The following is a 144179-nucleotide window of genomic DNA, read 5'->3' as shown; positions in this document are numbered from 1 at the left end:
AGGTCGTGTTTCGACACGGGGCGCGGAGTCCTCTCAAGCCGCTCCCGCTGGAGGAGCAGGTGAGAGGTCGGCCCGGGCCGGGGCTGGTGGGGCGAGGACCGTGTGCCAGGCCAGGCGTCTCGCCGGAACACACATCTTCAGAGCTTTACTCACGCGGAGCGGGGCTCGGGTTGGGTCCAGAAGAGGGGAAAACAGCAGTAGCCAGTTCCTCCCCAGGCTCTTGAGCAAAGGACCTGCTGGGGGTAGGACAGCCCCGGAACTTCCCATTTTGCCCTGATGGCGCAGTAAGCGCTTCTTAAGACGCATGGGAGTCGCCTGGGGATCCTGCTACGTTGCAGATTCTGATTCAGCAAGTGTGGAGTAGTGCCCCAGGTCAGCATTTCTATTAAGTGTCTGGGTGAACATGAGTACAAGGGTGCAGTGCACTTCTGTGTGACAATTTTGAAAGTGGTTTGTCAGCTGAAGGGACTTTAGTGACAGAACCACTCTTAACTGAGATCACAGTGGATAAGGTCGTTGCCTTTGGAAACGAACTTTATAACAGTTTTTTCTCAGGGTTTGCTGGAGGCCATTTGAGATCTGAAGTTTTTTTTTTTTTTTTTTTTTTTTTGTAACAAGTGTTGTATTCTAGGGTTCTCTTTTTCTGTTTAAGGTTACTAAACCTATAGTGGAAGGGATTTGAGGTCGGAAAAAATTAAAAATGGGCTAGTCTGTGGCTGTTATGTCTTAAAAATCTGCCTGGTTTTGTCAGGATAATTATAACTAAAGCACGAATAGTTTTTAAAAAATTATTATCTTTCCTGGATGTGACTTTTCACAGCAGAAAGGCCTAGTGAAGAGGAATAGGCAACCTGAAATCCCCAAACACCCAGGTATTACACATGTGGAGTGATGTATCGTTGGTCTTCCAGGTTGGTGTTGGAGGAGGTCCAACAGATTGTCCAAAATTGATGTTAGGTATACTCTTCATAATCATAGCTGCTTTCTAGAAACCTTCAGGATTGTGTCTTTACATTGTACAACTGGAAACCCATTTTTCAAAATTGGCCGCACATGAAATTAAACTTCTAAAGCATTTTCCACATAAATAAATACATTTAGAAGGCACTTAATTCATTACCAGATATCTGGTTAGCCTTACTCTGGCTGTATCACTTGCTCTCTGGTACTGGGATTGCTTCTTTCATTTTGATTCTTTGATTTTTTTTTCAGTCTCTTACTTTGCCTTTCTATATTAGATCACTAAATTTTCCTTAAGATTTTGTATACAGCCCATCTCTGATGCTGCCCTTCCCCCAGTTCTTCTCTATTCTTGGTACAGAAGGACTGGGGAATCATATGTAGGAATATATATTATATTTACCTAGAAGACAAAAAGTTATCAGTGGTAACAGAGAATAAAACTTTGAATGTGCAGGCCTAGACCTAGTATGTACCATATATATACACCCTGAAGGCCCTAGGAAAAGATTTAGATTCTTTTAGGGCTTTATCCCTGAGGGAGAGTGGGTGTGTGATGGGTATCTTCTGCCTTTATGGTTGAAGGGTCCATTGTAGCTTAGGATACCAGCTTCATTCATCTTCAATCTGTGTAGCCACAAAATAGCATCTGAATCCATGGCCTGACTTTGCAATTAGAGAAGGCATATTACCTCTCCTCTCTGCTCATATTCTCCAGACTTTAGGCAGATGCTTTCAACACCTTTGGTTATCTAGTATAAAGTCATGTGCATAAAAATAAGGGGTGAACCAACTCTCAGTTTAGGCTATGAGCAAATATTAACCTCTTAAAACTTGTTTCTGGATAGTCTCTGTCAGGTGTTCATTTCAAGATCCAATTTGATAGAGATTGTTATTGGAATTTTTTATTTTATTTTATTTTTTTCTGAGACAGAATCTTACTCTGTTGCAAGGCTGGAGTGCAGTGGTGCGATCTCGGCTCACTGTAATCTCCGCCTCCTGGGTTCAAGCAATTCTCTTGCCTCAGCCTCCGGAGTAGCTGGGACTACAGGCACGCGCCACCACACCTGGCTAATTTTTGTATTCTTAGTAGAGATGAGATTTCACCATGTTGGCCAGGATGGTCTTTATATCTTGATCTCATGATACGCCTGCTTCAAGCCTCCCAAAGTGCTACAATTACAGGTGTGAGCCAGCACCCAGCCATTATTGGGATTTTTTAATCTTCTTGGTTCTGCTATTAATTATAGTCAGAAGGGACTGCCTGGCAAAACTTTTTTGTCTTTAGTACATGTTTCCTGATTTCTGACTGGTTTATAGATTAATGTATGTGACAAGTCACTTCATTCAGTCATCTCACAAATTCTCAGAAAGAAGCATGATTTAAAATTAGATGTTTTGGCTGGGTGTGGTAGCCCAGGCCTGTAATCCCAGCACTTTGGGTGCAGTCCCAGCTACTCGAGAGGCTGAGGCAGGAGAATAGTGTGAACCCGGGAGGCAGAGCTTGCAGTGAGTCATGATCGCGCCACTGCACTCCAGCCTGGGCAACAGAGGAAGACTCTGTCTGCAAAAAACAAAACAAAACAAAACAAAAAACCACTAGATGTTTTGGCTGGGTGCGGTGGCTAACGCCTGTAATCCCAGCACTTTGGGAGGCTGAGGCAGGTGGATCACAAGGTCAGGAGTTCAAGATCAGCCTGGCCAAGATGGCGAAACCTCCTCTCTACTAAAAATACAAAAATTAGCCTGGTGTGGTGGCGGGCACCTGTAATCCCAGCTACTCAGGAGGCTGAGGCAGGAGAATTGCTTGAACCCAGGAGGCAGAGGTTGCAGTGAGCCAAGATCATGCCACTGCACTCTAGCCTGGGTGGTAGAGCAAGACTCCATCTTAAAAACAAAAAACTAGATGTTTTATTGTTTTCTTATGGCTTGAATGGCTGTTGGTTTAACCTGTTTTGCTAAAAGATTGTGCTTTGGACATAAAAATATAGAACTTGATTGGCCTTTTTTTTTTTTTTTTTTTTTTTCCTAATCATTAGAGTAGATCCAAATGCACTATCAAAAGAAAAGATTTGGCACTGCTTCCAGGCTTCCCTCAACTCCCCTGGGTGTCAAGATGGCCTCCACCCAGGGAGGTTCCTCAGTTTTTATAAAATAAAGTCTAACCTACCCCAGCTTCACTGTTGATTAAGACATTTGGGTCCTTATTTATTTGACAATATAGATGAGCTGGGAAGCATGTCAGTATCTTTTGTTGCTTAGTACCTTTCCAAAGCTCAGCTAAAAGAAGTGGTATTCAAGAAGCATTACATGAGGGATGTGCTAGTCAGTCCACCCATTCTTCGGGATCGATAGTTCTTAACCGTGGTGGAACATTGAAGTCAACTGGGAAGCTTTAAAAAATACACATGCCAGGGTCTCCTTCTGAAGAATTCTAATTTAATTGGTCCAGGGTATCCAGATAATGTAAAAGACTCTCTGGTGAAGCTTGAGAATTATCTGGACTGAAGAGCATTAAAAAAGTGGAGGCCTCCCTTTTTGGGAGGATAATCCAAATGTGATTATCCCAGGATGGGACTCAGGCATCAGTAACTTTTAAAAAATGTCCTGGTAATACCAGTGTACAGACAAGGTTTAATATGATTGCTTTATTTTAAAATCTACACCTGGAAGGTTTTTCTTTACTTTTATGTAGATTTCTTCTTTTATCTGGAATGTAGTATATCAATCCCAGTACAGAATTGCCTTCCCTGAAATGTACTTTGGTAAGAGGCTATCATTCTGTGTTGAGAGAACTAGGAGAAACAGTCCCACAGAACTCATTGCTGTGACTGCTGAAAAGATGTTCATTATATTACTCTATCCTCTTTATGAGGACCCTTGGGAAGAATTTGTCTGTTAGCATTAGAAATGGTGTGCTTCTCCTGCACAGTTGGTTTGCCTTTTTCTTTAGTCTAGCTGATCAAGTTTCTTTCTTTATGTAAAAGTCCAGAAGCTGGGTGCCAAGTCTGTTGCCCACCTATAGTAAGTAAACAGATCTTCTTGTTGTACATATTTTAGTAACCATGTTACTGCATCCATTTCTTTGTCCCTACATTTGTTTGCTTTTGTCTTTCTTGCCTACTTGGGATTGGTTGTCTTACTCTATTTTAATTTTTGCTCTATCTACTTTATTACCCCTTGAAGTTGGGTATACATAAAATAAGTAAAGTTATCAAGTTAGTCTTTGCCACTAACTGGGAAACTTAAGAGCAGGAATGAGAATGAGAGTGTGTATGTGGAGTGGACACTATTATATGAAACTGATGTATCATCCATTCTTGAAAATCTGAAAACTTGTACTCTAGACTTTACATGACCTGGACTCCAGTCTCCTAGGGGACACCAAGGGTCCTCTCTTGGTGAATGTGGCTAACAGGAGATTTCTTAGTGAGGCTGAATGGCCCTGTGGAGCTTTGTGTCACACCCTGTGGTGGACACTGGAACTACATGAATGGATAATTCAGTCTTGCCTTTAAAGGAGTTTTCAATGTGATAAAGGAGAGAGACAACAGACAACAATTAAGGGAATATGTTAGGAGCACTGGGAACACAAAGGAGGTGTCTTCAAATGTCCAAAACTGAAATCAGCTTTCCACCTGTTTTTCTGTCTCAGTCTTAGTTTTAGTCAAGGAATACCTCCATTACTAGGCTCAAAAATCAAAGTAGTCATTTTTTTTGTTGTTGTTCCTCTGTGTTTACCTACCAACACAGCCCCCAAATAAAGCTTTCATTTACTCACTTGCCAAGTCTAACTCACATGTCTTACATCTATCTCTTCTATTCCTACTGGCTTAGATGAGGCTTTAGGCTCTCACGTGGGCTATTGCTAACATCTCAAAATAGGCTTTTCTGCATCTAGTCTTCCCATTCCAATTGTGATATATGCTGCCAGGTTTCAGATTTATTCTGTGGAGCCCCTGGGCTAAGGTGATGTTGAGCAGCTGGGGCTGTAGGATCCTACTCCTACTTCAACTAGAGAAATTCCAGTTTTTGCCTTATGTGTACAAATCTAAGTTTAACTTTACTCGGTGTTTTCTGATTTAAAAATTGGAAAACCATTCCCTGGTTGAGGCAAACCAAACCACTTCTTTGCCATACACATTCTTCACCATCTCTGCTTTGCTCAAGCTTTCTAGTTATTTTTGGAATTCTGAATGCCACCCTTTTTAAGTACAGATATTTGCTTGTCTAAATACTATTCATTTAAAATGCTATTCCCTGAATGAAACTTCTCCTGAATCCCCAGCCAGAAGAGAAGGTCTGTCTTGCTTTTGAACTGCTATGCCTTCATATGGTTTCTTGCAGCACATGTCAGCTTCTATTATGGCATTGCTGCCATTTACGTTCACAGCTGGCCTTTTTTCTTTACTAACTTGAAAACCCAGGAAAGGCAGGGTCAAGTTTTCTCAAGATGGGTATCTTCTACAAGAGCTGGCAAATTGTTAGAGCTATTAATTGTACCTACTGTGTGTGAGGCCCTTTGCTGGGAAACAGAGGTCAGTAGATGACCCAGTCTCTGTTCTCAGGAAGCCAAGTCTACTGAACAGGACAGACCAATAAAGGAGCTCGTTTAATACACTTTGGTAAAGGCTACTAAAGAGAGCCGCTGAAGCAACTGTGAAAGCATAAGGCCATGACCAAGGTTTCTGGGAACATTTAAGTTGAGTCTTATGGAGTGAACAAAAGTCTTTCTAGATGAATGAGGAAAGAAAATTCCAGGCATAAGAAACATGATACTGAAAGGCCATGAAATATGAGAAAGGAAACAAAGTTGCGTGGCTAGAGAGTAGGTGTGTAGAATAAGGAAGAATTGGTAAGGGGGCTGCTAGAGAGGAGGTGGGGCCACATGAGCCATGAACCCTTGAAGGGTTTTTTATCCAGAGGGCTTAGAGTGTCAGAAAGAGGGAGCAGTGATTAACTGTGAAAGGAGGAGGAAGGCCTCTCTATGAACATCTGGTCCTCTGATGTGTCAGAAGGAGGTTCAGGTGTTGGAGACCAGGTGCCAGTGGGACTGACATGTGCCTTTGGGAAGAATGGAGGGCTCCCTCTATGCAAAGAGAATCTGAGGCTCCCAGTGCCATTATCCTGGGATAGTTCTGGGAGGAATGAAGATAAATATGATGATATGTGACATAGTAGGTTTCTAAATGTTAGTTTTAAAACTAAACAAAGTAGTAGGAAATTGAGTTAAATTTTTTTTATTATAAATGTTATAGGAATTCATATTTAGAAGATAACCATTGAAAGCTGGAGTAGTCAGTGATGGGGAAGTAAGAGTTGAGCTATCCTTGAACATTGAAAACAAGGTGATGGACAGATAGGAACAGGAGTCCCTCCAAGCAAGAGAAGCAAGCTGGAAGGCATCTTTGCAGAAGCAGTGGGCAACTTTTGGGTTGGAGGGGAGGAGGGAAGCAGTGAAGCTGAGTACAGGGGCTGGGCAAAGGGGTAGAGTCCTTTTTTTAAATTTATTTTTTTAAGAGATGAGGTCTTGCTATGTTGCCTAGGCTGATCTTGAACTCCTGGTCTCAAGTGATCCTCCCACCTCAGCCTCCCAAAGTGCTAGGATTACAGGTATGAGCCACTGCACCCAGCCATGATGTAGAAGTCCTTGAAGGACAGATGTTTACCTCTGAGACATTAGGAAAAAGCTACTGATATGATGAAAGTGGCTTAGCAAGATTAATTAGGTGATTTTGAAATATACAATGCATTATTATTTATTGTAGTCACCATCCTGTACAATCGATCACTAAAGCTTATTCCTGTCTAACTGAAATTTTATACCCATTGATAAAAATCTCTCCTTTCCCCATTCACTGCATGCCCCCCCAGCCTCTGATAACCACCATTCTGCTCTCTAATTCTGTGAGTTTGACTGTTTTAGATTCTACACATACAAGCATATCGTGAATATATTGCAGATTCAGGTCTAGACCACCATAATAAAGCAAATATCGCAATAAAGTGAGTCCCACAATTTTTTTTTGTTTCCCAGTGCATATAAAAGTTATGTTTACACTGTTCTGTATCCTGTTATGCAATAGCATGTCTAAAAATGTACATACCTTAATTAAAAAATGCTTTATTGTTAAAAAGTGCTAGTGATCACCTGAGCCTTCAGTGAGTCATGATCTTTTTGCCAATGGAAGGTCTTGCCTTGAGTTGATGGCTGCTGACTGATCAGGGTAGTAGTTGCTAAAGGTTGGGGTAGCTGTGGCAATTTTTAAAAATAAGGCAACAGTGAAGTTTGCCACATTGATAGACTCTTCCTTTCATGAAAGATTTCTCTATAGCTTGTGACACAGTTTAATAGCATTTTACCCACAGTAGAACATATTTTGAAATTGGAGTCAATCTTCCCAAACTCTGCCACTGCTTTGTCGATTAAGTTTCTGTAATAAATCCATTGTTGTAATTTCAACAGTGTTCACACCATCTTCACCAGGACTAGATTCCCTCTCCAGGAACCACTTCTTTGAAGTAACTTCTCATGCATTCAAGTTTTATCATGAGATTGTAGCAATTCAGTCAAAACTTAAGGTTCCACATCTAATTCTAGTTCTCTTGCTATTTCCATCACATCTGCAGTTACTTCTTCCACGGAAGCCTTGAATCTTCAAAGTCATCCATGAGGGTTGGAATCAAATCTTCCAAACTTCTCTTAATGTTGCTATTCTGACCTCCTCCTCATAAATGTTCTTAATGGCATCTAGAATGGTGAATTCTTTCCATAAGGTTTTCAATTTACTTTGCCCAGATTCATCAGAGGAATCACTATCTAGGGCAACAACAGCCTTACAAAATGTATTTCTTAAATAATAAAGACTTGAAAGTCAAAATTACTCCTTGGGCCATGGGCTACAGAAAAGACGTTGTGTTAGCAGACACAAAAACAACATTAATTTTGTACATCTGCATTAGAGCCTTTGGGTGACTAGGTGCATTGTCAATGAGCAGTAATATTTGGAAAGGAATCCATTTTTTCTTTTGAGCAGTAGGTCTCAACAGTGGGCTTAAAATATTAAGTAAACCATGCTGTAAACAGATGTGCTGCCATACAGGCTTTGTTGTTCCATTTATACAGCACAGTCAGAATACATTTAGCATAATTCTTAAGGGCTGTAGGATTTGCAGAGTAGTAAATGAGCCTTGGCTTCAACTTCAAGAAACCAGCTGCATTAATCTCTAATGAGAGTCAGCCTGTCCTTTGAAGCTTTGAAGCCAGGCATTGACTTTTTCTCTTTAGCTGTGAAAGTCCTAGCTGGGATCTTCTTCCTATATAGGCTGTTTCTTCTGCATTGAATATCTCCATGTTATCAATAAGGTTGTTTCACTTTCTTATTGTTTGTGTGTTCACCAGAGTAGTACTTTTAATTTCCTCCAAGAACTTTTCCTTTGCATTCGTAACTTGGTTGTTTGGTGCAAGAGGCATAGGCTTTGGCTTATCTTAGCTTTCTACATGCCTTCCTCACTAAGCTTAATCATTTCTAGCTTTTGATTTAAAGTGAGAAACTTGCAACTTTTCCTTTCACTTGAACACTTAGAGGCCATTGTAGGGTTATTAACTGGACTAATTGTAATATTGTTGTGTCTCAGAAAATAAGGAGGCTCGAGGAGAGGGAGAGAGATGGAGGAAAAGCCAGTCAGCAGAGCACTCAGAAAACACACAACATTTATTGATTAAGTTTGCCATCTTACATGGGTGCAGTTTATGGCACTCCCAAATAGTTAAAATAGTAGCATCAAAGATCACGGAGTTTAGGATCAGCCTGGGCAAGATGGCCAGATCCCATTTCAAAACAAAAAACAAATCACAAATCATAGATCACCTTGACAGATTTAATAATAATGAAAAAGTTTGAAATATTATGAGAATTACCAAATTTTACACAGAGACATGAATGAGCACGTGCTGTTGGAAAAATGGCACTGATAGACTTGCTCAATGCAGAGTTACTCCAAACCTTCAATTTGTGAAAAATGCAGTATCTGTAAGGAGCAATAAAATTATGTATGCCTATGTTACTAAAAGGTTGACTTTATATATTTTCACCACGTAAAAATGAAAGCATGTGAGCTGATGAATTTTGTTTACATTAGTTAATATATCAAACGTAAATGTATATCAAAACATCACATTATACTCCATAAATATATACAATATACAATTATTTGTCAATTAAAATATAAAATATTTATATGCAATAAAAAATATTTTTTCCAAAAAGATTAATTAGTTGGCTATGGATGGATGGATTGTGCAGGTAAAAGGGAGGAGTTTGTCATAGGCTTTTGCCTGTAGTAATAAGGTTTACATTGTACAATAAGATAATGGAAGGACCATTGGGGAGGACTTTTCTTCTAGGTAGTGATCAACAGGGCTTGGTGTGGGGATGGTGGATCCACAGGGAGCCAAAAGTATGAGGTTTGGGGCCTAGGAGAACTGTGGTAACATTGAGAGGGACATAGTAGATTGGGAAGGGGAATTGGTCTATGGGATTAGACTTGTTTTTAAAATTGAAGTCATCACATCTGACTCAATGAGTGTCAGAGTTTTATGGACAGTTGGAGCTATGAGACCTGTGGCCACTAGTGATGTTTTGAAATCATTACAGCACAGTTGGGGCAGGAGCCAGATTGCAAGGAATAACAGAAGATCGTGAAAAAGCAACATCTTCCTAGGTGGCAGCTGCTTGTTTCACGAATTGCATGAAAGGAGGAGAAAAATGTAGTAGTTACAAGGGACATTAAGTAGAATCCTTAAGCTGGGATAGGGCATAGAAACCTCCAGATTAATTCCTTATAAATTCTTACACACATATGGTCACTGATATCATATTTCTTTCATCCATCTCTTCATTCATTCACTATGTATCCGCATGCCAGGCATTCTGGTCACTTCTCCCCTTTACTTCAGTGTGGGCTAAGTGCCAGAGCAGCCCCTTAGCAGTCAGTACTAGTGTAGCAATAACAGGACTTAGGCTAAGGACACCTGGAATAATAAATCACCGTCTTTTCTTCCCTTAATTTCAGCTAACATTTCTTTCCTTCCATCCCATGGGAAGGTGCAGGCCTAGTGTCAGTGATTCCAGCCATGTGTTCTGAGTACTTTGAGATGTTAATGCAGTACATTTCAAGAACCATTTTTAAACAATTTTTTTTGTTTTTGTTTTGTTTTGTTTTGTTTGTGTGATACTAACAGGTAGAGTGGAACCCGCAGCTATCAGAGGTCCCACCCCAAACTCAGTTTGATTACACAGTCACCAGTCTAACTGGTGGTCCGAAACCATATTCTCCTTATGACTCTCAATACCGTGAGACCACCCTGAAGGTGAGCAATGCTTCCTTGCTCGGGGGAGCCCCACTGCAAAGGTTGGGTGGTTTTCTCTGGGCTGAGTTCAGCAGGCTGTCAGGTGTTTTCATTCTTCTTTCTCTTTCTTCCCTACTTTAGGGGGGCATGTTTGCTGGGCAGCTGACCAAGGTGGGCATGCAGCAGATGTTTGCCTTGGGAGAGAGACTGAGGAAGAACTATGTGGAAGACATTCCCTTTCTTTCACCAACCTTCAACCCACAGGAGGTCTTGTGAGTCACTTGAAAAGGGATGTTGCACTTAATTTAAGGTCTTGAGCATGAGGATACCTGTCCTGACTCCCAAAGATGGTTCCCACTCTCACCCAAGGTAGTTTGGGGGACAATTTGTCATGCTGCATACCCTTATGTCACAGGATCTGGTGAACAGGTGGTTCCTGGAGGTCACATTCATTGGACTTCGAGTCTCTTGAGGGCAGACATCCCACAGAGAAGTAAAGCTTTCTTCCTAGTTCCATAGCTCTCCTTATGTACTCTTGAAAGACCCCTGGAGCCTCTGTGGAATAAAATAAGAGTGTATATAATTAAATATTCCTTTTATGACTGTCACTGTCTTCTCATTTTTTTCAGTATTCGTTCCACTAACATTTTTCGGAATCTGGAGTCCACCCGTTGTTTGCTGGCTGGGCTTTTCCAGTGTCAGAAAGAAGGTTCGTATTTGGGATCCCAGTCAGTCCCTGTCCCTGGGGTTCTTGCTTCTCGCTTCCAAAGCCCCTGTCTCTTTCTTGGTGCCTGTTCCCTTGATTTGTTTTCTCCTGCATGTGTGACTTCCAGTGTGTACCTAGTCCGGTGGGTCCTTCCCTGTCTGGCCTTATGGTGCCCCTGCCAGCCTGACCTCCACAGTAGCAGCAGTGTAGCAGCTGCTCTGATCTGCCTCTGGCTCCTGGCTTCTCCCCTCAAGCTTCTACACCAGCTGCACAAGGCAGTCTTAACCATGTTTTGTAAACACTCGAGAGGACTTTTTGTTTAGGTGAGACATTGCTGGAAAGGAAGGACACTGGGCCCCAACACTGCTGCTACTGCCCTAATCTTGGTAATAATCCATAGCGTGAACAGTGTTCTGTCTAGCCTTTCCTAGTTGAGAAAGTCCATCAAGTTTGGGTTTTGATATATTCAGCCCCTGAATGGTTGTAGTCAGTGGTTCCTAACCTTGTCATCCCCAAGGACTGAGTTAATTATTTTCCCTCGTGGATCCCATGTGTTGAGAGCCTTTGGCCATCACATGAAGCTTCATTTTGTCATTTGTAATTGACTCAAATTTACATTTAATCACTGGTCTGAGTTTCAGATTATCATGACCTCACTAAACAGGTGCCACAAAGCAAAGGTTCTTGTTACTTTGTTTAGCTTTTTGGCAGTATCTCAAATAGAAACAAAATTTCCATCACACTTTTTAAGAAATATGTAAAATAATAGAACCTTCAGGAAAGAGGAGTCTGGTCTTACCCCCAACTGGGTTGGATACTGCTGCTAGTTCTGGCTGTAGTTGGCTGCTGCACACAAACAGTACGTGTCTAGGTAACATAAAGCCATAAAGCAGTTTGGGCTGCCCCTTACTTCTTGGGAGGCCTTGAGTTTAGGAATGACCCACAGCGCCTGATCTTCTGAAAGCTCTCAATTGCTTAGCTTCTAAAAGGTAAAGATCTTCTTAGAAACATCAGAAGTGGTACTGAGAAGGAAAGATGTTTCTTGGTGGCAACATTTTCTTTAGGCAAGTCCCAGACTGGGAATGTCCCAGGTTTCCAGCACGGAAGGAAATCACTAGCCTCAGGTGCAGGTGTCTGGGTAGCAGCTCCCTGCGCTGGACCCACAGGTGTTGGGACTCCAGTTTGACTTCTTTCCTAGCTACTTCCATGCCTTTCCTATATGAAGGGACTTGAATAAAGAATCCCAGAAGAGGCCAGGTGTGGTGGCTCACGCTTGTAATCCCAGCACTTTGGGAGGCTAAGGCGGGTAGATCATAAAGTCAGGAGTTCAAGACCAGCCTGGCCAAGATGGTGAAACACCCATCTCTACTAAAAATAAAAAAATTAGCCAGGCATGGTGGTGGGCGCCTGTAATCCCAGCTATTCAGGAGGCTGAGGCAGGAGAATTGCTTGAACTTGGGAGGTGGAGGTTGCAGTGAGCCAAGACCACACCACTACACTCCAGCCTGGGTGACAGAGCAAGACTCCATCTCAGAAAAAAAAAAAGAATCCCAGAAGGTGGCACTGTTGGTGGAAATGCTGCAACTTTGGGATATTGCTTTAGGAGTAAAATCCTAGAAAAATCCCAGAGGTTACATGTAAGCTACAGAGAATCAGGCTGTGGGGAAAGCTGGAGATTGTTGGTCTGCCCACTTGGCCAATCATTTGCTCAGTGTACATTTGTCTACTCAAGTGTGCCTTATTTATCATAAACTGTGGGTCCAAAATCCAGACAGCATTATCAGACCCCAGATGGAACTATTAGAGGTTTATAATTTTATTAGTGTTATAGAAGTTTAAGTCATAGTTATTCTAACACATAAAGGACCTAGTACAGTCATTCCACAGTATCCAAAAGGGATTGGTTCCAGGACAACCCTCTCCCCTGGCAGATACCAAAATTTACAGATGCTCAAGTCCCTTTTATAAAATGGCATAGCTTTGCACGTAACCTATGCCCATCCTCCCATGTACTTCATATCATCTCTAGATTACTTTTAATACCCAATACAACACAAATGCGATGTATTATCCTGTACTGTTTTCTAATTTGTTATTTTTATTATGTTAGTTTGTATTGTTCTTTTTTTCTTAAATATTGTTAATCCATGGTTGATTGAATCCATGGATGTGGAACCCAAGGATGTGGAGGACCAATTGTATGCAACAAACTTTGTTCTAAGAACTTTGCATATATTAACTTGTTTAATTCTTGTAATAACCCTATGAGGTAGGTGTCATTATCCCCTTTTACAGATAAGAGAACCAAGACACAGAGAGGCTCAGTGACTTGCCCAGGGACACAAAACTGGTAAATGGTGGAATTAGGATTCAAACTCTGGCAGTCTTGGTTCAGAATCCTACTTTTTCGTTTTATGCTCAACTGTTTCTTTGAGGACATGTATATCTGGAGGCGGCATCAGATCATTTGGTTTGTCCTTTTCACAACACATCTTGCAGAACCCCAGGATTCTTCAGAGGGGTCTCAGAAAGTACAGAAAAGGAGGGGATGGGACATGCAAGTGGACTATGCTTTGGATCTCCACCTTGCAGCCATCAGCACCTCTTCTTTTATTATTATGCTTTACATAATAGTTGGAGGTTGGTGGAGGTTCTGTGGCTGATATAGTCCCACCCCTTCGATGTACAGATGAACCCCAGAGAACGGTAGTGACTTCCCAAGGCGACTCTGCTGGTTAGTTGTGGACTGAAGACTAAACTCATGACTTTCCATGTGATTTCTTCTTCTGTTCACACCAATGATGTGTGTGTGGATTCTGATATTCTAGTGAAGTTATAGGCTACTTTTAAAGCCCTTGGTTCTGACTATCAATAAGTTGGGAATAAATACCCCTTTGGGACTTTGATTCAGCTGATCACTCTGCAGACTGACCTCAGTGAATCCCAAATTGCTGCTGGGGAGCTACTTCTTTTGCCATCAGGCTTGAGTGGTGTGGAAAAAGAACCTACCACACAGAGATGGCACTTGCCATCTCCGGCACAGAGCAAAGCCTGGGAAGGTGTTAGAACACCTTCTTTGGGCATTGACAGGAGGGGACAACGGTACTGAGGAGCTCTGAACAGCAGTGAGCTGCCATGAGAGACATAAGAAACATTGTAGTTTCTTTGGTTAGATCTTTGGTTAGACCAGCCATTCATCTAAAAGCCTGGCTTTTTATTTTGGGCAAGGCTATGGGGTCTCTGAGAGGATCTGTGGCCTTGCGTTCACTTTTCTCAGTTTGTTATGTGATAAGTCACTATAGTGGCCTATAGGATCAGGCTTCGGGAAGCAAGATAGTAACTTAGTTCTGATAACGCTATTCTTTATTAGAATGCCCAGATGCTGGTAGTGCTTTACAGCAGGGATTTTTTGGAAGGGGTCAGGGAGTTGCCAGTCTGATTCAGGTCTATTACCTGCTCTAGTCTATTTGTGGCCCAATAGGAGGGCTTGTGCTAGACAGAACAAGGCTGCTGTGACTTACTTTTTCCATTGCTCAGATTATAGGAGAGCCCCCTTCAGCAGGGCCAGGGCATGTGGAGGGCATTCTCTGTCCTTAAGGAGTAACCTTGATGATCTGCCTCTCAGAGCAGATCTCTGCTCCATCTCTGTAGACAAAGAGAAGGGGGTGGAGATGCTGGGAAGAACAAGCTGAAGCCTCTGCCTGCCTGTGCTTCCTACTTTTCTTCCAGGACCCATCATCATCCACACTGATGAAGCAGATTCAGAAGTCTTATATCCCAACTACCAAAGCTGCTGGAGCCTGAGGCAGAGAACCAGGTAACTGCTCCTGGTTTCTTGCTCACCAGTGGGGGACAGCCTTTTACCACCTTTGCTGGCAGAACTGTCTGTACTGAGGGCCTGCCCAGGCTTACCCTACTGGCGAATAATGGATGGGAAGGTTTAAATTACACTTAAATGTGACATCAGCTGTCTAGGAAGTGAAGAAGTCTTATTCACAGTGACAGACCCATGGTAAAGGTCAGGAATTCTGAGAAGAGCTGCACGTTGGGCTAGCAAGATGATACATACAGCCACGAGTGGGCTTTTGCCATTTACAAAGTATTATCCTCCTGATGACCCAGGGCTCTCAGGTGGGGCAGATGAGGAAACCAACAGGTTAAATAAAAGATGATTGAGACTGTCTTTAACCTGCAAATCCAGGTGTACAAGCCCAAGAAGACACAGACTTTTCTTCTCTTACCAATATGTTTCTATGTAGGATAGATTGGTTTGGGCTGATGACACTTTTCAGTTATCAGGTATATCTAGGCTGCACTAAGATTATATGGCATTCCATAAACAAAAGAGAATGCTGTTTTCAGACACACGTGGGCCATGCTTCCATCATTTTTTATATAATGCAAATGCTAGAGTGAGATTTGGAAAATTCATCCTGTTATCCTAACCCTGGTACTTGCTAACTTATGTTTACAAGTCATTTGACCTTATAGAGCCTTAGTTTATGCATCTATAAAATTGGGATAATACCAGCTAACCCCAGTGGGTTGTGGGGATTAAATGGTATCCCAAATGATAATCCCAAATGTGAAGTACACTTTGTAAACTGTTAATCACTATAGAGTATAAGACATTACTCTTTGTTTTTTTGTCAGAGGCCGGAGGAAGACTGCCTCTTTACAGCCAGGAATCTCAGAGGATTTGAAAAAGGTGAAGGAAGGGATGGGCATTGACAGTAGTGATGCAGTGGACTTCTTCATCCTCCTGGACAACGTGGCTGCTGAGCAGGTGAGTCCTGGGGTTGGGGAGCCTGGGATAATAGCCTTGGTGGGCTGGCTCCTGAGTTAAAACTTGGGGGAGAGAAGTGGATGGAGGCCTCCTGGTTTGGAGGCAACTGTGATAGGACCTGCAGATAGAATGGATGTGGGGACTGAGGGATAGGGAGCAATCGAGGAAGACTCCTTACCCAGGCAGGAACACAGGCACTGAACTCTAGACCAGAGCTTCTTGAGGCATGTTCCCCAGAACACCCAATATGCAAATGTGTGTTTGGGCAGGTGGGGGCAATGGTTGGAAGGGATGAGTAGGGTCTAAAAATTTTGGAATCCCTATTTATTGTATCACTTCTTGAGAGTACTATATGTACATCAACACATGAAAAAAATCTGAGATGCCTTTCGTAAAGAAAGCTGGTTAATCTTTAAGTCTGTTTTCCTTAAGCTTATTTAGCCATAGGATCTTTTTTTCTGTAATAAATATATAAAGAAGACTGATAATGGGAAAGGTTTCTCTAGATTCAGAAGTTGGACATCCAAAGGTGTATAGGATCCTCCCTCCTTCTCTTGTGAAAATAAAATGGCAGTGTACCCTGAAGGCAGAAATGCACCTTGCTGTTATGTGTAAAACAGGTTTAAGGTTAGAAGGCAAGAGTTCATATCATATATTTGTATGGCGTATTTTTTAGAAGTCATTTTGGGAAAACGAAGGTCAAGTAGGAATTTATGAATTCCTTACTATGGATTTTATTCATCTTTTTTTTTTTTTTTTTTTTTTTTTTAAGTTAAAAAATACAGGCTGGGCACGGTAGCTCATGCCTGTAATCCCAGCACTTTGGGAGGCCAAGGTGGGAGGATCACGAGGTCAGGAGCTCGAGACCAGCCTGGCCAATATGGAGAAACCCTGTCTCTACTAAAAATACAAAATTTAGCCAGGCATCGTGGTGCACATCTGTAGTCCCAGCCACTCAGAAGGCTGAGGCAGAAGAATTACTTGAACGTAGGAGGCAGGGGTTGCAGTGAGCCGAGATTGCGTCACTGCATTCCAACCTGGGTGACAGGGTGAGACTCATCTCCAAAAAAAACCCAGAAAAACAGGCCAGGCACGGTGGCTCACGCCTGTAATCCCAGCACTTTGGGAGGCCAAAGCGGGCGGATCACGAGGTCGGAGATCGAGACCATCCTGGCTAACACGGTGAAACCCCGTCTCTACTAAAAATACAAAAAAAATTAGCCGGGTGTGGTGGCAGGCACCTGTAGTCCCAGCCACTCGGGAGGTTGAGGCAGGAGAATGGCGTGAACCCGGGAGGCGGAGCTTGCAGTGAGACGAGATCGCACCACTGCACTCCAGCCTGGGTGACAGAGCAAGACTCCGTCTCAAAACAAAAAAAACCAAAAAACAAAAATGCTAATCATTTTGGAGTAGATGGGGAGTCATCAGAAAGGGAAGAAACCCTTTCTTTTTTTTTTTTTTCCCCTGGCCTTCAGATAGCTAGTAATAGCTTTGGAAGAGCTTTATAGACATATCTTCTTGAGCTGTTAACAGACATAGCTGTTCTTGAGCCCGTCTTCTCTTCCCAGGAGAAGACAGGCTCCTGCAGGTTCCATGGGAGCTGATCAGTTGCTAGAATCAGTAGGTGAGAAGCATTTTTTTCTAAAACTCCATGTGGCCCTTTCAGGCACACAGCCTCCCAAGCTGCCCCATGCTGAAGAGATTTGCACGGATGATTGAAGAGAGAGCTGTGGACACATCCTTGTACATACTGCCCAAGGAAGACAGGTGAGGGGCCTCTCACTGCTGGCATGAAGTCACACTTGGTCAGACATCCAAGTGTATGGGGAAGAGGAGTTCATCAGGCCCACTCACGCCTGGCAGCTGATGTCTCCGTGTGTAAGGAGGCTGAACCCCACTCTGCCCGCCTGCCAGGAGACCCTAGGTCTTTGCACTTCTGCAGCTGGAACTGGTGACCTAGTGCTTCTGTTCCCTGTTATGCAGAACCAGGAGCCACCACTCTCCTGACTTTATCACTTGCCTTTTCCTTTTGCTTTAAGGTTTAAAGGATTTGGGTGGCAGGGAGCTGAAGAAAGAATATTCATTTCTCTCTTTAGTCATCATGTTACAATTTACAAATCATTTTCACATTCTCACTGTGAGGTGAGAGAGATACCTTTCTCCCTGGCTTTATAGATACAGAAACTGAGGCTGGGAGATACTGCCTCCCTGGTCTAGGCCCAGCTAGCAAGTGATGGAGCCAGAACTTGGACCCAGATCCACTGACTACCTATTCTGTGTTTTCGCTATATGACTCACAGTTAGGGCTCTGTTTCTAGGTGTGTTTCCTGACTACCAGAATGGAAAGTTTTCCTCTTACCAAATTTCGGAAGACACCTTTTTTTTCTGATTGGTTGAGAGCATTCAGCTTGCACTAAAAATAGGTGACTTGATAGAGGAGGGGAGGTAGGAAGTAGTCCGGGGAAAGATGAGTAGGGGGGAAAGGCATCTAACAGTTCAAGAATTTGCACGGTTGAGTGCCTAAGGATAAGAGCCCTTGACTGCATTCCTTCCACTCAGAGTCAGTGTGTCCACTTTTGTGCAAGCCTAGGGTGTCCAGAAGGTTCCTACCAAGCCACACAGCTTGCTGCCACTCCCTGGGACTTGCCAGCTTCCCTTTTCTGTTTGTGCAGGGGCCCCACCGTACCTAAGTTGTTACTTACTGCCTTCTCCCTTATCAACACACACACACACACACACACACATATTTAGTAAATATTTTAAGCTGTGAGGATCATGCAATTTCCGTTAAAACTACTCATCTCTGCTCTTGTAACATGAAGCAACCAAAGACAATATGCAAACAAATAGACACAACTGTGTGCCAGTAAAATTTATTTACCAAAACTGGTCAGATTTGGCCTATCGTGTAGTTTGCTTTATTCTGGTGTAAATCACTTTAAACAGGCCAGGTGCGGTGGCTCACACCTGTAATCCCAGCACTTTGGGAGGCTGAGGCGGGCGGATCACGAGGTCAGGAGATCAAGACCACCCTGGCTAACATGGTGAAACCCTGTCTCTACTAAAAATACAAAAAATTAGCCGGGCGTGGTGGCAGGTGCCTGTAGTCCCAGCTACTTGGAGGCTGAGGCGGGAGAATGGCGGGAACCCGGGAGGCGGAGCTTGCAGTGAGCCGAGATCGCACCACTGCACTCCAGCCTGGGCGACACAGCGAGACTCCATCTCAAAAAAAAAAAAAAATCACTTTAAACAGGACCTTGTCTGTTCCATTCCAATTAGCCCTGATTTTATAAAACTAACATTTCTTCAAGGACAAATGGTTACAACCTCACAAGGTCATACAACTTGGCTTTGCCTGTATATATTCTTCTGAAAAGTATATGTTGCATACAGTGTTGGTTGCCTGTTCTTCATCCATTGCCGCAACATTCCTTGACTTATAAAGATGGTCATTTACCCAATCACCACGAATAAGGATTTGTCTAAGCCAGTCATGGCAACCTTGTTTTCATTTGTCGGTAACTGGGTTCTGGGAATTCTAGGAGGGGTATTTTTTTCTCTTTGATAAAAAGTAAGAAGCACAAAAACAAGGAGAAGACTGGCCCCTGAAGGCTCCATGGAAGCTAATCAGCTGCTAGGATGAGTAGATGAGAAACATTTCTTTCTTCTATAGTAAGTGGACTTTGTTCACTACTGTGAGTGAATGTGCTTTAAGCTGCAGTAGTCACCTGTGGTCGTGATGGGACAGGCCTGAGAATGAAAGTGGTGAAGCCGCAGAGCCAAGCCTGGGAGCACAACCACTGAACCTCTTCTGTAAAATAAATAAGACATAAATAAGAAATGACCTTATAGTCTAAACTCCAAAAGAAGGAAGGCTGGCACATAGGAAACAAAATTTAGGATGTTCTTGTTCCTTCTGATTGTTTTTCTAAGGGCCTTCTAGAATTCCTGGAAATTATTACCCCTTCTCCTTCCCAGCTTTGTCAGCTTTGTTCTTTGATTCCTCAAGGCCTAGTTGGTCACGGCTTATCCAGGTTATCACCCTCCTGCTCCCTCAGCCCCTCCCATCTCAGTTGTGTTCACAACAGGTCTGTGTGCTGGTGCTTGTGTTGTTGGGAGTCTTTATTCACAGAGGACCCCAAGACCAGCCTCAGTGCCGTTTCTCTCCTTCTGGCCCATTGCTAGCCCTTATGCATGACTTGCCTTTTTCTCAGCTCTGTCTGATTGGACTCATGAGGTCCTGGGGGCAGAATCAGTCTGTGTCCCCTGAATGCTGAGTGCCCTCTAGGTGCTTAAATGTTGTTCACTTTTCACAGGGAAAGTCTTCAGATGGCAGTCGGCCCATTCCTCCATATCCTGGAGGGCAACCTGCTGAGAGCCGTGGATTCTGCCACCGCACCCAACAACATCAGGTACCTGGCACAGCAACTCTGCTTTGTGCAGCTAAGGGCCGTGGGGACTTCTGGCTGCAGGGAGGGAACCCAGATCTTAGGGAGGCAAGAACCAGGCTGTCAGTGACCAAAGGTAGATGTTTAACAGGCCCCAAGTCTCAAAAAGGTTCACAATCTTTTAACCTTTCTTCCTGCTGCATCCCTCCTACCATGTTTTGAAAATTTTAGTTTAGTGAAAAGAACCTCAAATTTCCTGTTGCTTTCTCTCTCTCTCTTCTTTTTTTATTAATTGAAGATATGTCAAACAATAGCCAATTATGATGTGACACTGATTTGATATGATAATAGTCCAAAACAAAGATAATTGCTTAATGGATTGTGTAGTTTGAACCACTTTCATTGAGTGTAAAGAAGGTATGATATCCATAAGGCATTTAAAAATGTTGGAAGTGGCCGGGCGCAGTAGCTCACGCCTGTAATCCCAGCACTTTGGGAGGCCGAGGCGAGTGATCACGAGGTCAGGAGACCGAGAACATCCTGGCCAACATGGTTAAACCTAGCTCTACTAAAAATATAAAAATTATCTGGGTGTGGTAGCATGCACCTATAGTCCCAACTACTCGGGAGGCTGAGGCAGGAGAGTTGCTTGAACCCAGGAGGCAGAGGTTGCAGTGAGTCAAGATCACGCCACTGCACTCCAGCCTGGTGACAGAGCGAGTCTCTGTCTCAAAAACAAACAAAAAAAATGTTGGAAGTGGCTCATGAGCCTCCATTGCCATTTTTGTAGCCTTGAATCCGAGGTTGGGACTACGGCTGTGGAATATTATATGTCCTAGGCACTTGCTAAGTGTGGTCTGCAGACAAACAGCTTCACCATTGCCCAAGAACTCATCAGATTCTCAGGCTCCAGCCTGATCTACTGAATCAGCATCTGCAATTGAACAAGATCCCCGGGTGACTGATATTCACCTGAATTTTGGAGAAGCACTGTTGTGGTATTATGCACAGCTAGAAGCTCATGATGGCATAAGAGGAATAGGGGACAATGAGTTGAAACAGGAACTTTGGGCCAGGATTTGTAATAGCAAATCTTGTGAATGCCATTTCCTATCCTTCACAGTACCTGCAATGACAGTACATTTTTGCTGGCTTTTGCCACCTTGCCACCCTCTGCCTTGGATCTTTAGAATACCACAGGATCCAATGCTAGTCTTCTAGGATGGGGGTTCATAAATAAAATCCTTGGTCTTTCCTAAGAGATAGATACTGGTGTCAGGCAGATGTAGATTAAAATGGCATTCTTATTACCGATTAAAGCCATTTGGAGAATGTGCTGAGGGCCAAATGGGCTTATGAATATTCTTTTGAAATAAACTTAATACCCCAAAACTTTAAGCCTCCCCAACAAGGAGCACACCTTGCCCTACTAAACTCATCCCATGACTGAGAGTAGGAAGAGCATTCATGTAGGCTGGCAGGACCCAAAGGGAGAAGAGAGGTAGGGCCTAAGCCAGACATGCTCAGTGTCTTCTTTGAAACTCACCAGGGAGGAGTGAGTGGGTGGCAAGGAGGAGGCCAGGAGAGTTTCTCTGGCGAAGACCCTCCTCAGGAAGACACAGGGAGTGGGAACAAGGGTTCTTCCCATGATCGATTGCAAAGGAGTTTTATTTTATACCAGGCTCAGCTGATTTCTAGATGTCACCTGGTTTCTCAGGCAAGTGTGTCTTACTTAAAGGAGGCAGGCCACATCCTGACCTTCAGAGTCCGGAGGTAGAGAATTGTGGAGAGCGGTTTCCTCTTGCAGAAAGCTGTATCTCTATGCGGCCCATGATGTGACCTTCATACCACTCTTAATGACCCTGGGGATTTTTGACCACAAATGGCCACCGTTTGCTGTTGACCTGACCATGGAACTCTACCAGCACCTGGAATCTAAGGAGTGGTTTGTGCAGCTCTATTACCATGGGAAGGTAATACCCCTGAGGTGGGGTTGGGTGGTGGTGAGGCGCCCTCCCACAAAACCCACCCACCTGAGTTAGCACCGAGTCCCCCTCCTCAGGCCCAGTGGAGTCTCCCTCGGCACAGTCAGCTCTCTAAATCCTATAGGGCAACTCCTGGCTATGCCCACGGGTCAGGCAGAACTTGACAGATGGTGGCAGGATGGGGCTTGGGCCTTATCCCAGTTCTGTTACAGACTCCTTCTAGGAAGAGGGTCCCCCTCCTCTTCTCCTGAGTGTCCCTGTCAGGATGTAGCCTCCTGGCCGTGAGGCCTGTTTTGCAGATTGTTGATGGTATCTTTGGGAGGTGATGTGTGCTGCTGTTAGCACCCATGGTGTTGGCTGCTTCATCAGGGCTGGGGTCCAGGGCAGAGGCTGGAGCAGCCCCAGGGATGAGCCTGTTGGTTCTCCCAGCTCAGGGATGTAACTTGACTGTTTCTTCCCAGTCAATTCAACACTTTTTGAGTGCTTTTACAAGCAGAGCATAGTACTTTTATTCTGGAAGCTGACCGGGTAGTGGTGCCTTCCTGTCTGTAATATGTATGCACACATATACCACGTGGGTCAGTGCCTCTCAGATCTCTGGGCTCAGCTGGAAATAGCAGAAGGACAGGCTCCTTGGTGGACCCGCTGAGTTATGTCTCTTCCGCAGGAGCAAGTGCCGAGAGGTTGCCCCGATGGGCTCTGCCCACTGGACGTGTTCTTGAACGCCATGTCAGTTTATACCTTAAGCCCAGGAGAATACCACACACTCTGCTCTCAAACTCAGGTGATGGAAGTTGGAAATGGAGAGTAACTGATTTATACAAGCAGGATGTGTTGATTTTAAAATAAAGTGCCTTTATACAATGCCTCCTGCTTTGTGTGTTTGGGAAGAGGAGAGAGCAAGGGGTAAGGTACTTTAATATAAGGTAAGGATATTTCCTTTCTGTGGGTATATTAAGGTTTCTTCCTGAAAGGAAAAGGGGTATAATATTGAGACCAAAAGGATATTTCTCTATTTTGTGAGTTGGTTTCTGAGGTTAGAAGCATCTGTGTGTGACATGGGCTGGGGACATCATGACCCTATAGAATTGTGTTGGTTTTAGTTCTTTTCTCCTATATTAATTTCACATGTATTGAGCTACCTACTAAGTAGTGATCATTATAAAGGTGAAAACATTCTGCCCTTAAGTTGTTGCAGTCCAGTGGGACAGGCAGCTGAGGAGATCAGTGATACAGTGCAGTATGTTTTATGCTGTAATAGATATTCGAGGGGCTATTTGGGCATAGAGAAGAAACTTCCTGCTCACATGGCAGGGGATGTGGGGAACAGTCAAAGAAGGCTTCTGAGATAGTCCTGGCCTGATCTGAGTAGAGAAAGGTGGGTAGGAGTTAACCAGGAAAGCAAGGAGGAAAGCACGTTGCATGTAGGTAAAGGATAGGCTTCAAGGTCAAGGAACATTGCTGGGTGGTAAGATGGAACCCGGATGTGGAGGCCCAGCAGGAGGAAGCAGGAAGGACACTGGGCCCCTGGTGGTTTTAGTTCCAGAAACAAATGCGGGCCCCAGGGCTCTGCAATGGTAGGACCGGAACTACTGAACATAAGAGCTCCACCTGTAACTGTGCCCCCTAAGAGTACCTGATGATCCCCCTATCTCCTTGTCAATGTTCCCGTTCTTCTCCAGAATCTATTTCAACCCTTCTCTGATTTCAAACCACCAGTCCCTTTACCTCTCGGAGAAAACAGCAACCACAAAAACCTCTCCACTTCCTACTATCTTAATATTGACAACTTCTAGATCAGGGAGCTGAGATATCTCAAGCTCAGGTTTCTCTTCTGAGCTTCAGACACTTTTGTCCACTTGGATTTCACTGGCACAAAACTTGCCATGTTAGAATCAACCCCCTCTCCTCCCAGATCTGCTTCTCCCACACACTTCCCTATCTGAATGAAAGACACCTCCACTATCCACCCAGCTGCCAAATCAGAAATCTGTCTTTGTTTTCTTTGTCTTACATTTTCCTATGTCTAATCAGTTAAGTTTTATCAATACTACCTGTTTATTTCTTTAATCTATTCACGTATCTTTATCCTCAATCTTCAGTATCCCCTTTCCATCCTCAGTCTGCTGGTTGCTGTATTTCTTATTTTACTAAGAAACTAAAAGAGATCAGAAGAAAACTTCCATATCCCCCAACACCCAACCACCAAATCTGCTAACCCAGTTGCATTGGTGCTTTTATAGCCTGCCTTCCTTCCTCTTACTAAGAATGAACCAACCCTATTCCTATCCAAGCCCAACCCTCTAGCTTTACATTGACTCCTATTATCTTTTTTCTGAATTGTCCATTCTTTTCCTGACCAATTGTTCTATTAGCAGTACAAATATGTGGTAAAATCTCCTGTCTTAAACTTTTTTCTCTGCATCTTTGAACTGCTGTTCTCTTTTCCTTCTCCTCTTTATAGCAGAACTCCTCAAAAGAGTTGCTGCCTCTGATGCTTCCCTTCCAGTTCTCTCATGAACCAACTACAATTAAGTATTCACCCCCACCACTCCATGGAAACTGCTCTTGTCAAAATCATCAATGGCCTCTGTGTGGTAAATCCAACAGCTAGTTTTCATTCTTCTTACTAAGCTTCTCATCAGTATTCCTAGACTATTTCCTTCATTGGCTTCTAGGACAAATGCTCTCTTGGTTTTCCTCCAGTTTCTCAACTTTGTTCCTGTTGAATCTACCTTTTTCTAATCTGTAAGTATTGGGGTATCCCAGGGCTTACTCCTTGGACCCTTTTTCCACCTTTTCCCCTACACTCACCCACTAGGTGATCTCAAGAATTTCCAGTTTGAGGCCAGGTACGGTGACTCACGCCTGTAATCCCAGCAGTTTGGGAGGCCAAAGCAGGCAGATCACCTGAGGCCAGGAGTTCGAGACCAACCTGGCCAACATGGCAAAACCTTGTCTCCACTAAACCTGTCTCTACTAAAAATACAAACATTATTATATTTTATAAAATTACTATATGGAGTACAATGTGGTGTAATCCCAGCTACTTGGGAGGCTATATATTTATGTGTATATTTATGGAGTACAGTGTGCCTATAATCCCAGCTACTCGGGAGGCTGAGGCAGGAGAATCACTTCAACCTAGGAGGCAGAGGTTGCAGTGAGCCAAGATCGTGCCATTGCACTCCAGCCTGGGCAACAAGAGTGAAAACTCCGTCTCAAAAAAAAAAATTTCCAGTTTTAAATATTTACACAATATCTGCTAAATTTATACCTTCAACCTAGACCTTTCCCTGTGAATTCCAGTCTCATTTCCAACAGTCTAGTCAATGTCTCTATTGGGTGTTTAAGATACACAATAGGTACCAAACTTCCCATTGTCCACAATAAAGTCTCAATTTCTGGGCCTTTTCAAACTTACTCCTTCCACAGGCTTTCCCATCTAGGTAAATGGCACCACCATTCACCCTGTTGCTTTGGCCAAGAACTCTAGAATTGCTCTTGACTCCCCTCTTTTTCTCATATCCTACCTCTACTACATTAGTAACTCCTGTTGTATCTCTCTTCAAACCATATCCAGAATTGACCATGTCCCAAGACTTCCATTGCTACCGTCTTAGTCCCAGTGTCATCTTTTACCTGGACTATTGTAAAGGCCTCATAACTAGTCTTCCTTTTTCTGCCCTTCCCTTCTCTGCCCATCTATTCTCAATGCAGTGTTGCCTTTAAAACAAAGTCAGATCATGCCACTCTTCTGCTCAAAATTCCCCATTGGTTTTCCATCTCAAACTAAGGGCCAGTCATAATGCCCTCATGGTCCTATGACATCTCACTGCACCCCAGCCATACGAGCCATCTTACCATTCTGTGCTTTTTTTTTTGTAATACAAACTTTTTCTTTTCTTTTTAATTGACAGATAAGAATTGTGTATATTTATGGAGTACAATGTGATGTTTTGATATATATATGCATGAGGGAATTATTAACTCAAGCTAATTAACATATCCATCACTTCATCTACTTATCACTTTCTTGTGGTGAAAATGTTTAAGATATACTCTTTAGTAGATTTCAGGTATACAGTCGCTGTGGTTTGAGTGCTTTTGTCTTCTCCAAATTTTATGTTGACACTTAGTGCCCAGCACAATGTTACTGGAAGGTGGAGCCTAATGGGGATGTTTAATGGATTAATGCCATTACTAAAAGGGCTTGCAGGAACGGGTTCCTTCTCTTTTGCTTTTCTGCCATGTGATGACAAAGTGTTCCTCCTCTCTGGAGGATGCAGCAACAGGCACCATCTTGGAAGCAGAGAGACCAGGCCCTAACTGCTGGTGCCTTGATCTTGGACTTCTCAGCTTCCAGAACTATGAGAGAATAAATTTCTGTTCATTGCAAATTACCGCATCTGTGGTATTCTGTTACAGCAACATAAAATAGACTAAGACAACAGTATTCTGTTATGAACTATGGTCACCATGCTGTGCACTAGATCACAAAAACTTATTTCTCCTGTGTAACTGAAACTTTATACCTTTTGACTAACATCTCCCTTTTTCCCATCATCCTATCCCATTCTTACTATCCTTGAAGATGGAGTATGCCAAGTAGCCCTGAGGGGTGAGCACAAGTTGTTCCTGTGCCTGGAATGCTCTCCTAGACATTTGGGTGGCTAGCTCCCTCTCTTCATTCAGATCTCAGCTCATTGTCATCTCAGAGAGGCCCTCCTTCTACCTCCTGCCTTAGGTACACTCAGCCACCTTCTGTCATGGGCTGAATTGTGTCCCCCCAAAATTCATATGTTGAGATCTTAACCCCTAGTACAGTAAGTCCTCACTTGACGCTGTCAATAGGCTCTTGGAAATGTTGACTTTCAGTGAAAGGACATATAGCAGGTCCTTGAATAACATTGTGTTTTGTTCAACATCGCTGCCTTGTACCATTGATGAGAAAAACAGTTGGTTTTCTAATACGTTGTTTTACTTAAAGCTACAGTTTCCAAGAACCTATCAATGATGTTGAGGACTGAATGTACCTCAGGTGCAATATATTTGGAGATAGGGCTTTTTAAGAGGTAGTTAAGGTAAATGATGTCATATGGGTGGGCTGTAATCCAATATGACTGGAATCCTTATAAGAAGAGGAAATGAGGACACAGACACAGAGGGAAGATGACTGTCTACAAGCCAAGGAGAGAGGCCTCAGAAGAAACCAACGCTGCCGACACCGTGATCTTGGACTTCTAACCTCTAGCACTGTGAGGAGATACATTTCTGTTGTTTAAGCCACCTGGTCCGTGATACTTTGCTACAGCAGGCCCTAGCAAATGAATACACTTTGTCCTGTCTTTCCCCCTGCCCTGCAATATTTATCAGTGCTGGATATTACATATTTGTGTATCCATATGCTTATTTCACTGACTAAAATGGAAGCTCCATGATGGCAGATTTCTTCTTGCTCCCTGATGTGTCCCTAGCACCTGGAATAGTGCCTACTGCATGCTAGTGCTCAGACACTTGGACATTTGAATGACATCCCCTCTGTCACATCTCTCTGGGGCCCAAGGCCACCCTCCTAGGTTACCACAGTGGCTTCCTAATGAGCCATACCCTCACTTGCTTTCCATTACCCCCTGAGACCTGGCCCCTGCCTACCTCTCCAGGTTCACCCCTCACCTGTCTCCCTAGCCAGACCCATAGTATGTTTTAAAAAAAGGAAATTGCACTTCTCTGGCCTCTTCACCTTGGCACACATTTTTTCCATCACCTGACCCCTGACACACAGTCCCTTTTCCTGTCTAATCCAGTTATCTCTAGACCTCCCGTGTTTCTGTTTGTCCTTCAGTAGGAGGTTGTCTTGTCTTTTATTGTATTTCTAGAACCAAGTACAGAGACTGTACAAAGTGGACCTCAGCAAAATGTACTGAATGAATAAATGAGTTCAGAACACTAAGACTTAACTCTTTTCTGTTGGCACCCGGGTGGCTTCTGTGCACTCTCCTTCCACACACCACTAGGGGGCAGCATGGAGTAAAGGAAAACACCAAGGCTTTAGCTGGATTCAAATTCTGACAGCGTATTTATTTCTTTGCAACCCTTGGATGGGTGTTTCTGAGTCTGTTTTTCCTCTCATGTGAAAATGGGCATAATGATAGTACTAATTAGGGTTGTTGTGAGAATTAATTAAGGAAACGTATAAGTGCCTTCAAATGTGCTTATTTTCCCTTTTCTCTTTCATCTCACTTCCCACGAAATTCTTAACTATGGTAGGTTTCCCAAGCCAAGGGAGCCTTTGGCGATGCTCCTCTGCAGGCAGCGCCCCGTCTCCGCCTGCCCTTCCCGGGGCACTGTGCCTGTGTGTGCAGGAGATTTGTACAGAACCCTGACTCCCTCACTCACCAGTTGTGTGACTGTGGGCATGTCACTTAATTTCTCTGAGCTTCCATTTTCCCAACTATAAAGCGGGAAAGTTAATGTTTATCTACCTGATGATTTGTCCTGAGGATGGAAAATAGGGTGTGAAAAGCTCCTCATAAATTCCTAACCTGTCCCTGCCTTGACTCCTTTCTCTCTTTTTTTTTTTTTTTTTTTTTTTTTTTTTTGAGACGGAGTCTCGCTCTGTCGCCCAGGCTGAAGTGCAGTGGCCGGATCTCAGCTCACTGCAAGCTCCGCCTCCCGGGTTCACGCCATTCTCCTGCCTCAGCCTCCCGAGTAGCTAGGACTACAGGCGCCCGCCACCTCGCCCGGCTAGTTTTTTTTTTTTTGTATTTTTAGTAGAGACGGGGTTTCACCGTGTTAGCCAGGATGGTCTCGATCTCCTGACCTCGTGATCCACCCGTCTCGGCCGACTCCTTTCTCTAAGGGGCCTCAGGGTGCTGTTGAGGTTAAAGAATTCCCACAGCAGGCTCTCACCCGTGTATGGCAAAGTAAAAGGCTTCCCAGGACGGAGGAGAGCCAGGCTTGCCAGGGGAGGCCGACTTCATCTGCGGCTGCCTTGATAGCTCTTCCCGAGGGCCTCGTGGCTTATCTTACAGAGCTCTTGGCTCTGGCAGGCCCTGGGATGAAGGACTGTCATTAGACAAGACCCTTCACTGCCGTGTGTCAATTCCCCTGTAACAGTTCCACGTGGATCTTTAAAAACGACAGCAAGGGGACAGAAACCCTGAAGGGCCCAACTGAAGAGGGAGGAGGAGAGAGTTCCCGTCCCACCCTCCCCTAGTCCTCGAAGCACCGGGATCTCGCGGGCTGACCTGTTTCTCTTCATTGTAGGAAACTCAAGTCTTTGTCAGTGGCACCTGGCACCCCTTTTCCTCAGCTGGAATCCTCTAGGGCACTGTCATCTACCTGCAGAGGAGGCTGGGTGGGCTGTGGGGGGAGGGGTGGGCTAAGGGCACCTGCCCTGTCTACTACATGCCAGGAAGGGATCATTCTTCAGCTCTGGGTTAGAGCGTGTCCTGGGGCTGCTAGGCAGCGATGAGTCCCTTCTGCTGGGTGGGGAATTCTCCCAGGAGACGGCTGTGTGCTCTGTTCAGACCCTGCCCTCCAGTGGCCAAGGGGACTTCGCAGCCTGGCCCCTCCCAGTCTACCCTGCCAGCCTCTAGAAACCTGGCCCCTGTCTAAGGCTGGCTGGAGAGAACTGAAAAACACTTTCCCCAGTAAAAAGCTGGTTTTCTCAGGATTCCGTTCTCCATTTAGCCTTTAAATAAAATGTGCCTTTTCCTGAAGAAATTGGGAGGGGGGCAGTGGCCCACAGTCACCATGTCTGAGAACTCAAGAGACCACTGATCTTGGAGTCATGTGCTCTGAGTTCAAGTCCTGCTCTGTACCTACTACCTGTGTGAGTTTGGGCAAGTTCATTAACTTCCTGTTGATAAGCCTGTATATCTTTATTTGTGCAATGGGACTCTAATATACTATCTCCCTCATGGAATTATCCTAGGAATCACATAGATGAGGTATGGAAAGCACTTCCTAATATGAAACGTGTTATACAAATATGAGGCATTGCTCCTGCTATGCCAGAGAAGCCTCTTTGTGGCTCCTCCAGAGCATTCCTCAGGGCTGTGGGCAGTGGGTGCCTGGACCTAGATGGCTTGCCCCTGGGTGGTAAGATCTTGGTGGCTGAAGACCAGGCTGTTTTAGGGGATGTTTAAGCCACATGAAGGATGTTGAAAGAAGCACCTACTTTGAAGACAAGAGCCAGGGATTTGGATTCCAGTTTTACCACTTTCCTGGGCCCTGTGACCTTGGGCAACTCCTTTAGCATTGCAGAGTTTCTATTTATCCATATGGAAGGATGGTGATACTATCTGCTGGGGGTGGGGGAGGGGGTGTAAGCAAAATAACCCTATGAAAGGGCATGGAAGGTGCTACCTCCTCAGATACAAATTTTGAACCTGCATCTTCTTGTATTTGGGGCTTAAGGAAACTAGGGTCCAGCAGCTTACTGTATGCCAAGAAGTTTGAGTCGCTCTCTGTTGTACGGAGATTTTTAGAGAAGGCAAGTATGTGTGCTTTGAAATCAAAGGTACGGCTAGGTCAACCAGTAAAAGGGAGTGTGCTGGGAGGCTGGGACCAGTGTTGGTAGAGCTGTTTATGTTGGTAGGAAAGCAGGGCATTTTTCTCTGAGGCAAGCCTTTCACAAAGGAAAATCTGGATTTGAGAGAGATTAAAAGTCTCAAAGGTAAGGGAAAGATGTAAGGAAATGGCCTGCACTGAATCACTGCAAAGGACAGTATTCACCAGAGAATTAATTTAGAAGGAAATAGAGTGTGAAATAGCTGCAAGGCTTTCAACTCTGGGCACTGTGGCCTTAAAAACCCAAGCAGTGCTTCAGAGGCTTGCCAAGACCCAGCCTAGGAGCTACCTCCGGAAAAGCAGCTGGGGGATGCCCAGAGACCACAAATTGCTGAGCTTGGGAGGAACTGATTGAGTGTGTAATTAAGGGGAGGGTTGTATAACACTTGGGTAAGTAGAACTTGATGGGGTCAAACCAGCAGGGCTTTTGGGAGATGAGAGAGCAGTCCCTGGAGCTGTTAGTAACTGAAGCCAGCTGCATAAAGGTAGGCGCAGCTTACCTGGGCCTTGCAGAGAGAAGGATAGAAGAGATCAGGAAGGGGAAAGGTTGAAGGAATGGTTGTTCTCTAGGTCAAATATTCCAAAATGCTGAATACCTTAGGGGTTCAGTTCTAGGAGTAAGGTAATATTATGGAACAATGGGGAAAAATCCCTGGAAACTGAAGATCAGAGAGCCTGTGGCTTGGCCGAGGTCATATAGCACCCTGGAGATTTAATGGATTCTGAACTGTGATTGTGCATCTGGAGTACTTGGCCAGGTGGCTCACACCTGTAATCCTAGCACTCTGAGAGGCTGAGGTCAGAGGATCTCTTGAGCCCAGGAGTTCGAGGCTAGCCTGAGCAACATGGCAAAACCTCATCTCTACAAAAAATTTAAAATTTAGCTTGACATAGTGGCAAGTGCCTGTAGTCTCAGCTACTCAGGAGGCTGAGGTGGGAAGACTGCTTGGACATGGGAAGTCAAGGCTGTGGTGGCCCATGTTCATGCCACGGCACCCTAGCCTGGATGACAGAGCAAGACTGTCTCAAAAAAAAACAAAAACTAAAGCAAAAACAAAACAGTGTATTTTTCTGTGCCACACTGATGGTGAAGACTGGAAGGTAATGGTTTGGAGTATAAAGGGAGTGTCCTTTGATCATGTATGGGGATCAGGAAAGGAAATCGTTCACAGTATATTTGTGGACAAGATGGGTATGGATGGGCTGGATACTGAAGCAACTAGGCACGTTCACCACTGGTTAAATTACTGGAGCCCCAATCCCTGATGTACAAGGCCTCATGGAATACGCCCCCTGCCTGCCTCTCCAGCCTCATCCTCTGCCACACTCCCTTTTACTCTCCCCACAGATCTCAAGGAGTTGGCTCCCTCTTGTCATTTTAGATCTCAGCTTAAATATCACCCTCTCTCATGTGGGAATATATGTGTATACGTATATATTTAACTGAGTGTTTATTTCTACAGAGACACAGTAGAAGCCCAGTGGCTAAACACACAGGCTCTGCAGATAGACCACCCCGGTTGATGTTCCATCCTTTAGGATCCATATGACCTTGAGCAAGTGACAACTTCTCTGCATTTTAATCTATAAAATGGGAACAAGAAGAGTACTTACCTCATAAGGCTTTGTGAGGAATAAACACATAAAGCATTTAGAACAATGGCTGGCACATAGGCAAGCTAAAAAATATTAGTGATTGTTTGTTTTTAAGGGTTTATTATCCCCTGTATCCTTCTCTGCAAAAAGCAGGAACTTTGGCTGGTTCACTGCTGTATACAGTGAACATGCTGGATGCTATCTGTAGATCATGGCCTGGCATGTAGTAGGGGCTCAGTTTGTACTTATTGAATGAATTTGCTGAATTAATAAAGAAACTAATTCAGTGGTCAGCTGTTCTTCAGGGAAGTATCCCATGTTGTATGATAGGCCTTTGCCCTGTTGGACACATTTTTTTCAAAGATTTACATAAAATACAGCTGGGTAAAGGTACAGGGTACAGACTGGTCACCTTTACTGAAGACATAAAACTGGGGAAAATCACTTACTGGATGACTAACTGAATGACTGAATAAATGATAGATGTCTTAAATATGTTTGTGCTGATATCAGTTTTAGATCCTAGGCCAAATATTTTAAGATGAAACTTAATGGAGACGAATGCAGAGTTCTGATCTTGAGTCCTCAAAGTCAGTTGCCCACAAGTGAAGAGGGGTTTTAGGGAGGGATTTGTTCAGTGTGAATCAATAGTATGATGTGTTCCTTAAAGTCCTAAATGTGCAATGGCTATCCTGGCAATGCCTTATATTTGTATAACACTTTTCATATTAGGAGGTGCTTTCCATACCTCATCTATGTGATTCCTAGGATAATTCCATGAGGGAGATGCTATATTAGAGTCCTTTTGCACAAATAAAGATATACAGGCTTATCAACAGAATGAAGGAAGTGATGTTCCGTCCTGCACAATTCAGAGCACAGCCAGGGAACTGTGCTCAGATCTGAGAGCCAGACTTGATAGCAGAGCTAGACAAGCTTGTCAATTGGAGAAAGACCATCAAGAGGGAGGGATCAAAGAGACAGAGGGCATATCAAATATTTGATTTATGTGGGCACTGAGGACCACACGCAGAACAGTATTGTATAAGTTGCAGGGATGTATAGACTTGAGATCAACATAAGGAAAATCTTTGAAATAATCAGAGCTGACCATGAATGAATTGGGCTACCTTACAGGGTTCTTTTACTAGAGGATTATAAGCTTACACTGGCATTTAGCCAAAGTATTGTAGAGGGTCACACACGGGCCAGTCCCTGCCTACCATGAGAATCTGAAGTTCCAGGATTCCACAGCATCCTTCATTCCCTGTGAACAGTTTGAGTCAGAGTCAGGCCTCATTTTGCTTTTCATGTGGTCAGGGATGGAGTTTGGTCCTCTAATTAGATGATTCTGAACCTTAAAAGCAGGAGGAGAGATGTGCTTGAGAATCTGGTGACCCCAGTGTAACCCTATTAAAGTGTTGCTGTTATCCCCACCTTGGGCTGGCTGGGCTTGGGGACTCCAGGGATTAGTAGCTCTTGAAAACGCCTTCCTGCTGTGGCCACCACCATCCCATCGTGGAATTTCCACTGTGCTGCTTCTTTCCCTATGGCTTTTCTGTGCTACCTTTCAGTGCCCAGGAGGGCAGCAAGAGGGGTCCCTGGGTATCCCTTCTGAAAGAAGAATCACGATTTTCTGCTCCAGCTAGAACCCTCTTACTGCCCAGCTGGTGTATCCTGTGAGCTTTCTAATTTACTCACCAGAGCAGCCATTTCATATCGTTTTGCATTACAGCCTAAGGCATCTCTCAAAAATGCTCTGATAACTCATATTAGGCATACACACGTTATCTGATATCAGTTTCACAAAAAGCCTATGACATCCAAATGTGAAGCAGCCAACTCAAAGAGATCAAAGTCAAATATCCAGGGAGAAGCAGAGGCAGGACTCAAACTTTCACCTTTGACCTGAGGATCAGCATGGTTTTCCTTCCATATCTGCACGTCTAGCTTCCGGGATGTGTCCCTTTGTCTCTTTGCTTTACCTGCTTCATCACACGTGGCACCTTTCTCCTTTCACTTCTGGTATCTTTCTTTCCCCAAAGTTTACCACTACCTGTGCTTCCATTCCTGTCCTGCTTCTTGTGATCTTCCTGCCAAGGATGGCAGGACTTCTTTTTTGTCCTCAATCCTTCCCACTTAATTGGATCCTTCCTTTCTGTCTCAAATTAGTAGTATTTCCATTGTCTTAAACTTCGCTTATTTATATTTTTCTTCTACCTAACCATCCTATTTCTCTTGCCTGGTACTGCCAAACCTACTGAGCATGTATAACTCAGTATCTCTTTGCCTCTTTCACACTTACACCCTTTCCCCCGCATGCTTAGGTTTCTCTTCTGCTTTACCACAGCCACACTCTGGGAGACCAATACATAAATCAATTTCAAGTACCATCCTTAGTGCCCTCACCTTTTTTGATTGATCAGAAGTATTTGGCCCTGTGGACCACTTCCTATTTCTTGAAAGCCACTCGCCCAACCCCTCAGGACTTATGCAACTCTATACTTTCATAGCTGCCTTAGTCACGGATTCATTTTTATCTGGACAACCATTTCCTCATCAGTTAGATGGGAGAAGTGGACTAGATAATTTCTGTTTTCTTCCTATTCCGTGAATTTCAGTTTCTTTTGCTGGAACTTCTTCCTGCCTGTGGACTGTGCCAATCCCTCATGACTGAGTTCTTGGCCCTCCACTTGGCGCTCTATTCTCTCACTCCTGTAGAGAAATAATCTATGTTCATCTCCATGTGGAGGAATTCACATCTCCATAGCTAGTCCAAACTGCTCACTCATCCCTGTCCCTAATTTCCAACTGTCCACACATAGACACCACTTCATCACTTCATACTCAACACTCTCTCAACCCCCAACAAGGACTTCTCCCCAACTTCCCCAATTTTTACTCATGATAATAGCAGAAGCTTGGGCAAGATGGGGACAGGAAGGGGAAGCTAAGGGCTCTTAAGCTGTATTCTGAGAAAAAAAGTAATGAAGAAGTAAAAGACAGGCTCGGCATCTGGGGGAGAAGATTTAATAGAGAAGAGAGAGAAAAATGAAAGCAGTTAAATCCAAGTCCCTCTCTTTCCTAGTAAGTCTTTCCTAACAAGAGAATCTACCTTTAAGCCACAAATGGCCCAAGATTGCTGGGAGGAATTGAAATCTTAGAGAGGTGAGGACAGTACCTGGTTGATTTCAATGAGTTCAGATCTTCCTATTTGGTAGGCAATACCCCGGGGCAAATAAAGTTAAGTTATAGATGTCGCTTCAGACAGTAATCTATGAGAAATGAAGATACTGTCAGATTTCTACTCTCAAAGAACCAAAATACAAAGGCAAATGTGGCCCTAGTTTTTAAAACCCATAAAATGATAGACTCCAGAATTTAAAGACCGGAGAGCTCCTTGGTCTAAAGTGTACCTTTAAACAAAGGAAAAGTCTGTGAGCACTTAGGAAAGAAAGCAGCAATGGTCACTAGGAATCAGTACTTGGCTGAACTATTTCCTTTCTCCTTTGGGTTAACAGACGAGTAGATAGACGATTCTCAGGAAATTTGATAAAATCTTTTAGGTTGCATTTCCCTGTCTTCAATGTGGGCAGCTTCCTTTTCTTTCATGCCATGACTGTGCTTGTAATTGCTTATTCAGTGTTCGACTTCTTCAATAGACTCTGGGTTTGATGAGCCCAGGGTGGGACCACTCCTGACCAAGTTCACTGCCGCATCCACAGTTCCTAGCCTTGTAGAGACTGATGAATCAATCAAAGAGCCAATTACTCAATAGGTAGATGGAGAATGAGAGCTGGATGATAATAGGTAGAATTATAAGTGATTACATAAGTATATTTAAAACATTTAAAAATTACTGAATTGATGTCACTCTAAAGATTAGCTCTAACTATAAAGTCTTAGAAGACAACACAGGGGAAAAGCTTTATGATATTGTATTTCACAATAATTTCTTGGATATGATACCAAAAGCCCAGGCAAGGAAAGAAAATATAGATATGTTAGATTTTATCAAAATTAAAAAAAAAAAAACTTTTAGGCATCAAAGGACACAATCAACAGAGTGAAAAGAGAGTCCATGGAATGGGAGAAAATATTTGAAAATCATGTATCTGATGAGGAATTAATATCCAGAAGATAAAAAGAACTCCAACACAACAACCACCAAAAATCCTCATCAAAAAACAGGCCAAGGACTTGAATACACATTTCTCCATGGAAAATACACAAATGGCCAGTAAGCACATGAAAAGATGCTCAATGTCACTCATCAGGGAAATGCAAACCAAAACCACAATAAGAAAACAAACAAAAATAATAAATGTTGACAAGAATGTAGAGAAATTGGAACCCTCATACATTCCTAGTGGGAATGCAAAATGGTGCAGCCCTTATGGACAACAGTATGGCAATTCCTCAAAAACTTCAGAGGGAGAAATGAGAAGTTATTGTTTAATGGATACAAAGTCAGAATTTTACATGATGAAAAAGTTAGGGAGATGGATGGCAATGATGATTGTGCAACAATATGAATGTACTTAATGCCACAGCACATTAATGTATACTTAAAAATGGTTTAAATGGTCAGTTTTTTGCTGTGTATGTTTTACTGCAATTTTTAAAAATGGGTGATAAAAGCACCTCAATTATGAGCTCCAGGTCTTTATCCTGGGTCCTTGTATCACTTTGATGAAAATATTACCAGCTTTGCTTTTGACAGATAAATTAGAACCAATATAAAGATTGTTAGAATAAGTTTCTAAGGACTTTAAGATTGTGGAACAACAGATCAGAATGAATATTGAAATTAAATAGGAATAACTAGAATTCTGAATATAGGATTTAAATAAGCAAAATAATATACAGAATTAGGAGTGATGACTTTTTTTACATGAAAAAGATCTTGAGGCTTTCATTTCCTAAAATTCCAATATAACTCCATAGCAGTTAAAAAAAAAAAAAAAAAAAAGATAAAAGAAACTTTTGCCTATTAGTGAAACTATGCTCAGATAAAAGAAAGTAATAGTCTCACTGTGTTCTCTGCTGATCAGATAGTACTGGGGCACCAAACACTTTATTTCTTCTTCTGAGGTATGTGTAAACTGTGATAAAACAAGATAAAACGATGAGGGCAGTTAGGGAACTCAAAACCTCATCTCATTGGTCTTGATTGATGGACCAGGGCATTTAGCTTGGGAAAAAGAAAATTAGGAGGGAAGTAATAACTGTTTTCAACTATCTGAAGGGCTGGGATGAGAAAGAAGGACTGCTGTTACTCTGTGTTTACTCCTACAGTCAGAATTGGGACGAATGGGCAAAAAGCTAAAAGAAGCCTGATTCATTAGGCAGCAGAATTTTCTAAATATTAGTGCTAATGACGTTCAGTAGAATGACCTCCCATTATCGGATGGCTCAAGTGGAGGTGCTGGCCACCTGTCAGGGATACTGTAGGGCAGTAGGGTGGCCCCTTCCAACACGATTCTACCTTTCTTTCAGCTTCTCAGTCTCAAAATCACCACATCATGTTTGATTTCTGCCTCTTCTCCAGTATCTCCATGATTGCCCCCATTATCCAACGAAGTCTTGGGGGTTCTTCCTTCACAGCTGCCTTTGCTTCACCCTTTACTCTCCATTGCATCGCCAGGAACCTCACCTCCTCAACCCCAGAATACGTGTATGCTTCCAGTCAGCTCTTCCAGCCTGTCCTTGCTTCAATCCATCCTGCTTGCCCCGGCCAGACTCATTTGATAAAATACTTAGTATGTAAGTCTCTAAGACCAAAGAGTGGGTCCTAGTTGCTTCCCATATCAAGATGAAATTCCTTTTCTTGGCTTTTGGGGCTATTCATTCTTCCTTCCCTTTTCAGTTTCACATTCTATTATGCACATGATCAATTTTGTTTAAGCTGTTCCCTTCACTGTCATCTGGCCTGCTTTTCTTTATCCGTCCATTCCCACTGCCATTTCCTCATTCCTGTTGTCCCCTGTGTGTCCTCCACCCCCAGCCTCAATTTGGGTCCACCTCATGTACCACAACCAGCATGAAATCTCTCCTGGCCACCCAAGCTCATACAGATCCTTCTTCCCTCTCACTTATTTAACAGCTATTTACTGATCTTTGATAGAGTGCAGGCACTGTGCCAGATGCTGGTGAACAAATGATGAGCAAGAAAAATTTGGTTCCTGACTTCACACAGTGGGCAAGATAAAATACCTAATTGCTATGACGGATACAAACGGGGTTGTGATACAAAATGATGGGGGGGGGGTGTGTATGTGTGTTGGGGATAGGTAGGTATTTGACAGGGTACTCAGAGAAGACCTCTCTGAGGAGATGACAAATAAGCTGAGACACCTGAGGGGCATGGAGAAGCCAGCCATTGGGAAAGCCTGGAGTCAAGTACGCCAGTCCAAGGAACTGGTGTGGGTAAGGTCCTGCGGCAAGAAGGCCTTGGCACTTTGGAGATACTGAAATTAGCATGGTTCGGCTGGAACATAGTGGGTGGCGCGAGAAGGGCATGAAGCGAAACTGGAGAGGCACTGGGGCCTGGCAGGCCTGCCAAAAATCTTGGGTTTCATACTAATTACATTAGGAAGCCATGAAAGGTTCTTAAGGAAGAAAGTGGTATGATTCATACTTTTTTTTTTAAGACAGAGTCTCACTCTGGCTCACTGCAGCCTCCGCCTCCTGGGTTCAAGCAATTCTCCTGCCTCAGCCTCCTGAGTAGCTGGGACTACCGGTGCGTGCCACCACACCTGGCTGAGTTTTGTATTTTTAGTAGGGACAGGGTTTCACCGTGTTGGCCAGGATGGTCTCAATATCTTGACCGCGTGATCCGCCCGCCTCGGCCTCCCAAAATGCAGGGATTATAGACATGAGCCACAGCGCCCAGCCAATTCATACTTTTTAAGGTTACTTTGTTTATATCGTGGAGAATAGACTGAAGAGCTAGAGTGAAAACACTGGTTAAAAAAGAAAAAAAAAACACACGTACTAAATGAGGTGAAAGATAGTAACTTCCTCCAGAGTGATGAAAAAAAGTGCATGGATTTAAGGTATGTTTTGGAAATTGGCATGAAAGGATTTGCTGATGGTTTTACGTGAGGAGTAAAGAATTAGGAATGATTCCCAGGTGTCTGACATGAAAACTAGGGGATGGACATGTCATTTACTGTGATGGGGAAGTGGGATATGGAGATAAGATTTGAGAGAAATTCAGAGGTTAAGTTTAAGACATGTTAAGTTTCAGGTGCCTGTCAGATAATTTCTCTCCTGGGCCTGGTTCATGCTTTGTGTGGAAGTGGTCCTTGTATTTCCTCATTGGTATTATCACACTTTTAAATAATGATGATTTTATTTTAAAGGCCTTGCAGGTACCGAGCATAACAGGAATAAAGAAAATTCTAGGGCTTCTCCAGCCTCATTGACAAGGAGAAAACAAACTACTCTTTATTGCAATGTTGATATTTCAAAACTGGCATTTAATTATTTACACACTTTCACATATTAAAGGTACATATACACGTGTATAAGTAAATCTGTATGTGTATATGTGTGTATAAAAGTTTTCAATAGCTCGACTACTCACAGCTATCCTAGAGAACTTTACCAAAGCCCAGGAGACCTTCTGCAGTTTGGAGAATAAAATAAATCACAGTAATCCACCATCCCCTGTAATCAAATACATTTTGACTGAACCAAATAACAATGACTCAGTTTCTAGCAAGGTGCCAGGCCCAGCCCTTGTCTTCATCTGACGTTGAGAACCGAGCAGCCAGGAGCCGGTACTCCAGAGCCCATAAAGCACCGTCAAAAGCGTGGCCTTAGATCACAGATTGATTCATGGGGATGGGCAGGAGTCTCCAGGGAAAACAGCTCACGGGGTAGCTGTTGAGCTTCTATGTGGGAAGTGAGGAAAATGAAAGCTCCTGGAAGCTTGGTAAAGATAAGAAACAAACATGAGCTCCCGGGGTCTTTAATAAAGAGAACTTTGGCTGTAGAAAACAAACAAACAGAAAAAAATTATTGAAAACTTAAATTCACCCTCAACACTAATTAATTGGACACTTGGATATAACTGAGATTTGTAAGCTGTTTCTGCCCTTGACCCTGTCACCAGCCTCTGGAGAACGAAAGAGCGTGGCTAGCACAGAACTGCGGGTCAGCCCCTCAGGACGGGGGTTGCTGGTCTAGGTGCAGCTGGTGAGGTATGAGAAACCCAACCACCTAGAACCGCACAGCAACACGCCCAGCCGGCCCCAGTGAAGACATGCAGTTTCCTAGGGCTGGGTTTCTTTATCCTGTTCTTTGGAACCCCAGGGTACCCACATAATTGTTTGGGGATGCTAAGCGGGTATTTGCAAGAGAAATCTGAGTTCTTTCGTGTTTGGTGAAATAACTGAATTTTCCCATGCTTTATGTGTGAGGAAATAATTTCCGTTTCCTCTCTTTATTTTCTCTTTCTATCATCATACATATACTCACCGCCTTCCTCTGACAGACAGTATTGATTACCAAGCACAATTAAGCACTGAGACAGAAAGTTAACAGCTGACGTGGGGTCACCTATAGGCAGAAAATAGATTCGTGTCTGTTTAACAGTAAGAAGCCATGTTAGATAGAGACAACTTCTATTACAATCCTCATAGCACACCTTCCTTTTAACATTATTTTTATGATTTAGCTCCCTCCAATAGGAAATGTTTGGCCACCCACTGGTTTTGTGCTTTATACACTTATTGCTTTAAACGTGTTACTAAAATCTTACCACCAAATTAGGACTCCATGACTTTTCTTAAATGTAAGGGTTTGTGACTTTGAAAAAAATTACAGGTCTGAGTTAGAGAAAAGAAAGTGGCAGTGAGGCTCAAGTTGTCTAAACAGCATGGGAAATATGATTCAATTTAATGTTATTTAAAGCAAAAGAGATGAGTCTAAGGATTTTGTAGAATAAGCAAATTTTTGCAAGTGGTCTTCCTGTGGTTCTCTCACCCGGCGCCCAGCCTATCTTCCACATCCCAGCCAATCTGATTACCTGATCCCTTGCTTAAAACTTCAACGTCCAAACTCTTTAGTGGGCCACACTGGGCTCTCCGTGACCCACTCTCTCTCTAGGCTTATTTTATTATTATTATTATTTTTTTTGAGACAGAGTCTCACTCTGTTGCCCAGGCTGCGGTGCAGTGATGCAATCTCGGCTCACTGCAAGCGCTGCCTCCTGGGTTCTGGCCATTCTCCTACCTCAGCCTCCTGAGTAGCTGGGACTATAGGCGCCTGCCACCACACCTGGCTAATTTTTTGTATTTTTAGTAGAGACGGGGTTTCACCGTGTTAGCCAGGATGGTCTCGATCTCCTGACCTCGTGACCCGCCCGCCTCGGCCTCCCAAAGTGCTGGGATTACAGGTGTGAGCCACCGCGCCCGGCCTAGGCTTATTTCTTACTTCTTTACTTCTTCCTCCCTTAAAGAGGCCATCCCATCAGTAGGCCCTTGCTGTTCCCATTTCCTCTGCTTCAATGCTCACCACCATCCTCCAGGACTGCTCTCTCCTTTAAGAGTCAGTTCAGAAAATCACCTTTCCTTTGAGCATTCATTGAATTTTCCTTTCTGGCCCATTGCATCCTGTCCATACCTTCACTGTAGCAGTCACTGTATCGCAGTTACTGGTTTACACACCTGTTTCCACATCCCAGCCTTTGCACAGTTCTTGATACACAGTAAGTGCTCTATAAATATTTGCTGAATAAATGATTCCTTGGGTTAAAATGCAACTTCCCTCTCCTTTCAGCACCTTGAAATTACTCAGAAAAGGAAAAGGAAATGACTGAAGTGTAGACAGTTTAAGCGGAACACAGCAAGTATCCTGGCCACCTGTTCAGTAGCAAGACTAAATATGGAGACTGGGGTCGCAGCACCTCTGTGGAGCTGTTGTGATTTCTGTTTACAACAGCCTGGCTAAGCAATCTGTGGGACCCAGGGCAAAATGGAAATGTGGAGCCCCTATTCAATAATGAAGAACTCCAAACAGTGACGGTGGAGCATTAAACCAAGCTGGGTCCTGTCCAACTGCACAGGTGGCACATCCATGAGGCTGGCCCTGATGACCACAGTTGCGTTGTGATGATAATATCAAGAAATATAGAGCGCAGGGAGGCTGCGAGAGATGTTGGATCCATTTTTTAAGGAGCAGCTTTAAATATGTAAAATTATTTTCAATTTATTTTCTCATGCCGCCTCCTTCATAAGACTCCTATAATTATGTCTGTTTTCATTTATAAGTGTAGAATCTTTTCTAAAGAAAATTATTTTATTTTACATTGTTTCAGGGAAAATGCCACATACTTCTAGTTAGTCCTTAAGAAAAAATGCTATGAGTCACACACACTCCACCACTTATCCTGAAGTGAACAAGTCACTACTGCATTTTCTCCATTCAGTCCCAAAATTCAGGAGAGGAAGGATAGAAGATTGGCTGGGCTTTCACAGGAATGTGTTAATATGAAACATCTTCATCACTCTTTCACTGATTTTTTTAAAATCTTGCATCAGTTCTCCATGCAGTAGCATCCAGTCTAAATGGAATTTTATTTTGTAACAATCTTAGTAAATGAGAAATTGTTGTATTTAGACCCTAAATTTGGCTTGTCAGAGATGATCGTGATGAAATGGCATGTGCTGATTTAAAAAGTGAAGGAAGATGTATGGTGGGGTATTTTTAAAAACCAGGTGGGGAAGTTGCTCTGCACTGCCGCAAGTTCTCCAGCAGGGGGCTGTGAGAGGAGTGCCACACATCCAGCTGCCCACAGCAGCCAGACCCACCGGTCTCTTGCTAGCCCTCTAAGTGGGTACCTGCTCTGCTTTGTGGGTACCTTTTATGCCTCGACTCCCTGTCTGTGAGAGTAACAACAGGACCACACACCATTAGTGACTGCAACACTTGGGTACAGCAAGGAGGGGAGCGCCCCAAGAAGCCAGACCAGTGGGCAAATGCCAGGTAGGGCCCTTCCTTCAGGTTCTCATCTTGTGCTGCCCATGCTTGGCTGTCAGTCTGTTCTCATCTATAGACTTTAAAGCCAGAGAACCCAGAAACATGGCTAAGTTTGTGAAACAAAATCTTCATTTTACTATCCTAATTTCTCTACAACATGAAAGTTTCACTACCCAGCACCAACACAATACACCAGATTGAATCAGAATTCTTAAACTTGTGAGCTCCGTTTTCTCATCTGCAAACGAGATTATTACCACTCATGTCATAGAGCCCCTTAAAAATCAGCAAGATGAAGTGTGCGGAGACGACTGGTAGAGTAGGCACTCAAATGTTCATCTCCACGTTTTCTGTTGTCTGGGACACTTGCATTACTGGGAAGACAGGGCTGCTGAAAAGGAAGAGAAAATGGCTCTCCAAAACAATTGTCGGAGAGAAAAGCTCAGACTGTGAAACACCAGCAGAGCCCAATTTGTACAAGTTTGTCTGCAGATGACTCTGCACCTGCCGCTCCTCGCTTAGATTCTCTCACCTAAGAACAAACACGCACACAGACGCCCACTCGCTGAGCTAAAAACACCTACAACTACTCAAAAGAAATACACACACCAGAACAGAATTAACTGCACAGAAGCACAACAGCGAGTCCATTAGACACATAACTTGCAGGATACACACTGATCTGCTGAAGATGTGTGTGGTGGGAACTGAACTGTGCACACAGACTGAGCAGGGTTAGCAGAGGTGATGGCGATGGGGGGAGGTGGGGAGCCAGAAAGGACCACGGAAACCCACGGACTGTGGAAACCCATAATTTGCAGGTATGGTAATAATATTCTACCTTAACAAGACCCAGGGACACCTCATAGTTTATTCAAATAACTAAACATACAACCTTTGGCCTTCTTAATTACTTCATACCACTAAACTGGCTCTCACAAACATTCCTAATGAAGACCATTAATTGCCCTGGAGGTAAAGTTCAGCAATGGGACCAGGGTTACTCTTCTGCTTATAACTAGGATTTCATGACTTGAGATAGGAACAGTACAGAATAAACCTATATGAGTAGTTATTCCTTAACAGCATGGAATATGCTTTGAGAAGGTACTTTTATTTACTTTCCCTAACCATCACCTTATTGATCAACTCCAATACAAAGAGTTTACGCCTCTGGGTCACATGGCAACCGGTATGCCTAGTACTAAACAATCAGGAATCCAAATGAACAAAAAAGGCAGTTCAATTTTGTAAGAAACAATATATTTTATTTTTCTGACACCACAGCTCTGGCGAGTGGTTTTGTACCAAATTTAATGGAGGTTACACAGAACGTCTTACGCATGGGAGGGGGAGGAAAGGGAAGGAACCACAAAATTGAAAACCAACAGAAACAAAATCCTGGATAGCTTTTAGCATCTGTTCCACTCCCACATTAATAAAATTCACTTGGGAATTCCTAATAAAAGGACAACAGAAAACAAGGTGGGCAGGGAAGGGTATGATGGGGTAGAGAAAGACTTAGGAGAAGAAAAGACCAGAGAGCATCCCAAGGACAGACCTCTCCCTCCCAGGGCCAGGAGGACGCTCGGCACGGAAGGCGAGGCTTTGCTAGATTTATTTCCCCAAAATAACACTGTGTATTGCAGCTGCCAAAGGGAAAGAGAGAGGGAAGCAGAGGGTCACCAGCGGGGGGCACAAGGGAAGGAAACACTTAACTGAGACAGAGCAAAATGGGAGAGAGAAAACGAGAAAAATGTGCCAGTGGGGTGGTATATTGGGAGACAGACAGTGCTGAAGAGCACTTGAACTGAAAAACAAATGTCCTAAGAGTCATTATTTTTTCAAAAGAAAAATCTCCCCCCTCCCCCCACCCCTCGCTGAACTTAGTTCCTTTTTTTGTGCTTTTCATTAATACTCTGCTCTGAGGTCGCTGTTTGGTTTTTCTATACACTGGAGTTGAAAGAAAATAGTCCAAAGGTCTGAAGATGGATTCTCCACCTAAAGTAAACAGCCCAGCATTCCTGTTCTCCTCTTGCCCCAAAGACTAAAGTCTCTGCTAAAATCCCTTTTACAATATAGTACAGTACACACAAAAAAAATAAAGCCCAAATCAAAAAACAAAAACAGAAAAGAATCCTGGGAGAAGCCAGTCCAAAGGACGTAAACATACAGAGAACGGTGCAACACATGACCGATGGCAATTCTCAAAGCACAGCTACAGATTCCCAAAAGTAGGTGCCATCATGGATACCCAAGTCCACAAAAATAATTTTTAAAAAATAAATCTTAAAAAAAACACACCTGTTGATTAAATGAATAATTTGTTTTCAGGTAAATCCATACATTCTCAAGTTCCCCCCTCCCCCAAAGCAGCCCTCGGGTCTCTGTTCTCCTATTGCATGACCAATAGTAAGTACTCCTGGAACTCCCTCAAAGCAGCTCTCAGGACCTGGAATCTCATCTTGACAAGGATCGGCACATCCAATCTTAGCAGCTTAAAACATCATGTTTCCTGGGTTGCCAGGTCCTTGGCTAAATCCACCCATGCCCACGTCAGCAGCCATGCCCCGGGGCCTCATCTGCGGAGGGATCATGATGTTCTGTTGGGGTCCCATCATGCCCTGCATGGACATCATCATGCCTGGAGAGCCCACAGGCCCAGGGTGGGTGTAGAGCCCGGCAGGCCCCCGATCCTTGCCAGGAATCATGCCCACGGCAGCGGCTGGATTGCTCATCAGGGTGGGCTGGCCGGGCATTGTAGATTGTGCTGGTGACATCATCCGATGGTGAGGTCCCATCATGCCTTGTTGGAGAAAGGCTGGTGGTCTCATGGGGTTGTGGCCTGGCATGGATGGAGCTGTACCAAGAGGGATGTCCGGAGTTCCCACTGGCCCTGGACCTCCCATGCCAGGTAATGCTAGTCCCATTCTGGGGGCTTGTTCGCCCATCATCCCCTGCATGTGTGAAAACCCAGGTCCAGGACCCTGGGGCTGTTTACGGCCTGGAACTTCCCCTCGAGGGAAATATTGCAGCGTCTGGCTGGGCTTCTCAGATGGAATAATGCGGGAGAGATCAAACTCAGGAATTCCGGTAGCTCCAGGTCGGATGACCTCCTGCAGATCTGGGTCTGTAAACACTGAAGGCATGCTGTTCCCCAGGACAGTGAAGGAGTCAGGACCCCCAGGGCCTCCAGGCTTGCAAAGTGCTGCATCTGCTGAACTTTGGGGCAGGTTGCCGGGACGGCCAAGGGGGCCTTCTCCTGGGAAACCCATCCCTCCTGGGAAGCTGCCCTGCCCCCCACTGGGGCCATTGTGAGGGAATGGAACCTGCTGTGGGGGAGACTGTACTGGAGGGAAGCCCTGGGGGAAGCCCATCCGTCCTTGAGGTACCATCGGTGGCTCCTGGGACCCATGCCCCATGATAGGATTGTGTGACATCAAGCCAGGCCCCATTGGGACCCCATGAGGAGGTATGTTGGGTCCCATGGCATTTGGAGAGGGCATCTGATTGGAGTGAGAAAGTGGCTGGGTCATTCCCATTGGGCTGAGGGTTGGCATCGGAACCACGGGGTTTGGACCTGAAATTCGAGGATTCTGTGTATTAATGCCCATTCCTAGAAAAATAAAGATATCAAAGGAATCAACTTAACCAAAAATCAACTCAGAAAAACTATAATAAATTAACAAAAAATTATTGTGCATCCAATGCGCATAGTACAATGCTGGGAAAACATACAACACACAATCCCCGCCATCAATAAGATCATAATACATCTGGGGACATACAAACCAAGAGCTCTACAGGACAATATATTATTGAGTCTTAAACTGTATGATTTAAGAGTGTGCAGAAGATAGCAAGGGAGAAATTCTCATGTGTGAAAAGTTATAAATTAGCACATAAATGAGTTTCGTCTTCCTCATTGGAGACATTTAACACAGAAGAAAACAATTTGCCTGAATGACTCAAGTACAGTCCTTTTGGCGAAATCAGTACTACAATCCCAATGATCAGGAATCATAACAAACTATCAACAGGTCATTTTCCAATTGGCATTTGGCATTATTTTATAGTGCCTTATAGAGAAAGCATTTAAAACTCGAGATTACATGACATGTTCAAGAAATAACTTTTAATAGACAAGGAAAGTAACATATTCTAATACAGTCCCTGGGACACTGAAGTATTTGGTCTCTCTGTGGAATTACCACCGAGTGTGGTATGAGGCTTATGCTCCTCCTGGTACATGTACTAACCTGGTTAATTAGAGTTACTGATAAATCCATAGCATTCATAACAATCAGAATAGAACTGGAACCAGAAACTCATGGCTGAAAACTCATGGTCTCTTTGCTGATCGCTTTCACCATCCTGATCATTTTCTGTTAGTCAGGTGGCAGGGGTCGAGGTGAGGGGTGGGTATAAGGAATGAAGGTGTACCGAATGTGTAGGGAAGGGAAGGATTTTATTATCTCCCTAGTCCTAAAAAAAAAAAAAAAAAAAAAAAAAACGCTTCTCTAGGAAATAGGAGCTTTCCACTATCTGAAATCCTGTGGCTGCTTGTGGTTTGAGGCTGCTCTTCCAGAAAAAAGTACTTGAGAACTAAAGACTTTCCAATCAGCCTGTTAGAAACTGCTCTCTCTATTGCTACATGAGGACCCAAAGAGAAAAAAAACAAAAACAAACCCTCAAAACCATCCAGGTACACAGAAGCATCAGAACTATAAAGAAACCTGCTTTCTTACAAATAAGGAATCAAGCTAATAAGAAATTATCTTCCTCTAGTCAAGACACTTTCATTCTACTGAAACTACCTTAGATGGAAGATTTTTTCTACTTGTTGAACTTCCACCTATTCAGGTGTACAGCCATTGAGAAAACGCTTGAAGAGGTTTCCCTTTGGTCTAGCACTCACTCCACAACCTGCCTTTCTGATTTCTTACCTGGCATATTATTCATTGATGGCAAGTTGGGAGAACGAGCTGGAGGGGAGTCGTCATCTGAGCTGGCCACAGTCTTGATGGCATCATGGTATAACGGGGTGGAACTGGGCATTGCAAACTTGGACATTCGAGACATCATAATAGAGAGTGGGTTCTGGGAAAGGGTTGGCTCTGGAGGCATGGTATAAGGTGTACTAGAGGGAAGACTTCCAGGGATATTCACAGAGGCAGGCTGGCTGGCTGTAGGAGGTGGGGGGCCACCTAAAAGGAAGCAAAATAAAACAAAACAGGCAGGGAATTAGATTCCTTTTGAAGGGTATTGGGCCCTATGATTATGAACTAGCAAGGCCAGGAATGAAACAGATGAACAGGACAGTGTTATTAGACCCCAGACACAAATCATCAATCTTCTAGTCAAGCTCTGTGTGAGTGCAGAGGGAGACCGCGGCGTGATATGGAGGTGACATGACGGATCAGCAGATGTGAAGACAAACACACCAGTATGTGTTAGAAATATTAGTTCAAGCTTAGGGAAAATATGGTTTACAGACAACCATTTCACTGAATAGAATGTGAAATTAGTGGATCTCTTTCCCTTGCCAATCACAGTTTAGAATTCGACTCAGGTATTAGTATGCCATGAAGCCAGACTAGTGATATAGCCCCAGGTACTAACGACATCACCCTACACGCATTCTTGATTAATTTCCACAACCAAGATGTTTGAACCAAAAAGGTCCGAGGGGGCTGTTCCACTGTACTGCTTCAGTGAACTGCTACTCCACGGAGAGACACTTTAGCTTGGTAGGATAAATCTTCTGTCTTGCTCTGATTCTAGTCTTTCTCGGGTGGAGACAGCGCCAACCTAGTATTTACACCTTGGCGCTACTTCCACTGACCACCTCAAGTCCCACTCACAAAACCATCATCATCAGCAAGAATCTCTCCCAGGAAGAAAATCCTCCTAAATTGTAGCTGATGTGTAAAAACTGTGGTCTACTAAGGAGAAGGTTTTGGTAACTGTTTCTGTGGTCAACAGGTATTTACAAGAACCACACAAGTCTTACAGCAGCTTCCCCTGTCTGTTTAGGATTATACCCAGAATCTCGATTCAAGGGCAGCCGCTTGCAGTGGGTCCAGTATTTAATGAAGCCACATTCATCCACTGTTAAGACATTTTATTGCATCTGTTCATTGTGCGAATGAAAATTATCCTGTGAACCCAACACATAATCCCCATTTCCCCTCTTCCTTTTAACAGTCCCTCTGATACACATATTTTTTGCTGAGATTGGGCACTTCTGCATAACCCCATGGAAACACTGATTATGCACCTTGCCACGAATACGGCCATTTCAACAAAGACTGCCAGAGGTGTACTCAAGACACCAGTTTTCTTAAAGTAACTGTATCAGGCTCTAGCAGTCTCCAGCTACAAGGTGCAACTGTGAGGATGCAAGCATACTGACCTGACTCTACATTTCCCAGCATGGCTGGGGAGGCCATGGTGAGCGGTGCTTTATGGTTTGGAGGGATCCCAGGACTCTGAAGGGGAGGTTTTGGAGAAGAGGTCCATCCAGGTGATGGGGCAGGAAGTGATGGAGACTTGAGGTGGACAGGTGAAGCAGCAGCAGACCCCAAAACAGGGGGGGACTTAATGGAAGCAGCAGCAGCTGGGCCTGCCAGCATGCCTGCCAGCTGCGATGGAGTCTGGGGCGACTTGAGGTTCCCCGAGGGCGAGCCCAGCATTGGTGACTGGACTTGGTGCATCGTGGGAGACTTCAGAGGGTTAATGCCTGGGGAATGCACCTGGCTGCCTGCCACAGATATATCCAGGGGCTTCCGCCCCAGGCCGCGCTGAACTGGAGGAGCTGTGTTGAGGCTGGTGGGGTTACTGGAAGGGTTGAGAGGTAGTGGTGGCATATGACTGAGCCGGCTGTTAGTCCTTTGGTCGGGCCCAACTGGTTCTCTGAGATTCCGCAAGCCACTGTTGCTGCCTGGACCCTGAGACATGGGAAGGAATGGTCTGGGACCCATGCCATACTCCTGCTGGGGGTGCTCACCAAATGGCAGTGGCACCATCTTCTGCTGAGCAGGCAGCATGTCTGAGCCACCTGGGCGTAATTTCAGCATCTCCTCAGGGCCCGCCCCAGCCTCTCTCATCTTCTGAGGTATCATCTGAGAGTTGGATCCCATGTTGACATTTAGATTGACATCTCCCTTCATCCCACTAGGAACCATCCCAAACTCAAGTTCCCGACCAGGGCCCATCTGTGGCGGCATTCCTTTTGGAAAGTCACCCCTAGAAGGACTCAGAGGGCCCTCAACTGGTATTCGAGGGAAAATGGGGTTATTCCCAGGCTCCATGTGGCGCTGGGAGCCTGGAATCATCCTGTTCATCTCCATGCTGGGCCTGATGCCTTCCATGGCCATCCCTGGGGGGAGACCCAGCTGTTTCTCTGCCAGCTGCTGCTGAAACATCTCTTCAGACAATCCTTGGGGGTTTGGGAAGCGTTCCCCTCGGCCGGGACCGCTGAAGACGCCCTGGCCAGGAGGAAAATTTCGACCATCTGGGATTTTTGGCACATCATCTGGCCAACTGACTCCAGAAAGACCTGGTCTAGATGCAGGGTTGGGGACATTTGGCCCTTCCATTTCAGAGTTTATCATGCCTGCAAATCCAGGGAGGCGCATCTGGCTCCCTGGCATGTTAGGGTGGGGAGCCATGCCCCTCGGGGGCAGAGAATGTGGCATGTTGATACCATCAGAAAATGGCTCTGCACCCCCAGGTGCCCAGCCTTCACTAGGGGTCATCTGATATGGAGGGGGGGGCCCTCGGACCACTCCCCGAGGCCCGTGCTGATGGACCATCATATCCTGGAGGGAACATTGCTGGACAACCACTTGTTCCTGCTTCCTCCTCTTCTCTTCATAAAACTCCTGCTGCAGTTTCAGCCACGCTATCTGCTCGGGAGTCATATGGTCAAGGTGGTCGGGTCCTATGGTCCCAGACTGCGAGTTCATAGAAGGTGGAACCATTTCATCTGGAGAAAAGGGCACATCTCTATGTCCTTGAGGGCCAAATGGAGCTCCCACGTCTGTCCGGGGCCCAGGTCCCTTACCTAGGCTTTGGGATTGGGCCATCATGGCCTGTATTGGCCCTTCTGGTTTTTTCTGAGGCCCATCTAATACCCCAGGATTCTGCTGGGGTCCCCCACTTTGTGCTCCTGTGAATTCTTTCTCATCAGGAAAAAGCATGCGCTGGATATCTCTGAGAGTTTGTAAGGAGCGCTCCCGGTGCTCCAGCTGCTCCTGAGATAGGCCATCGGGATTCTCTCCCAGTGTGGGGGGCTCACCACTGGACACTGGTGGAGGCGGAGGGGCTTTGGGATCTGCTGAAGAGCTATTGCTCCCCTGGGAGACGGGGGTCACTGCCCGATTGTTGGGCGTTGAGTTGGGCCCAGTACCATCTGGGGGCAGTGGAGTGGAGCTGGCAGGACTTCCTACAGAAGGAATCAGTTTGTTTTCTACCCCAGGACTCTCCCGGTCCAGGGGACGTGGGGGTGCGGCAGGCTTGGGTGCTGGTGCCGGAATGGGTGGAGTTGGCTGCAGTCTGGTATTCTGGGAAGAATTCTGGTCCTGGTTGGCTGGAGCTGGGGGCTGTTGTGGGAGAGGTTTCGGATCATTCCGAAGGGCAGATATCTGTGTGTTCTGAAGACAGACAAATATTTTAAAAATCACTGGTAAACTGAACAGAAGGGCAATTAAAAGAGCAAGATACGTTATAAAGGAATTGTACCCAGTCACATAAATCTAACTGACACTGGCTATAGAAAGTGCTCATGTACAACCCTCTTTTGGGCAAGGATTTTTTTTTTTTTTTTTAAACTTACTGTCAAATGGCATCCTCTTTCCCATGCTGAAGATTAGATTTCAATAACTTTAAAAGTATGCCAGGGGAGAGCCACTCTGCCAAAGTGAATACATTTCAGTATCTATTTTGAGGAACAGGTTTGATATCACATGTCTACTATGTGTTTCTGATTCAGAGAGAGATTAGTTTCTTGGTATGTGGGAGGCTGTACCTAACACCTTTTTCTTTTCCCTGAAAGTATAACTGGGTATGTAGACTTCTCGTTGTCAATCAAAAGGCCTGATGTTGCCATCTGAAAGAGAAAGCGTAAGTCACTTGCAGCTCTGTACTCTACCAGCCGAGGAAGCGGGTAAGGCTGCTCCATTTCAACGTCTCCTCTGGCAGGGTGACTACTGAGGCGCTCCCCTCCTGGAGTTTCCAGGGGGTCTGACATCTCCGGTTTCTGTTTTTGGTTTGTGATCACTGATTCCATATTTGATAAGAATTTGTACATTAACTGTAGTGAGATAATCTGCAGACAGGAAGCTTCTGTGGAGAAATCTGAGGCTATCTAGCTTATGGTGTCTCTTGAACTGTTCTTTCTAGTAGACAGTAGACTGCCCTTTTATAACATGCTGGATGATTGCCTTATTATTATTTATTAAGTATCAATGCTATATAAGTCCAGGGTAGAAACACACTCACCTACAATAGCTGAGATGGACACCTTGAATGTTTGGAAGAGGGATGTATATGTTCTGGGTCTAAACCAATAGCACTGCTGAAATGTAAGAGGGCACTGACAAATAGAAGGGCTTGATCTACAAACTCTGTCTCAGAGACCTTTCACCAAAGGCCTTTCTCCAGACCCTTTTTTCATGTTCATTTGCTCCTACTTGTTCACTTAATCCAGTCCATATTTCCAAACCCTTCAGGCTCTTACCTCCTCACCTACTCTCTGGAATGTTTACCTGTGTGCAAATATGCAAACAAATAATTATGTGTACCTCTGCATATGAACAATTTGTGTTATATATACACGAAAACATATCTTTGAGTACTTATATTCTGTGAATACATACATAAATGTTGGATTTGGAGGTATCCATGCACTTCTGTCTGTAGGTATCGAGTTGTGTGAGTAAGATCGGCTGAATCTTATATGATTCTGTACAGTCAAAAGTATATTTCATGTCCACAACTCCTAACTGGAGTGTAGAGGTCACCTTGATTTTCCTTCTAGTGCCATTTTAAGTTTGGTTTTGTTAGTCAGGTTTTGTTTGTTGTGGGTGGGTAGTGATTTCATATAAGGAAACCATGACAGCAGAAAACATTTAGATGGGGAACAATGGATTATTCCCAATTCCTTCCTTAACTCCTTTCCTGATTTTAGTACCAGAGAAGGTGTAGGTGTAGTATTAATATTAAGAACTACCATTAAGTCAATAAAAGGTTGGTTTCAGCTGCACTGTACCGTATTCATTCCAGGACAATACGCATTTTAAATATAATGGTATGCATCTTCTACCCTTGAGTAGTCAAGATGCATGGGGAATGTGAAATTCCTTTTCTAAGTTTAGGAAGGCCTAAGCTCTGCTTATGTCTACAAAGATGGAGACTTTCCTGACACAAAATAGGAAAGATGCCACCTATTTTATCTTGAATTGTCACTTTGATCATTTATTGTCAATTAACTTTTCCCATGTTTAAGACTCATCCCAAGGGCCAGGCGTGGTGGCTCACGCCTGTAATCCCAGCACTTTTGGAGGCCGAGGCAGGCAGATCCCAACGTCAGGAGATCAAGACCACCCTGGCTAACACGTTGAAACCCCATCTCTACTAAAAAATACAAAAAATTAGCCAGGCGTGGTGGCGGGCACCTGTAGTCCCAGCTACTTGGGAGGCTGAGGCAGGAAAATGGCCTGAACCTGGGAGGCAGAGCTTGCAGTGAGCCAAGATGGCGCCACTGCATTCCGTCCTGGGTGACACAGCAAGACTCCATCTCAAAAAAAAAAAAAAAAAAAAAAAAAAGACTCATCCCAGTATTAGATTTCATGCTCCCTGAAAGCAGGGACTGTGTCTTGAACCTCTTAGTATCTCCCATAGCATTCGGTGCAATGGCTTGATGATGCCAGATACAAGAAATATCTTTTGGTTCAATTTGATAAACTACATCCACTGTATGCTTTTTCTAATGGAGTTTATAGCAGGTGCTTAAGATCCAGATAGAAAACAGACTAACATTTATTACAATTTTACAAATATCAAGCAATTAAAAGCCTTCAATGGTCTTATCACTTTGAAATAAATATGAATCACTTTGAAAGTTGATGAGGCTCTGATTATGATATTGTCATCATGTACTCCAGAAGTTGTAGTTGCTGCTTTTTTTCTGTTCTTTGTTATTCAACTAGCTCAAGAGTGTTATTTTTAAAAAACCTGCTCTGTACACACGGTCTGAATTTAGATTTTCCCAGAGACGATTACATGAAGGAAACCCAAAGATATCTTTGTAGGTCCTCTTTTAGTTTGCATCTTCTTCCCCCTAGCAATTCATCAATCTACTATCTTTCTCGTAGAAAACGCTAGTATAGTATGATATGCCTAATGCCCCACAATGTCAGAATTAGGTTAAATGCCAAGAACACAGCTCATACCATCAAGACTACCTTCCTATCAATTAAATTCACCACCTCCTTTCCTTTGCAGTCACTGTGGAATCATTAAACCATTACTCGGTTTCTGAAACAACATACCAGAGGGGCTGTGCTTCTCTCTGTCTTGCTGTTAGAAACGTTCTGGATGTGGAAAGAGACGATAGTTTCAACCTGGCCCTTCAAAACAGCTTCTGCAGCTCTGCAAAGACGGAAGAGACAGCACACACTAGAACTTGTTTCTATTTCACTAACTGTAATTCCAAAGCACTTTAACCCCACAATAAACTTGTAAGGGAGAAGAAGGAATATAAAGAACCACCACAAATGTTGAAGAAGAAATCAAGACAAACATGCTTCATTATTTATGTTTACCACTTACCATCAAAATTCTAAAATTAAAAGATAGCCATCTGCAAATCCCAAAAGAGGCATTAAAAAACAAAGACCAAGATTTTCTCCGGAAACCAATCCACTGTGGTAGGCGTTTTATAGAGAATCTGAGTTCAAAATCCCAACCCAAGAAGGTGGAAGATAAGATCGTACAATACCTAGTGACAGTTTAAGGCTGTTAAGATTCACTTTTTATCTTAAGTGAAAAACAAGTCAGAAAACCATATGTAGGGTACAATCACAGTTCTGATAAATAAAAATTGATTCATCCATCCACTAGAAATTTATATATAAAAATGTTTACAGTAGTTATCTCTGCAAATTCCAGAGATACTAATTTTTAGTTATACTTGCTAATTTTTCTAGAATGGACATTTATTACTTGTGTTGTTTAGAAAATAACAACAGGTAGGTTGCAGAAAAGTGTGTATTGTGCAATCAATTTCTTCTCTAAAAGGAGGTATATATGGCCAGGTGCGGTGGCTCATGCCTGTAATCCCAGCATTTTGCGAGGCTGAGGCAGGCAGATCACCTGAGGCTAGGAGTTCAAGACCAGCCTGGCCAACATGGTGAAACCCCATCTCTACTAAAAAATACACAAAATTAGCTGGGCGTGGTGATGGGTTCCTGTAATCCCAGCTAATCAGGAGGCTGAGGCAGAAGAATTGCTTGATCCCAGGAAGTGGAGGTTGCAGTGAGCTGAGATCGCCACTGCACTCCAGCCTAGGCAACAGAGACAGACACCATCTCAAAAAAACAAAAAGAGGTATATAAGTATATCTGTACATGCATGAAAAATTTCTGAAAGGGAAGCAAAGGATATATTATCAGTGGTTGCCTCTGGGGGAGTTTGGGTTGGGGAGGTTTTATGTTTTATCTCTTTCTGTACTGTTAACTTTAGGTGATAATAAAAGATCAATCTGCAATGGGAATAAGAACTTAGGTCCCCAGACAAGCCCTGCCCAACAGCAAGACACAGCCATCAACTTACTTATTGGCCATCTCAGTAGAAAACACATACACCACTTTGGCTGGAGTCTTCTGAGCAGGTGTGGGCTCTGGGGCAGTAGTTTGGCCATGGGAGGGGGTGGAAGACCTGGGGGCTGTAGCATTTGATGGGGTCATCGAGTGTGGTGTGTGCTGGGAATCCTGGGACTTTATGTGGTCAGCAGAATTACATTCTAAAAGAATAAAATGACTCGTCATAGAAAGAATACAATTTCCTTTCTTCTGCTAGCATTTATAGCATCACAACACAAACCAACCTTGAGAATTTCAAGGAAGTACCACCTTGCTAAGAGGAAACCTCTTCTACTCATAAAATTTCAAATACTCTTCTCTCTCAAATGACTAATCATAGAGCAGTCTTCCCCCACTTCCTTACCTCTCTATTACACCTCCATCATATATTAGCGTAAATGTCCCTTCTTCCTGGTAACCTTTTTGAAACCTCCTAGACTTAACTGGGGATGGATCTCGCAGCCCTCTAACTTCTCTTATTTCAGCATTTATCATCTTTTACTGTAACTGTCTAATAATCAGGTTTCTACGTGCATTCAAATCTTTGAGGACAACAGCTGTATCTATCTTGCTGACCATGGCCCCCCAGCATAGTGCTAGCACTTATAGCAGGCCTGCCAAAACACTTGAGGGAGGAGCGGAGGAAGGGAGGAGAAACAATCACCCAGGTTTTCATTTCTAATTTGGGTTGGAAAATCATACTTCCATTCCTTGAATACTAACTTCATGTTCTGGCCTACAGTTAAGACTTTTGGTCTTATACTAGGAGGCAAAAAGCCTAAAACCACAGCTGTTGGTCCCATACCCTTCTTGGCTCACCCCATTTTGGTACTCGCCAAATCTCTACACATCTGGTAGCCACTCATTCCTGCTACACTAAAATCAGCTGTAACAAATCTGGACTATTGCCAGGGCCATGAAGGCTTCCTCTTGTGTCTGCGAGTCTGGCAAAATGGCAACTAGAGAATACAAGCCCCAAGCCTTGGAGGATTGCTCTGATGGAGAAGAGAAGGGATACCAGAAACACTGCCCCAGTGGGGGCCGCTGGCACAGACAAACTAGAGTGACTGGCTTGAAACTGAAGTACAAACAGCACGGAGGCCAGAAACATGTGTACAAACAGGGTTAGGCCTGTGAAACATCCTACCATAACCCCTAAATCATTGCATCCTTAAGGGCAAGAACTCCTCAACTAGGAGGTTCCAAACAATTCTTCAGCTAGTAACAAATTGAGAAGAAATAGTTCCATCATAAACTGTGAGAACTCCTGCATCTGATACCTACTCTCCCCACTTGTCTGATACTAGGCTCTCTGGCCTCTGTCGAATGTCAGAGGCTTTCCCTCAGGAACACCTACTTCCCTCTGAGTCTCAAAGATCTTATAGACATACCTTTAATGTCAGAGTCATCGTTTGGAGTCCCAGGATCTCTCTGATCAAAGGAGTCGGCGGAAATACTTCGCTCCCTTTTCCCCTTGCCCTTGGCACCATTTCCAGCCCCATTCTTCAGCCCCATGCTCCCACCTGGGCCAGGGAGTGCTTTAGGGGTATGGCCCCCACTCTTGGAGTCACAGGGGGATGGCTGGGATTGGCTGGCTGAGCCCCCCTGTTTACCCTGATTGGAGAATTTGGAATCCAGCTGGGGGTTTCCAGATGGGGACATCACTGTAGGGGGACGGACCATCACCTCCTGCTTTGACTTAGGGCTACTAAAAGAAACAAATAACAAAGGAAGATCAGACACCAGACACAACTGGTCAGCACAAATTAGGGAGAAGCAGTTTCTATTGGGGGTCAAGGAAACCCTTAGGACTAAAATAACCACCCCATGATTCACCTCAGCCATTTGCTTGCTCCCACCACCCCGATCCCATCTCAGAGCTATCAGTAGAGAGGAGGATCAAGCAGAGTGGCCAGCCAGGTTTCAGGAACCCTAGAGTCACATGGGGACCCATCTCCAGGACTTCTGTCAATAAAGGACAACGGTTTCTATGTACATAGAGAAGTGACTCTTACACTAAGACTAGCTCAGAGTAAACAAACAGGCATCGTTAAGATCAAAATACTACCCAGCCCCAGGCTGACGACAAGAACAGCTGTAGGAGAGCCTCACTTCCCTGATGGAAAATGCAAGCAGGTCCCAAAGAGCACGGGAGCTGGTGATTGTCAGGTTAGGGAAATCCTCCAGGATACTAATCCCTCCCAACAAGCAGTATTCCACCAAAGCAGATAAACCAACCGCTGCCCTCAGGGAGTGAGGACAAAATTCTTTTAGAGTAACAGTTTAAGTACTGGGAAACAGAGGAAAAAGCGTCACAGTGGGAGTCTGGGGAATAATGTTTTAGTTCTAAGGCGTCAGGCCTCCTCACCATTCCAGGCCTCAGTTTCCCTGTTTGCCAACTTGGGCAGATTGTACTGGTTGGTCTCTATGGTCCTTTTGTTTGTGCTTTGGCAGGGAGGTGGGTGGAGAGGTCAGGGAATGATGAACAGAAGAGTAACAAAGGAAAACTCTAACATAATCTTTGATTACACTGTATCCTGCTTACTCTTATATTACTATTTACTAGTCTATTTTCTCTTCCTTTCTCATTTGGGTTTCATTTACTTCTAATTCAACATACTGTTTCACCAATGAGTGTTCACGGTGTGACTATGGCATCCCCAAGGGGCTGCAGGAAGAGGTCCTAGCCCTTACCTCTGTGTGTTTCCTGATGGAGAGTTCCTCACTTTAGGGTTACTGGAATGCATTGATTGAAATCCTGAGCTTGCAGTCACAAACGGGACAGGCTCACCGAGTTCCTCTCGGGTTGCAGCAGAAACAGCTGCTGGAGGCAGTGGCACTGGCCCACTGCTTGCTGGGTGCGTTCCTTAGCGCTGGCTGCCTGTACGCCTTTTTCCTCTTTGTTTTTCTCTGCTGTGGAAGTGGGTCCTTTCCCCTTGCAGCTCCAGCATTCTCTGGGTGCGTACCTCCTGCTGCCAAAGGAAAATCTCGCATCTCCAGGGCACACTACAGGAAAAGGCCACCCAAAAAAAGTTGGGAGCAAAAACAGAGACATAAAACACCCTTACGATCGGATCAAGGTGAAAGCACTAGCCAACTCAGCGAAGCAGCTAGACCATGCCTCCACTTCCAGCAGGGTGAAAGGAAAGGGTGATGCTCCCATTGCGGACAAATGCTCAGGGGCCACACCAGCTGGAGGGTGACTAGGACTTCCTGTCAAGCATGCAAGCCTCCCACCCAAGTAGCATGGACCAGGCAAGGGTGAGCAGGGTGAGAAAGGCAGTTTTCTCTTTAGCTATGTATTCTCCCTTACATTTCTGCAGTTTTGAATATAAAACCCTCAAAAACTTGTGTCTTTCTTTTTTCAAAACAATGCTTTGAAACCCCTTGATACCGCAGATCCATAGTGACTCTCTGGTGTTTCAGTTCTGATGGCAAACAACAGCACTGAAATGAAACAACCCTCAATTTCAAACCATGATGCAAATTACTCTACGTTTATACTCTCAGGGCCTTGGGGGTGGGGGGACTTAAAAGGAGATACTTCTGAAATCAAATATTGAGCCAACACCAAATACAATCAGTTCTGCCCCCTGATTTCCATGATCTTTCCATTAAATTATGCCGAGTATGTGTCTCGTGTTCTCACTGCTTAATGACAGGGACTGCAGGCATGGGTAAGCATGGGAATGATCCATAATTCTGAAAGTAAAAGAACATCTTTGAAGGCTAAGATATTTTTTGAGCCAATTTGCAAGGCTAATTTGAAGCATAAAGGTCAAGAAAATATTCCCAAACCTAGCTAGAGAACAAATGAGAAAGTCCTTTATTTAGGGAAGCCTAGACGAATTCAGGTAAAACCAAGACATACTTTAAGTCTCTGCTCCCTCCCAGGGCAATTCCATTATGGTTTTCTTGTAACCACTATCCCCTTATCAACCCCCTTCCAGCTTCTAGTATCTTACTGACAAAGTATAGCAATGAAGCAGGAGATTATTAGGTGCAGGACTAGTGACTACAGAACGAAAGGGAGTTAGAAACAGCTCAGGTGCTGCAGCTTACATGTACGTTGAGAGAACGGAAACTGGGCTAAAAACCAGGAGGTTGTAGCACTGTGATCATTGTCACACGTTAAAGGTCTATTTATTCAATTAGAAATCTGCAATAGTCCCAGCTATTTTACCTGGGACAGTGAAAGAAATTTATGGAAGTTCTGAGTACATCCAATTAATTTTTTTCCTTTTTAAATAAAAAAGTCAGGAAAAAGAACTAGAATGAAAACATTATGAATGTTTCTATGCCGACCTCAGGAGAGAGCATGTTAAAAAACATTTTGGTCTTGATTATGTTTAAGGTTCTATTTTTATCCCCCATCATCTTCCAGCTTTTTTTTTTTTTTTTTTTTTTTGTTTAGACTAAGAAATGGATTGTGGTTGTCAAGTTTGACATATATAATCATAAACCATTTTGTAACCTCTCAATGAACATTAGAAATCACTGGGAAAATAGAAGTAGAAAATGAATCTTGCATGGACAAAGCCATCAGAAAACATTTACCTCAGGAAAAGAAAAGCAGTTACCATCTATATAGTCTCCCTCCATAACTTCTTCTAGTACTTTCTGTCTGCTTCTAGCACTCCATCACATGTCGTACTGAATAATCCTAGGTGTGTATTTTATCACCCTGTTAAGACTATGTTCTTAGATGACAAGAACCTTGTTTTAAAGTTCTTCTGTTTTTCTACAATACTCAGCATGATGTACTAAGAATGTAGTTAGATCCTCTGTGACTTATTCAGGTTCTCCCATAACAGGAACACCTGGCATTTGTGTTACACACGTCTTAAAAAGAAACTCAAAACATTACAATTATCAAATCACCTCATTAATCTGCCAAGCATTTATGATGAGCTGGTAGCAAAGATGATTTCTAATAATAATGCTGTGAACATAAAACACTTTTATTTTCGAAGTACTTCTACATACAGTTTCATTTTCTCACAATTTGCCTGACTTTGATTGACAGGCATTTTAGAGATGAATGAATGGAGCACATGGGGTGTGAATGGTTTCTTCCAGGTTTCCAGTCACTGCTCTCAGACCCTGGCTCCTTCCTTGAAGCCATCTTCCTTCCCATTACTTTATGGACAGAGAGACAGCATGTAGGTTGAAATAAGCATGTGGGCTCACCCAGTGACTGGGATCAAAATCTAGGTTTCTCAATCCCTAATCCAAGGACATAAGTTGTCCCTACTTTTAGCCTTTCTGATGATCAAAACGACTGAGCAAAAAATCTGCCACACATATAGTTCCAAAGAATAAAATTAGGCTCTTCAGGAGGTTAGCGTTCAATGTTTAACCTTTAAGGACTGTAAAGGATCTTCCATAGAATCATTATAGCCAGAGAGATTTTTTCTTTCCCCAACATAACTACATCTCCTAACACCTTAGATCCACTTATACGATGTTTTTCTCTTCTATTCTTAATTTAAAACTTAAAGTTTTTACTATGTGCCATGCATTGTTCTGAGTACTGTACAAACATGTTAACACAGTCACAAAAACCCCAGGAGGCAGGTGCCACTACTATTTCTATTTTAGAGATGAGAAAACGGGCTCTGCAATGTTAAGTAACCTGCCCAAGCTCACACCCTAGTAAATGGTAGAGTGGGCCTTTAACCAGCACTCTGGTCACTGCAGCCCCAAAGTCTGTGCTCCTCATCACTGTAGTGCCTGTCAAAGTAGAGCCTTGGTGGGCAAGGTGAGCTAGTTCATATAAAGTGCTCAGCAGTATGATGTAAGCACTCCAGCGTTAAGTATCACTATGACTACTACTACTCTCTAGCGAGCACGCTGGCTTATCATGCCTGAATCCATTTCAAATTACCTTCTACATCTCCTAGGTACCACATTTCCTTCCTTCCTTCCCACTCCCAATACCTGGACTTGCCCAGTACTTAATAAGAAGAGATGTTGCCAGGCAGAAAGTTCTCACTAGTAAATACACAAACCAATTTTCATCAATAGCTATCTCTTCTTTCTTTTCTATTACTGAAACAAAAAAAATAGCCCACTTTCTCCCAAGTCAGTCCAGCCACAGGTGAACTAGGCCTATCCCTTCCAGCCTTCTGAGAGCTCATTCTCCCCTCTGGCCATCCCCTCTGTCTGTTGGATCTTTCCAATCAGCATTCAGACAGGCTGTAGAATCTTCCAGTGCAAAAAAAAAAAGCAAAACAAAACCCAGGTCTAGCATTCTATTACCCTTCAGAGCCAAATTTCTGCACAGAGTTGACAAGACACAGTGTTCACTTCATCCTTTAATCATTTTAAACCAACTTCCACCCCCAAATCATAGCGACCACTATTTTTGTTAAGGTCACCACTGGCCACTTTTCTAATCTCATCTTACTCCATCTCTTAGATTCTGCCAGTTGCTCACTTCGTTCTTGTAACTCCTCTCCTGGTTTCCATAACACCTCATTTTCCTAGCCTTCCTCCCACCTCTCCAGGCCTTCTTCATCTGCTTCCTTTGCAGGCCTCTTTTTTACCTGATCTCTAAACTTTAGAGATCCTCTGGACTCTACTCTGAGTCATCTTCTCTTCTCATGCTCTAAGTTCTCTCCATGCCAACAACTCCCAAATTCACAGGTCCAGTCCAGCAGGTCTGTATATACATCTACCTGCTTGACATCTCCCTGGATGTCTCAAACTTAACAGGATCAAATATGAATTCTTCGATTCTGTATATAGCCTTCCTCCTAAAACCTTTTTCCTTCAGTTTTCCGTATCTTAATAAATGGCTCCTTTATCCACCCAGTTGCTCATGCCAGAGATTCGGAAGTCATTGTTGACACCTCTCTCCCTAAACTTCAACTTTCCTATATCAAGTTTGAATAGTTTTGTTGAATGAATGAAGTCTTGGCTTAAGTGTTTCTTTTTCAGAGGAGAAGAATCCCTTAATGCCATCAATCTTCATTACATTCTTTTTAAAGCATCTAGGGTTTTTCAACATGTTTCATGCTTTGTAATTATATACGCAATTTATGTGATCATCTGTGTAATATTCATCTCTCCAATTAGACCACAAGCTCCATGAAGGTAGGGACCATAACTGACTTATTCATCTCTGTATACCCAGCAATTACTACAGTGCCTAGCAGATGGTATTTGCTTAAAAAAAAATTTGTTGTGTTCTCCAAAGGAAATGAAATCAGTATGTGGAAGTGATACTTGCCCTCCCATGTTCACTGCAGCATTATTTACAATAACTAAGACAGGGAACTAAGTATCCATCAACAGAGGAATGGATAAAGAAAATGTAGTATATATGCACAATGCAATACTATTCGGCCTTTAAAAAGAAGGAAATCCTGTCATTTGCAACAATGTAGATGAACTTGGAGACAGTAGGTTAAGTGAAATGAGCCAGGCACAGAAAGACAAATGCCACATGATCTCACTTATATGTGGAATCTTAAAAAGTTGGCAGTAGAAGCAGACAGTAAAATGGTGGTGGTGACCAAGGGCAGGGGCTGGGTGGAGGTGGCGGGGTGAGGGTTGGGTGATGTAAAGAAAAAAAATCGTTAAATAAAAGCTGAAGTTTTTCCCTAAGCTCATTCTTCTAAGCCAGGCATGTGCTCCAGTGCTATCAGCCATCAGTGTACTCACCAAAACCCCAAGGGTCACGACACTGCAGTGCTCATCCTGGAGGTGAGGAGTCCAGGAACCCCCTTCTCAAAGATGACCCTCGTCTAGAAGAGGAAAAAAAAAAAAGTCCTAAGCAGATTTTTTAAAAAATCAAAAACATCAATTTGTCAATGACTATCTTAAGACAAAAACAGGTTTCTTATTTATTCCAGAATATCAGTTGCAGAGGAAGCTGTCATCCCCCACACAAAGAGAATCAACTCCCAATTTTTAAAGAGTTATATCTGATCTGTAGCCAGTTCAAGGCTCGTGTGGCTTTTCCTCCTTCCCAACAGCACATTTTATTTTCAGAGGCTGGAGAAATATAAAGTGCAAATCAAGTTTTCTACTTTTTAGAATTCTGGAAATGTAGTAGAAAGAAACCCCTCATAATTTTGCTTCTTCCCATTCCTTATTAGTATAGAGATCTGAAAGCTGACTGTAAAGGTGAGAAGAGACAAAATTCCAGATATGTCTCTGAACTTACAAAGTGAAGATCATTCACAGTTCTCCCTACTCTCAACCATAACTCTACATCCAGCAAGAACATTTATTTTTACACACTTTTGGGGGAACTTAAGAGCTGAATAACGTGACCAGATGACTTCCTTTTATTCAGTGCCTACTGTGTGCAAAGTGTGGTACTGAATTGAGCTGGCTAAGTCAATAAAACATGAAGTACTGGCCAAGCAGAACAATTTCCACCATTAGTCCTTATAAACTAAAATTACGACACTGAGCCTCCCTCTTTGCCCAGAATTTACAATTTTGAAATAGCAAGGGAGAAGTAAGTTGCAGACGGTCTTAGGGCTAAATTATTTAGGAATCTTTAAAAGGATTCCTAGAGAGGCATGCCATCAAGTTGTTTAAGTAAATTCACAAATTAATCTAACCAAGCTCAGAATCACCTCTATGATTCCAATTTCAACTCTTCCAGTGATGCTTTCCCATTTCCCTGCTGTAAGAAGTCCAGTTTATTAGAACGATGTCATGTTTAACAAATTTCATTTCTATGCTATGACCACTACTCCATAAAAGGCATAGTATCAAACTTAGAATGTGGAACTAAAAGGCCTCAGGATTCCATTCCTAGCTCATTCTTAACTTCTGGCATACCAACTACTAAAAAGCTTCCTCTCAGAAAAAGTACACAATAGGAAAAACCAAACTTTCCCCAACATGTGGAGAAAAGTAAACTATGCAATGGGCATGTAGAGAAAACCTTGGTCCAAGCAAAATGTTAATGTACATTTTAGTACTCGTGGGGTAAAAACACCTCTGTCACCTTTTAATAGCTAACTTTAAGCAAATAAAATTTTATATCAAGCTACAGATTTCGGACAAAATTCAAGCATTCAAAAATGAATTTCAACTATCACCATCTGGAATAATGGCTACCCAGAATATTATTTCAGCACAGATGCCCCTTCTCTGTGAAACTCTCCTTGATTACTAACTCTCCTCTGTATGTCCTCCATGGCCCCCGGCATTATAATCACAATACTATTATAACACAAAACTGTCTGTGTAGACATGGAACTCCCTGAGGGCACTGTCATTCCTCCTCTCAGCACCTGATACCTGGTAGAAACTCAATTAATGCTGTTTGATCCATGTATTATAATGAGCTTGGGGCTTCTTGTATCGCTACCTTTACCTTGCATTCACACAAACTAAAGATGACATGATAAATACCTGTTTAACTTCTCACCACCTGCCTTTATCCTTGGCCCTATGAAATGAGTTACTGCACAAGTCCCTGCTCACAGAAAGGTGTAAGATAATTGCTCTTATATTTTTGACTTGCATTTAGTTTGATGATTTTTGCCTTGAGAATTCTTAGAATAATGAATAAATGTAGTTTTAACTTACAAGAGGCCCTACAGAAACAGAAACAAAAATCCAACATATTCAGACTGAATCACAAAAGTAACGACTTATCAGGATGTTCTTTACCTTTCAATATGTCCAATTTGCTATTTCTTCTACATCAGGACACGGAAGAACTTTCCAAAAATGATCTCTACCGCCCAATCAGATGGGAATGTTTCGGTCAAAGCGGAATGACAGCAACTGGTCCCACATTCAGTCCTATAGGGATAAGGAAAAAGTAAAGTTCATACTTCAATTTATACTGATTCCAAGGAAAACCACCCATTCCCCAATGCTCTGCAGCCAAAGCAATCTTTGGAAGAAGAAACAGTAAGAAAACAATTAGGTCAAAAATGGAGAAGGAAGGCAAAACCACTAAAACTCAAAATACAAGAAGTCCAAGATAGGGTCACTGCAGCCCATCTCCATCCCACTGCGGCCTAACCATGCTAATGGATGACTGGGAGCTCAGAAAATCAAAAGCCACCAAATACAAAAGCCTCATTTTAATCATTGTTTTTAACATTTTCCACAACCAAAAACAGTCACCACAGGTTGTGAAATGGACTTTTGTTTCATGTCTTCTCTGTGCTCCTGTTCTTAGCATGGTGGAGATGCTAAAAAACACTGCAAAGCCTAAAATGCAACAGGCCATGAGATAATATAACTTTCAAAAATCAGTTGGTCTAGGGTAAGAGTTCCTAACTTGGGATCCCACTGACTCTCAAGAGGTCTGTGGATAGACTTGGGGGAGGGGAAGATGTTTGTGAAACTCCTGGGGAAAGCTCAGATGTTCATTTTGACTAACCTCTAAGTAATAATTAGCATGGCCTTCAATGATGAATGGAAGTAACCATCCCTGATAGCGTTAGCAATTCTGTGACCTTGTCACCAACAGAAACCACAAGACATTTTCATGTCACATAGTTTTGTTGCAGATATCTTGGTATAATATATACACTACTTCAAAAATTACAGTCTCATTAGACCTGCAGCTGTATTTTATTATTTAATAATGTGTTATAAAGAAACATGTTACAATTAATATTCTGATGACTGTTTCCATTTCATTTATAATTCAATGTATTTTATTTTGTGCATTTAAAAAACATTCTCAGAAGGGGGTCCTATGTTTCACTAGATTGCCAAAGGAATACATGGGACATTATAAGGTTAAGAACCCCTGAACTGGCCGGGCACGGTGGCTCAAGCCTGTAATCCCAACACTTTGGGAGGCCAAGGCAGGTGGATCACAAGGTCAGGAGTTCGAGACCAGCCTAGCCAACGTGGCGAAAACCCTGTCTCCACTAAAAAAAAAAAAAAAAAACCACACAAATTAGCTGGGCATGGTGGCGTGTGCCTGTAATCCCAGCTACTCAGGAGGCTGAGGCAGGGGAATTGCTTGAACCCAGGAGGCGGAGGTTGCAGTGAGCTAAGATCGTGCAACTGCACTCCAGCCTGGGCGACAGAGCAAGACTCCGTCTCAATTTAAAAAAAAAACAAATCAAACAAACAAAAAACCCTGATCTAGAGCAAGTAATCTTCACCAAGGCAGGAAGAGAAGTTATTCCACCAACACTATTTCATAGCTGAAGAAAATTAAGCTGCCAGGAAGCCAGGAAACATATCCAAGGCCACAGACATTTGGGGTTGGCGTAGCCTAGGTTAGCACTCACAGCATCTATCTTCCTACTCTCCCATGGGGACCTTTGCTTACATTTCTACAATTGTCATCACTATTACTGTCTTGCCACTAAAGGGAGAAAGGCATTACCTTTCAAAACTAATATAAAACAAAAACCCAAACAACAGAACAAGACAGATGTACAAGATACTCCTTTTTGTTCCTTGATAAAGCACATTACCAAAGCTGAATTTGGTCTGTTAGTGAGATAGTAGTTTTACAGAAATTGGAAGAGTTGGGCTACATAATCCCTCATTCTAAGAGATGTTCAGAGCACTTTGCAGTTAGGCACTAACCTGTCAGGCAGAAACGCCATTATGAGTGGTTAGGGCAGGTGGTCTTACTACTTTGTAGATGGGAGAACTGGAGAAATATGAGAAATATAAGGGATTTGTTCAAAGTCACACATAAGTCAATGGGAGAATGAACTTCCTGATTCTACAACCAAGGCTCTAATTACTGTACCAAGTCACCATGAACAAACATTTAGTTGATTATAATGCTTGTGAAACATCTGTATTCTTTTTCCCCACAAACCAGAGAGCATTTTCTTTTTATTCACAGAAGCAGACACTTCTGAGGAGCCAAGTGACATACACTTACCTTATACAAAGAGAACTCTATGGAAATTGTTCTTTTATCTTTTAGCCAATGACCTCCCTATCTACCATCTCTTTTGAAATCATTATCATCTTATATTCTACATGGCTATTAACAAAATATTTTAATGGTTCAATTCCAAATCTCTAAGTCATAAAACTTCCAAATCTCATACTCCCATCCCTCATCTCAACTCTTCTCAAATTTACATTAAAATTTCTCTTCTAGGCCATGCACAGTGGCTCACGCCTGAAATCCCAACACTTTGGGAGGTGGAGGCAGGTGGACCACTTGAGGTCAGGAGTTCCATACCAGCCTGGCCAACATGGTGAAACTCCGTCTCTACTAAAAATTCAAAAATTAGTTGGGCATGGTGGCGCATGCCTGTAATCCCAGCTACTGTGGAGGCTGAGGCAGGAGAATTGCTTGAACTGGGATGGGGAGGCGGAGGTTGCAGTGAGCCGAGATCGTGCCACTGCACTCCAGCCTGGGCTACAGAGGGAGACTCCATCTCAAAAAAAAAAAAAAAAAATTCTAGCCAGGTGCGTTGGCTCACACCTGTAATCTCAGCACTTTGGGAGGCTGAGGTAGGTGAATCACCAGAAGTCAGGAGCTCAAGACCACCCTGGCCAACATGGCGAAACCCCATCTCTACTAAAAATACAAAAATTAGCTGGACATGGTGGCATGTGCCTGTAATTCCAGCTACTTGGGAGGCTGAGGCAGGAGAATCACTTGAACCTCGGAGGCAGAGGTTGCAGTGAGTCGAGATTAAACCACTGAACTCCAGCCTGGGAAACAGAGCGAGATTCCATCTCAAAAAATAAATAAATAAAAATAAAAATAAAAAAAATAAAATACAATTTCTCTTTTTATCCAAACCCTCAAACAACTAATGGAATCTTCATTTCTCAAAGCATCCTTATGCCATTTAACTAACAGCTCCTCTTATAAACCCATCTCTGTCTTTAATAGTTTGGGTGTTTTTCAATAGTGAATAAGGAGGTCTTTCTTAAATTTTTATGTAGGGCCATTACACTATTCACACAAACATCTCTTTCTTGCTAAAACTTTCCAATCACTAGTATTCAGTAAAAAACACAAAACAGGACAATCATGTTGCACAATTTCCACAAAGGTTCTAAACCCACATGTCTTACTTCCAACATCCTTTTGCCCCCTCCTCCCATCTCTCAATGATTTTACAATTTATCCTTACTGTCTGTTAGTTCTAATTCATCACTTTGCTCAGTGCACGAGTCCAAATCTCTGCCCCAAAAACGAACATTTAATTCCTGAATATATCAAGTGATAACTAATACTCCAATACCCATCATTGACCAAAATGTAACTCTTTACATTGACAGTCATTTCCCCACTGAAATCACTGCCAGGGATTTACCTATGTTTGCCGTAACCAAAGTCAAATTTTGCATCAATTCTATCCCATCTTACAGACTCTCTACTACGAGATACTTATGTCCATTTCTCTAACTTATCTAGTAACTTTATTAGTCCCCAATTGGACTCCAATGTAGGCTCTAAGTCTCTCCTATCACTAAAAACCCATTCTTCCTTCCCCCTCCTTCAGACCTCTTGGGAGGACAGATTTCTGGCCGCCTCCTTTATGCTTGGTAGCCTTCCCATAAGGCCCCCAGCAATACTATTATAGGCCTCTGGCCCCTCCCTCTCCTTCCCTCTGGACATAATAACCAACCCTGCTGTTGTTTTACTTAGGATATCTCCATTTCACCAGGCTCACCCAACACTAAATCAGTGACATCTTAATAGTTTCTGCAACTTTCAAAGGCCGGTGACTAGGGCTCCACTTTGGAAATCACTGGTGTGTCCCACGACCCCCACAATGACTCAGTGACCTAGACATCACCAACTCACCTGCCTCGGCCCTTAACTACTCATACATTCTCCCTAGCTTCCACCTCCCTCTACCCTTCAACAAGTCACTGGCCTGCAAAGTCGGCTTTACCTCTCTCCATCTGAGGGGTCTTACAGACCCCATCAAACTCAATCCCAATTCCCTTATTTAGCTCTCCAGCTCGCCCCTCCAACCTGCATCCCAAGACCCTGGGACCGTGCTCACTCTCCTGGTTTAACCTCTCCAAGCACTGCTTGGGACACAACCTCTGAAAAAAAGAGATGCCCCCATCTCTCCCCACCGCCCGTGAAGCACCCCCACCTCCCCCCACAGGTTCCTCCAGACTCGTCTCACTAAACCCGCAACCCTGGCCCCCGCCCCTTTTCTGCCCCCCTCCACCCCGCTCTTCGTGGCTGTGGCTACCCCTGCCCCCAAACCGGCTCAAAACACGCGGACGCGGACCCGGCCCCCACTACCCCCGGCTCCGGTCCTTCCCCTCCCCCTCCCCCAGGTGCCACTTACCCCGGAGGCAGGAGTGGGGGAGGGGAGAGGAGGTGCGGAGCAGGGGAAGAGGCTTGGGGCCGGGGCGGCTCTCAGCCCCGGGGGGCCGGGGCCGGGGCCAGCGGCAGCGGCGGCGCAGCGTCTCCCCCCGGCGGCGGCAGCGGCGGCGGCGGCGCCGTCCCACTCCGGCAAGCACACATAGGCTCCATTGTCCGCCGGCGCCTCCCCCTTTCCGGCTCCCCCCTCCCGGTCCCGCCCCTTCCCTCCCTTCGGCCCTCCCCCGCCGCACCGCGCCACGAAAGGTACAGCCGGCCCCGCCTCGGACGCGAGCGGAGGGTGCCCCCTCCCCCCGGCCCGACGTCCCGCCCGCAGGGAACCGGGACCGCCCCGCCCCGCCTCAGCGTCCGGCCCCGCCACCGGGAAGGGCCCGCCCCTCCAGGGAAAGTCGCTCGTCCCCCTCCCCGGACGCGCGCGATGGTACCAACCAGCCGCGGCCTCCTCCCTCCCGCTTCCCGCAGGGCCCCGCCCACCAGGCAGCCGCGCCTCCCGGCGCCCCGCCCCCGATATTTTACTACGGGCCCGCCCACCGCCGGCACCACCTCCTGGTTTGCATAGGCACGCCCGCCAGGGCCCACCCCAGACCGTCACCCGGCCGGAGGGGACGCCCACTCCCCAGCTTAAAGCGGCAGAGCTCTAGTCCGCAACTCCAGAGCCTCCCGAGGGGCCGGCGGGGCGGGAGGTGCGGCCCGGGAGGGTCTCCTCTTCCCGTCCCTTCCTCCCCACGCGCGCACTCTCCCGGACCTCCCCGCCGCCTCGCGCAGCCCTGGGAGCAACCCAGCGGGGCTAGGAAAGGCGCGGAGGGGGAAGGGCAGCGTGGAATTTGGCCATCTTTGACAGAAACGAATTGAAGAGCCGGTCTTTCCTTCACTCTTCCCTGCCGCCCAGGTCCCGGCCTAGCCCTCAACCTTCAAGGCCACCTCCTCACACCTCCGGGACGCAGTTCCACCCTGCTTTCCGGTCCCTTCTCTCCACCCCTGAGTCTGCACCGCCTGGGCCATGGCCGGCTTTCTCCCCTCGCAGGGGAGCAACCCCTGCCCGGGACTGCGCTCTCCTCCACCCTCTGCGAAGTGCAGGAGTCCCGCTGATGCGCCAGGGGTGCCGGGTCTCCTTTCACATCAGGCCTGGCCCAGCCTGGCTCAGGCATCGCTGCCTGGTGCCTACAGAGGGGACCTCTGTCCAGGACCTCACGTCGCTTCACAGCCGGGGTAGCTCCCCTAATTTTTTGGAAGATCTCTGCTCTGGAGGGCTCAAAGCCCGAGGATCCCGGCGCTGTCGTGAGAGGGTAGCCCATTAGATTACACTTTTTCTCAGAAGGATAAAATGACAGCATCATGGTTAGAGCATGTGGCTGAATCAAAGCTCAGATTCGGGCTATTCCTGCTTCATCTGTGTGGCCCTGGTTGCTGCTGTGAACAACTGTTATTATAGATCTGTCTGCTCTGCACCCTCCCCAAAATACACTGTTGTTGCACCTCTGTGCTTGTGCCTTGTGGGGTCTTGATCTAAGTAAGCTGCTTTGGCAACTGTGCACTGACCCCGCAGCTCTTCTGAATCAGTTAGGTGAAGACTGCCCATGTTAGAGTGTACTGCGTGTTCTCCCTGGAGACAGATGGAGGCAATATGGCCAGGAGAACGAGATAAGTCTTCTGCTCTTGCTTCTGTCACCCATGGTTTTAACCAGGGTACTTATTCCTGTGTCGATTTCCCTTCCTAAAGGAAACCTTCCTTGGGCAACCTTTTAAGGAATGGTGCTAGTTGTAAAGGATGGTCAAGAGAGCCCTAAATGATAAAGCCGATCTGCTTTAGAAATCATTTAAAACTCTTTAACTGGTCAATGTAAGTTACTATACCCTGCCTCCCCTGCTTAGATCCTATGAAAAACTGTGGCAAGGTATTTTCTCTTTGTCTTCTGTCATGACTGAGGATATAAATTAAAGAAGAAAGGCAATAGTTGGTATAAACAATATTAAGATCAATTGAAGAATTCCAAACAGAAAATAATTAAAATGCCTTTTGTTAAGTTTGGGGCATAGAATATTTGATGTAACATAGCTAAGAACCCTTGTAAGAAAAGGCAGGAGGAAAAAGTCAGGTATGGACCTAACGGACTTTTCTTATGGTATTAGAAAAGACAACCAAATCAGGAATATGCAAGAAACATTTGGGATTGCTAATGTTAGGTGGAAAGAGGTGGAAAGAAGGAACTCACAGGACTTATCTGTATGAGAAAACCACTGCCAAAATAAGCTCTGGCCTGGGGGGAATCCCAGACCAGATCACCTCTGCTCAGCAAGCTCAAAACAAACTCAATAACAATAATACACATGTTAAAAGAAAGTCTTAGCCATTTTACTAAGCGTTAAGCCCTCATGCAGCCATATGTGTCAAACTTCAAACTTATTATTGAATCAGAAGAAAAATACAAACGAATATTAAACATACGACACTAGGGTAAAAGAATAATAATATTGATAATTTAAGCATGCTAAAAGTCATGAAATCTAAAGGTTAGAGGTTCCATAGAAATGGTAATTTAGCTGCATTGCAGATGGGATAGAAATGTGTTTTAAAATAGAATTTATTCTATTAAATAGTTTATATTACTAGAATTTTTGCACTCTGAATTTTCTACCTTGTATGCATTTTCATCTCACTTGAGAAAGAATTCTATTTTGGTGTATAAGGATTTAACACACTGTATGTACATAAACATTAATGGATAATGAAATGCTTTTTTAAAAGCATCCTATGAATAAAAGCTTCAAACTGTTACTGCTACTCTAGAAATTTTAAGATAAGAAATCATTTTTTTACCCAAATGGTAAAATTGCTAAAAATAAAGGATTTTGATGCTAAAGAGACTTGGTTTTGATTTTCTCACTTACTGAAATTTGCTTCTCATAATGATGAGCACTCACTGTGTTGCAAACATGGATGATGTAAGTTTGACTTCTTAGTTCTTTAGCTAATCATAGCATTTATGTTAGGTTTGCCTCCAGTTTTTCCACCTGTAAACTCCACTTTCAAGTTGAGGCAACAAGTGCTTTTGTTTCCTCAGTTCTTGATAAACTTACACCTAAATTTTAGGATTGGAAGGAATTCCATCCTGTCTTACAGAATGCTAAGGCATAGAAGTTCAATGATTTGCCAAGATTATGCTCAGTTTTAGGGACTAGAATTTAAGTCCAAGACTCCACAGCAGTATTCTAAATTCCAATGATTGTTCATTCCTAACAATATTTATTATTGTAGGAGAGAATATGAAAGTCTACCTTAGAAATGATGAAACCAAGACTAAGAAAGGTTGAGCCCACTCAGCCAGCTGGTATCAGGGTTATGAGAAGGCTTAACAAATTCTTGCCTTGGTCAAAGCCCTCAGCTTGTCCGTGGGCTCCTGCTGCTTGTACTATTAATATTTATTACCGATTCATCTACCTCATTGTTCACCAAAACTGGTGAATTTCAGCTTCAAAAAAATACTATCAAGAGAGTCATTAATGATTGAAAATGAAGGGTAAGAATGGAATAGCATCTAACCATTAGAAAGTCAATCTAATCTCTTGACTTTCATAGTGCTGTGCCCCAATGCTGTAATAACATGGCCAGGAAATTATTTCTTTTTTAGGTTTCCTAGGAAAAAGAAACAAATCTCCTTATCCTACCTTTCACCAGTCTATTGAAGTCAATGGGGGAGTCCCAGAGCTTCATCCCTGGCTGGAAAATTTAAAACTAATTGTCTCCTTTGTTAGGTGGAAATCAATTTTCCCGCCTCCTTTCCTCCTGCAGCTTCACCTGAGGCCCCTGGCATTCGATGAGAGCTTGAGTCTTGTTCTGTGTCACCACATACCTGTTCTTCACAACTTGGGAATCAGAGTCACCATTATTATGAAGCTTTGAAGTGACATTCAGATCCTACCACCAATGCTTCCCCTTTGTTTTCATCCTCAAACCTGCATGGTTGTGCTTCCTATTCTCATTACCTTCTAAAATTCAGGTTTTATGACATTCTCATTTCCTGAGCCCTAAATGATTGACATAATGATCCTGATCCTTCCCACTTTTCCTATTTAACCATTGTCCATCATGCCTTAGCAAAGGACAATCTACGTGTTCCACATGCTTTAACCATTTCTCTCCAAATCTCTTGCTCTTCATACCAGTTCTTCACATCAATTCTTAGAATCCCACTTTCCTTTTCTTCCTCAATTTCCACTAATTTATTATTTAGAGAGAGTCTCCTATGTTTGCCCAGGCCGGTCTCAAATTCCTAGCCTCAAGCAATCTTCCTGTCTTGGCCTACCAAAGGGTCGGGATTATAGGCATAAACCACTGAACCCAGCCTCATTTCTTATTCATAACTGCTTTCCCAACAATAATTCTGGGTGTTTCCACTACTTTGTTTAATTCTCCTAGACATTTCCGTAGGAATTTTGCCCTCCAGATGACCTATTTTGTTTTTCCTGATTTCAGCCTGTCCTACTGGACTCTTCCCAGCTCACACAATCAATCTCTTCCCAGTTTCTCTAGAATTACTACCCAACTATTTCAGCCTTGATTTCACCTTTATGGTTTGCATTCAGGTTGCACTCACTGGCCACTTTGTCTCCATGGAATCCTTGACCATCCACCATTCTGGCCATGGAAATTCCCAATGCTAAGATGTACCTTCACTTCCTTATTTCCACATCTGGTCAACCAGATATTGCTAGAAAAAACATGAAGCCAAGAAAATGGATCCCAACCAAAATTAAGGTGATGACATTGAATTTCTTTACTTACCACTTTGTAATCCTTTTATGTATCCTCATTGTTGTCTCTATCATTTTCCACAGCGATTATTCCAAATTCTATCCATACTACTTCTACACTGCAAGACCAACCTTGTCATCTCATCTCACCTCTGAAGGAGCTTGCTCACTCTTCTCCCATCCATTGGCTTCTTACTCTTTGCTTTAGAATCTTCAGTAAAATTTTTCTTACATTAGTACCCTTTTTTCCCCCTTTTTTTAATATTCCCAATTTATCCAGAGGGCAACCTACATTCTCTGCCACAACAATTGTGTTTCCTCCTCTGTAATTAACCCAACCATTCTACCAAAATGCTCTGTCCAATACGGCCAAACCTAATTGCCAAATTCATGTAACGAATATCCTTTCCTCCCTGAATCTCTTTTTAGTTGTTAATTCCAAGATGTGATGATATTACAGTTTTGCCTTCTTCATTGATTTAAATTCTTCCCATTGTCTCCTAATTGTGGATGTTCTTGAAAGTCTTTGGTTCTTTGATCTTGTCTCTCTCCAATTTTCCCTAGGTCATTTCACTCTCCTAACTTTAGCTATCATCTCTTTGAAGTTTAAAGAACTTTAGCTATGACCAGCACATCTACAGGTCTAGCTCAGGCCTCTCTTGAACTTAATCCTGCATTTCTACCTACTCAGCTTGCTCATCTAAAGTGACTTAACATGTCAAAAAGCAAACTCACCATCTGTCAAGATTAAGTCTCACTTCTGAATTCCCTATATCTTTCACTTAGACTTAAAACTTTGTGGTAATCCTGACTCAACATCTTCTGCCTTTGTCTCCTCTCATCACCAGTGTCCACAAATTCCTCCTTAAATCAATTTCTTGTTTTCTGTTTCCAAGATGGGACTGTTGCGATAGATATCCCTGCCTCCAGCCTCTCCCCTTATCAGTCAATTCTACATGCTCTTGCCAGATAGAGCTTTCTTTAAAAAGCGGTTTACATATACCACCATTTTTTACATAGTTCATGCAGTGTCTATTCCTTTTTAATTATTTAAGCCCTGCTGGTTCTGCTGGGCCCAATGAGGGCCCCTCTATCTACCTTAAGATCTCAACAATATGCCTTATAGGCCAGGGCCTGTTTCCCTGTAGCAGCTCCCTATTGCTGGAGAAGGAGAAAAGTGCCCAAGATCCTTTCAGAATTAATGTATTCAAAAAGGAAATAAAAAATACTCAATATGCAAAAGTCTTATGAAGAAAATGAGGGAAAACCACAGAACATGCCAAAGGCCGAGGAAGATTGCCCTTTGGAGGATGTACCACAGGAGGCAGAAGGAAATCCTCAACCTTCGAAGAAGGTGTAAGCCAGGAGGCAGAAGGAAACAGCCTGGCCAGGGATTTAAAGAGGACACACCCGTTAGGCCTTTGAACCCTGAAGAAATGATAAGAGGAGTAGATGAGCTTGAAAGGCTTAGGGAAGAGAGAAGAAGAGTAAGAAACAAGTTTGTGAAGATGCATTGGAAGCAAAGACATTCACGCAGCTGTCCTTATCCTGTGTGCTTTAGGCCTTGAATTCATTTTTGCCTAATGTTAAAATCTGGCCCAAGCTTGCTTTCTGTTAGCATTTTCTGTTGTATCTTTGACCTCCATTTTACTTTTAATAATCTGATGAAATTTTGTTTTAGGTAGTTTCCTTGGTACCAGCACCTCATTGGATTTTGGATTTTGACCCATTTTCCAGGTCTATTTCTCAATTGGAAACTTTCACACATTTGCATGGGAATGTGTTCATTCCATGTTGTAAAGTAAAACATAACAGGTTATGGCAAAGCAGCATATTTAATATCAGCTCACATATATAGGATAAAATTCCAAACTTTGTGTGTGTGCATGTGTGTATACATGCATCCATATAACATACATCAAAAACTTAACCAAGCTTATTTCTGTGTGATGTGAAATTTTATTTGTTTTCTTCTTTTTATTCTTTTTGCTTGTATGTGCTTTTTAGTGAACACGTGTCTCACACACAAAAAGAATTAAGGATTTTTTTTACAAGTAAGAGTCAAATAATTTGCAACCAGCTTATGAGGGCAATGGGGGCACCTAAACTCTTGATGAAAGAACAATAAAAAAGAAATGTAAACCTCAAATTACCTCTGGATCTCTTAGCCAGAGGAATAAACTGGCAATTATTACAGATTAAAAAAAAAAAGCTCTCAACAATATTGTATAACAGAAACAATACTGGTTTTAGAGTCATATGGACCTGGGTTTGGATATTAAACTATATTTTTGTAGCCAAGTAATTTTGATCAAAAACAATGTTTTCTTTCTCATCTATTTTAGTGGTAGATGTTTATTATAATCAACTTAAAAATATAGCCCAGATATGCAAACTTTTGCTCTAGCTCCCAGTCTTCCCCCATATCCCAAGAGCAGAATCTCACATCTCTTTTGTTTTTCAATTATTTATTTATCGTAATATTTATTGAGCAACTACTAAGTGCAGGGCTTGGGGGATACAAAAAATGAATCTGACATTCAATTCTGTTTTCAAAGTATAATCAGATTTGTATGGAGGGTTCATTCATTAATAAGAAAAAAAAAGAGTTTACTAAGTGCCTACCATGTGCTGGGTATTGTGCAAAGTTCTGAAGATTCAAAAAAAGTATAACTTAACTCCCCTGATGTTGGGATCTGGGATCTAGCTTGTTAAAAATATTGACAAGTAAACACTTATAATCACTTATAATAAGTGGCATAATATGAATAAATGCCAAGTGTTTGGGCATACAGAAGAAAGGTATCTAGTCCAGGCAGGAGAGTCAGGGTATGCAATAAGACCTGAGTGGAATCTTAAAGAATGCGTAGGAGTCAGCCAGGCAACGGACTCAGCAATGTGACAATGTATATAAATAACCACAATGCAAGATAGAAGGTAATAAATAAATGGCAGAGCAGAAGCAAAAAGTAAATCGGCAATCAGAGGAAATACATTATTTGAGGGAGAAGACATGAGCAGAACTACTTCACAGAGGTGGAAGCACTTGAGGCAATCTGAGGGTCAGGTTGATTCAGGCATACAGTGGGGCTGGATGCCTCTTCGTCTTCTCAGCACCTCATGCAGTGCCCTGCATACACAGGGACAGCACCTTGTTTGCTGTGATGATGATGGTGATGGCAATAATGATAATATCTAGGTTTGTTTCTCATGAAGTTTGTTCCTCTGTTTTCCCAGAATGTTTACAAGGGGAGACACGTGATTCAAAAACCCACTTCTGGGTGAAAACCACATGATTTTGAATCCTACCTCTGCCATGAGCAGGCTATATAACCTTGGAAAAATTACTTAACCTCTCTAGGGTTTTTTCCCCCCCATAAAGTGGAGTACTGATAATAGGTATTTTTCTCCCAGAGTAGTGTGGGAATAAATGAGTGACTGTAGACATGTAGGAATAGTGCCTAGCACATAGTTAAGTGCCCGATAAATGTTGGTTCTTATTGTTGCATTTGGCCGTCTCTGGATTTTCCAAAATGGAATTGGCCTGTGGGGAGATTTTAGGGACACTGAAAGGCTACCCCCTCAATACCTCACTCATTCTCACACCCAACCTTGCTTACTGATATCTCCTCAACTCTCCTGACACACTCTTGTAAATTCTGACATTAGAAATTCATACTTTGGATTTAAGATGTCACTTCGCCCAGCCCCTGGGGGGGATAACATAATAAAAGGTTAGCCCTGTTTCATTTTAATAAGTTATCTGGCCAGACCTCTATCCTCCTTAACTGCTAACTGCACTGAGGGAATATCGTGGGGAAGAAAGAAAAGGCTAATTTTGAAGCTTGGAGAACTTTCCCCAGAAATTTAAGATAGAGGGAAAGATACTCAGAGGGCTTTCTGAGGGCAGCAAGTCCTCTGGGATTGGAAGAAGTGGTTCAGATTGGTGAGAGATGCCAAGAAGTGATGAGGAAAACAAAAACAAGGTCATCTGTGCCAGTAAAGACAGGCTTTGCTAACTTAAACAGTGCTGACCTTGATATGGGGGCTCTGCATCAACTGCTCTTTTCTCTACTCTCTGCTAGTGTTTTGGAATAACACTGCTCAGGATCACTCTTGATTCACAGTCATTGAGGGCACTATCCAGGTGGTTAAGGAACCCCCGTTTGTAAAATCTCGCAATTACTTTTATGTGTTTGCTTTCTTAGTTATTGTTTATCAGTCAAGCATTAATAAGCACCTACTACGTGTCTAATGCCAAACTAAAGCAGAGTGAGAGCTTCATTGGAAGCTGAATAAATACCCCTCCTCCAGAATCTTACAGTCCAGTCGAGGAAACAACTACAACAGAAGATGTTTAATAATTAATTTCTAAACAGAATTACAGACACTGCACAAACGATAGATTTCCGGGGAGTGGGAGGGCGGGACGAGAAGCAATGATTAGAATCTGGAGTAGTGTGTGGTAATTTTGTGAAGGATCAGAAGCCGAACTGGCCTTGAAGAATAGGATTTGGGCAGTTCCAGCAGGGGAGGATGGCCAGGAGGGAGAGACAAGGAGCCAAGCCAGAGACTGAAAGGAGCACAGTTTATGTGCGGGTAGTGAATCAGAAAATGATAGTGGTAAAGGTGAGTAGAAACAAACATAATGGCAGCCGCTGTTTATTGAGTATTTAGTATGTGCATGTGCCAAGCACTATTCTAAGGACTTTCTATGATCTTATTTATATACACAATAACCCCATGAGGTATGAATTGCTCTCCCTCAACTGTTTTGCAGTTGAGGGACCAGATACGTAAAAAGGTAAGGTAACTGTGCTGAGTCATGTGTCTAGAGAGTGGTGGAGCTGAGATTAAAGCCAAAGTCAGCCTGAGGTGAAAATGCTTAATCTTTCCACATTATAGCCTCTCTTCAATGTATGTGTTAGGATCAGTGGGGAATACAGATAGATAAATAAGATGGGAATTAATTATGAAGAATACAATTTAGAGAAAGTATATAAGAAGAATACACTGAGGTTTTTTTTAAAAAAGCTACGGTTTACAGAATACTGGCTGTGGAATAGGCACCGTTCTGACAGCATTACCCTGAATGTGATTTATAATTATACCCATTTTACAGATGAGAAAACCAAAATGGAGAGGGTAAATGATTTGTTCAAGCCTCGCAATGGTTAAAAAGCACTGTACAGATTTGAATGCCAGGCTAATGGCAAAGCCTGTATTCTTGCTGCTATCCTGGACTGCCTTTCTCCTTATGCAAAGGAAAAAAACATGTAAAAATAACACCATTGCAATTTGCATGGTATTTTTCAAAGTATTTTTTATATTCACAGCCACACTTGATCCTTATGACAACCATATGATAGGCCTAGTAGATAGCTCCCATCATAATGATTAATAATAATAATTAAAATAACAACATTTGCCAGCACTGATTGAGTGTTCTTCATACATCCGGGCACTGTGCTAAGGGCTTTGCATGTATTATATAACAACTCTATAAGAAAGGTTCTATAATTATCCTTAATTTGCATATGAGGAAACGGGCTCAGAGAGGTTAAGTAACTTAACGAAGGAGCTGGACTCAGGTAAGTTACGAGACTGGTTCAAGGTCACGTGATGATGAGTGGTGATTCCTGAACTAGAACACAGATCCCCCGATTCCATATCCATGCATGCTCTTTTCATGTTACTATTTTAACCATTAATCTGCAGCTATAGGAAGGAAGATTTGAAGAAAGAGCCACAACAGGCAAGGAGAGAAGCCAGAAAACAGCAGAAATTCAGGTGTGAAATGATGCAGATCCAGGTAGGGCAATGTAAAGATAAATGAAGAAGTAGGAGATTCAGGTGCTAGCTGAAGAAGATTGTAGCAGCTTACTTCTGAAGCATATAAAGGTAAGAGGAAGGAAGAATAGTGTGTTTGGTTTCTAGCCATAAAATTGGTGGAAAGTGGGGGCAGTATGGTCAGAAGTGAGACGAATTCAAAAATGACACTGGGTAGAACGTGCTGGTGGCTCATGCTGGTAATCTTAGCACTTTGGGAGGCTGAGGCAGGAGGATGGCTTGAGCCCAGGAGTTAGAGACCAGCTTGGGCAAGATGGCAAGATCTCATTTCTATAAAAATAAAATAAAAAATGACACTGGTCTACGGTGAGCTACCACTACACATCAGCTAGGAATGGCTATAATAAAAAAGAAAGACATTGGTAAGTGTTGGTGAGAATGGGGAGAAACTATCACTTTCATGCATTGCTGGTGGGAATGTAAAATGCTGTAGTCACCTTCAAAAACAGTTTAGCAGTTTCTTTAAAAGTTCAATGTAAGTTTACCATGTGACTCAGAAATTCTACTTCTAGGTGTCTGAGATAAATAAAAATGTATGTCTACACAAAGAATTGTATGTGAATGTTCATAGCAGTATTATTCCTAATAGCCAAAAAGTGGAATCAATCTGAATGTCCATCAACTGATGAATGGTTAAATAAAATGCAGTCTCTCCATACAATGAAATATGAAATGAACAGCAATAGGAAATGAACTGCTGATACACACTACAACATGGATGTACCTCAAAACCCCTTTGCTAAGCAAAAGAAGCCTGAAAGAAGCCAGATGCAAAAGACTACATATTGCATTATTTCATTTACATGAAATGTCCTGTAAACGTAAATCTATAGAGATGGAAAGCAGATTAGTGGAGGTGGGAATGGGGATCCACCGCAGATAGTATAGGGATCTTTTTGGGGTAAAGTAAATGTTCTAAAAGTGGATTTTAGTGGTGGTTGCACAACACTGTAAATTTACAAAAAAAAATCATTAAGTCATACACTTAAAATGGGTAAATTTTATGGTTTGTAAATTATACCTCAATAAAGTTGTGTTTTAGAAAAGTGAAGCTGATTTGTAAAAGACGAAAGAGAGTCGAGTTTTAGAATTATGGGGGACTGAACACCAAAATGGAGATATCTTGCCAAGTGAGAGGATAGGCTGGAGGTGCAGAGGTGAGAGCTGAAGCCAAGAAAATGAATGAGCTCACCAAAGGAAAACGTATGCAAGAGAAAAGGAAGATGTCAAGGGTAAAGCTTTCAGTATCACTACCATTAGGAGCAGGGATGATGGTTTGCCTGGGCTGATATGGTGCTCACCCTGGTAACAACATGTCCAGCTAATGTTAAAATTCACTGATATCCTCTAAGCATGCACCCACTGAGAGCAGAGGTATAAGCCCCAAGGCATGGCAAACAGTAGGGTAAATCTGTCTGGAGGAAAATTGCCTCTAAATGACTAAAATACACAAAGATAACTGGGAATGGATTGAATATGTTCCCTGTATTTTGGGTTTAAAAAGAAAACTGAACAAACACTTTAACCTAAATTAGAAATCACATCAGCATTAGGGAGTGCAGGGTCTCAAAAGCAGTATTTCACTTAGTCACTGGGGATGTGATGCTGGACCACCCCTACAACAGTGCTCTTTGGTCCCGATATTGGCTTCTGACTTTAGAAAGAGCTAGCAGAGACTCTCAGGTAAACTCTGCAACTGCTTTCCCACCTCTGAATTTGGGACAAACCCTCCTCTTCCTCCTGGCTTCGCTCCACCTCACCCCATCGATAGCACTTCTGGGAGGGGGTGCTCCCACGCTAGGAAACTAGTGAGCCTCTCTTTCTCCTAAAGTCTGACATCTTGATGCCTTGGCGATAGAGGGAGAACCCAAACAATCCTTTTTGTTTCATCTTATTTCATATTTCTGTAAATGAAGTAAATGTACACTGTCCTTTTTTGTTAAAGGGTGAAAAATAAGAATCTGAGAGTTCAAGGTCAAAAGTAGTGGTGAGTAGAAAAGGAAGCCTAGGGTCCGAAATGGCACTGGCTTCAGGACCACCCACATCATACTGAGGGTTCAGCTAAGTCGGGCCTCTTAACCTTGAGTCCGCAACGGAAACTAAGGCTAGAACTTGGATGGAGAAAAAAAATACATCTTTGCTTCCATTAGTTAATGAAAATTATCATTTCCTTCAATTATGGATCCAGGCAACAGATCAAGGTGGTATGAGCAGCTCATGATGTTTTAACCAGCAGAATCACAGATATCCCAAATATCGCTTATAGTCATCACTATGGCAGTACAATAATTATAAGACCTGCCAGTAGACTTTTTAATTAATGCTCTCATAAAGAAGCACATATTACTATATCACAAACTTGACTTTTAAAATATTTAGATCATTATATTTCATTATAACCTATTTTTGTAATCCTAAGTAATTTTTTTTTTTTTTTTTTTTTTTTTTTTTTTTTTGAGACGGAGTCTCGCTGTGTCGCCCAGGCTGGAGTGCAGTGGCCGGATCTCAGCTCACTGCAAGCTCTGCCTCCCGGGTTTTTACGCCATTCTCCTGCCTCAGCCTCCCTATGTGTCTAAAATTATTATTCTGTTCATAGGCTTCACGAGACTGTTCATGGGGGCCCATAGCACAGAAAAGTGGAAACATCCCTGGGCTGGAGGAACTCTTCCCTAATCCCCATCAAACACCACACACACACACACACACACACACACACACACACACACTCGCCTCCCTACAAGGCCTGAAATCCCACCATTAGAGAACATTTCCTTTGGGTTTTTAAGATTCCCATTAAAATGCAAATGCCCCCTAAGGAGAAGAACTTCTCAGAGTGTTATTAGTTAACCCCTTAAATGAGGTTGTTTAGCAGCTAGCTGGGCACAACATCCTACAACTCAATTAAACAAACGTTTATTGACCTCCTGCCATGGTTAAGGAGCCAGACTTGGGGATAGGGAGCAAAATCCCACAAGGTTTCTTCCCTCAAGGGGGCTTGCAATCTAGTAGGGTGAGTAAAGGAAGTACAAAAAAGACAGGAAGAGAAACGCAACGCCAGAGGTGCAAAGAGCAAAGCCTGTTCCGGGGGAGGGCGGCTGGGAAGCAAGAGATCCATTCATGCGTGCATTCTAGAAGGACTGACTGCCTGTGGACTCCGGGCTAGGTCCTCAGAACACAGCCTGAGCCAAGTTCACTGCCTAGTGTTCAAGTTAAAGAGATAAACCACAAGTAAGCTACTGTCGTTGGGTTCTCTCGGGCGTGTAAAGTCTGGGGAAGCACAGAGGAGGGAGTGACTTAGCGGCTATGGGGGCGGGGAAGAGTCTAGAAAGACTGTCGTTGTGATGAATGTGGCACGGAATAAGTGACATATGAGCCGAGTCTATCTAGCAGGGTAAGTTTAGGAGAGACGGGGTTGGGTGGGGCGGGGGGCGCAGAGAGAGAGAGAGAGAACGAACCACATTCCTGGCGGAGGTATGTGTAAAGGGTCTATGCTGAGAACCATTTCGGCGTAGTGGGAGCGCTTAGCGATAGTGGAGGAACCAGGCAGGAAGGCAGGAGATGGGCCTGGAATTGTAAAACAGGGCATCTTAAACTTAAGGCTGAGGAGTTTGCATCTTATCCATTTGGAACAATCAGAAAATTCTTCACTGCCAGGAAGCAGTGAAGAAGGTATTTGAAGAAGGAGGTATTTGAGCTGGGCCTTAAAGCATAAGAAAAATTTCAACAGGTGGAGAGGGGGCTGAGAGAGGGTTTCAGGGTAAAAGAATAGCATAGCCGGGCACAGGGGCTGAAGACTCCGGGCTTGGGAAAAGCCTGCGAGAGCAGTGTGTGGTCCAGAGGGTCCCGAGCACTGGGATCACATGGAGGCCTATTAAGGGCGGGTCCCCTGGCCCCGGAGCAGACCCCAAATCAGAATCGCTCACGGCAGGCGCCTGCTAGCCAAGCTCTTGATGCGCAGTAAAGTTGTTCAGTGGCTTAGTAGGCGAGAAGGCCAGAAAGGAAAGTGACCTCTGAGTGCAGGGTAAAAATCTGCACTTAAATGGGAAGGCTCCTGAGAAAGCACCCAGTGAGAGAGTGGCATTTATCAGAGTCTTACTTGAGGAAGGTTTACCAGACAGAAGAACTTAGGATGGAAAGTGTGGAGACCCAGTTAGACGCTATTACAGTAGTCCAGGTAGCGGGTAATGAGGACTGAATTTTGGTAGTGGGAGGGGGAAGAAGGGAGAAGGGACAAATGTAAGACATTTGGGTGGCAGAATCTACATGGCTCCCCGGGCAACTGAAGTGGGTGGAAAGGCTGAGTCACACATGACTTCAGGGAGCTAAGCTGGGCGGTGGGGGAAAACAGCAGAGCCTTTAAAAGAAAAGTAGAGTTAATAAGGCGACTTTATGGGGAAGGTGATCCGTTGAGAGATACAGTGCCAAGCACAGAGAGGCCAATACTAGTGACGGTTTTTATTTTGCATCCCACTGTAGTTAGTGGGACACAGGATGGAGCACAGGTGGTACTCCTGGGCTGACAGCGGGCTGAATTTATCACCATTTTGTTGAGGATCCCCTAACAAGGTGGCAGGAGCTCTGAGCTATAAACCCAGGCAAGTCCCTTCTCCTCTTAGGAGCTCCTGTTTCCTCCTTGGAAAAGCAGGTGATAATAAAACCTATCACCCACTCATCCCTTGGGAGAGCTGCGAAGAGCAACCAATATACATACATAAATACGCTTGAAGCACTCAGCAAGAACAAAGTGTGCTAGAAATGCTAAACAATAATAAATTCAGCCACCCCCAGTTCACTCTGATAATAAACAAGGTGTCTTTTTTAAAAGCAGGTGTAGTTAACTAGGTACTAACTTTGAGGCTGTCTTACATAGCCTCTAACAACAGGTAATTAAATCTGAACTCGATTTTCAAGAGTACCCTCATCAGAGGGTCTCAGAATGACCCTAATACCTCCATGAAACCGAGGTCTGGACTACATAGCAATTAATTAACATGAAAATTGCTTTATCATCCCCTCCCCATCCTTGGCATCATGTGTGACTAATATCAGCATCCAAACTCCAGGCAGTCCCCACCATCCCCCCAAGCTGTACTCTTTGTCACATGTCACACCCCTGAGGTCCCTCTCTTGGCAGAATGGTGCCATATAAAATATTCAGATCCTAGGTAGGATGTGTGCAACCTACATGGAAAAGAAGGCTGTCAGAAAAACAGAAAGCAAAAAACTGCACTCCTAAAATGACAAAGATTGCAAATCCAGTTTTAAAGGAACACATCTCTAATTATATGTTCCATGCATAGCAAATCTCTTTTAATAAATCCCACCACAATCTCTGCTCCCCTAAAGAGCAGACCTGATAGGTAATAACTCCCCTCCTCTGTGGTAAAATCCAATTTTCACACCTGGTAAATGAAATAACTCCACTGTGAACCAAGGTTGGGTTGGGGTGAGCTGTTAACAGAAGGTTAGGGGCTGTGCATCATGTAACAGCTCTTCTGGGAGCCCCTTCCAGATATTTGCTCTTTTTATGCCAGTTGATGCTATTTGGCCAGAAAACCTCCAACCTCCAAGGTTACAAAGTTAAAGTCTTTGTCACCTGGAGTGGTTATGAATGAGCACCACGGTTCATAGTTCACCTATGTGCAAGGGCCGGCCCTGGCCCTCATCTCTCGTTTAGTTGGAAGGTTCCCTACCATTTGTGTACTTTAGGAGCTAAACTTCTACTCCATTCGTGACAAATTGACCAAACGAAGGAAAGATGCTACTGAAATTTACAGTAGAAAAGGAGTAGTACCTGGGAGGTGCACACAAGATATAAATCTGAAAATCCTGCCAGGGTCTGTATTCTGTGTAGGCCTAATCAGGAACAATAAGGTGGACATCCACAAGGAATCAGCAACAGAAACAAGAGACACACACACCATTGAACATAACTGGGAATTGATGAAGGTGACATCACAGATAAGTGGATTAAAAAAAAGATAAGTCAACAAATACTATTGGAATAATTCTTCTACTGTCTGGAAGAAAATTTAAGATCCTCATCTCATACCACACAACAAATAATTTCAGAGGTTCTATAGGCCGGAGTTGAAGAAAAAGAATTACAGAGGGATGAAAGAGGTAAATATAAAAATGAATCTGGCCTGGCACGGTGGCTCACACCTGTAATCCCCAGCACTTTGGGAGGCCGAGGAGGGCAGATCACCTAAGGTCAGGAATTTAAGACCAGCCTGACCAATATGGCAATACCCCGTCTCTACTAAAAATACAAAATTAGCTGGGTATGTTGGCGTGCACCTGTAATCCCAGCTACTTGGGAGGTTGAGGCAGGAGAATCACTTGAACCCAGGAAGCAGAGGTTGCAGCGAGCCGAGATCAGGCCATTGCACTCCAGCCTGGGCAACAAGAGTGAAACTCCATCTCAAAAAAAAAAAAAAAAAAGAATCCATTAAAGAAATGACAGAAAATAAAGGTGAATATTTATCTGAACTTGGGGACAGGGAAAGATACTTTTAAAATAAATTTTTCTTCTTTTTGAGACAGAGTCTCGCTCTTGTCGTTCAGGCTGGAGGGAGGGCAGTGGCGTGATCTCAGCGCACTGCAACCTCCACCTCCCTGGTTCAAGCAATTCTCCTGCCTCAGCCTCCTGAGTAGCTGGGATTACAAGTGCCAGCCACCACGCCTGGCTGATTTTTGTACTTTTAGCAGAGATGGGGTTTTGCCATGTTGGCCAGGCTGGTCTCAAACTCCTGACCTCAGGTGATCTGCCCACCTTGGCCTCCCAAAGTGCTGGGATTACAGGTGTGAGCCACCTCGCCCAGCCAAAATTTTTTAAAAATTGAATAGACTTGACTACATACAAATGCAAAATTGTGTGTAAAAAAAAAAATCATACAATTAAAAGGCAAACTATCTAGGCTGGGCACAGTGGCTCACACCTGTAATTCCAGCACTTTGGGAGGCCAAGGTAGACAGATGACCTGAGGCCAGGAGTTCGAGACCAGCCTGGCCAACATGGTGAAACCCCGTCTCTACTAAAAATACAAAAATTAGCTGAGCATGGTGGTGCATGCTTATAATCCCAGCTACTTGGGAGGCTGAGGTGGGAGGATTACTTGAACCTGGGAAGTGGAGGTTGCAGTGAGCCGAGATTGTGCCCATGCACTCCAGCCTGGGGAACAGAGCAAGACTCCATCTCAAAAAAAGTAAAAATAAATGAATAAATAATAAATAAATAAATGGCAAACAATCTAATAAAAGCAAAATATTTCCAACAACTATGATTTCAACAAATGACAGAAAAGACATTAATATTCTTCGTATATAAAGAGCTCATACAAAGGGATATGAAAAATGTAAATGCCTGAGTTGAAATGTAAATATTTCATATACACAGAATATGAATACAAAAAAATTTTCATGAACTTATGGAAAAACTCATGCTAACTCGTAATCAAAGAAATGCTAAGTTAATTGTATTTTTCATGAGGGCCTGGTCCATGGCAAACACTTGGTAAGTATTTGTTGACTTGCTCAAATTAACAAAGAATAAAAAATTTCCAGCGTTCAATGTTAGTATGTGTGTGGTCAACTGAACACTTTCATATGCAGCTTGTGGGATTACATACTAAAGCAGGGATCAGTAAACAATTTCTGTAAAGGGCAGATTGTAAATATTTTTGGATGTGCAGGCCATACAGTCTCTATTGCAACTACTCAGCTCTGCCACTGTTGAGTGAAAGCAGTCACAGACAATACGTAAATGAATGAGCATAGTTTTGCTTCAGAAATACTTTATTTATGGACACTAAAATGTGAATTTCATATAATTTTCACATGTGATGCAGTATTATTATTCTGTTGATTTTTTCCCTAAGCATTTAAACATGTAAAAACCATTCTTAGCTCATAGTCTGTACAAAAACAGGCCACAGGACAGATTTGGCCCTCGGGTCTTAGTTTGCCACCCTGTACTACAGGAACATTTCTGGAAATTAATTTGGCACTAAAAGCAAGAGGCTTTTAAAAGGCTGTCTGTATTAAAATAACCAAGTATAAATACGTTTTTAAATAAAAAAATTAACTGTTCATACTCTTTGCCCTAATTGCCTTAATAATTCCCTTTCTAGGAATAAGTTACAAAGCAAAAGGAAATGGAGAAACTTGGACAGAAATTTATACAAAAAACATCTAAACACAGAGCAGAATAGGAATGGTTAAATAAACCTTGGTACATTCATATGATGAACTATTATGCAGACATAAGTCTTTCACAGAAACATTTTATCATATGCAAGAAATGCTCATGACATAAAGTTATATGAAACAGTAAGATACAAAATGCATACATGATCTTATCCCAATTTTGCAAAACATATCCATACATACAATTTATATAGACAGAAACATATATGTGTAGAGAAAGGATGGAAGAAAATGCAATAAAATGTGAAAAGTGCTCTGGATGCTGGGTTTATGGGTGATTCAAATCTTCTCTTCTTTTGTTCTAATTCTCCACAATGAATAGTTATTAATTTTGTAATCAGGAAAGTATATAAATATTATGTCTAAAATAATTTGGAAAAAAATCCAGAATCAGAAGTTCACACAGAATAGTCAGAGAAGCAAAAAAGAAAAGCTTTCAAAATGCAACCTAGATGTAAAAATCTGACAAATATCTGCAATGAAAAACAGACTCAGGCAACTGAAAGTCGCCAGCGTCTAAAATTCATGCAAAATCACCACAGGAAGAAAAAAAAAAAGTTCTGATCAAAAGCAGCTGAGACCTGGAATCTACAACTGACCCTACACTGAATGTATCCAGAAAAAGAAGCATGAGATTAAAGAGCTGCCGTAGGTCCTGTGCACAGTGTGGCTCGGGGACTCGCGGGGTTTCCTTTTTCCTACCCTACAGCAACCCACCTTCCCCCAAACAAAAGACCAAAAAACAACCTTCGGTTCACACTTTAGAAGGATGAAATTCTACAGCTAACACTTGCTTCTTTTGTTTCATTATTGAAGAAGTATGACTTCCAAGTGTTCACAGCCACTTACACCTTGATGCATTTTTCTAGAAGGTGAGAGTGACAGGAATGAGGATGAGGAATTTAAGAAAACAGAGGGTTCCCTTTAGCGGAGTTCAGCTATTTCACAGTTTGGTCTAGAACCTGACCTACACACAATTAGCGAATAGCTGTCATTTTGGGAGTTTACTGTTTCCCAGTTGATATGCCATGTCTTTCTATCTGTTGCTTCATTTAATGCTAAGAAGAAGCCAATAAGGAAGCCTTTTCCCAATATTATCTAAGCAATTGTCATACCAGAGAAGACATACCAGATAAGACTTTAGAGAGGTCAAATAATTTGCCCAGGGTCACGTTGGTAACTAGAGTCAGAGCCAGGTTTCAAACCCACCTCCAAGTTTGTGACATCGCTGGCCAAAATACTTCTAAAACCAGATTTGAAGGAGAGGCAGGGAGGAGCACCAGTGTTCTCATCACACACACCTGGATACAAGGCTTGAGGTATAGTTGGGCAATGGTTTTTTCCGAGCCCCAGTATTTTTCACTTATAAAAATGGTAGTAATAAAATCTCTCTCTCAGAAGTTCTGGAAGTTCAGAGATAATACAGGGGAAATACCCAGCACATAGTAGGTCCTCAATGATGGTGGCTATTAGAGGAACAGAGCTACTAATAATTTCCTTTGCTAAGTCACAACAGGCACAAGGTCTCTACCAGGAAAACAAAGGAAAATTAAGGTGAGGTAGGGAAATAGCTTAGGTAACTTGGGAAAAGGGCTTTTCCTCTCCTTCATTTCCCAGAGAGCTTTAATTCTTTGCTTTTCTATTTACAATAAGAGAAGCATGTTTGGGACAATGGATTAGAAATGGAGGTGCTTTGTGGCATGTTTATGCTTTCAAAATTAAGTCTAAACTCTTTAAGACCACAAACCACTGTGCACGATGCTTTTCTAGAAGGGTAGGAGGGATAAACATATTCCTATAGGAAGACTCAGTCTCACAGAGCCCATTAGATGAGCCAAAGGAGAATCTTCTACCCACAAAGAGGAAAGTGGTAACGTCCTTCACTTCCTTTGTGGTTTTAATCTAAACCACAACTCCTCCCTTTTAGTTATAAGTCTTTTCTTTACATACATTCAGATGTGTGTTAGGTTTCTTCCATCTCATCTGTCACTCCTTTCCCTGCCACATGGGGAAATATCATAGGCTTCTCTTCCTCCAAGGAAAGCTTCTCCAGCACACAGGATTGGTTTTGAGGGGCTTTCACAATCCATCTATTCTATCCATAGCTGCCTGCAATGAGAGTCTGTTCCCCAAGTCCTCTGGAAGACTCCAGAGTTCTTCCAATGCCCAGGCCTGTGGCATGGAGGCAGGGAGGATGAATAAACATGTTGTACATCGCTTAGGCGAAAGAGGGAAAGCCTTCTGTCTGAAATGAATGAGAACATCAGAGTTTCCAGTCAGAGATGAATGGAGGAAATATAATGTCTTGTTTTTGCTTTTTAAGAGAAGAGGAAGAATGAATGAAAGGGGGAATAAACACAATGCTCAAGCCAAGGAAAGGAAAATCAGAAAAACCCAAAGTGATAGGAAGGTGGGTAGACTGCTTGCTGCCTCCTAACTGCTGCTGTGGTTCGAGTTAATATTTGCCAGACTTAGCATTCCTGTGAGTGCCGTTGGGATAATGGGCCCCACTCAGCATCACGTGAGTTCTCCATCTCAGCCGAGGGACAGGATTTCAACCATATCACACACAGCTCTCATTACTTGCAAGGAAATGATCTTACTGAGGAAAGCAGCCCAAACCATAAACACATTTACTTAAAAAGGCAAAGCTGTTAGGTGTGCCCCTATTCATGACTAATACAGTGTGCTAGTCTCAGTTTCTGATGTCCAAGTCCAGGATAGCATTTTCCAGCTTGGGTCTGAGAGTCCCTTTAGGACATGGGCTATAAGAGGGACACCTTCAGGTTTAACTTCTTGCTAGCAGGGGGGGAACAGCAGTCATTTTCTAAGGAAGCATTTATTAAGCACCATCTGTGTCAAGCAGTGTATATATTCCGTAGAGTAGAGAAAGGAAATTCTCTGCATTTGAGAAGTTCGTGATTTTGTCAGGGAATGAATATGCCAAAAATCAAAATGCTAGGGTTAGAAAGAACCCTAGGAATCATTTGATCCATTCCTGCCTCACCTCTCCTTCCATCTTTTAGATAAAAAAATTTGAAATCTATGGAAGTTGAATGGACTGCCCTTAGTCACTCAACTAGCATATTAGCAGAGATGAAAACCAAGTTTCAGCCGGGCACGGTGGCACATGCCTGTAATCCCAGCACTCTGGGAGGCCAAGACAGATGGATCAATTGAGGTCAGGAGTTCGAGACCAGCCTGGCCAACATGGCAACCCATCTCTACTAAAAGTACAAAAATTAGCCGGGCATGGTGGTGGGTGCCTGTAATCCCAGCTGTCTGGGGGACTGAGACAGGAGAGTCGCTTGAACCCGGGAGGCGGAGGTAGCAGTGAGCCGAGATTGTGCCACTGCACTCCAGCCTGGGCAACAGAGCAAGGCTTCATCTCAAAAAAAAAAAAAAGAAAGAAAACCAAGTTTCATGACTCCAAGTCTGGGTCCTTTCCCTCATACTTCACATATAATTCAAAAGGAATAACAAGAACAAATAACTACACAAGTTAACATGATACAAACCATGTGCACAGAAGTGTCATGAAATGCAAATTAAGGGAATGCAAAGTCTGAATTGAGTTAGTCCAGAAAGGTTTCTTTGGAGGAAGTTCTGAAGGATGCCAGGGGTAGGAAATTGTCAGAAATTCAGTTTAATTCAACAACCATTTTCTGAATGCCTAGTAGAAGATTGAGTATCCCTTCTCCGATATGCTTGTGATCAGAAATGTTTCAGATTACTTTACATTTTGGAATATTTGCATATACCTAATGAGATATCTTGGAGGTGAAATCCAAGTCTAAATACAAAATTCGTTTATGTTTCATATGCACCTTATACACACAGCCTAAAGGTAATTCTATTTTTTCCTTGAGGATACTGAATAAACTGCTTTCTGACTGTGACCTGCCACATGAAAGTCAGGTGTGGAATTTTCCCTCACGTTGGTGCTCAAAAACTTTTGGATCTTGGATTTTTGGATTAGGGATGCTCAACCTCTATATGCAAACACTTGACATGGAAGGAGGAAGTCCAGTAAGATGAGTATCACGTGGTTCCTGCTGTAAAAGAAAGCAGTACTGACTAAATTAATGGGGAACGGGGAATAATTGAAGTCAGTCACACAGTCATTCGCCAGCAGGAGGAGAAATGCAGGCAGACTTTTGGAAATGCCGTGATGGCAAACGGAAGCTGGCCCATGAAGAGCTATTCCTTGAGAGGGAAAACTCAAATCGTGTTAAGGTTTCTGAGGGGAAGGTTTTCTACATCTAAGCTGAATAAAAGGGGAAATAATCAATTAACTCATGTATCGAAACTAATTGGACTTTGTCTTTACAGACATAATGTCTCCATTTGTCATATCAATTATAGCCACATTCATTCAGAGCTTGATATCATGAAGACATTTACACACACACACACACACACACACACACACACACACAAACACAAAGATATTGGTAGAAAAACTTTAGAAGCACTGCTCCAAAGTTCAGATGGTAGACTCGTAGAATGCCAAAGACAAAAGGGGTCTTAGGAATCAGTTGATCCAACATACCATTACAATGGAAAGATCCAGGTCCAGAAAAACAAAACACAAAATTATCTTTCCACTAAGGACAGCAAAAAGGGTTGGGCCCAACTCTAGAGACACTTTGTTCCAGCTCTAGTGGGTATGTTTTCTAAGCCAAAAATTGAGACACAAAATAACAATGGAACAGAGTACTTAAAATAAAGACAAAAGATTACTGTGGTCTTAGATGATACCTCCAGAACATTCCACGGCATTCGTCCTTTTGTTTGCCAAAGACACATTCCAGAAGAAAATCACACTCTACTCAGTCATGAGTGCCTTCCATAGTCATAAAAGAAGAGCATCAGCATCTGTCTCCATCCAAGAAAAGAAAAGCCACAGGGACTGCAGCAAGTCTTTGATAAACAAAAGGAGATGATAAATAACTGAAGACCATCAGTTCGTAGGCCACCAAGTTTTCTACAGAGCCGAGCATGTGCAGGGCTCAATAAATTCTAAATATAAATTATCAAAAGCTGACGACGACCTTGGCTAGTGTACTCCTTGGGTATCGTAAGATACTCATGCTACAACTACTTAAACCCAGTTTATCTGTAGGCTTGTCCAAATGCAATTCAATTATTGTAATATCTTGATTCGGTCACTTCTGATTATTCAAAAGCCAGAAACAATAAAAAAAAGTTAGCATACTAACTGCAGGAAGCTTTATGAATTTTCTTGCACTAAAATAATCATCCAAAGATTCATTAAGCCCCGTCCACACAAAACAATATAATGATGATACTTTTTGTATCAACAGATATTTCTCTTTTGACGGTAATAGATAGATTCTGCAAATCTATTACCGTCAAAAGAGAAATGTCTGTTGATATAAAAGGTATCATCTTTACATTATTTTCCACACTGTAGGCTACTTAAGTGAGGAAACTTACTGCTGGTCTTTTGTCACTTTCTCACCCGCCTCCTCTAGTGACGAGACCAACAGTAAGTTTCCTCACTTAAGTTCCCTACAGTGACTGGAACCTACCAGCTTGGCTTCTTTATTGCTGGTATTGAGATAAATCGCCACACAGAAACATCATCTAAGAGTTAATCAGAACAGAAAACCCAGGAAGATTCAGGACCCACACTGGATATCATTATTGTCATAAGTCAAGCAGCATTTCTCCTTCATTATTACCACATTTCATTACAATATATCACCACAATGTTTAGTAATAGTTTTACAAGAAAACAGACTTACAAAGCGTTGTGCCTTTGGTTTCTATGTAGTGAATTTCTCATTATCACTTTCTGTCTTTGCTTAAACTGAAAAGTGAGTGAATTGACCTTTATGAGTCAGTGTGCACTCTGGTGTTTTACCAAGATATAATACCTTTAAAATTATATATTTGCATATGCATAGAATATTCCAGAAAGATATGCAAGACTGATTATCTCTAGAGTGTCTGGGAGATGGGGGAAAGGTGGAAGGGGCCTTTTCACTTAGATATTTTTGTGAATTTTATACTTTGTGCAAGTATCATCTACTAATTTTTAAAAATTATGTTAACACTTTTTAATGAATAAACAAAAATTCTTGTTAAGGTTCTTAATCCCTGAATATATTTCAGCAGTGACCAAGATTAAATAGCAATGATTTCCAAAGGGTCAAAGGTATTGGCTCCATTCTGATCTAGCCTGTTTCTTATTCCCCCACAATGCATCATGTGGCATGTTTTCTTTTAAATATTCATAAAAGTTAATTTGAAAAAAAAACTGAGAATTTTATGTCACTATTCAGAATAACTGGAGATTCGTAGGGTGTGCCAAAACCACAGCTGTGAATCACTGAAATACAGATTCCGAAAGTGTTAGGTACATTTTTAAAGATTTGCAGAATCCAGTGATGTATAAATGCATATAAGTTCTATCTGGTTTATTCTAATTCTCTTGGGCTTATTAAATTCAGTGACCAATTATTTGAATATGCACACAATGATCTAAATTATAACATAAGGTTGAAGCATTAAGTAGATAAATATGGTGAATGGTAAAGGCATCTATTGCAGAATTTTTAAAAAGCACTTTGAAATGAGAGGAAAGAAAATCTCTATTCCCCATCCTTCCTCAAAATCCATGTTTATTATACTTGTGCTACCTAGAAACTTTGAAGTTTTTAACATTAAAAAAAAAAGAAGCATGATGTAATGGAAAACACAGGACTACAGAACCACACAGAGTTGGGTTCAAATCATCCAATCAGTTGGGTAACTTCTGACAATTCATTTGGCTCTTACTCCTTGAACACCTGCTACATTGCTGGCACTTAGATTGGTGTTGGGCACTGGGCAAAAGCAGTGAACAAGGCAAAAATGAGCTTACGGTTTGGTGAGAAAGGCAGACAATGAAATTATATTAAAGTGTATGAAGGGAAATTACAAGGAGCTGTGTCAGGAAACTAACATGGTCTAGGGATCAGAAGTAGCTTTCTAGAGGAGTGATGCTTAAGGCAAGACCTGAAGGGTAACACAGACTTAGTTGGGTGAAGTATCTCCCTCATCTTCAGGACCTTATTTGTAAAACAGGGACTGTAATAGCTGCCTTAGAGGGTTTTTTGAAGTTTTAATGAATTTGACATTTAAAGCATTTAGCACAGCATCCAGCACATAGTAAATGCTCAATAAACATTAGCTATTATTATTTGTCCTTTTTGTACAGTCTTCCCTGGTTATATATGAGTCAGTCCTCAAAGGTATAAAGGTTACAAAGTGCCCCTCAACAATATATTTATGTTTTCCTATACTTTCTACGTGGGAGTCAAAGGGTAGAGTAGACCAAGGACTCATCCTGTCTGCAAAAATGCCTTTGGCTCAGAGCTGTACACTCACCTTGGCCACTGAGGTAGGTCCCCATATCTTTTTTGTCACAGGGTTAACATGCTATGTGAGTCAGATCTAAAATTTTGGCCCCTTCAAAGGCTGCTGGGTCTCCCTGTTTAATCAGACATGAAACAAATCGCGTGCTGTGGCAGAGGCGTACAAACACGCTTTAATTACAATATTGTAACACCAATTAGAGATCTATCTAATCGAGGACTCGGCACTTCCTGCTCGGATATTACTCCCATGTTGGGATAATTACTGCTAATTAAGCTTGGAACTAATTAGGCTAAATGATCTCATTTATACCAACAAAGATGACTTCTAGGAGTTCATAAGAAAAACTAGGGTGATTTTATCATTCCTGGACTATTTGGCATTTCACACTGGAAATAAAGCACCTTCCCCTGACATGGAGGTGCACAGATGGTTGGTTCCTCCGGAATTCTGGTCCTAAATGGCAGTAGGTTCTTCGTTTGTCTACACAGATTCTCCTACACAGTGAAACAAATACTGTAAGAACACTGTCCACTCAAATCGCACTATGTTCTTCCACAAATGACAACTGCAGTCTCAGGAAGGGGCTGCCACTGAGAGTGGAGACAGTGGCAAAAGCTGACCCCCACGCAGCCTTGTCCAGGGTGCCTTTTGCCTTGCAGTGACATTTGCTAGACCTCAATATTCTTACCACAGTCATCACAGGATAGAGTGATGGGTTTGAGGGTCAGATGGGCCTGGGTTTATGTAAATGAGTCTACCTAAGCCTCAGTTTTCTATCTCTAGAGTGGGGATAATAACAATGTCATATAGTGATCCTGCGAGGATTAAAGAGGAAACACATATAGAATGCAGGACAGTACTTGGCACATAGTAGCCCTCAATGAACCCTCAATAGGATTTTTTTTTTTTCCTTCAAGGCACCATAATATCCACCTCTGAACTAAGCTCCACATCTTATCTGTCTTGCTACTCTTTTATGGCATAGTGCAGTGATAGCGGGAAAAAAACACATTACTGAGAGTTAGGAAATCTAGTTAAGTTCAGGTTATCTCTAACTAACTAGCTGTGTGGCTTAAAGAAGTCACTTCTCCTTCCTGGAAAATAACAATATTCACTGCATATAGTGAAGCAGGCATTGTGTTGAATGTAGTAAGTGAATTTTCTGACCTAACCTTTACAGCAATGCTCCCCATTTTGGAGATAAGGAAATTGAGACCTAAATAAATAAATAATTTAAAACAAAACAAAACAAACCCTCTCTTTTATTAAATGACAAGGTCAGGAAGTGAACCCCGGTCTCATTCCGGAGCCTATCCTCTCAATCATTGACCCACCGAATTGCTTCCACTCCCTTTTGTAACTGAAGGAACCGGGGAAAACACCTTCAAGAAAGAGCCTTTCAACCTTATCCTTTTTTTTTTTTTTTTTTTTTTTTTTGAGATGTAGTTTCACTCCTGTTGCCCAGGCTACAGTGCAGTGGCCTGATCTCAACTCACTGCAACCTCTGCCTCGTGGATTTAAGTGATTCCTTCCTCAGCCTCCCAAGTAGCTGGGATTACAGGCGTGCACTACCACGCCCGGCTGATTTTTTTGTATTTTTAGTAAAGATGGGGTTTCACCGTGTTAGTCAGGCTGGTCTTGAACTCCTGACCTCAGATGATCCACCCACATGGTCCTCTCAAAGTGCTGGGATTACAGGAGTGAGCCACCGCGCCCGGCCTCAACCTTGTTCTTAACAATATTCATCAATTATTAAGTCTTTATTGTGTGTCTAATAAGTCTTCCATCCTATGGAGAATAAGATGCTCACCCCAATACAAAACACCATGACAAATAAGGCTAATAAGACATTCCACAAATATGTGTGTACACAAACACATGTGAGTACACACATACACAAACACATATAGATGTTCTTTGCTGGATTGTTCCATCCAGAGAAACAAAAATGAGTGACCAAAGCCCCAGCTTCTCATCTTAAATGTTACCACCGAGAACTGAATTCTTCTACCTGTGGCCAGGTGTAGCAACTCATGCCTGTAATCCCAGCACTTTGGGAGGCCGAGGTAGGCAGGTCACTTGAGGTCAGGAGTTAAAGACCAGCCTGGCCAGCATGGCGAATCTCCATCTCTACTAAAAATACAAAAATTAGCCGGGCGTGGTGATGTGCATCTGTAGTCCCAGCTACTCAAGAGGCTGAGGCGGGAAAATCGCTTGAATCCAGGAGGCAGAGGTGGCGATAAGCCAATATCGTGCCACTGCACTGCAGCCTGGGTGACAGAGCAAGACTCTGTCTCAAAAACAAACAAAAACTTCTACCTGTGAATCTTTCCTTCTAAAGAGGTGTTAAGGTGATCAGAATGCATACTGGCTGGTCACCTATGGTCAGCTCAGGTCAAAAGTTTTCCCAGCCAGCAGAGCTCTAGCCTGTCCTGGAAGTGATGTCTATCAATGTTAGGAGAGGTTGAAATGGAAACACATTGGTCACTTACCTCTTAGGAGCCTTTTCTGAGAAAGTCTGCTCCACACCCGGCCTTTAGTCTTATACCCCACAAGAATGTAAACTCCAGGACAGAAGTGTGTTTTATGGTGTTTTATCTGTTTTTTTTTTTGTTTGTTTTTTGTGGGTTTTTTTTGTTTGTTTGTTTGTTTTTTGAGACAGTCTCACTCTGTCGCCCAGGCTGGAGTGCAGTGGCGCGATCTCGGCTCACTGCAAGGTCCGCCTCTCAGGTTCACGCCATTCTCCTGCCTCAGCCTCTCGAGTAGCTGGGACTATAGGCACTCGCCACCACGCCCGGCTAATTTTTTTTTTTTTTTTTTTGTATTTTTAATAGAGACGGGGTTTCGCCGTGTTAGCCAGGATGATTTTGATCTCCTGACCTCGTGATCTGCCCACCTCGGCCTCCCAAAGTGCTGGGATTACAGGCATGATGTTTTATCTCTTATCCCCGAACAGGGCCTGGCTGATAGTAGAGGCTCAATAAATGAATGTGGATCAAATGCATAGAGAAAATGAATAGAGTCCTGGGTTCTCGTACAGGAGCTTGGGGCAAAACCAAGGAAACTTAGATGCTGCTTCAGGTATGCAGAGATCTGGGAAGGCGCATATTCTCTCCTCTTCCTGTGTTATCTCTGCAGGAGGCAACCCTCAGCAGGTCCAGCTTTTCTTACCACTGTGTCTGGAGGGCTGCCTACGGCCACACCTTGTTGTGAGGCCATTTCCTCTGTCTGATTGCCATCACCCTGAGGTCTCTCTGTAGGAAAATGGGAGTGGGATACAGAGAAAAGGGTGCTTTTTCAACGTTTGAGGAAGAACTCAGGGATTTCAACATAACCTGGGGAGGGGCTAGTGGCAAACTCTCCCCCAAATTCCCAGATCATTGAGTTCCTCCCAACCCAGGAGCTTTGCTTTGATGAAAAGGAGGGTCTCTAGCTGCACCTACTTTTTTGGAGATTAGAAAACCCAGAACCACCCTTGCCGCTGTCTGAAATACACCACCCCTGGGTGGTGTCAGGTTGGCCTTTCTGCAGAGAAAGGGAGTATCAGTGATGGTTGGCCAGAAGGCTCAAGGAGGAAGGAAGGAAGGATTTGGAATCAGAAGACTCAGATCTGAGACCAGACTGTCTCATTTTTTTTTCTAGGTAAAATGGGGATAATAAAAACAATCGTACCCACCTCAGAGCTGTCAGAATCAAAAATGAAAAGTTCTGAGAACAAATACCACAACCGATTACACACTACAAATGGCGTAACAGTGAGCTATTACCTCCTGACCATGAATTGTCTCTACGATGAAACATGCCTTGGAATGTGTGTGACCTACTATATTCTCAAGGGTACCTGGTGGGTCCCAGGGTGTACAGCCTGGTGGATGGGAGATGCACACAAATACCCTGATAGCAAGTATGAGTCCATCTCTACCAGATATTAATTCTGGCTGCCTATCTAGCAGGGTGGCTTAGAGCCTTAAATCTAAGCAGCAGGTAACAAACTTATGATCTTGCTGGCCTCTATTTCTTACTTTGCTGGGGATGGATTTATATGGATGAAGACCAATGAGAGCTAAGGATTCCTTCCTCATTTTCTGGCCACAAGGATTGGTTCTTCACCACTCCTAAGATTACGGGCAGCCCTGGCAAGTGAGGGCCTCAAGGAAAGGCCCTTGGTCGCAGAAAATCCCAGTTTGACATATTAGAAGAGCACATTTTTAAGAAATTCTGAAAGAGGGAAGAAACCTGCCTCTTAAAAGGCCTTAAAACATAACAGGTGATTTATTTAAGAGGATTAAAAATGAATAAATAAATGTTTTGGCAAAATTAAGAAATTTTTTTTTTTTTTTTTTTTTTGGAGACAGGGTCTTGCTCTGTCACCCAGGCTGGAGTGCGGTGGCGCGATCTCGGCTTAATGCAAACTCCACCTCCCAGGCTCAAGTGGTTCTTCCACCTCAGCTTCCTGTGTAGCTGGGACTATAGGCATGAGCCACTGTGTCTGTCTGAACCTTTTAAAAGGGGATTCATCTGGTCATTCTCCTGATTCTCATTTTGTTTTTTATGTAAATACAGAGTTTTAATATATCACTTTGGTTTCCTTAATATAATTGAGATCCTCAGCTTCCTGTGCCTCTAATATACATCAGACCGAGAGATGAGAGCTTCAGTGGCTAGGATGGAGAGGGAACTATTATGAACCCCTGAATCAAGGCAGAGCAGATCTGAGGAAGAAGTTGATTAAGTCAACCAACTCCTTTATTTAGCAGATGAAAAAGCTGTGGCCCAGAATGTTTATGTGACATGCCCAAGTCCACACTATGCCCCTCTGAAGACAGAATGTTGGGATATTTGCTTCAGAAAACACACCAGCTTTCCTCATCTGAGGCAAAAGGAAATAAAAAATGTTTTACAATTGTTGCTTTAGGGGAAAAAAGTCAGTAAAGTTGCCAGAAAATAAGGCCTTTTATTTAATGGCCTCAGAGAAATCATCCAACGAATGTGGGACTATCAGCAATCCAAGACTGACTTCTACAAACAACAAAGGGGCTTGGAAGTCACCTGAGGAAGAGGTGTTAGGGAGCCCATGTCCTGTCTATTCCTGTCCCCCCACATAGCCAGGAGAAGCCCCAAATGAGGTTGACTTATTCAGGACTGTGTATGTCCAGTTACTCCCCTTCAAGGAAAATGCCTGTCCTTGAAAATATCATACATATTATTTTAAAATATTTATATGTGTTATTTACAAGACACACGCAAACAAAAATTTGGGTGCTGAAGGGTTAGAATCTTCCTAGTAAAACCTCACCTAAAGGCCAACCTTTAAAATTGGTCTTCCTAAAAAGTCTTTAAAGCCAGTATCTGCTGTGGTATGAAAGTGGTTCCTTAAAGCTAGGGATCTGATTCACAGCTCTCCTCTGCAGTCAAGCTTTTGCTCATTCATATTTGTTCAGCTGGCACTTCCTGGGTTCCTATTCTGAGCTATATTAGGGTAGGTCTTGGGAAGACAGTCTCCCTGCAAGAAAGATTAATTGATTTCTAGTAATTACCCCCCATCTCCAACCCTTGAAGACCAGGTTACTTATCACTCTTCCTATCTGGAAAGCGTTTTCCTCTACGGGAGAGGCAAGAAGGTGAAATTCATAACTGGTTGGTTTAATGCATCCAATGTTCTCTAGCCAAAGGTCAGGTGACACCCAACTAAAAATAAAGTGAAGGAACTGGGTTGACAGGCAGATCACAGGACAGAAATGGTGGAGCCACAGGTAGAGAAATGGTTCCATAAGCTTCTGGATGGTAAAGCAAATGTCAGCTATGAAAAGGCCTTGTTCATTCATTTATTCATTCAACAAATATGTGTTGACCATCTGCCAGGTGCTAGGTACTGTACTAAAGGCATGGTTATAAGATTAAGTAAGGCAACAATCTTATTCTCAAAGATCTAAGGATTTAGAGGAGGAGACATGCACAGAACAAAATTATGATGGAATGAAATAATTCCTATTAGAAATATGTACACAGTGGAGAAAGAAAATGCTACATTTGGGCCGGGCGCGGTGACTCACACCTGTAATTCCAGCACTTTGGGTGGATCACGAGGTGAGGAGTTTGAGACCAGCCTGATCAACATGGTGAAACTTTGTCTCTACTAAAAATACAAAAATTAGCCATGTGTGGTGGCATGCGCCTGTAATCCCAGCTACTCAGGAGGCTGAGGCAGGAGAATCTTTTCAACTGAGGAGGCAAAGGTTGCAGTGAGCCGAGATCGCGCCACTGCACTCCAGCCTGGGTGACAGAGTGAGACTCCGTCTGAAAGAAAGAGAGAAGGAAGGAAGGAAGGAAGGAAGGAAGGAAGGAAGGAAGGAAGGAAGGAAGGAAGGAAGGAAGGAAGGAAGGAAGGAAGGAAGGAAGGGAAGGAAGGAATACATGTGGAGACATTTTTAAGGTAAAGGCGATAAATCCACATGAATATTTAGATGTAGAAATTAAGGAAGAGAAAAAATTTGATGAGGCCCCTTAGGGGACTGGATGAAAGGTTAGATATTATTTAGGAAAGGGAATACAGGAGAAAATTCAGGCTTTTTAGATGAAAGTGAATGTGTTTTGTTTTGCTCAAGGTGCCCATGGAAGATCAAGTTTGGGGTGTCCATGGGTAACTGAAAATGTGTCTGGAACTCAGGAGAGAAGTAAAAGTATTAAAGAAATAATATAGATGGATGGTTTTGAAGCCATGGGAAACCCTAGAGAAAGTAAAGGAAACACTGATTAGAAAATCAGTCAATGGGTCTGGCGCGGTGACTCACACCTGTAATCCCAGCACTTTGGGAGTCCGAGGCAGGCAGATCACCTGAAGTCGGGAGTTCAAGACTAGCCTGACCAATACGGCAAAACCCGGTCTCTACTAAAAATACAGAATTAGCTGAGCATGGTGACACGTGCCTGTAATCCCAGCCACTCAGGAGGCTGAGGCAGGAGAATCACTTGAACCAAGGAGGTGGAGGTTGCAGTGAGCCGAGATCACGCCATTGCACTCCAGCTTGGGCAACAAGAGCAAAATTCCATCTCAAAAAAAAAAAAAAAGAAAAGAAAAAGAAAATCAGTCAATGGGTTGGGTGTGGTGGCTCATGCCTGTAATCCCAGCACGTTGGGAGGCCAAGGCAGGCAGATCACCTGAGGTCGGGAGTTCGAGACCAGCCTGACCAACATGGAGAAACCCCATCTCTACTAAAAATACAAAATTAGCCAGGCGTGGTGGCACATGCCTGTAATCCCAGCTACTCAGGAGGCTGAAGCAGGAGAATCACTTGAACCCAGGAGGCAGAGGTTTCGGTGAGCTAAGATCGTGCCATTGCACGCCAGCCTGTGCAACAAGAGCGAAATTCCATCTCAAAAAAAAGAAAATCAGTCAATAATTTTGTGTTAGGAAGAGTGGGAATGGGGGGCAAAGGGATAGGATGAGGAACAGAGAAGCAAAAGGCAGAGAGTGTAAATAGATAAGAATTTGAAAATATAATTTTTGCCCCAAAGATGATGATACTGCAAAGCTTCCACCTACCCACTTCATAGAAACTGCTTTCGCCAAGGTCACAAATGGCTTCAAATTGTCAAATCCAGAAGGCACCTTCCTGCCTACATCTTGCCCAACCTCTTTGTGGGATTCGGGCTATTGACTCCTTAATGCTTCCTGAAGTTCTCTTCCTGACGTGGCTTCTGTGACACCATCTTTCTCCTTTTCCTTAGCTATTTCTTCCACCTTTTCATTAAATATCGGGGATCTCCAGAGTCCCATTCTAAGACTTTCTCTTTTCATTCATCATGCTCCTTCTAGGTGATTTTCCATAGTTTCAATTGCTGCTTACAAACAGATGGCTCTCAAACCAATAGCTCTAGCTCAGACATCCTGTTAAACACAATATTTAACACACAGAAAATAAGCAGTAAATGTCTGATAAAACTAGAGTTCTAGCTAGATTTTTCCAACCACAAGCTCCGTTAGACATCACCATCAGGATGTCCCACAGAGTCTTTATATTCAACATAAATAGAACTAATCTTCTCCTGTGCCTGATTCTTCTTTTTTAACTTCTTTTTTTTTCCCTTCAGAAAATGGCCTCTTTAATATTCAGATGCCTAAGCCAGAAACCTGATTCATCTTAGACTCTTTCTACTCCTTCGCTCCTACATTATCCTGCATATTCTATCTCCAAAATGTTCTAAATACATCCCTTCCTCCTCTTTCTCACTGCCATAGGCCCTCATCACCTTTCACCTGTTTCACTACAACAGTCTGCTAGTATCTCCATCTCCAGTCTTGCTGTGTTCCGAAGTACTATAGAATGATTTCTTCTTTTTTTTTCTTGAGACGGAGTCTCACTCTGTTATCCAGGCTGGAGTGCACTGGCCAGATCTTGGCTCACCTCAACCTCCGTCTCCCGGGTTCAAGCAATTCTCTCGCCTCAGCCTCCTGTGTAGCTAGGATTACAGGCACATGCCACCACACCTGGCTAATTTTATTTTTTATTTTTACTTTTTTGTATTTTAGTAGAGACAGGGTTTCACCATGTTGCCCAGGCTGGTCTTGAACTCCTGAGCTCAGTTGATCCACCCTCCCCAGCTTCCCAAAGTGCTGGGATTACAGGCGTGAGCCACTGCACCCAGCCAAGTTTAAATTCTTTTTTTTTTTGAGACGGAGTCTCGCTCTGTTGCCCAGGCTGGAGTGCAGTGGCGCGATCCTGGCTTACTGCAAGTTGCGCCGCCTCCCAGGTTCAAGCCATTCTCCTGCCTCAGCCTCCCTAGAAGCTGGGACTACAGGCGCCCGCCACCACAACCGGCTAATTTTTTTGTATTTTTAGTAGAGACGGGGTTTCACTGTGTTTGCCAGGATGGTCTTGATCTCCTGACCTTGTGATCCGCCCGCCTCGGCCTCCCAAAGTGCTGGGAGTACAGGCTTGAGCCACCGCGCCCGGCCAAGTTTAAATTTCTTATCATGAGACAGACCCTTCCTCTTCTGGCCCTTTGCTCATTTCCTTTTGCTCTCTCCAAAAAAAGTCTTTTTCAAGAAAATGCCTATTTATTAAAAAGGCTTTTAGTTCTTTAATAGCTCCATGACCTTGCACATTCTGTTCCCTCTTCCTCGCTGCCCTTCTTCTATTTGACTCCTTTGTCCATTTGTTCACCCAGAAACCTCCTCCAGACCTGTAGAGCTCATTCTAAGAGTTTTCTCCTTCTCCTGCTTCCGCCAGCAACCTGTTGGTTAGATCCTTCTTCCTCCAGGTTTCTATAAATAATTTTTGTCACTTTATATTGGACTGCTTATTCATCACTACTCTATACAGTGTGCTCCCTGAAGGGAAGACATTTATCTTATGATTTCTAGAGATACCTAGCACTTGGCAGAATGGTAGGTACTCAGGGAATGACTGACTGAATTAATGAATGAATGAGAATGGTAGGAAAAACAAGATAGACATACACTCATGAGAAAAATGAAAGAACCTATATAATGACACATTTAAAGAAATGTATACATTTAAAGAAATGTATTCCTTCTTTTGGAATGCCCAATGCCCTGAGGCTAGACACAGCTGACTGTTTTTCAAAGATGGCCTCACGTCTTACTATCTAACTTACCATGTCTTTTAGGAAGATCTGTAGGGACGGAGGGAAGCAGATAAGAGAAGGAGATTGTTAATAATCCTCTTGAATCAGCTCTCCTATTTCATCTAACCCCTTTCTACATTTGAAAAAGAGGAAAAAAAATCCCCCTCAGTAGGTGTACAGAAATCGCAAAATATTAATTCTTGTTCTGTTGGATCCAGGAGAAATGACTAAGAAACTTGTTTTTTCTTTTCTTTTCTTTTCTTTTTTGCTTTTTCTTCCAACAAGCTTTCTATGTGAACAGTGCCCAACTATGAAATTTAACGATAGAAGGAATTTAAGCCTTCAGTTAGAATACATTGTGATTCCTTCTAACTCAGAAACTTTGTAATTCCATGAAGCGGAGCATTCTAGGTTGTATCAGTCAACAGGGCATTTATTAGGAAGAATTTGCTGTTAGATTTTAAAGCCTCTCAAGGCTATAGAACTGCATTTCTTAGGAGGTGATCTGACCACAATGCTTCCCCCTAAAGTGCTTCAGTCCTATGACAGCCTACTGGGATAAGTAACAAGACTAGGACTTTTTTGAGAATAACAGGGTAGCTTGGACATTTCTGAAAGGAAGAGGCATTGATTACAGAGGTAGGTGAGATCATTAGCATTTCTAAAGCTTGATATGCAAGGGCTCCCGTAAGAAAGGACCTAGCATGCTTTGTCACAGAGAGATGCAGCTATATGAGGTTTGCTAGTGTTGTGTGTGCATGTGAGTTGCAGAGCAGTAAGGCACACACTTTCAAGGTGTGATTGTTAGAGCTGCAGTGGAATATAAAATTTGAAATAGATAGCCAGCAATGGAGCAGAAAGGCAGTCAGACCTGCTGGGTCACTAGCAATGCCACCCTGGAAGTAGATAAGGGGATCTGCACATTAGAAGGAAGGAGAGATTGGTTCCTGGCAGGGGGAGGGGGAAGGGGTGGGCTCCTAAGACAAGAACGGTTTTAAGCTTCATTGTGCAGAACACTACTTGCTTTCACGTCTTGTGGTCTCATTATTTCCCCACATATTTTCCTTCAACAGAGTTAGGCATTATTCTCCTTGAGGGTCAGTTACATGCCAAATCTGATGCTTTAAAGATATTGAATTTTGTGCCATTAATTGTTGAGCATACCTTTTTCATAAGTGAAATATTTTATTCTTGCTTTTACTTGACTTAAACATAAATGACTGGGTTCCTTTTTGTCTTTCCCTCCCAAATTTCCTTTAGGGATACACCAAGTATGTGTGGAAATGTCAACTCAAATAGAATATTTTGGAAATAAGTTATTTACAATTGTAAAAAGCAGGCCAGATAGCATTCTCTTCCTATACTTACTGATGATGTTACTATTGCAATAGTATCAATAATCTCCATTAAGGAGATTTAAACAAACCAAAAATTCTCTTCTGAAAAATTTCACTTGATTTCCTCAACTCTGTACAGTCCATGAATTCACTCATACAAGAAAACATTACAAAGCCAATGAGTTTGTATAATCCACTTGTTGAAACTGTGTGTGTCAGAAGACGGAGGGTTGGGAAGGGGTTGCTTTTCTTAGAAAACAAGAAATTAATCAAATAATACATAATCCCTTCACCAAGTAAAATAAAACTGTAAACAGATAATATCAGTATTGGAGTGAAACTCCTTACCCACGTTGGAAGAGGCTCTTGTCCTTCTATTAAGCTTCCCAACCACCCAGACTCTGTTTCCCACGGGGCCCAATTTAATGCTTTTTTTCTAGCTTCCGTACAAGATTAGTTAGTAAACGGTGCCTGATGCAATAACTTTACATATTCAGACTCTTTCTGTGATTAGCTTCCACCTAGCATTCCCTTCTCACCCCAAATGTGAGTATCTTAAACATAAACAAACACTCACAGTTCATCCTTTACACAAAGACCAACGAAACTTTAGCTTTATGGCCCATGACTTTCTTTTTTTGTGTGTGTGAGATGGAGTCTCCCTGTCACCCAGGCTGGAGTGCAGTGGCACGATCTCGGTTCACTGCAAACTCCACCTCCCAGGTTCACATCATTCTCCTGCCTCAGCCTCCCAAGTAACTGGGACTACAGGCGCCCGCCACCATGCCTGGCTAATTTTTTGTATTTTTAGTAGAGATGGGGTTTCACCGTGTTAGCCAGGATGGTCTTGATCTCCTGCCTCGTGATCCACCTGCCTCAGCCTCCCAAAGTGCTGGCATTACAGGCGTGAGCCACCGCGCCCAGCCATGGCCGGCCCATGACTTTCATAGTCTCCTTCCAAGGCCCTGCATCTAAGTAATTTTGAATATTATTTTCTTCAAGGGGCTCCCCTGAATTGAGGAAGCTTCAGGCTCCACAAAACCTAGACCCACTCCTGCCTAAACATATATTTTGTTCTCAGATACCCAGCTAACCTCTTTGCCAGTAGGGCCCCAATATTCAATTTTCACCTGAAGAATGGACCCTACAGCATATTGGAGAAATAGAGCAACTACACAGTGAAGTTTTTGGCATATTTCCTGCCTCAACTGTGGTGCTGGTTGGTGGAAATGCTTTTCCACCAACCAGCTCCTCTGTCTTGATGCTAAATGTCTTCATGATAAATGTTACAAATATCCCCCCTCCCCCACCAACTTTACAACTGTTAGGTACACTGTACCTTTGATTATGGACTCTCAATGAAGATTAATCAATGGGAAAATAATTGTAAGAAACAGTAGTTTGGGGTTCTGGCAACAAGAAGATGGGAATTGCAAGTCTTGTGTTGGTTATCTAGAAAAGGGCTGGCCTCTGGTAAGAGGATGGGGGTGGAAGTGGGTAGATCTGGAGGGGAGGGAATTAAACATCTACCAGGTACCTACTATGTCCCAAGAGCTATGTCAAATATCTCCTGGGCACCTACGACACACCAAGAGCTATGAGCAAGAGTGTTTTATATCTGTATTGCATGCAATCCTGGGAGACAACAATCTCCATTCCAAATTCTCTAGAAGTTTGCTTAAAGATCCAATATTTCATAGTTTAAATGAGTGTGTAAAGAAGTAAGGCCCATCCCAGGGGATTTGAGCTGGGTCTGGGGAATTCTGAATCACAGATTACTCTAGCTCCCAAAGCAGCCATCATTCTAGGACACTTGTAATTGAACAGAGGTAGAGCTGGAAAGGTGTGCTATCCAACTTTCAGCATATCTTCACTGTGACATAACGAGCACTCACCAATAGCAATTGGCCAGGCAAGAGGAAGAATGCACACTGGTAACAGCTAGCAACTTGTAAGTTCTGTCTCAGGCATATTTTCTTCTGAGATGGAAGGTATTAGCAGTTCTGAGAAAGGAATGTAAGCCTCCTCTATTACTCATGTATATGTAGTTACATTGTGGAAATAGTAGTGGAAATCCATTGAAGAGTTGCATGGGCTTGAGCGAGTGATTTCACCTCTTTGAGCTTACATTTTCTCATGTATAAAATTAAAAGCTTAGAGTAGAGGATGGCTAATATCCTTTAGATTCTTGACAGCCTGTGATGCAGTCATTGGCAAGTACACTGGGTTATTAACTAAAGAATAACCAGCTTGGTTTTATCATGGCTAAAGATGGGAGAGAAAGCATTAAAAAAATGGAATTCAAGAGAATCAACAATAGCGTTGTCCACTAGAACATTCTGCAGAGATGGCAATGTTCTCTATCTGCACTGCCCAATATGGTAGCCACTAGTTACATGTGGCTATTGAGTACTTGAAATTAGGCTAGTGTGACTAAAGAGCTGAATTTTAAAGTTTTTATTTATTAATCTAAATTTAAATGGCCACATATGGGTAGTGGTTACCATATTGGACCGGGTAGATATTAACTTTATGTAAGCCAGACTTTAGGTATAAAGATAAAAGAACAAGGGAGTGGTTTGAGAACTGTTTCAACAGAAGAATAAAGGAAGGCACAGGTTTAATTTAGGCAATTCACAAATAGAGCACATTTATTCTTTTAGACCTTCTAAAAAGAAGGATAGACTCTCATTTTATAATGCAGGCAATGATAATAGTACCTTACAGTGGTACATAACTTTACGCTCTCCAAAAGTTCTTCACAGCTACAGTTTGATCCTCAAAACAGCTCTCAGGATGTAGAAGAGAATAAATATTTTCTCATTTTACAGATGAGGAAATTGAGACCCAGACGTTTTCCCCAAGGTCTGAGACTTCAAACATAATAAAGCTGTAATTTGAACCAATCACTTCAGACTTTATTTTTCCAGTTCCTTTCACAGACAGTACAACCTCCAATCCCTCACCTTGCCTGACTTCAACACGGAAATGGTAACAATTAATAAAATACTAAATATAATAATAGGAAAGATGAGAAAATGCCAGGGGCTCAATAATCCACCAACTAGATAATCAAACCCTGACCGAATCAAGAGCTACTTGTGTCTGTTATGAGAAACGGAAAGGAGCAAAAATTTATTTTCCCACAATGTGCCGGGTGTTTTACAGATTGCACTCAACAGAACAATCCTACGAGAAAGCATTCGTAGCATCATTTTATCGTTGAAGAAGTTACTAGTCTGAGATCACATGCCTATAGAATGGCACAACCGGAATTCTGTTCTATAGCTTCTGGCTATTTTCAAGTCACATCCACATGCAAAGGAAGTGAAGGTTCCCACCCTTTCACCCCAACTCCTCCTAGAATGCTCCAAAGTCGTTAACAAGCCAGCTTTGGAGTCACTCAGAATGAACCTGAACCTCAGATCTCACACCGTTCAAAGGATTTAACGTTTCTGAGCCTCAATTTCCTCAACTGCAATATTGGAGAATCATTTTACCCATTTTCAGGATTATGAAGTGGATTAATGTGTGACAACAGTTAGCACAGTGCTTGGTACGAGTGTGTAATGAGTAGTAGTTGTTAATAGTTTACATTATGAAAGTGCTGCCGACTCTATAGGCAATTCTAAAACAGAAATTCCAAAAATGACTTCAGACGTGGTAGCATTTCTGCCAAAGTCTACCAAGTAGATGATGTCAGGACACTCACTTGGACACTGAAGATTAAGTCGGTTGGATATCACATGTTTTCAAACCGTCATTGATAGGATCAGTGGCTATGGCAGAAGCACTGAAGTGAGGCCTTTGTTCAAAAAGGCCCACAAATGGTCATTCCTTCCCCTGATTTTTCATCTCCTGAAAGCAGATGTCAAATCTAGCCCTCTCTTGAGTCCTAACCCCATGTATCTAGGTCCTTGTTGCCCATGTCTACCTAAATGTTGTTATACCTGCACGAGAAGCCAACATTCCCTTAACTGAACCCACTCATTTATTCATCCATTCAATGACTATGTATGTGTATGTGCATGTGCTAGGCTCGGTTCTAATAATCAGGGCATGGCAATGAACAAGACACACTCTAGCGGCTTACTTTTGGTGAAGAGGAGCTCACATAAACAGAGTAAACAAAGAAGATCATTTCAGATTTTAGTAAGTGCTGTGAAGAATAAAAAGCAGGACCATGGGATAAAGAGTGACTGTGAACGAAGAGTAAGAGAATTAATTGGTTAGGAATGGCTCTCTGAAGAGGTGACATTTAAACTAAGGCCTGACTGACAAGAAGGGGCCAACCATGTGAAGATCTGGGGACAGAGTGTTCTGGGCAGAGGTTACAGTGAAGGCAAAGGCCCTGAGGCAGAAATGAACTCAGTGCGTTTGAGGAACTGAAAAAAGGCCAGTGTGGCTAACGCTAAACCAAAGGAGAGCGTTTTAAGAGATGAGGTCAGGGAAAAGCAGGGACCAGATCATGTAGGACTTCCACCACGCCATGGTAAGGGGTTCGGATTTTATTCTAAATGCAGTGGAAAGCCATTTTGATATTAAGTGGGGCAGCAATGAGATTTGGTTTGCCTTTTAAAAAGATTACTTCTAATCCTGCCACCCCCCGTCCACGCTCCTAAGTATAAATGTGCAAGTGCATGCACCCACTTTCTCTTAAGAGCATCATTATTTTGCCAGTTAGGTAGTCACATGTGAGTCTCCCCCTGCCTCCATTCAGTCTATTCCCAGATCCCATCAAGTCAGCCTCAATAGTGTTTATGAAGCTCAACTCCTCTTTGCATTTCTATTGCCATCATTCTATTTCAAGTCCTCATCATTTCTCCCTAGAATTATTTCAGTAACTCTCAAACTAGTCTTCTGATCCTTCTGCAATCCAACCCATGCACTACTGTCAGATTATGTCTCTGAAAAATAAAGGCCTACATATGTCACTCCTGCTCAAGAACATTTAATGGCTCCCCAGTACCCAAGAAACAAAATTGTAATTTTCTAACCCACTGTTTAAGATCCTGTACCAGGTATCTTTATTTATTTATTTATTTATTTTGAGACGGAATTTCGCTCTTGTTGTCCAGTCTGGAGTGCAATGGTACAATCTCGGCTCACTGCAACCTCCGCCTCCTGAGTTCAAGCGATTCTCCTGCCTCAGCCTCCCCAGTATCTGGGATTACAGGCATGCACCATCACTCCCAGCTAATTTTGTATTTTTAGTAGAGACAGGGTTTCTCCATGTTGGTCAGGCTGGTCTTGAACTCCCAACCTCAGGTGATCTGCCCACCTCAGCCTCCCAACGTGCTGGGATTACAGGCATGAGCCACCATGCCTGGCCACTCCCAGGTATCTTGAACTGCTCTTCTCTTTCCTCTCCACATTTGCCTATATTTATCCTATGTTCTGGCCAAACTGGTTTACTTCCTCTTCTCGGAACATGACTCTTTTTCTGTATGCCATTTTCTGGGTCTGAATTGACATTTCCTCCAATAACATCTGTTGAGCTCCTATACTAGTCAATCCCTAGAGAGTCAAATGATACCATCTCCCTGACACTCTCTCTGCTCTTTCTGACTAGATGTGAGCCTCCCACAGGATTTCGTCTGAACCTTTTTAAGGCATTTATTATATTCTTTGTATTACAGTTATCTGTGTACATGTCTTACTCCCCTATTATATTATTAGCTCCTTAAGGGTGGAGACTGAATCTTCTTCATTTTTTATGCCTATTAAGTTCCTAGCAGAGAACATGATGTGAAGGAGGTCCTTGATAAGTATTTGTTGAAGAATGAATGAACAAATGAATAAATAGACAAATAGACCCTAAAATTCATCTTTGAGCTGCATCACTCAATAAGATGATTTTAGAAAAATTATGAATAATCATAAGAGGGAATGAAAAGGGTCTAGCCCTTTAATCTTCACAATGGCGTTGAAGGGCCCCTGGGAAACACAAATAAGCCTGGAAATAGGTTTCCATTGTTTTACATGGAATAGATGTCAGAAAAGGTCACTTGGGAGTTGCTGAAAATTATGCACTGTGTTAACAGTGCCCTAGGACATAGATTCCATGTCTGTGCCTCCCCGCTATCCATGGTCCTTCAATCCCCATGGTGGGTTTATGGGAAATAATGTAAAACCATCTCCCTTAGCAATTAATTTTGAGTTGAGCAGTTCCTTTTCAGAAAGAAAGATAAAAGTTTCAGTTAATTTCCTGATTCTTTGCTGTACTATATCAGCATTCCAGAAAGACTAAAGTGTGTGTTGGGGTTTACCTCAATCAATTGCACTGGTGAGTTCACTTATCTTAAGTGACTTTGCTTTGGAACAATGATAGTGAATGAACCTCCTCATGGAGCAAAGACTTCTGTTTATGTAGCAAATGGGCATAATATTTGCTTGGAAAGCAATGAGGCAACTTTTCCTCACTCACTGTCTTTTGCCTCAGGCACTGACCTTGACTCTATGAGTAAGAGGATACCTAGGTGTCCCTGTTGTTATTTAAATTACACATATTGTTAGTACATTGTAAACCATCTGTTATTAATTATGGCTGAGAATCATGAAACTCCATGAAGTAAGGATGCCTTGTTTTTATTAGTTTAAAAAAATTATTTATGTATATATTTATTTTTATAAAGATGAGGTCGCACTACGTTGCCAGGACTGGTCTTAAACTCCTAGGCTCAAGTCATCCCCACAAAGCCCCTTAGCCTCCCAAAATGCTGGGATTACAGGAGTGAGTCACTGCTTCTGGCCTTATTCGGTTTTTTTTTTTTTTTTTTTTTTTTTTTTTTTGAGTTTTTGAGATGAAGTCTCGCTCTTGCCCCCAGGCTGGAGTGGGATGGCGTGAGCTCCACTTGACTCACTGCAACCTCCGCCTCCCAAATTCAATCGATTCTCCTGCCTTGGCCCCCCCCCCACTTCCCTGCCCCCTGAGTAGCTGGGATTACAGGCACCCGCCACCAAGCCGGGCTAATTTTTGCATTTTTGGTAGAGACAGGGTTTCACCATGTTGGCCAGGCTGGTCTAGAACTCCTGACCTCAGGTGATCCACCTGCCTCGTCCTCCCAAAGTGCTGGGATTACAGGTGTGAGCCACCGCGCCTGGCCTCGCCTTATTCCTTTTTAATAGTTAAAAAGACTCCTCCTGAAAGATTAAGGAATCCACCAAAGATCAGTCCCTCAGTGAGAGACAGAAGCATGGCATTGGACACTCACCTTGGGCTACTGCTCCTCATGAATTTCGTCTATCCCACACACCTTGCCTACTAACAAGCTTGATAGCAGCTGTGGTCTGAATAGCACGAGTGTTTCTCTGCATCATTTACGTTCTTTTTCTGTTCTGTTCTTTTAACTTTACAACAGTCTGTACTTATTCTGAAATACGAAGTCCTCTTAGCATATCCTAGAGGAAGAGAGTGAAAGCAAGGCTTTCGAACTCCGGTTTCCAAGACTTTAGGTAACCAGCATTTTATTAAGCTTCTTAAAGTCTCTGTTTTCTCTGGGTCTTAGTTCCCGGCCTTCAGGACCCAAAAACTGTTCCATTGCTCAGACAGCCCAGAAAAGAATCTTCTTTTTCAAATGCTATTTTTCTATCTGTTTCTAAAATAAGTCAGTGGGGAAGGTAAGGGTGTCAGTACTGTCCTTAGAGAGGAATGAGGTATTTACTCTCTTGCTTATGGTTCTCTGAAGAAAGAAGGAAGAGAGTACATTTCTATTATAACATTTGGCTCCTTGGGGTCAAAAGCACTCTCTTGTAGTCCAGGAAAATTAGGTTAAAATACCATCTCTGCATTTCATCAAGGTAATCCACAATGGGTACAACCACGACAGAGTAGAAGGGACATGAAAGCTTGGGTGCAAATCCTGGTTCTGCTTTTATCACACAGGGAAATTCTGGGCAAACTGCTTCACCTATCTGTAGTTTGGCTTGCCTAACCTAAACAGGAACGAGAGTACTTGGTATATGAAATTTTGCAGTTTAAGTGGAATGGCACATATAAAGCAACCGCTATTTTAATAGACAAGATAGAGAAATACAAGCTGATGACAGAGGAATCTGATGGATTAGTAACAGGACAATGAAAAGATTTCTTACGACCTCCCAAAAAGCTCTGTCTTTGAGCCTGTCCTACTCAATTTACATAGCAATGATTTGGCTAAAACTATAGAAAATACTTTTAAAAATCTCATTTGAGGATGTTACAAAATTAGGAGATCACTGACTTTCCTGGTAAAGGAGAAAAAAAGTAGGAGAGATGACCATCAAATGACAAAAAAAGAAAGAAAGAAAGAAAAAAAATCTTCAAAATACCAATCCTAACAAGATAAATTTCGAAAGTGATAAAAGCAAAAATAATTTAAGCCCCACATAAAAATTACAGAAGTCCAAGTTGCCTACATAGAAGCATGTGTTTAAAAGGAGGAGGAGAAAAGGTGAGAGTAAAGGAGATGAAGTAGGGGGAAGAGGATTTTATACTTATGTGATGAGGTGCTGGAAAAATCAAATGCACTCTCAGGCTGCACCCAGAGAAGTGTGGCCTAAAGCAAGGGAGGTGATAGGTCACCTACTCCTTGTAGAGCCCCGCAATCAATTTTGAATGCCTCTGTTTAAAAGGACTACAAACAAACTGAGGTGCATTCAGTATAGTAACTGGAGAGAAAGAGAGATTTCTATATCACGTCCTATAAGGAACTCAGAATGTTCCACTAGAAGAAAAGTCTTCAGGAGACTCTCACACCTGTTTTAAAATGCAGGAAGGGCCATGTCATGGTAAGATGGGTAAGGCTCACTCTCCATGTCTCCACAGATAGAACCAGGATCAACAAGTAGATAAAAGCAAAGCCCACTTGTGCTTCCACAGAGCGTGTGTGCTTACTTGGGGTTGGTGGGGGCAGCAGGCATTATCAGACACCAGAGGGAGACCAGACCAAGGAACGCAAGATCTCCTTCTGCTCTTAGAAATCCATGGCAGCCATTGACTCCAGAGCCATCCACAGTTTTCTCTGAGGAAAGGTCTTTGGGAGAGAAGTTCAAAGATAAGTGCTTTTGGTGGGATACCATGCATTTATTTATTTAGCTCTGAGTTCTGGGCAAGTGCTGATTTCAATCAGCAGCATGGTACTAAGGACAGCTTACTGGATTTTGAGACAGACTAATCTGGGTCAAACCCCAGCTTTGACACTTACATGCTATTTGACTTTAGGCAAATTACTTGACCTCTCCAAGCCTCACTTTCTTCATCTACCCATATTATTGCTTAGTTTAAGGGTTGTTGGGAGAATTAAATGGCATACCACATCTCACTGATTCTAAGATGCACATTTTTTAACGTTGATGGTATGTATGGTATACGTACAGTTTGATTGGGTATGTTTTTTTTTTTCTTTCATAGTGGCACATAAACTAATGCGGGTCTTACAAAAATCAATGGCAACTTATATTCAAAGGAATATGGTGACATATATTAAATAATTAGCGTAATGGCTGACACACAATGAGTACTCAGTACAATGTTAATTTCATCCTTCCTTTTGTAGACAACTGTTTCACAACCTCTTGAGGAACAGGGAGGTCCTAAATAATTAATAATTGGAAGGAGCCTACAGATTTCCAATATGGAAAATTAATGAGAAAGTTTGCACCCATCAGATCCTATGGAAGATTATTTTTATTCTACACATACATATATAAAATATACATGTATATATATTTTTTTCTCATCCCATTTCCTACGGTAAGGTAAATATTCTACAACTTTCCAACTCTGCTTGCTCAGTATATTTTAGTTCAATGTGAAATTCATCCATTGAGCACAAAGCTAAATGTGTTTGCCTGCTTTATCTTAGAAAAGAGGATATCCCTGCGATCACCAAGCCTCAACCCCTATCTTCCAAATCAGTCACTTACCACAGAATGTCTTTGTCAAGTTGAATATCCTTCAGATCCGACTTCTTTCCTCTACTGGTGCTCAATACAAGATGCTTTACTTTGTCACAAGAAGCATATAATAAACTCAACGCTGCAAGGATATATCTGTAAGGGAAATTTTTTCTTGATCTGGCTGGCCTTGAACATAATCATCAGAAAGACTTTCTGTGCTCAGATATTATGGTTGTAAGTGAGAATTTTTTTCCCTCACATAAGAACATATCTAATCCACTATATAAAATGTTATCAAGCAAGTTGTGTCACTGTTATTTTGTGCTAGTGAGTTACCCAGGTTAATTACATATTACTACAAAGTCATCTTCTTTATAGCTGCCTTACATTTTAAAACGATTTAACGGTATATATCATCTTGTCCTGCAATATTAGAATTTCGTTTGCTAGATCTGTCTCTGTCTCTCTCCCCCTTGTTCAACTTCTAGACAGTGGATTGCTGCTTGGTACCCCTGCCTGAGGACGTGCAGTGGCAAAGCCAAGCTTTGTTTTTTCAGTATGGTCAATTAGCTGGTCAGTCAATGGTCACTGAGGGCCCACTGTATACCCATCACTGCTCTAGGTTCTGAGACTAACTAGAAAGATACAAGCTAGACCTTCAAGGCATTCATCTATGGCAAAGACATGAAACAGATGCCATATTGAGCAGGAGCTGTCTCAAGTGACCAACACTTAAGTGATTAATCTGTGGTCTCCATTCACTCCTTAAATGTAAAGATGGCCAGGTGCAGTGGCTCACACCTGTAATCCCAGCACTTTGGGAGGTCAAGGTGGGAGGATCACTTGAGCCCAAAGGTTCAAGACCAGCCTGGGCAACATAATGAGACCCTGTCTCTACAAACAAATTTAAAAATTAGCTAGGCATGGTGATGCACTCCTGTAGTTTCAGCTACTCAGGCTGAGGTGGGAGAACTGCTTAAGCCTGAGAGGTCAAAGTTGCAGTGACTGTGATTGTACCACTGCATTCCAGCCGGGGCGACAAAGGGAGACTCCTTCTCAAAAATAAATAAATAAATAAATAAATAAATAAATAAATAAGGCTGGGAGCGGTGGCTCATGCCTGTAATCCCAGCACTTTGGGAGGCCAAGGCGGGCAGATCATGAGGTCAGGAGCTCGAGACCAGCCTAGCCGACATAGTGAAATCCAGTCTCTACTAAAAGATACAAAAAAAAAAAAAAAAAAGTCAGGCGTGGTAGCAGGCACCTGTAATCCCAGCTACTCGGGAGGCCGAGGCAGGAGAATTGCTTGAACCCTGGAGGCAGAGATTGCAGTGAGCCAAGATGGAGCCATTGCACTCCAGCCCAGACAACACTGTGAGACTCCGTCTCAAAATAAATAAGTAAATAAGTAAATAAATAAATAAATGTAAAGACATAAGGCCTTCGATCTGCTGAGCCTCACTGCTAGTAGTAGGCTACTCTAGGACACCTTCATGCCCTTGCTCCCACCAGTGGAGCTGTCTGCTCACCAAGAGTCAGCATTTGTTCCCAGGCCTATTTGTGCTAGTTCTTCCTATTATTGTAATTACATAATTTAATTAAACTTACTTAAAGTGATGAAATATGAGTGCAAAAAAGATGTTGTTTCTGTAAGATCTAAGGTGAATGTTTAGAAAAGGCTTTAAAAATGAGTCACTAAAAAATGTGCTGTCAACTTAGGCATGAGAGAGCCAACCATAAAACATCATTAAATCTGGAAAATCTGATTGCCTCACAAATGTCTTTAAGATCTTGCTCCACTTTAAAGAATCCGGGACACAAAATGATTGGGAAAGCCTCGGGGTGTGACTTCTGTAAGAAACAAGACTCAGAAGTCTAATAGGAAGCCTTCAACTCCAAAGATGGTGCCTTGGCTCAACATCAAAAACCTGAGGCATGTTTTAAGTTAAAATAAAAGCTTAAAGTATGATTCCATCATTTTGTATGATTCCTGCCTTAACTAACTTGTTCAACTAAATCGCTAATTATTAATTGAATTGGGCATAAGGGTTTCTACTGTTGTTAACCAAATAATACGTTAAAAGCTACAATACAGGGTGTGAAGGCACACAAGATGATCTCTTACAGGGGAAGAGAGGGCTTAGGACAGCCTCTGTGGAGGCAGGTGAGTCCTGAGTTGGGTGCCAAAGTATAGAGTAGGAGGTCCTAGGGAAATAAGGAAAGCCAGTCACTTCCCAGGGTAGAAATCAGTATAGTCATATGACTCAGTTTTCTAGACTTCGTAAACCAACCCACAGACATGATAGCATAAGTTTGACTCTTTAGTCTGCCATTACTGTGTGTTCTTAAACAAGTCTTCTATGTCTCAGGGTTTGCATCTGAAAGATGAGGATAGTAGCAGTACCCATCTCAAGGGGCTGCTGTGAAGATTACATAAGATGACCTCTAATTAATCATACATTAATAAAAATGAGTGCAAAATTATTTTAAGGCTTTCCGGGAGCAAGGGAGTAGGAATGCTGATTCTGGAGATAAAGAAAATGTTTTATACTTCTAAAATCTCTTGCCAAGATCGTAAGAAGTAGGAGATTGAAGAGAAAGAAAGGTGGGGTGTAAGCACCAGAGACCTGGAGATATGTCGGCCCCTGAGGCAAGCACTCTCAACAACCAATTCTCAACCTGCACAGTCCAGCCATCACTTCCAACTAGCTCACTCATTTCCCCCAAAGATCCTGTAAAATAACTATTTCCACTATCTCCATTTTACATATGTAGGAACTAGGTCTCATAGAAGTTAAACACTTCATTCAAAGTTGTGCAGACAATAAACAAGAAGCAAGGACTAGAACCCAGGTCACCCGATTCCAAATTCTGTGGACTTCTCAATAGCCCAGGCTGCCTGTCTCATGTTCACTTCACAAACCCTGAGCTGTCGTGTCTGGTATTATATTTATTCATTTGTTAAAACTACTGGTAGGACAGGATGCTGCAACTAATAGCTAAAACGAGGATTGGAGATTATCAAGGATTCCAATTATCCTGCCTATCTCTGACCTCCATTACTAAGGATAAACAGAAGCCAGCTCTAGCAATTTTCTGAAATTTTCATTAATTTTAAATTAATTTATACAATGTCATCTTTCCCTTTACCCAAAATTAAAATGTCCTTGTCTTTTCAGTTTCTCATTACAGACAAATCCCCGTATGTCTTTGAGACTGTCTGTTGTTTTTCTCTGGATCCTTTGTAGTTCTGCTTTGTTTTCTTTGAAATGAAAGGACCCAGTGCTGATTTCTGATTTTAAGGTGAAGTCATAACATCAATGTATATCATTAAAATGTTTTATTGTAATTACAGAAATAGTCAATGCCAAATTATGCACACTGTATTATTTTCTGCATTATTCTTTATCCCATTCTCAAAGTTAATACAGCCTATTATATCTCATTCATTCTTCTGACTGCTGCTGCACAGTGAGCAGATGTCTCCATTGAGCAATCCACAATGAATCTGAGATCTTTTTCCTGAGCACTTACAAGTAGAGTAATTCAGAGCCCATCAGTGAGTATGAGCTGTTTCAATTGTTCCTTCCAGTGTACATTAGTTTGCACTTGTCTACATAAAATTTCAAAGAATCATAGATATTAAAGAGGGAAAAGACCAGTTAGTTTATCAAACCTGCCAACTCTGCCGGCAAAAGCAAGCAAAGGAAGTAATCCTATCAGTTCATACTATTTTAATGATGCTGATTAATAATAATTACAATTACTGCTTATATTACGTGGTGTCTTTCATCCCAAAATCAGTTAAGATGCTTTTTATTTTTAAGGCAGCATTTCTTTTCCAAAAGGGAACTGGGGCACAGACATTAATGTTACCATACTCAAAGCAAATCCAATGAAGCCAAAAATTCAATTCAGTTGGGTTCAGTAAACATCTCGAGCACAACCACTTGAAAGGAGAGGAACTCTGCTGGGTGCTCTTGGGGATGCAGAGGTAAATAGGACCTAAATCCTTACCCTCTGGTTTACTCTCTAGTAAGGGATTTATGACAGTGAACACGTATAGCTAATATGATCATTCTAAGCAAAGTAGAAGATAACATGGACACAAGAGTCCTCTGGCTTTAGGAATTGAAAAAGACTGTGAAGAATGTGACATTTGAGCCAGACCTTGAAAGAAGAATGAGTCTAATGTCCATCTGCAGAGTTTGGGAAAAAAGAAGCTGAGCAAAGAACCAAACCAAAACAGAACAAGAGAGCTTAGCTGGGGTTCTACCTTACAGTGTAAAGACCAGTCAGTATGCACTTCGTCACAGCAAGGGAATACAGTCCATAATGCAGAAGACACCTACTAGGTTCTCTTTAAACAGGATTAGGATGTGAAAACTCAATACACCTGAACAGCTACCAGAATATATTGACTACCAATCATGAATATACTTATGGAGACAAGGCAGAATGTTTTAAATGAGGACTGTCTCCAAAAAACCCACCAAATCCAGAAAGCCTGGTATTGTATGTAAAAAAAAAAAAAAAAAAAAAAAAAAAAAATTGGAAATTCCCAACTACACACTAAAATCTCAAACATTAGATGAATAAATGACCCATCTGTCAGTACCTTAGTACTCCTTTGTACTACAAGAACTCACACTAGTGTCCCATATGGTCACACCAGGGATTGATAGGCCCTTGTTAGATTGCTGTTCAACTCTAGAACCCAAACCTAGAAAGCACAGAACAGGGTATTTCATTGTGTGATTCCTTCAATAGAACTCTGGGAAAGTACAGACTAGGAAAATGCCAATATATTCTTATGGTTAGTAAGAGTAGATATTTCTCCGCTTTCATTCAAAGAAACCAACCTTTGAAAGCATTATTATCTGTCAATCTTTGTTTGTTTTATTTTCTGAGACAGAGTTTCACTCTTTTTGCCCGGGCTGGAGTGCAATGGTGTGATCTCGGCTCAGCGCAACCTCTTCCTCCTGGGTTCAAGTGATTCTCCTGCCTCAGTCTCCCGAGTAACTGGAATTACAGGCATGCGCCACCACGCCCGGCTAATTTCGTGTTTTTTAGTAGAGACAGGGTTTCGTCATGTTGGCCAGGGTGGTCTTGAACTCCTGACCTCAGTTGATCCATCATCCTTGGCCTCCGAAAGTGCTGATTACAGGCGTGAGCCACTGCGCCTGGCCTCAATCTATTATTCAGTCATTACAATGCTACTTTATATCACCCTTTATAAAACCACTGGAGTGAAGAAAAAGGAAACTATAGAAGACCTCTAGTACTTCCACATTCATCCCTCAAGGACCATTGCAAATGTCATCCCCTTCATGAAGCATTCCCCAATTCCTTCCACCATTATTCCCTTCACCACCAAATTAATTGTTCTCTCCTGTGACTACCACAGTTCTTTTGATCCATTGGTATATGCTTTATAATTAGTTCTGTGAATATCTGTCTCTCTCCACCAGGATGAAAGCACCTTAAAGGTAGGGATTCAAGCCTCAATCATCTTGCACCCTGCAATGCCAAGCTCATTTTCATTGTCTGACATACAACAGATATTTATCATGTTTGTTAAATCACTTCCTCAGGTCTCAGAGACCTTATTTTGACATATTTAAATTATTAAAACTTTTTTAAAATCTATACTTTAGTCCATTTTCTGCTGCTTTAGTCCATTTCAGGATACCACAGACTGCGTCGTTTATAAAGAAAAGAAATGTATTTGCTAGAGTCTGGAAAGTCCAAGATCAAGGGGCCACATCTGGTGAGGGTCACTCCATAGCAGAAGGCATCACATGGTTAGTGAACACGTAGGCATGGCAGAGGGAAAATGGGGGCCAAATTCATCCTTTTATCGGGAGCCCACTCCGTCGATAACTAACCCACTCCCAAGATAATCGCGCTAATCCGTTCATGAAAGTGAAGCCCTTAAGGATTCTCCACTTCTTTAAGGTCTCACCTCTTAATACTCTCATAATGGCAATTAAATTTGAACCTAAGTTATGGAGGGAACAGCCGAACCATAACAGTACCCTATCCAAAACTTACCCTTGTCTAACCATGGCATTCAGAGTCAGATGCGAGACCCTTATAGGTGTGTGTCTGCCACTATCCTTCATTCAATCAGCATGTACCTCTGGCTGTGCACTGAAGAAGTACTGCCCTTAACAAGACCTGAGCCTTGACTCTGTCACTTAGCAATTATATAACTTTGGAAATCCTTTACAGTCAGACCGACCCAGCTTTAGATAGACTTATACTCTAATGGTCACTTGCTAATTGTATGATGGTTTGGCAAGTTATACTCTCTAGACCACAGTGTCCTCAACTATGAGGTGAAGGTATTAATAGCACCTATCTCAGTTTGAATGAGACAATGCCTGGAAGAGTATAACACAGTGTGTAGCACATAGTGAATACTCAATTATTATTACTGTCTCCTCATTTATAAAGTAGAAATAATAATACAAGTCCCTCAGGACTGTTGTAAGGAATAAATGATATAAAAAGCAGAATTTTACCCAGCATGTTGTTCCATCAACATTTCCTTCCTCCTTATGTTCTAGAATAATTGCTACAACTGATGGAGTGCCTTTTACATATCAGGTAATGTGTATCAGTCACTTTAAATATATGATCCCATCTAATTTAATTCTTAAGACAAGCTATTTAAATAACAATTATTATCCCTATTTTACAGATGATGAACTGAGTTTCAGAGAGAACAAATAATCAGCCCAAGGTCACATAACCAGTTCAGGACAGACTGTTCCAGAAGCTACAGACAAGTTGGATCAAGTACAAAACAGGGAAGCATAGGAAGAAAGCACAGGAAGAAAGCACACGCTTTGAAGCTCCCTACGGAGTTGAGCATTTCTATTTATCCTCATCCTGGTCCCCAATTCCAGTACTACGCTTGCTGTTTAGACTAGCCTCTGGGATCCATGTCAATATATTCTCACTCTCACTATTCACCTACTCTTGCTTTTTGATAAATACATGAAATGACGTCTCTCATGTAAGAGCTAACTCTAATACACTTACCTCTCCCAATTTTTTTTATTATAAATTGGCTATTGTTCCCATGGTCTTTTTATCTCAGTTGTACTAATTGTTACCCATGAAAATTTTAATTTTTAGTAATCCAGTTAGCCTTAATTTCCTAGACTTCCATAATGGGCTTATATTAGCTGTGTCAAATATGTTCCTTGCCAGCCACATGGAAGGGAAGATGGCCCTTCCATGGTTCATACTAAAAGACAGTCCAGTTTTATACCAAGTGACAACCGCTCTACCCCTACCCATCTCCCTTTACCACAGCACCCTAGACTAGAGGTGAGCTTCTGACTCATGGAAAGCTCCAACCTCAAGCTGGCTAAGAACCTATAAAGCATGGCAGTGAAAAGATGAGTTGGGTTAGTTGGATCCTTTCTTGGGAATCTAAATTAGGGAATTCTGAGAGAAGGAAGCAATTATCATGGAAAATTGCAGCTGAAAGAATGGAAGGAAAGAAATCATGAGAAGCCACGAAGCGGGGAGAGTAGAAAGAGTAGATTCTGGACATGGGGCTCTTGACAAGTCAAAGAAGCAACAATTAGGGGTGTAATTAAAAAGCTATGAGATTGAGAGAGCTTACTCAGAATAAAGCTAGAAGATCAAAGCAGTGAGTAGCAAAAGAGCCTGAGTAAGGCAAACACAGAGGGAGAGAATCAGACTGATATGAACGAGAAAGTTGTCCCTAGAGCTGCCTCAGCACCTAAAAGGTCTCCAAGTCTGATTGCAGGCTCTATCTGTGAGCATCTTCACAGTGAATGTCACTTCCCTAGAGGGAACCTGAGTGAGTCAGTTCTTTGCAACCAGAAGCCCTTTTCTAGACGGTTTAGCACTTAAAACCTTTTTTAGAAAATGAAAATTAAATTACAGTGACTCCTTCTTTGTTTCAGATGGTCACAACTTCAGATTCCTGGAAGTCAGGCGTTCACCTTACTATCCTCTGATTGTCCAAACTTCCTCAAAGATCTCTTGATTTTTCCTGTTTCTGAGCTAGAAGAAACTTCTCCTCTTTAGTCACTACCTACATATCAATAAATAGCAGGTAAGATAGGCAAACTTAACTAACTGATTTATCATCTGTGATTCTTTGACATAAAAAATAAACTCATAGGAAATCACAAGGTCCAAGAATGGGAAACGTGAAAAACAAAAGCTTTAGGGGGAAAAAGCTGGGCATGAGAAAGGAGAGGAGGCTGAGTGTGGTGGCTCACGCCTGTAATCCCAGCACTTTGGGAGGCTGAGGTGGGCAGATCACTTGAGGTCAGGAGTTTGAGACCAGCCTGGCCAACATGGCAAAACTCTGTCTCTACTAAATATACAATAATTATCTGGGCATCATGGTGCACACCTGTAATCCCAGCTACTTGGAAGGTCGAGGCAGGAGAATCGCTTGAACCCAGGAGACAGAGGCTGCAGTGAGCCGAGGTCTTGCCACAGCACTCCAGCCTGGGCAACAGTGCAAAACTCTGTCTCAAAAAAAAAAAAAGAAAGAAAGAAAAGGAAAGAATTTGAGAGTATACAAAATGCTTTATTATGATTATGTATTTTATTCTTTGCAACAGGAGAGAAGACGAATACCCTATGAGAAATTTCCTTTTTTTTTTAATGCAACACAAGGTTGCAATTTAAGATTCTTCTTGTCAATTCTTTTTGTATTTACACCTTTTTTTTTTTTGAGACAGGGTCTCACTATCTCGCCCAGGCTGGTCTCAAGCAATTCTCCCACCTCAGCCTCTGGATGTATATTTAATTAAATTCATTAATAAGCTTTATTTCAGTGTGAACTGTTTATTCATTCACCAACATTTATTGATTGCCTGCTCTGTTTCACCCTATGCTAAGGATTAGGGGTACAAAAACTACAAACAATTCAACCTTTGAGGGACCACAGCCCAGAGCAGGAGGCAGACGATTCTAGTGCAGTGTGATAAGAGCCACATAAGTGCATACTAGGAGGCGGTGGAGCAGGAATGACCTGGTTTGGGTCCAGGAAGCTTCCCAGAAGAAATGCCCAGGATCAATCTCGAAAGGAGCAGCTGGAGCTGGCTTGGAAAAGTTAAGGCAAAAAGACATTCCAGGCAGAGACAGCAACGTGGGCACTGGCACAGAAGTTAAAGTCCTGAATTCTTTAGACTATGGTTGCCTTAAACACTCCAGTGTGTCATGGATGTCTATACGGTAAACCACCAATCCAAGCATCCTTGGAGAAAGTATGACCTTAACCTTCACTCAGAATGATCCTTGTCCACAGACCCTCAGCAAAATTTCTCTCCTCAAACATATACTAACTACACAAGCCCTAAGGATAACAGAAAGTCCAATATATCTAGTATTATCCAAGATAAAAAGTTACCTCAAGGTTCATAAGTTTCTCTTCTGAGCAAATGACGGCTTGGTTTCCTTCAAATGCTATTAGTGGTAGTTTTGAGTTTGTGTATTTTTCAGGAAAAAGAGTGATTGTGATTTTCATGGAATTACTAAAGCTCTCCAAAGTTTTAAACTAAAGGCATTTTGAATCTTTAAGACTACTTTTGGTAACTACTTAGATCATTAAAAATTAGATTGGCAATAATAATATATAGAATATGCTTTCCTTTTCCCTTTATAATGTTTAGCATTCATCGGTAACCAAACACTTCACAAATTTCTACAGAGTACATTCTTAGGTTCTAAAAGTCTTACTGGCATGTCCACTTCACTAAACTATTTCTGTTTTCCTGTCTTTAAAGTTAATAATACATTTCTCTTATGTATCTACTTATTATTATTGTTATGATATTAAACAAGATATTCAATGTCAGGAATTCTAAGCAACCCAGAATAAAGACACATTGTAAATCAAAAAATTATTACATATAGTGTGCAAAATCCTCTTTCCCAGCTAGAAAGTAATTATATCTTACATACTATTTTTTTCCAGATGATAAAACGTAAAACTAATTAAAATTGAGTCAGTGGTTTACTAACTGTCAAAGCAACCTTGAACTGGTTTCCCTTGCTCCAAACAAGATGATATTTCTAAAACAGGGCAGGAAAATTTACTCTGGGGTTCTAAAAATTACATTAAGAGCCACTGTGTAAAATTTTTAAATTATATATTTTCAAAGGTTTAACCAATTTCAAATGAATAGTGCTTGGAATTACTCATAGAGATGACATGATTAATGAAACCATTATTCATTCTCTACCCTCTGTCTCACCCTCAATCACATTTCAGAAGCAGATTATTACTTATATCTTAAAGGCATATATAATATATACGCACACACGTATATTATATACACACACACATATGTAACTATCAGCAGATAATCTCTTTCAGGAGTTTCATGTCATAAAGATTGCCAATGATCCCGTCATCCCCAAAAGCATAGTGTTAAACCCATAGCATGTATCATCAGCACTACAGTTGCTTACACTGTTCCTTTGCGTCCTCAAAACAACATGTGAGCACAATACAAAAAAAAAACCCACGATTTTTATGAAAAAGCCTGTGAGAACAGCAAAGCTAAGAGATGTACCCAGTGCCCATCCATTTTAAATTCATACTTATACAGAAAAACATGCATTCAAAACAGCCTCTTCTTTTGGAAATGGTTCTTTAGTCTCTTGCACATGTGCCTGCATGCTGACTGGCAAATTCTCCAAAAGATATAAATTAAACTCTCACTTCTTCCTATTGAGCTTTTCACTTCAAAATGTCAACATAGTCAGTATGATAGATATAGACGTATAGGAATGAATCCTATATATCCACAAAACCCACTACCCTTTCCCCTTTAATAACTATAGTTCTTGAATTGGGCTTCATATAAGATGACCAAAGACCAGATTCATTAAGTATCTTATTCACAGAATCAGAAAAACATTGAATAGCAGAGCTGGAAGGAAGCTTAAAGATGATTTAGTCCGATTCCCTCATTCCGAGAGGTCCAGAGAAGTAGAAATGGGGATTTCTAGGCCATAGACTGGCAAAACCAAAGATAGAGGCTGGTCCATTGCACTTTGTAGAAAACATGTCATTATTAAACTAGAACTAGGGATCCTTTTTTCGATGAACACTCTAAATCCTACCATTTAAAAAAAAAAAAAAGGATGGGGGAAGGCAAAACTAAGGCAATTATTACTATTTATTATTATTATTATTATTATTATTATTACTATTATTGAGATGGAGTCTCGCTCTGTCACCCAGGCTGGAGTGCAGTGGCGCGATTTCAGCTCACTGCAAGCTCTGCCTCCCGGGTTCACGCCATTCTCCTCCTTCAGCCTCCCCAGCAGCTGGGACTACAGGCGCTCACCACCACGCCCCACTAATTTTTTTGTATTTTTAGTAAACATGGGGTTTCACCGTGTTAGCCAGGATGATTTTGATCTCCTGACTTCCTGATCTGCCCGCCTCAGCCTCCCAAAGTGCTGGGATTACAGGCGTGAGCCACCGCGCCCGGCCCAAGGCAATTATTTTAATGCCAAGTCAACACAGTACCTTTAATCTGAATGTCGCGGTGATTGCCTCTGTTCTCTGCTTCTCATCTCTTGCAAAGATGGCCTAACAGGGAGATTTAATTAGCTAGCAGTTTCACCCCTCATTTTCTTGTGAGTCCTTGGGTGAGTCACATAACCTTACTCAAATATAACAGAAGGATAACAATACTATTTAATTCACAGAGCTGTTATAATAGAGGACTAGGCAGATATTTTAAAGTGCATTAAAATGTCAAGGATTAAAAGGAATGGAGAAAATTTCCATTGTACATCTTATATTTATGTCTCTTGGGAGTAGAAAAACTACAAAATCCCCTTTGGTAAAGCTACATGCAAAAGCCGTATTTGTAACTAATGAGTTTTGGAAATGTCCTGCACCTTGTGTTGGTTTTACTTTCAGCAGGACTAGAGACTCCAGAATAGTTATTTATGCAGAGTACCTACACATTGCACCCTTTAAAATGTCATAACAGTCTTCAGTTTTCTTCCCCTGGAGTTAAAGATGGCCTGTATCACTGCTGTCTGGCTCTCCAGTTCTGTTAAATCTTTCCTCTGACCAGATCCTTGTTTTACTCACTCCTCAACTCCCCACTTGGATTACTCCTCTTTTTGGATTACTCTTCCAATGCCAACTCAGACTGCCTCCCCAAGAGGCAGCTCCCCGGTGAGTAACACACTTGGGGTGGGGGAGAGTATGTCGGAAGTGATCAAAGACTTGCAAATGAAGTGCATACCGCTCAGAGGAGGAGGCGTTGGCCACAGGTGCCAAATGCAGACCACAGCAAGCTGGCAAGCTCCGGTTTAGGTTGTTGCTACAATGTGGGCTGGGCACATCCCTGTGTAACAATGCTGGGTATGTAGAACTGACTCTTATTTTTCTCATGACACGGCTTAACCACACATTATGTGTGGGTTCCTAAAGTATAGGCATCAAACCTATGATTTATGTGTGGGTGGGCATGTGTGCCTTCTAAAAAAACTATTAAATTAATCTTAAAAAAAAAGATGGATGGACAACACTGAAGACAAACTCCGCTGAGTACTAGAGAAAGACACGACATAGAAAATGGTGACGCCAGCATTAACACAAATCTGCCTCCGTGGAAATGACTGGCATTTCAACCAGACACTATATTCTTTCCAAGAAAGGCCACAAATAGGAGGAAGAGAGAGAGAGAGAGAGAGAGAGAGAAAAAAAAAGGTTCTATCTTTGATATCACTAAACCAGTCAGATTTTAATAACACAACCAGAGATCTGCTAAAAAGGTATTTAATTTTTTTTCCCTTTATGAGTCCTTGCTGGGAGGGGTAGGATATGTTTCCTTGCTGGGAGGGGTAGGAAAGGTCATTTTATTATATTGTCTTTGGAATTCCAAGATGACAGTGATAATGGTGGAGACTCTTGCAGCTGAGTGTTTAGTACCAGCCCTAGAAGAACGATGGAATCAGTAAAACGAGATCAGAGTCTCACTAACCGCAGTCGACATGAATTATCCAGGTAGCAATGTTAGGCTGCTCACTACAAGAGTGAAGTTACTTCACAGTACAAGTGTAGGGGTTTAGCAGATATTATTTGTTGGTCTGTGTGCTGAGAAAAAGAGAGAGAGTGAAGGATGATGAGAGACGGAAGGAAAATTTTCTGCTCTTTGGAATTGCTGGGCTCCCTGTGAGTACGAATGACACCAGAGGAATGGAAGTTGGCTGGGGCAAGGGGAACTCAGCCACAAAGAGAAAGAGAACAGTTAGCTTATGTCTAGTTACACACTTTGAGTCAATAACTTATGCAACTCTATGCACTCCGCCATAATACTTGCATGCTGTTCAATAAGTATTATCAATATTAGGATTACTAGTTTGTGTGACCATGTGGTTAATGTGGATCATACCAATAAGACTGTAAGTTCCCTGAGGGCAGGGGTATATCCGCCTTTCTCTTTCCTATATCCTCAGTGCCCAGTGTTTGCCTGCTGCAGAGTAAAGATCCCCAAAATATTAGTTGAATGAACAAATGAATACATGAATGAATTTATGCCAATTCATGTTGTGGACCCATGTTTGTCATATTTGTGCTATTTGATGACATGAGCAGGGCAGAGCATGCTGCTGTAATCCAGCACAGCAAGCAGAACTACAAAAGGTGCCTCTCTTTGGTTGGCCAAGTGCTGGAGTATGTAAAATCAAATGTGGGTGTGAGGTAAAGGTACGTGGCATGAAGACCCTCCGGGTACTCTGAACCCCCGGGTGTGGTCTAGATGTTACCACAGCTTTGTTGCGCCCCTTAGATTAGTGCTTATCTCTTTTGGACCTTAACATCCTCGTCTATAACATGATGGAATAACACTTCTTTTTCCTTGCAGTCCTTAAATTCTAACATTTTAGGAACATATCTGGACCCTGAAATCTTGTCAGGAACAACCGTGATAAGATCTCTGCCTATAAAGTAGAAAACAATTAAGTTTTCAGATATATATATACAGCTTTATTTTAATAAAACATTAAATGTAGGGGGACCTTCTTGCCAGATCCAGGCCAACTAATGGCTTTCCTTCAGCTTTTCCCACACTCAGAAGTCAGGTTTCCAGGCCTCTGTGAGAAGCACATAAATATTCTCAACCAGGGCTGGTCCTTTGCTTCAATCTCCAGCTATCACAGGGAGTCAGTCTGATAAACATTTGCAGTTAGAATGGAAGGAGGCACAGCCTCCTAGACTTTTACAGATTTTTTTGGACAAGCAGCAGAGTCACAGAAAACCTAGAATTAGGTAAGAAAGCAGAATTCCCCCAGAGAATTCAGAGAGAGCTACAACTGAGAGCCTTTAAACAATCACTGTGTAGGAACAGAAGAAAGGAAATCCACAACTCAAGAAAATAAGCAGACATTTTTTTCTTCAAAAAAAGATTTTAAAGATGCATGTTAGGCACTGATTTTAGCCCTCTATTCCATCCCTCAAGATGTCACTTCAAAAAGGAAAAGGTTTTATCCACAAAACCACCAGCGAGTAAACAGCCTTCACATTCTTAGCCTCATACACACACAGTGAGATATTTACTCTCTGATAAACAGCAATTGTAAATAAATCTCATTTAATCTCTAAAAGCCACAATAAAAATCTTTAACCTCCAAGGTAGAGTTTACAGATGTGTCTGCATGCCCTGCCAGTGCCAGAAAACACAAGGTCTTGAATAAACTACTATACCAGGGGGCACATTTTCTCGCTCAAGCATCTTACATTGACCTTCTTCAAAACAAAAATATGTACAAGGAGGAGGAAAGGGGAAAACCCAACCCCTCCCACCCCATTCTCTGTACAAATCGGCCAATAAATCTAACGAAAAGACACAAGAGAAAAGGACAGAAGCCAACAGGTGGAACAAGGCTTTTTGTTTCCTTAGAAATGCTCAGACACTTGATCTATGCTCCTCAGTCTATTTGTCTCAGGGTGTCTTTAATGATGGTTTTATTACCCTGATGATGATGATCAAGAATAATGGTAACACTTCTACTCTGTGATTCCACAGCATCTCTAGCTGACGATTTCTCCACGCGTTTCAGACACAGTGATCTGTTCTGTTTCGCTCAATCCCAGGGAGGCAGACAGCATCCCTGATCAGCTCCCTTGATTTTACAGATGGGGAAATTGAGGCACGGGGCACCCCACAACTCTACAGTCTCTACGACCAGAGGAATCCCTGAGACTGGAAAAGTTTCTGGATCGTCTTGTGGCAGAGTTCTCTTGCTCTCCCTTCTTGCCTGCCATGCCGCTCCTCCTCGGAGAGTCTGGGCTGGGGTGGTAAGGATCGGGGTGCCTCCCCTTCACAGCAAGGCACACCAGGGCAGTGTGTGGGAAGTCCACATGCACACACAGACCCACCGGCACACTGGCACACACAAAGCTCGATGCAATCTCTGCAGTCACTCGGCGGAGCCCTGGCCGGCCCTTGCTCAGCCTGAGAATGCACAGCTTGGAGCCTGCAAGGCCTCCCTGGGCTCTGGGCTGGGGCTTCCCAGAACGAAGGCTCTGCCCTTCTCTCCCTCTCTTTCAGGCTTCCCTCTCTCTCGCTCCCTCTCTCTCTCTCTCTTTTCCCTCCCACACTCACACCCTCCTCCCACCCCTCTCCATCCACCCCTTCTCCCCCACCAACCCAGAGGCACAGATCGTGTTACTGGGGTTCCCTCGAAAGAGGGGCCATCCCCAGCCCTGGGCGCCTTGAAAGACTTCCAGGGGCAACGCAGGAGCTCCAATCGCAGGACCCCAGCGCTCCTCCAGAGCAGCGCAGGAATGAGACCCCCACTTCCAGGCACAGGCGAACAAGCCTGCCACCGAAGAAGGAATTGTTAGGGCTCTTACCTTTTTTATGAGGAGAAATTCTGGAGAATCATTTCAGAAACTGAGGGGGGAAAGTGAATGAAGACAAAAAAGACCCTTTTCCTGCAATCCCTGGCCTCCTGGTATCAAGACACCAGGACAACATCAAAGCAACTTAGGGGGAACACTTTAGGGGCCTATTGTCTGCTCTGGTCTGATCTGTTTTTCTTCTGACTCCCCCTCTTGCTGCGGTGACACTTGGTACGGCCCAGGCATTCATGCCAAGTAGCTTTCACACATGGAAGCTTGTCTCAAGCAATTGCTGACAAGCCACAAACAAGACATTCTCCCTCCCTTCTATACGCCCCCCCTACTCCTCCCCCCTCCACCTTTTCCTCCTCCCCTCTTGTCTCCCCTCCTCCTTTCTTCTGAATGCAAACTAAAACTCTCCAGTGACAGGCAGGCTCGCAGGCTTGGCCTAGCTGCGCACGCAGACACACACACACACACACACACACACACACACACACACACACTCTCTCTCTCTCTCTCTCTCTCTCTCTCTCTCTCTCTCAAGCAGCTCAGCTAGTTGCTGCTGCACTGGTGGAGTTAAGAGACAGGAAAAAGCCCAGGCTGAGTTGGGGGCAGGGAGAAAAAGAGAGAGGGAGAGCGAGAGCAGAGAGCCGCCTCCTGTGTCCTAGTAAAATGGCAGAAGAGAGGTGAGCCCTTTGGAAGAACAGCAGTGGCCACACACGTGTGCACACATACACAGACTCAGGCCATCTCAGCGCCAGGAAAAGTGAAATAAATGACCCGACAAAGGAAAAAACAAAGTCCCATTAGCTGGAGATTGGGGGAGTAGGGAGATAAGAGGGTGGGTGGCCCCAGGACTGGGGTTTCTGTTGAGTGATTTTTCTTCTTTACAATGGAGAAAAAATTGTTTCCTGAGGATCTAGCCTTCTTTCACTGCATAATTGAGCATGGACTTGAGCTACTAGTTACAATAAAATCATGAAATGTGTAAATGTGTGAGTAAACTTAACTGTAGGTTCAACTTGTACCCAGGATATTTTTAAAGTGAAGCTTTTTTTTTTTTTCTTTTAGCAGAAACCCTAGAGAGCAGTAGCAAGGAGCGTAGTAACAAGTAGTGTAAACTAGGAGAGCTGTGAAGTGTGATGCTAAAGTTACTGATTGCCAGGCTGCTGGAATTTATGGAGGGTGGGCCTGAGAGTTGGAGGAGGGGAGGGTGAGTCTGTGTGCTGTTTTCTAGGAATAAGAGGGGAATGAGGTAGGATAATGAATATGGCAAGAAACAAGCAGGAATTTGATTGGTGTGGAGGGAGGAGGTGGGGGCTGTAAAGGAGTGGAGAGAGAGAGAGAAACAACACTGCATTAAAAAAAGAAGAAAAATGGAAACCCAGAGAGATTGAAACATGCAGAGTAAATGAGATGGTAAAAGAAGGCACAAAATGTGAGCAAAAAGGAGCACAAAGGATGTGCAAATTTGCAGATGGCATGAAATCAGGAGGGCCAATTGAGATCAGGAAGAAGAATGACAGGATGATTACATGACATTGATATTTTTAGATACTGTGGACTCACAGACCTAACAAGATCTCCTCTGCCTAGGCCAGAAGAGTCACCCCTATACAACAGGATCTGAATGGAAGCTTAGCTCCTAACTGGTGCTAAATCAGATCTGCACTTTTTCATGAAGATTGTTTAGACTCTATTCCTCAGAATCTTCCTCTACAAAATGGAAATTATGTGAACACACATCACTCATTCCTTCGTAGGGGTGCAGTAAAGAATAAATTATGACTTCTTTCATACTTAATACTAGCGAAATGAGGTGTCACTACCTAAAACTCACCACATCAAAGACACAGACTTGTTCCTGTTATTTTTCCCCTTAATTTGCTTCTCCATTATCCCTGATCCCTGAACTGTCTGTCCCGACTCCCATTAATGATGATGATGTGGTGATAATAATGAAAATAATTACTTTTTTTTTTTAGTATTTACTTGATTCTTAGCATTTTCCCATGCATTTATACCATGAAGTAATTTCTGTTAAGATCATTTCCATTTACAGATGATAGAAAAATGAGGCACAGAGAGGTTAAGCAACTTGTCTGAGGTCACACAGCAAGGTAGAGGTAGAGCTGAAATCCATCTGAGGTCTGTGTGATTCTAAAGCCCCAGCGTTTACCCACCACATTGTGCCTTCTCACTCGAGTAGACCAGGTAGTCCATGGCACTTCAAGTCTAGTCAGCCATACAAGTACACTGTTTTTTCTGTACCCCAGGGTTGGGTTTGAATGCTTTCATTTTGAGCCAGGGGAACTTCTGACCTCCCCTTAATAGGTTACTGACTCACCGTCCACTTCTAAGTGGTGGTGACTCACTATACACAATGAGGCCTCCTAGGTAAGAATTGCATAAAGGGTCGACTTAACCTTCAATGACTGCACTATTTTCAGATTGCTAGGGAATGGAGAAAGGTAGCTAAGACCAGAAAAGCTTCCTTTTCTTAAGTATAAAAAAGTTTTTTAAATAAAAAAGCAAACTAAAAAGGCCCATAGATATTGATGATAATGATGATGGCAACAACTAACATTTATTAAGCATTTGCATATATTAAACAACCTCATACAGTGTAAACTATTAGTGTTTCTATTTTCTAGATGAAGGAGCTGAGGCACAGAAGTGAAGTAACGTGTTAAGGTAATCCAGCCAGGAGGTAGTGGCTGAGATATGGCCCCAGGTGGTCTACCTTTCTAGAGACCAGGATCGCCACCACTATGCTGTACTGCTACAGCAGCAAAAAGACTTGTTCCGATTGTTAGAGTGAAAATACAAATGCTCAATGAGAGAAAGAAGAAAGAGGCAGTCATGATCCTAACATTTTCACATGCATTTTAAAATCTACATGACATCTCCTGAAAGTAGCTAATGAAGAAGAAAGCATGTGCCCGGGCCCCCAAACAACCTTTAGTTTTCCAATTCCTCCACTTGGCAGAGGACAGAGAATGCCAGGCCTTCAGGCCAGAACATGTTGGTAAGAACACCAGGTCAGACTATCTTGCCTCCAGCACTGATGGCTTCCACCTGCCAACTCCAAAGAGAAAAAAGAAATTCCAAGTGGATATGTGAACAAGGTCAATGCATGAGCATTTCTGAGTGTATTTTACAAGACTTATGAATGCTGAGCATGGAGTATAGATGAAAACGTCCTAGATTCTTAGGCAGAAGACCTGGCATTCTAGTGCTTGTTCTATACTCACCAGTGTGTGAGCACAAGCCTTGCTATCTGAACCCTATTTCCTCAATTATAAAATAAGCTAATGACATTAGCTCTAAAACCCTTTCCAGTTCTGAAATGCTATCATGCTAGTAGTTATCTGGTTGATGAGGGAAAGACTGGAAACCAGACTGGGCGCAGTGGCTCACGCCCGTAATCCCAACATTTTGGGAGGCCGAGGCGGGTGGATCACGAGGTCAGGAGATCGAGACCATCCTGGCTAACACAGTGAAACCCCATCTCTACTAAAAATACAAAAAAATTAGTTGGGCGTGGCGGCATTTGCCTGTAGTCCCAGCTGCTGGGGAGGCTGAGACAGGAGAATGGCGTGAACCCGAGAGGCAGAGCTTGCGGTGAGCCGAGATTGCACCACTATACTCCAGCCTGGGCGACAGAGCAAGACTCTGTCTCAAAAACAAAAAACAAAAAACAAAAAAACTAGAAGCCAAGGTAACTGATGAGATGTGTTTGGCACATGTGTGTGAAAATGTGTTGGAGGGGGTGGTGGCATTAAGGAATGGAACAAGAATTAGACCCTATCTGGGCTGTTCTACCCGGATTGCAACACACCTCTTCCAAAATGCCTTCTACATGATATCCACTTTTCACTTTATTTTGTTTCACTGCTAGAGCTCCCACCAATTACAAATTCACTTGCATTATTAATAATCCTTTAAAAATGTAAACACCTCTGGAAGGGATAAGGGAAGTCAGCCTTTCCTACTTTAGCATGAATTATTTCATTAGCCTACTTTTCTACAAATTCCTAGATCATATCAAACAGCCATTTAGAGTAGAGGGAGAAGAGGAAAAAAGTAGTAGGAGCCGGTAGATAGTTTTGGAACTTAGAAAACTCCTTGGTGCAAGGCAGGTCTGATTTGGGGGCTGTACAGGGCAGTAGAAAGAGAAGGGACACTGGGAAACGAGACAAGCTATCGGAGGTGAGGAGATATGAAAAGCAAAGACTTTCAAAACTTTTATCTAGCCCAGCCCAGAATGAATTGAAGGACCTTCATCATTCTCCACATTCCTTCTCCCTTTTCCTGCATCTGGCACAGGCTTATAATAGGTTCCTGTGGGTTCCCTATGGGACTTAAGGTTCATTCAAAACATGGGAGAAATGCTCAGATTTCTAAACAACCAACTTACAAAATAACCTTAAAAACTACAGCCCATTCATCATTTGATATCTACCTACGTGTATATATTTAACTGTGGAAAAGAATGTGGTAGTAGGACAAATGAGACTTCTCCACATTTCTGGAAAGGTAAATTGTCTGACTTAAAGGAGAGAATCAAGCAGAAAATCAAGAAACAGATTTCAAGATTTACCAAGATAAAGGAGCAATTTAGTGGCTGGCAAGATTAGAACTCACCTAATCTGAAAATAGCTACCTCTTACTAATAATAAGTAAATTAAATTACAGAAAAACATAGCACTCCCCAATGATTAAAAGCCAAGGTAAAATGGCTGGGTTTTGGAATTGAAAGATTCAGGTTCTGATATCAGTGTGCTTACAAGCTAAATGACCTTGGCCAAGTCTTTTAACTTTTCTGAGACAGTTTCCAACGAGTTACTATGTAAACAAGCTTTACAAGTAGTGAAGTGCTATACAAATTTTAGCTAGTAATATATAACAATATTTAGTAAGAACAGCAGTGCTATGTGCTAGACATGTGCCTTACATGCATTATCTCATTTAATCCTTGCAATTCACCCTATAAGGGGAGTACTACTACTGGGAGTACTACTAGTGGTATTTATTTACTTGGTCTCTAGACCCAGACAGACATGACATTGAGTTACAGGCTCTGCTACTTTGTGACTCTGGACAAGTTACTCAACCTTTCTGGGCTTCAATTTCTTCTTCTGTAAAATGAGGATATTAATAGTATTTTCCTCATGGGATTATTTTGAGGACAAAATGAGATAATGAATGTATGTGACATAATTAGCATAGTGCCCAGTACATAAAAAGTAATCAACAAATGTTAGATGTTATATTTGTTCTCATTTTACAGGTTTGCTGAGATTAAGTACTTTGTCCAGGGTCACACAGTTCATAACTATAACGGCCTCAAACCTGGTTCTGTTTGACCCAAAGCCCCTGTTATTTCAGCTGTTTTATATTGTCTATCTTGCTATGGATTTTTCAGACCTACAAATAACTGAAGGACAGACTAATTATCATTTGTTTTGTCCTTATTAGGTTCCCATTTGAACAGTTAGTCTGTAAACAAACACTCAAGGAAAACATTTTCTATACAGGACACCTTAGAGAAACAATGTTAATATTTAAAAATATTATTTGAGGCTGGGTGTGGTGGCTCACACCTGTAATCCCAGCACTTTGGGAGGCTGCGATGGGAGGATCGCCTGAGGCCAGGAGTTTGAGACCACCGTGGCCAACATACTGAGACCCTGTCTCTTAAAAAAAATAATAAATACTACATCAGCATAGTGCAGGAAGTTAAAAAAAATAAATAAAAAGCTCAAAAAATTTAAAAATGGAAAAAACAAAAATACTATTTGAAAAGACCCCTCAAAGTGACCTACAGTAGAGTTCAAGCATCTCAGAAAAGCACAGTGACAAATTCATGATTTAGGACTTAAACATTATTCATTTAAATTTCATCTTTTTCTCTTCTCAGCTAAGCTTCAGGTCACTAGAGAGCATTAAATGGCCAAAAGCTCCAGTATAGAAGAAAGAACAAGGCATCTGGGTAATCCACAAACTGTAGTATGTAATATGTAATACGTACTATGAGATGGGTAGAAAATCGAGAACTACAGTTTATATAAGCAAAAATATTTAAGGGAACACAACTAACTTACAAATATGTGTTAACAAGAGATTCACATTATTGAACTCTGGTGAGAGGCAGCATCATTGTAGTGAGGAACAGAAATTCCCCTATCCTTCAGAATAAATGAATGCAGCTTCTTTGTTCTTTTTAAACAATAATAAATCAGAAGGATGGACTCATATATGGGTAGACCAACAGGATGACCATTCTAGAATTGGCCAACAGACTAAATGCCCAAGATCTTAACATATTTTTTTAAAAGCATAGCTATTTTTTTTTTCTGGACCACTTTCTGAAAAACCTCTAATTGTTGCAGAAGACCTAAGAAGGATCCTGATTAACTGATAAAAAGGAGAGTCAAAGAGATTTGCTTGAGTTCATATGCATTTGATTTGTATTTGTAATTGTTACTTAAATGCATTAACTAATGATAAATTGGAGTTCTGTGCATTTCATGTAGAGATGCGGCACATATGTATGTGAACACTCACACAGTGTCCTCTTGCAGAAGGATCAGCCAGGATTGCACCTTATTAGAACCCCAGATATGAAAGTCTTAGAATGTCTATTATGAACATGGTATATGTGTAATAATACAACTGACGTTTCAGTAGGACAGAAAAGCCACTTTGTCCTGTCCCCAACTCCTTCTAATGAAGATGTGGAAAGGAGCTTAGAACACTCTGAAAAAGGCCTTAGGAATCGATATGAGCCAAAGCAAGGAAGGCACAAACAAGAACAAGTTGCATTTGCTGTGGGCTGTGTTTGTAACGCCCCTTCCCTGAAATATGCTTCTGCCAGAAGCTTGCAGCTCATCAGAGCAGAAAGAGGCAGCGGAGCTACCAGTGGGAGCAACTGGTTTTGGTAAACAATGAACCAACTTCTCCCCCAGGGGAGCAGATCAGAGGAGATGTAATAAACTATGGAGAGAAACTCTCTAGCCATTCGCAGAGACTCATTTGCCAGAAAGAGACTGCCTCTTCTGATTGACCTTCGCTGCTGCAATGGTGTTGAACATGAGCTTACGCTGGCCTTGGTTAATGGGCAGAGAGTTTCAGGTATGACCTGGGGCACTCAGCTGTTCTCAGGGCTGCTTAGATGCCTGCAGAGGCAACAGCTACCTAGGCCACTAGCCACAGCTCGGTAGATTCTCTGCTGAAACTAATCTTGAGTTCAGTTTGGACTGATTCTGAGAGGGCTATGTATAAAAGGATTTCTCACCAGCTGGGCTCCAGAGTTCGAGTTGTTCTGCCCTACAGAGCTGGATGGAGATAATTGCTCTGAAACTATTATAGTTGCATTCATAGTACATCTGGATCTGAGGTTGTTTGACCTCTGGAAACTTAAAATGGAAATAATGCAATTATCTGAGCTAAAGACAATTTAATAAAAAACAGTACTGAAGCCAGGAAAAGGAAATTTATCTTTTATACCATGTCTTTTGCCTAGCAATGGAATGTGTACCTTTCATAAAGATGAAAGATGCATGAAAGACTGAATAGAAGGTAGTGTTTTTCATTCAGTTCAGTAAGTGTTTGCTGTTACCTATTACGTGCAAAAGACTGCGCTAGGACTGGGGACACCAAAATGAGGAAGACTTTTTCCCTGTTCTAAAGCAGCGTTCCATCTAGATAGCAGAAAAGAGAAAGATCTACGCTAGTAACCATGACACAGCCATCATGAAATAAATGAAGCCAGCACGCATTTTGGCATTTTGAAGTGTCTGCACAACACATTCCCTCTGTTTTTGGAAAATAATCCCTAGACTACCCGTTCAGTTAAGCTTCTGCACTTATATATATACTGTATGACCAGTTCCCCCGACCAATCCAATTCTCTCTCCCATAAATTTATTTATTTATTTATTTTGAGACAGAGTCTAGCTCTGTCTCTCAGGCTGGAGTGCAGTGGTGCGATCTCAGCTCACTGTAACCTCCACCTCTGGGTTCAAGCGATTCTCCTGCCTCAGCCTCCCGAGTAGTTGAGATTACAGGCACACACCAGCATACCCGGCTAATTTTTGTATTTTTAGTAGAGACAGGGTTTCACCATGTTGACCAGGCTGGTATCAAACTCCTGACTCCTCAGGTGATCCACCCACCTCGGCCTCCCTAAGTGGTGGGATTACAGGCGTGAGTCGCCGGGCCTGGCCTTCTCCCAGAAATTTAAAAGTAGGGTTCATAGAAGCTAGTTGATCTCTATTAGTTCTTGAACTGATAAAACTGATGAGGAAAAAGAAAAAAGTAGACCCACTCAGAGACATAGAGATAAGAATCCATGTGGCCCAAGACAGAGAGAGAGAGAAAGAAAGAGAGAGAGAGCGAAGGAGAGAGAATGAAGCCCAAAGCCCTGGTGGAGGTTTCCTACACTAAGATGTTCCTAGTTCTAAATAGTTCCCCTTTCTCCCTCCCACTAGACTGGTTCTAATGGATTCCTTTTGCTTGTACCAACAGAGTGAAAGCGAAGCTTTATGGTTCAACCCAACCCTTCTCGGTTGCCAAGCAAGCACTGTGCTAGTTCTGCATGAACAGCAGTAAATTGAACACGCAAGGAGTTTGAGGCTTCATAGGAATTTTGGTATGGGGGGACACCCAGTGTTTAGTATATACTATAAAGAAGTGCTTAGAGGACTCTGAGGAGGCAACAACTTTTAATTCTTCAGGGGAATTTTAACAGGTGTGGTGGGATCACGCATCTCAAGAAGAGGAAAAGGCGCTACTCACTGAAAAGGCAGGAAGGTTATATTAAGATGTTACTTCTACACTTCATTGCCCCTGTAATTTTCAACCAGGCTCCAGAATGGCAAGCTAGCTTGCTCCCTGTGACCCGCAGGCCAAATCCAGCCTGCCACCTGTTTTTACACAGTACCGTCTGCAAGCTCAGAATGGTTATTACATTTTAAAATAGTGGTTGGAAAAAAATTAAAAGAATATTTCATGGCACTTGAAAATTATAGGAAATTCAAATATCAATCTCCATAAAGTGTTACTGGGGCTGGGCATGGTGACTCCCACCTGTAATCCCAACGTTTTTGTAGGTGGAGGTGGGAGGATCACTTGAAGCCAGGAGTTCAAGACCAGCCTGGGCAACATAGTAAGACCTCATTTCTACAAAAATTAAAAATTAGCCAGGCATGGTGGTGCATGTCTGTAGTCCCAGCTACTCAGGAGGCTGAGGCAGGAGAATCACTTGAGCCCAGGAGCTCCAGGTTACAGGGAGCTATGATTGCATGACTGTACTCCAACTTGGACAACAGAGCAAGACCTTGTCTCAAAACAAACAAACAAACTAAAAAGAAGTTTTATTGGAACATAGCCTCTCTCATTTGTTCACGTATTGTCTGTGGTTGCTTTTGCACTACAACCACAACATTAAGTAGCTGCAACGGAGACTGTATGGTCTGCAAAGCTTAAACTGTTTCTATCTGGTCCTTCACATAAAAAACGTTGCTGACCAGGCTGGGCACAGTGGCTCACGCCTGACAGCACTTTGGGAGGCTGAGGCAGGTGGATCACCTGAGGTCAGGAGTTCGAGACCAGCCTGGCCAAAATGGTGAAACCCCATCTCTACTAAAAATACAAAAAATTTGCCAGGTGTGATGGTGGGCGCCTATAATCCCAGCTACTCGGGAGGCTGAGGCAGGAGAATTGCTTGAACCCGAGAGATGGAGGTTTCAGTGAGCTGAGATCACGCAATTGCACTCCAGCCTTGGCAACAAGAGTGAAACTCCGTCTCAAAAAAAAAAAAAGGTTGGTGACCCATCCACCCATTCAGAGGTTTCCTCTGAACATTTGGGAGGTGGAGATGCAACCTTAGAATAAATATAATGGAAACAAAACCATGTATCAATACGTACTTCGTAAGATTGTTTTAAGAATCATCCATACTATTTGTCAAATGAATAAAGACATGTAAAAAAGTGTGTATGTTTTGGATCTCATAGAATGTATATATAGATATACATATATCTAGCTGAAAAGTATGCAATAAGCTATGAATATGGGTTATTCTTTTTCTTTCTTTTTTCCTTTTCTTTCTTTTTCTTTTTTTTTTTTTTTTTTTTGAGATGGAGTCCTGCTCTGTTGCCCAGGCTGGAAGTGCAATGATGCAATCTTGGCTCACTGCAACCTCCACCTCCCAGGTTTAAGTGAGTCTCCTGCCTCAACCTCCCAGGTAGCTGGGACCACAGGCGCATACCATCACGCCCTGCTAATTTTTGTATTTTTAGTAGAGATGGGGTTTCGCCATGTTGGCCAGGCTGGTCTTGAACTTCTGACCTCAGGTGATCCACCCTCCTCGGCCTCCCAAAATGCTGGGATTACAGGCATGAGCCACCGTGCCTGGCCAATATGGCTGACTTCTGACATGTGGATCAGGGAGAATTTTATTTATTAAAAAATAATACAAATAATAACTGCTTTATATGGACTTCCTACTGTGTGCAGAGCACTGTGCTCATTGCCTTATGTATACAGCATCTTATTTAAATTTCCCAAGAACACTAGATGTTAGAACTATCATTGCTGTCATTTAACAAATAAGAAAACTGGAGCATAGAAGAGTTAAATGAGACCACCCAGTGAGTATTAGAAGAACCAGAAAGTAAACATAGACAGTCTGCTGTGCTTTTTATGTGACTTTTTATAAGGCATTGGTCAGCAACTTTTTTATGTGCTTTCCCTCTTTCTAGTGCACCACACTTGGACTTTTTATGTTATGCATTTCTCGTTAGAA

General features: G+C 42.6%; 2 protein-coding genes and 1 pseudogene across 6 annotated transcripts in view; 2 read left to right on the top strand and 1 right to left on the bottom strand.

Moving 5' to 3' along the window:
• The window catches only part of ACP6 (acid phosphatase 6, lysophosphatidic), a 23684-nt gene extending 639 nt beyond the window's left edge, over positions 1–23045 (top strand). The window contains exons 1-10 of the mRNA XM_050750626.1: positions 1–59; positions 10205–10333; positions 10454–10584; positions 10942–11021; positions 14748–14835; positions 15672–15804; positions 17471–17571; positions 20121–20216; positions 22000–22165; positions 22845–23045. The exon at positions 1–59 is cut by the window's left edge and continues 639 nt beyond it. Coding sequence (XP_050606583.1) covers positions 1–59; positions 10205–10333; positions 10454–10584; positions 10942–11021; positions 14748–14835; positions 15672–15804; positions 17471–17571; positions 20121–20216; positions 22000–22165; positions 22845–22988 — 1127 coding nt within the window. The 3' untranslated portion in view covers positions 22989–23045. The remainder of the gene's footprint in view (positions 60–10204; positions 10334–10453; positions 10585–10941; positions 11022–14747; positions 14836–15671; positions 15805–17470; positions 17572–20120; positions 20217–21999; positions 22166–22844) is intronic.
• A 21540-nt stretch (positions 23046–44585) lies between these two features.
• On the bottom strand, positions 44586–133761 carry BCL9 (BCL9 transcription coactivator). 4 transcript variants are annotated; one of them, XM_050749427.1, is made up of 10 exons: positions 133376–133761; positions 65848–65982; positions 63874–63956; positions 58900–59211; positions 57597–57913; positions 56177–56366; positions 54895–54994; positions 49755–51996; positions 48286–48546; positions 44586–46955 (listed from the first exon to the last, which is right to left on the bottom strand). In XM_050749427.1, exons 4-10 carry the CDS (start codon positions 58950–58952, stop codon positions 45838–45840), a joined length of 4281 nt encoding a protein of 1426 aa, XP_050605384.1. In that variant the 5' UTR covers positions 58953–59211; positions 63874–63956; positions 65848–65982; positions 133376–133761; the 3' UTR covers positions 44586–45837. The 4 variants fall into 4 exon arrangements, with proteins under 4 accessions (XP_050605384.1, XP_050605397.1, XP_050605405.1 ...); XM_050749440.1 differs by having other exon boundaries at positions 44586–46919; XM_050749448.1 differs by having other exon boundaries at positions 57819–57913.
• LOC126932747 (transcription elongation factor A protein-like 8) lies at positions 76357–77431 on the top strand (annotated as a pseudogene). The gene has a single exon (XR_007718309.1). The product of XR_007718309.1 is annotated as a transcription elongation factor A protein-like 8 (transcript).
• Positions 133762–144179: the final 10418 nt, after the last annotated feature.

This window comes from Macaca thibetana, chromosome 1, assembly GCF_024542745.1.
Source record: "Macaca thibetana thibetana isolate TM-01 chromosome 1, ASM2454274v1, whole genome shotgun sequence".
NCBI lineage: Eukaryota > Metazoa > Chordata > Mammalia > Primates > Cercopithecidae > Macaca > Macaca thibetana.
The sequence above is the reverse complement of the archived record's forward strand: the minus strand, read 5'-3'. Positions and strand labels throughout refer to the sequence as shown.

Coding starts and splice junctions, on each gene's coding strand:
- BCL9 (XM_050749427.1), bottom strand. CDS start 58,952: ATGCATTCCAGTAACCCTAAAGTGAGGAACTCTCCATCAGGAAACACA. Junction 54,995..56,176: donor TCTACTGAGATGGCCAATAA/GTAAGTTGATGG, acceptor CCGTCTTTGCAG/AGCTGCAGAAGCTGTTTTGA. Junction 48,547..49,754: donor GCTGGGAAATGTAGAGTCAG/GTCAGTATGCTT, acceptor GCTTCCTTTTAG/GTGGCCCCCCACCTCCTACA.